The sequence below is a fragment of the Punica granatum genome, chromosome 3 (genome assembly GCF_007655135.1).
Source record: "Punica granatum isolate Tunisia-2019 chromosome 3, ASM765513v2, whole genome shotgun sequence".
Lineage (NCBI taxonomy): Eukaryota > Viridiplantae > Streptophyta > Magnoliopsida > Myrtales > Lythraceae > Punica > Punica granatum.
Window position 1 is genome coordinate 5,840,062 of NC_045129.1, and position 138,086 is coordinate 5,978,147.

The following is a 138,086-nucleotide window of genomic DNA, read 5'->3' on the forward strand; positions in this document are numbered from 1 at the left end:
TTGCATTATTAAAGGGTATAGGAGTTTCTATTAGTTTTTGGTTTGTTTTTAGGTAATTTTCGGAGTTAGTTCAGCAATTGAGCTTTCGCAGTCTCAAAGTTTTCAGAATTTTTGGCCAGGTTAAACTCGAATTTATGGTGCAAATTGCATATGGATGGACAACTTGTCGAATTAGAAGCGTACAGTCAGAAAAAACTGATTCGGACGGCCCCAACAGTGGAAATAAAGGCTGCAGCCTTTCAAATCAGTTCAAATCTACCCAATTTCACTCTCTTCCTGAATTTTACTTGGGTATTAAAGTTCCAAAGTTGAGGAAACTTCTAAAGTGATTCTTGAGATTATTTTTTGGGCATAGAAAGATACATTTTAAATCTTTGGAGATTAGCAATTAAATGTCTAATTAGGAAATTACATGTAAGAGAGATTTTTGGAGTTTGGAAAGGGTTGCTTATAAATGTGAAGAGAAGAGACTGTAGAAAGTGTGGATTACAGAGGAGAGGAAGAAACCATAGATAAGAAATCGATTTAGATTTTGAGGAGTTTTATTAATACTTTTGTTGATCTCTTTTGAATGTAATGACTATATTGAATTCGGCTATGTGTTTTCTAATTCATAGAAGCTAATTTCATATGCTCGGACTATGATTGAACCTACGCGTAATTAGTTTGTTTATTTTCTATTAGTCTAATTAGTTTTCGATCTTGATCTATTTATTCTATTTTGTACATAATGCTTATAATTGTCTGATTAACAATTGTTATGATCTGTTAATCTGAATGAACTTAGAAAATGGATTTCGGGTTTAGATTATGGATAGAGTAGCCTCAGCTCAATCTCGAGGAATCAAGGTAAGGTAGTAATATACTTACATACCTTAGGTAGCCAATTCAATTAGAACTTAATAAGTTTATCTTAATTGCAATTCTCGTAGGAATATAAGGGATTGGAAAGAGTAGTAGTGTTGGCGATAGGCGTTGTTAGTAGATCGAGTGCTTGATAGAATAAGCTAGTCGAAAGGGACATAGAATTAAGGGAGTTGTGCACTTCGTACCCCAACAAAGTCAAGTCAAGCCACTAGGCAAATCTTTATGGATATTGTACGGACCCGAATGTGGACTCTCGTCGGGGCCCGCATGCGCGCTTTTGGATCGCGTGGCTTGGGAGATTTTCCACCTTCCCGTGGAGACGTGTGACGGACACGCGTGAGAGAAGGAGTCGCCACTTATCATTTTACGACCCATAGGTTGAGGGCGGATAAGTTACCCGAGGTCTAGGGGTATGGAACACCTAGTTGTTGTTAAGGCATTGGTCTGTGCGGAACCGGAAAGCCCGTGTTCGGGGGTTTATGTTACGTGCGGGCTTATATCCCGCACGCCCTTTCGGTACTCTAGTTTGCTAGGATTGCATGTTTTATTATTTACCGCGTGAATTAAGTTGCACTCAGCTCGCACGTTTTGACACCGGAGATTCAGTGAACTAAACGATGTCGGTGGAGAAGCCGAGAGAGAAGTAAACTCGTGTGTCGGGGAATTGGTTCACAATCTTGCGTTACAGTTCATCGAACCATGGAGGTTGAATCCCTGCGTGAACCAGAACCGCGAGTTCTGGGGATTACTTTTCTTTGGGCAAGCATTAGACTGATTCGATTAATTCGACTCTCGGACCGTTCGCTTACCGATTGGAATTCTTACAGAATGAATGTACAGAATAAAAGTCCTCACAATACTCTCGAAAACAATAAATACAAATTACAAATGGCCGAATTCCAGTCGACTCGCGTTCTGTTATTATTCCACTCTAACTCACCATGAGTTTAAGGAAACATCGAAAAACTGAAATTTAATGCACGCTCTCACTTAATAGGGCGTTGGACCCTGTGAGTGTTGATTAGGGCGTTGGACCCTGTGACCGATAATTAGGGCGTTGAACCCTAATATCGTTCGGCCTAGGGATCAGGCTCGACCCGCATGACAAACAGGTGCAGAAAGGTAACACACAACATGTTAATAACAGACGAAGTGTTTGTTACTGTCAAATATACGTATCTTAGCAAGTTTATTGATCCAGGGGTGTTTTTGCAAGCAAATGCCTTATGTTAAGCAAAGAATCATGCAAAACATTTTACATTCGGCTTTGTTTTGAGAACTTGACAAAGAGAGTCAAATCTCGTGTGTGTGGATTGCTTTTACAGTGATTCGGTGTTGTGACACTGAATTACCACTGAATTGATCCAAACTTGTATTTTGACTCTAGATTTGGAACCTAGAGTTCCACCTAACCATTTTCTAGCATTTGATTAAGTCGAGTGAAATGATTAGTCATGTAATTGTATTGTCGATACAGAATAGCCTATTAGCACCCTAAACGATGCTAAGATGACGCCAAATCACAAAATGATGTTCTTGCCCTTGATTTGAAAATTTGTTTTCAGAAAAGGGAAACAACACAATACGGATTTGAAAGTATGAGGGTTTTAAAAAGGGCATTAACACTATTTTGTAATTCGTCGATGCGAGTTACAAATTAATGTCTTGTTCGTACAAAGTTGTTTAAATTGAATGAATTAATCGTATGAGCGTCCGGATTAACCCGTTCGTGGAATTAATGCTCAAGGTTATTGCCGAATGCATTAATTGTGAAAACGATTCGTGATTCGATAACCGAGATGGTTTCACAAGGATCGAGGATAATTTGGTCAAATAACCAAAGATACCCTCATAACCGAATGAACCCAAATAAGTCATGGATATTCGAATCCATGCATGTTTTGCTTGAAAGACATTTCATGTGAGGTTCTTGATATAAAGAAACTTGTAAATTGCACGGGATCCGAGAACGGACTTAAAACGGGAGGAGGAAGCCTCATGAAACCCGAATAACTCCATGAGACTCTTTGCCAATTCTCATTGGAAAAAGCCGAGAGGTCTCATGGCCCATATTATGTTCCACAAGGTTTCCACGTCTTGTTTTGAATCATTTTTTGCATGCTCAAACAACAAAAACGATAAATGACACGTTTTGACAAAAGCCAGTATTGCCATGATTTGTTTAACACATTCAAACGTGGAAACATGCACAAACATGTTATTTATAAAAACGATAAAAAAATACCTACTTCATGCACGTAAGAAAACACGAGAACACTCAAGACTCGTGCTTGGATTAGGCTAAGAAGGCCGATCTTAACCCGAGGAAAGCCTCGGTCACCTCTTCTTGAGGCAAACCTGAGAGCTCTTTTGCTTGTTTCGGGTCGGGATGGTCTTCCGAGTGACGATTCAAACGTTTCCCGACATGTTAGCACGTTAATCGAGGATGAACATGCATAGAATAATATGAAAATGCATAAAAATATAAACTTGCATATAGAATATGTCATATACTCCATATCACTCCATAGCCAAGCAAAAATATAAAAAACCCAAACTCCTTTAAGTCGAGAATATTTTACCTAGCCTCGGGATACGAGGAAAGAGTCGGGGAAGTGCTCGAGAGTCGGGTGACTCGGTTGAATGCCTGGAAGGATGCTCGGGTGCAAAAGATGCATGTTCGGGCAAGGAAAGGCACACGGAAGGACGTCAGGTGTGTAGGCAGGGCACGCTGGCGCGCGGCTAGCGGGCGTGCGTGCGGGCGCGTGGCTGTGCGCGGGTACTGTTCACCCGAGAGCACAGTCTTCGCCCAAAATGAAGAAATCAACCTGAAATGATGAGCAAATGACTTCAAACAAAAAATCTACGTTCATAAATGAACTCCTTGGGTTCAAAACATGTGGTCCATGGAGTTTGAGAATTTTTGAACTTAAGTCGAGATGATGAACATCCGCTTCCGGTTAAGAAACTCAAAGCTTTCTTTGGATTTTCTTCGGTTTTTCTCTCTTGGTTTTGAAGTGTTAAAGCTTGCTGGTTTTATCTATGGAGTTGAGAGCTTTTCTTGAGGGAGAAAGCTTGGAGAGAGTGTGCAAGAAGAGAAGTCATTAACTTAATCACTTTTGGCAATTTATAGGCAAATCTAATGACACAATTAGTGAAACAAAGCATCATTAGTGGGCATGCTTAGGGGGGGTTTGATTAAGGAAATATCTAGCCCTATCCTCTTCCATTTGCATTAATGAAGAACAGATCAAACCATTAATGGGCATTGAATAAGAGTTGGAGTGTTGTCTTCAAACTCCTTGGATATTTTGGGCTAAGAGTGGAAGAGGATAAGGCTTGGCAAATTTCGGCCATCCTTAGGCAAACCGTGGGGTCCCACAGTCGAAGAGGAAAAACCGGGAGAAAGCTCGGGTCTCGATTGGTTGCGTATTCGAAGTTCGTGGTTTGAATTGAACGTCGAATTGTCGATATACGCGAGGAAACGGATTTAATGAGTCCGATATTGGCATTTTCCGTGAGAAATTGCCAAATATCTATATGAGGCTCGAAAGCCGGTTTTGCTCATTTTACGCATTTAGAGCGAGGTTACCCACTTCTGACAGCATATCTTGTATTTGCATCCCACGTCGGTCATTTTGAAATAAATTGTAAAATTTCATGGGCACTTGACCCTTAAGCCGGTAATACAAATATGGAGCTGGAGATGTCCTAGGAGGCCGAAACTGGATTTCTCAGATTGCTTTCTGAGTAGCTTGGGCGATCCGGAGATCACTGTGATCTCTGTTTGTTGTGATTGGGCCTCTAAGGACATGAAAAGTGCATCTGAAACCCTTAAAGAACTGCTCCGGGGGTCTAGATGAGTTGTGTGATTCATTCCGACGATTCCACATTGAGCCTTGAGAAGGCTAGCACTGTGTAAGGTAGGCATTCGGCGTTAAGTTTCCCCAAAGAGGACCTCCGGATATAGATTTCCACTGAAAATGGCTTTTTGTGCTGCTCGGAGGTTACTCGGGAAACTGAGATGGGTTTTGCTGTCTGATTTGCCCAATTGCGTTTGTCCGCTGGAGTTTTTGGGGCAATACATGGTCAACTTCATTTGTCGTTATTCCATCAAATCAGTCTCTGATTATGCTCTTCCGAAGAGGGGTATGCCCGTTTTGTCGCTCGGAAGTCATTTAGGGTGTTTGTATGGCTTCCAAAAGGCAATCTGAAGTAGTACTCGTGCTCTGTATGATTGTGGGGGTATGACCGAATCTGATATTTGGAATTAACTTTTCTCCGAGAAATCGGCATTTTTGGACTTCCACTGAAAAGTTGTCTGTATACAGAAAGTTCTTCTTTATAGAGCAGATGATTTGCGAAATGCGTTTGAAGACACTTTTCATCTGTTTGGCATTGATGTGAATTTTTGAAGTCCAATATTGGCTATCTTCCGACGGTCGAGCGAACTATCGGAAAATAGGATTATCCATGTGGTACACTGGATATGTCGGTTTTTGACATTGTTGAGCTCTCTAGTCACTTTGTTGCCTTTTGGTGACCCCCGGAGTCCTTCTGTCATATGCCTATGTTATCTGCTCAATTTTGCCGACTTGAAGATGAATAGTAATCTCTTGCTCTGTCAAGCCGTTTTTTGTATTCTTGCTCAAGTTATAGTCTGGACCATTGTTGATATTGTTGTTTGGAATAGTGAGCCAAAATGGGGTGCTGACAGCTTGCCCCTCTTTGACTGCATGCTTGAGTAGAGGATGCAGGCAAAGACTTCAAAAGTACCCCAATTTGATAGCAATGATCGATATGGAACTTCATATAGCAATCTTCTCCCTTTTGCTTTGGATATGTAGGAATGTTATATCTGATGCAGAAATGTAAAAGTCGAGACGGACCCGAGGGGATGGGCCCCTGACAGAAGTTTAAAGTCAGGACGGACCCGAGGGGACGGACCCCTAACTGAAATTTAAAGTCAGGACGGACCCGAAGGGGACAGACCCCTGAACAGAAATTTAAAGTCAGGACGAACCCGAAGAGGACGGACCCCTGAACAGAAATTTAAAGTCGAGACGGACCCCTGACAGAAATTTAAAGTCGGGACAAACTCAAAGGGGACGGACCCTTGAACAGAAATTTAAAGTCGGGACGGACCCAAGGAGTTTGCAATATGCACGAGGCGCATACCGAATGAATTATATGGTTCAAAGGCGCCTACCCAATGGACTTGCGGGGTGCCGGGCGTTTTGCCCGGCGGGTTGCAAGGTGCGGGGAAATTTATTGTCGGGACGGACCCGAGGGGACGGACCCCTGACAGAAATTTAATGTCGGGACGGACCCGAAGGGGACGGACCCCTGAACATAAATTTAAAGTCGAGACGGACCCGAGGGGACGGACCCCTGATAGAAATTTAAAGTCGGGACGGACCCGAGAGGACGGATCCCTGACAAAAATTTAAAGTCAGGACAGACCCCTGAACATAAATTTAAAGTCGGGACAGACCCGAGGGAACGGACCCTTGAGGGGATGGACCCCTGATAGAAATTTAAAGTCGGGATAGACTCGAAGGGAACGGACTCCTGAACAGAAATTTAAAGTCGGGACGGACCGAAGGGGACGAACCCCTAAACAGAAATTTAAAGTCGGGACGGACCCGAAGGGGACGGACCCCTGAACAGAAATTTAAAGTCGGGACCCACCCGAGGGGACGAACCCCTGACATAAATTTAAAGTCGGGACGGATCCAAAGGGGACGGACCCCTGACAGAAATTTAAAGTCGGGAAAGACCCGAAGGGGACGGACACTTGAACAGAAATTTAAAGTCGGGACGGACCCGATGGGATGGACCCCTAACAGAAATTTAAAGTCGGGACAGACCCGAGGGGACGGACCCTTGACAGAAATTTAAAGTCCGGACGGACCCGAAGGTGTTGCAAGGTGCATTGCATTCCTGAGAAGGTGCACACCAGTTAAAAGTGCATTGCGATAATGTAAAGGTGCAGAAAATAAATGTAAACACTAGGGAGTTGCGTGAGGTGTGGAATGAATCATTGTGATTCTTCCATCGTTGAGCTTGTCCGTGCTGCAATTGATGTTGTGGCATAATGCTTCATTGTTCGCTAACTGATTGTGATGCCATTGAGTGCATGGAGTGCTATCCTGAAGATTTCTCCTCGAATTTTGGCTGTGGTCCTTGGCATAAGGCAGACATGCATTCGTCAAAGAGAGACTCCTTTCAGGATTCACATCCTCGTTCTTGCATATAAAACCATGGGAGCTAACAGTAGTTGTCAGTCCTACTTTACAGCCATAATAAAGATGTGCAAAGAAGTCTGAATAATAATGCTTTGGGGATTTGAACTTGATGACCATTTAAAGGGGTAGTCATATCCCGCTAGATTTGTGACTTGACAAGAAAAGCTTTTTACAGAACAGGCATGACCTGCAGAATTTGCATAAGGGTAAATGGAGGAATCTTTGGGATCCTCCAAATCAAGGATACAAAGATTCGACTGCATGTCGAAACGTGTCTCATGTTCTAAGAGTCAAAGAGAGTTTGCTTGCATCAAAAACTGCCAAACCACTACTTGTTGCTGCTGCACACTGAGTGTAGCTGTCATTTCATGGTCGAGCTGCCAAAGGTCCCCTAATTTTTTCCCAGGTCGTAAGAAGCGTGACGACCTAGTGGGGTGTTTTGTTTGACATTTCCCTCATTTAGAGCTCACCTTTTACTACGATCGCCCGTATTGGGTCCAATTGCACCCCTCGGTTCCTCTAACTTTTGCCTACACCGCCCATTTCGGGTTTTCAGCCAAGCGAGGATTTTGTTTCATGCTCTACTTTTGCCACGGTTCCCCTTTGCGGGATTTTAAACCGTGCATCTCATTCCCTAATTTTTGCCTAAGCCGCCTCAAAGAGGTTTTCAACCTAGCGGGAAATTCATTCTTTTTCTCTCAAGAAAAGTTCAAAGAAAGGGAAAGAGCAGAAGAGGGGAGTACATGAGTTAGCAAAATTAAAAGTGTTGGAGACTGTATATGCAAAGAAAGATAAAATGTAATGTGCATTTGAGAAAAAACCCACAATGAGATGAGAGAAACACCATCACGGATAGTATTTTTTAAGAGCATCAGCATTGACCGGAAGAGCGTTCTTGTTTCCGTCCATATCATTGAGAATAATTGCCCCTCCATCAAAGACTTCGTTAACGATGAAGGGACCGTCGTACTTGTAAGCAAACTTGCCCTTGGAATTTGGGGTGATGTGTAAAACTTTTCACAAGACGAGGTCACTGGGGCTGAACTCGCGAGGACGAACTTTCTTGTTGAATGTTCGGGCCATTCCTTGTTGATAGTATTGACCGTGGCAAAGTGCTGTTAGCCGCTTCTCGTCAATGAGATTAAGTTGTTCGTAGCGTTGATTCGCCCATTCTGCTTCCTTGAGATTGGACTCAGCAAGAACCCTCATGGAGGGAATTTCCAATTCGATTAGAAGAACTGCTTCCATGCCGTAGACCAAAGAATACGGGGTTGCCCCGGTAGATGAACGGATAGAAGTCCGATACACCAAGAGTGCGAACGGGAGCATCTCGTGCCAGTCCTTGTAATTCACCGTCATTTTTTCGATTATTTTCTTTATGTTCTTATTCGCTGCCTCTACCGCACCATTCATTTGTGGACGATATGGAGAGGAATTGTGATGTTGGATTCTGAACTGTGCACAGAGCTCGTCAATGAGCTTATTATTCAAGTTATTGGCATTGTTGGTGATGAGAGTCGAAGGGACCCCGTACCGCGCAATGATGTCGCGTTTGAGAAAGTGAGCCACGGCCTTTGCAGTGACCAACGCAAGGGTGATAGCTTCGATCCACTTAGTAAAGTAATCGATAGCTACCAGTATGAACAAGTGTTCATTGGATGCTTTGAGGTTGACAGGACCGATCACATCCATGCCCCACATTGAAAAGGGCCACGGAGCAGCCATTGGATGCAGCTCGTTGGGTGGTGCTCTGATCTGATTCGCGTAGACTTGACACAAGTGACAGTGCCTGACATGCTTGACGCAGTCAGTCTCCATGGTAGACTAGAAGCACCCGAGTCGCATGAGCTTCTTTGCTGGCATGAGCCCATTCATGTGAGGTCCACAATTTTCCTCATGCACTTCTTCCATGAAGGGTTGTGCCTCGTTCTCATCAACACACCGAAGTAGTGTAGCATCGAGTGAACAGCGGTAGAGAGTCTCACTACTCAGGAAAAAATGTGCTGCAATGTGTCGGAGAGTCCTCCGGTCATGATGATCGGTGAACGCTGGGAATTGACCTATTTGCAGCAAGTGCTTGATGTCTGCGTACCACGGTTTGCCGTCAACTGCATCAATACATCGCAATGGGCAGGGCCTTGAGCAATCTCAAACTCGAGGGGCTCGATGAGATTCTCCTTCGTAATGCTCACCATGGATGCAAGCGTCGCAAGTGCATCTGCGAACTGGTTCTTCATGCGTGGTGTGTACGTAAATGAGATATCCTCGAAGTTCTCTGTCAACTCTTCAAGGTACTCATGATACGACGCGAGCTTCGGATCTTTCGTCTTCCATTGTTTGAGCGTCTGGAAGATTGTGAGCATAGAATCGCCAAACACTTTTAGCTCCTTGACTTTGAGGTCGATCGCCGCCTGCAAGTCGAGGATACAAGCTTCGTATTCGGCTATGTTGTTGGTGCAAGGGAAATCAATCTTCACTGCAACAGGGAAATGGCGCCCCTCAGGGAATATCAGCACTGTACCAATACCAGACCCGGTGGAATTGACTTTGCCGTCAAAGTACATCTTCCATCCTAGAGTCTCTTCCTCATCGCTCACTTGGAGGATCCTTTCGTCTGGAAAATCAGAGTTTATCGGTGTGTCGTCCTCAATCGAAAACTCTGCTAAATGATTTGCAATTGCTTGGCCCTTCCCTGATGTGCGTGATACGTACTCGATGTCGTACTCCGTCAGTTGGCAACGCCATTTTGCTACGTTCCTCATGGAGGATGGACTGCCGAGTAGATATTTCAACGGATCTGCCTTTGATATCAGGCGAACAGTATGGTAGAGAGTGTATTGCCGGAGTCTTTGCATGACCCACACAAGTGCGCAACACATTTTCTCTATCTCAGGTTAGTTAGACTCCCCTTCAGTGAACTTTTTTCTTAAATAATAAATTGCTCGCTCTGCGTGAGAGGAATCGTCCTTTTGCCCTAACATGCATCCGATGGATTGTCGGCATACTGTCAGGTACAAAATGAGAGGACGATCCGGTGAAGGTGGAACCAACACCGGCGGCTGAACTAGGTATGCCTTGACTGTATCAAAAGCTTTCTGATACTCGTCATCCCATTCGACTGCTGCATTTTTGTGAAGCAAACGGAAGATTGGTTGGCACTTGTCTGTTAAATTTGTAATGAAACGCGCGATGTAATTCAGCCGTTCTAGGAAGCTGCTTACTTCGCGCACTGTCGATGGAGGGGGCAATTCCATGATCGCCTTGACCTTGTCGGGGTCAACCTCGATGCCTTTCTCACTGACTACAAACCCTAGCAATTTCCCTGACTTGACGCCGAAGGTGCATTTCGCTGGGTTGAGTCGGAGCTTGTACTTCCTGAGACGATTGTATAGCCGCTTGAGGTTGACCAGATGATCTTCACCTTCTTTGGACTTTACAATCATGCTGTCGACGTAGACCTCTATCTCTTTATGCATCATGTCATGAAAGAGAGTGACCATTGCCCGCTGATAGGTTGCCTCGGCGTTTTTTAGACCGAAAGGCATGACCTTGTAACAGAACATCCCCCACATCGTGATGAACGTCGTTTTGATCTTATCCTCCTCGGCCATCTGAATCTGATTGTATCCTGAGAAACCGTCCATGAAGGAGAATTGTGTGTGGCGTGCTGTATTGTCCACCAATACGTCGATATGGGGCAGCGGGAAGTTGATGCAGACTCTGACTTTCCCGTTCTTCTTTTCCACCGGCACAACGTTCGCTACTCATTCAGAGTAATTGCATACCTCCAAGAATCCCGCATCCACCTGATTGACGACCTCCTCTTTAATGCGGAGAAGAAGATCAGCTCGTTGACGCCGTAAGTGTTGACGTTTGGGCGGAAATCTTTCAGTGTCGAGTGGGAGGAAATGCTTTACGATTGAGGGGTCTAAGCCTGGCATATCAGTATAAGACCAAACAAAGACCTCTTGATACTCTGTCAAAAAATCGATCATTCGGGCTCTCTGTACGGGGTCGAGACTCGTCCCGATCCTTAGGGTGCGCTGTTCTTCTGTAGTGCCTATGTTGATCTCTTCGGTTGGCTTGATTGAAGTGAGTTGATGGTTTTCAAGACGATGCAAACTCTCTTCTATCTCAGGCACGCGACCGTCCTCGTCAAGTCCTTCCCCGAAGTATATGGGTAAGGACTTTTCTGAGGTGTGTTTCGGATGAATTCAAATCGTTGCATTGGTGATTTGGATTCGATTGGAGCCTAGACACGAAAGCGAATTGTTTTAGAAATTAAAGATGCTAAAAGTAAGTGCAAGAGAGAGAGAATTTAGACATAGAAATTCAAAAAGCATGCAGGGATTTTATTAACAAGCCATAACAAAAACCCCTCTTCCGTTATGTAGCTTATGGCGTTGCCGACATACAGGTAGCATTATATATAAAGACCGTCTTACACATCGGCAACTATGGCCGAGTAGAGCGGAACTGAAGTCTGGTTGGTAAGCTCCTCATCCTCCCGTACAAGGCGGATATGAACCCTGGAAGATGTCTCCTCAGTGACGGCATATATGACTCCCATGATTTGTGGTGGTGCGGGAAAAAACTGTGAGAGCGGTGGAACCGGAATGCCCCTGAAGAGCTTTTCGTAATGTGCAGCAAGGCGGTGGAGATGCTTTCCACAACGAGCCTGTACGATCTCATGACAAGAGGGGCGAAAGCCGAGTCCCCTCCTATTGCGGTATTCCTCCATTTCAATTGGTCGGAGGATTCCTTGTGCACGTGCCCCGAGTCCAGTTCTGGGGACGTAGTCGTTCTTCAACAGAACTTTCCCAATCATGCGATCGGTCCGTGATGGATTGACTTATCCGTAATCCCGAATCACGGAAATGGCGTCGAAAGAGTGAAAGGGAAGATTCTGATCTTTTCCAATGCTAATGTAAGGGACTGCTGTCTCCTTATAGACTACGTAATCTTCTTCGCCATTGACAGTGATGAGCTTGCCTTCGACAAAGAACTTCAACTTCTAGTGCAGCGATGAAGGAACAGCGTCGACGGTGTGAATCCATGGTCTCCCGAGCAAGAGGCTAAAAGCATTGGGTATCTCGAGGATCTGAAAGGTGATAGAGAATGAGCAAGGACCCACATCGATCAGGAGGTCGATTTCTCCGTTCACTTCTCTCCTGGAGCCATCAAAGGCTTGAACAGTGGTCTTACTTGCACGGATGCGACTCATATCCACGTTCATCTGTTTCAGCGTGGAGACGGGGCAAACGTTGAGAGCAGAGCCGTTGTCGATCATGACTCGACCAACGACGTGATTGTTGCACTTGCAGACTATGTGCAATGCCCGCAAGTGTCCCTGACCTTCGGATGGAAGCTCATCATCGGCAAAGGAGATCTGATTCGAAAAGATGGAGTTCACAGTCTCCTCGATCCTATCCTGTGCAGTATCTTTTGGGACTTGTGCCGCAGTGAGAATTTTCAACAAAGCATTCCGATGCGGCTCGGAGCTCAAAAGCAATGCAAGTAGCGAGATGTGGGCTGGTGACTGGCCCATTTGCTCCACCACTTTGTACTCGCTTGCTTTGATCACCTTCATGAAAGCTTCAGCTTCCAAATAGGTGACCTTCTTTGTAAGGAGTGGCACGGCTTCTGGAACGGCTGAGAATGCGGTAGCAGGAGCCTTCCCTTTGTCAGCAGGCTCTGGACCCTGTTAAACTCGTCCTGAGCGCGTGACACCCATCGAGCTCATTTCTAGTTCTGCATTGGCAACCTCACCCTCATATGTCCAGGGAACTCGGCTATCCTGGTATGGCTCCTTTGCAAGAACCTCGATAACGAACGGGATGGCAGCAATTGCAACTTCTGTCGGAGCATGGTTGATGACGAACGGAATTGGAGTCTTCTGCGTGTCCTCGTCTTCTCCGATAGCGGCGATGCTAATCATGTTGATAGAAGGTCCTGAACTTGATCCATGATCGGGGAGGGGGTTTGTGCGGACATTCGGTGGCTTCACCTAATTAAAAGAGATCTGCCTTGTGTCAATCATCTCCTGAATTTTATTTCGGAGTGTCTAGCAATTGTCCAGGGTGTGACCAGGAGCACCTTGATGGAATTCACAGTGCAAGTTTTGATTCTGCACTGCGGGGTCAAAGTTGGGACCGAGCGCTTCTGTTTTGATCTTATTGCCAGCGAGAAGATGCCTGAATATGTGGGAGGGACGAGCTGGTAGAGTGGTGTACTGCTTGCGCAGACTCGATGGAGCAGTATTACCCTATTGAGTTCCCAAGGCTAGAGCACGTTGAGCCGACTGAGGAGATCTCGAAGCCTGGGGTCTACCTTGTTGAGCCCGAGCAGGATCGTATTGTTGCGGAGGTTGTGACTGGATAACAGTTGGTGAGGTTGGGAAATAAGCCTGCGATGTTTGGCAGGGCTGGAGATAATGCACGGGATGTGCATATGCCTGAGAAGTCTACAATGCAGGAGTATAGTCCACTAAAATCGGCTGTGAAGCCTGATGTCCGGAGGTTCCAACAATCTATTTCTTCGATGTCTCTCCATCCTTCTTCCTCGATGGGCCTTCAATTTTCCCTAACTTAACACCCATGTCAAGCTTCTTTCCTGCCTTGATTAGATCCGAGAAGGAGGAGGTTTGAGCCAGGAGATGTGAGTAGTATGCACCCTTGAGCGTGGAGTGAAATAGCTGAACTTGTTGTGGCTCAACGATTGGAGGAATGTGCTTTGCCGCTTTTCCCCTCCACTCCATTGCATATACTTCGAAAGCTTGACCCTCTCTCATCTCTGTCATGCTGAGATCAAGAAGAGTAGAGGGTGTCTCCGCACAAAATCGATACTGGTTGAGGAACTTCTGAGACAGATCTGTTCGTGTAGGGATGTCGCCGGCATTCAGAGTCATAAACCAATCTAGCGCCGATCCCATAAGACTGTCTTGGAAAGTCTGAATGACAAATTCATCGTAATCCCAGTATGAGAGCATTTTGCTCTGATAGTGATGGAGATGATGCCGAAGGTCTCTGATCCCGTCGTATCTCTTGAAATCTGGAATTTTGATCTTAGGGGACAGCCGCATGCTCGGGAAGAGATTCTAGTTACAGTCACCGAAATCGAAACTGGAATTGCCTACTTGGAGGGCCCGAATGGTTTCCTTCATTCTCTTTATTCTCCTCTCCTGTTCATTCTCCGCTTCGGGAGGAATGTTTGTCGATAGAGCTAGAGGGGCAACCTGAGTAGGCGTGCCTAGTTCAGTGGAAGGAATGTTTAGAGGCGATGGAGCAGGGTAAGAAAAGCTTATTTGGGGTTGTGGAGCTTGGAAAGGAAATTAGTCTGCAGTGGGAACAGGAGCCTGTGTAATCGTGACCGGAGGAATTGTCGGTGGTGGAACAGTATAGATTGGAGGATGCATTGACACGGTTAGTGGTGGCAGTGTATGCATAGTCGAATCCGCGGATAAGAGAGCCACTGGTGCCAGCAGAACTACTGTTGGAGCAGGTGGTGGCGGTAGAGGATCACTGATCAGATGGACCGTCGGTGCATACGCCATTGCAGAGAATGATGCGTTTTCAACCTCCGAAACAAAGGTTAGAGGGACTGTTGGATTTGGATCGACAATTGGCCTGTGCTCCGGAGGCGGAGTAAAGCTCGATGAAGCCTGATTCTCATTCCTGAGCATAGCCATGAGCTCTGTCATGTTGGTGGCCATGTTGGTCGCCAAGTGGTTCACCATTCCTTCTAGCGCCGTAAAACGTGTGGGATTGACAAGGTTGGACGCCGTCTGTGCTGTTGGTGGACGATGTCCGATAGGGATGCCTGGATGCGCTGTAGATATGTCCGCGGGTATTGGAGGTGATATAACTTGTGTCTGTGGTGTTTGAAAATGTGTCGGCGTTGGCGGAGTATCCTGTTCATGAATGGCGAGTTGTTGATCTTCTGCCATCCTTACTCGTACAAGAGTCGGATATCGATGAGACGCCAGTTGTTAGCACCTGTATGTATAAATATGTAAGTGCGATTGCAGCATGCTGACAAAATTTTAACATGTAAATGACTAGGTGTTATGAAATGCATAGCTTCGAAAACACTAATGTCATTACATCAGTTCGATTTACGTTCCATAATTTATAAAGATAGTCCATTTAAAAGAAAGGAACATAAACATAAAACCGACATCCTACTACGCCCGATAGCTGAGTGAGCGTTGCATAGGTCCGAGTAGGGTAAAAAGACGCCGTAAACTGCTAAACCTAAGGATGGGAGACCTTGCGCTTTTTCGCCCACACTCGGTCCAATGTAACGCTCAAACGCGCTATCTCCCTATCTTGGTTCGCTGTGCGAGTTTAAGCTAGCTCCCTCTGAAGCTCTCTGTGGTCAGTGAGCTCTAAACGTGTATCCAAAAGCTCGCAGCGGAGTCGATCTCGCTCCTCCCTGATGGACTGCAACTCCATGCGCATGGCCCCTTGGATGGAACTCTCTTCGTCTGGAATGTCTACTTGTGGTGCTTGCGAAATTCGTGAATTGCGTAGCTGACGAACAAGTGCAAGTCTGTGCGGATGGAACTGAGCCACATATGCTGCAGTAGCTGAGAAAGCTCGCTCATCATCAGTGGGATGCTCCGGGAAGTAAAGTCCCTGAACGATGCGAGTGTCCCACAAGTGTCGAACTTCCCGAACCCGTATAAAGCTATCTGGAAGTGAAGTTGTCGTGTCTGCCCACATCAAGCGGTATGGAGTGCGATCCACCTCTGTAGGGATATCCTGTAGACCACCGAGTTGTCTGATGACTCGGGCTGGAAAGATACTTGTGCTCCCTAAATGACTGATCAAAGGGAGTTCTGTGACCGAAGGACATCCAATGGTCATGGGACCGCCGGGATTCCAACGTGCAGCCCATAGAAACTGTGCCGGGGTGAGACCTTCCATTAACAGCTTCCAATCGGTGTAATCACGGTCGGAAGGTCGAAAACCTGAAGTAGACGAGCGATGAGTGAACGCTCGTCGGTGATGTAGGAAAAATGATGGGATGAGCAGAACGGCTTAATGTGTGCAAGAAGCCAAATCTACAGTAGATGCGGAGCTCCTCTCATTCTACCACGTCGAACCTCTCGTACATAATCAAGAGACTGAATAGTCTCAACCAAGACGGCTTCCACATAACTATGGCCTCCTACCATTTGGAGGATGACTTGGGCAAACGCCTCGTCTATGAGGTTCGACGAGTGCGGGAACAAAATAGTCCCGAAGATGAGCAAGAGGAACCCGTGACAGGCGTCACGCTGATACAATTCTCCCCTGACATTGAGAGAACGAATATGTATGAAGTCTATGAGCCATGCGGTCCTAACGCTATGCTCCCATCCATACCGAAGTTCATGACAAATTTCTTCGTCGCGAAGATCTAAAAGAACAGCTAGTCTACTCTGTATCGTGGCGAACTAGTTGGGCACCATGATGTCGCAAGTCGGCATGGACCGCTGGATTAGTGCCGCATATTCCTCTACTGTAGGAACTAGCTCTGTCCCCTGAAAGCTGAATACAGCCCGCTGAGTGTCCCAAAAACTGATAGTTGTTCTGAGCAAGGTCTAGTCAATGGGGGAATCAGCAAGTAGTGGTAAGTCTCCTGCGATGAGTCGGAGAAATGAGCGGTCAACAGGGCGGAATGTTCTCCAAAGGCGCATGATGTCCACTGCTAGTGTGACGATGACATCGAGCCTAAGACAGGGATGCGAGCGATCCATCCTTACCTAAATGGAGAGAATGTCGGTTCAATGTTTAAAACCAAACCGATGCAATGTCCTAGGTTGTTTTGAAAACATGTATGCAGTGCAGAAAAGTAAAGTATAACTGTATCTGTTACAATGTACATCGCTCATTGTAGAAAAACAACAAAAGGCCCGCCTAAAAGAAAACTAGGGGCCGACTCAAAGATCGAACTTTGGGTCGGTTGACGACATGAAGGTTTATTTTGGTCCAGCATGACAGTCCTTGTTTATGCATGATTTCAGTGTTCTACTGGGAAAACCACTAACTAGGGATGGGGGATCCCGATTCAAGGGGATCAATTCCTTGAAATCGAGCGAGGATCTTTGGGGGCCGGTTCGGTGGCAGAGCCGACTCGATCCGTTCCCTTACTCGGAACCTCTGACTAACCTAGCTTCCTAGATCGGTGCCCGTGGGATTTCAGGCGTTTGGTACTTAAAATTGCTAGGATGATGCAATGCAAGTGCAGAAAAGTAAATGTGCGTAAAATAAATGTGCGGAAAGCGATAAATAAACATGCAAGCAAAGCAAACGGATCGAGCCTGAACCCACTAAGTATGTCCCCAGTGGAGTCGCCAAGTTGTACGGACCCGAATGTGGACTCTTGTAGGGGCCCGCATGCGCCCTTTTGGATCGCGCAGCTTGGGAGATTGTTTACCTTCCCGTGGGGACGTGTGACGGACACGCGTGAGAGAAGGAGTCACCAGTTATCATTTTACGACCCGTAGGTCGAGGGCGGATAAGTTACCTGTGTGGAACACCTAGTTGTTGTTAAGGCATTGGTCTGTGTGGAACCGGAAAGTCCGTGTTCGGGGGTTCATGTTACGTGCGGGCCTATATCCCGCACGCCCTTTCGGTACTCTAATTTGCTAGGGTTGCATGTTTTATTATTTACCGCGTGAATTAAGTTGCACTCAGCTCACACGTTTTGACACTGGAGATTCGGTGAACTAAACGATGTCGGTAGAGAAGCCGAGAGAGAAGTAAACCCGTGTGTCGGAGAATTGGTTCACAATCTTGCGTTACAGTTCATCGAACCATGGAGGTTGAATCCCTGCATGAACCAGAACCGCGAGTTCTTGGGATTACTTTTCTTTGGGCAAGCATTAGACCGATTCGATTAATTCGACTCTCGGACCGTTCGCTTACCGACTGGAATTCTTACAGAATGAATGTACAGAATAAAAGTCCTTACAATGCTCTCGAAAACAATAAATACAAATTACAAATGGACGAATTCCAATCGACTCGCGTTCGGTTATTATTCCACTCTAACTCACCATGAGTTTAGGGAAACACCAAAAAACTGAAATTCAATGCACGCTCTCACTGAATAGGGCGTTGGACCCTATGAGTGTTGATTTGGGCGTTGGCGTTGGACCCTGTGATTGATGATTAAGGTGTTGAACCCTAATATCATTCGGCCTAGGGATCAAGCTCGACCTGCATGACAAACAGGTGCAGAAAGATAACACGCAACATGTTAATAACAAACAAAGTGTTTGTTACTGTTAAATGTACGTATCTTAGCAAGTTTATTGGCCCAGGGGTGTTTTTGCAAGCAAATGCCATATGTTAAGCAAAGAATCATGCAAAACATTTTACATTCGGCTTTGTTTTGAGAACTTGACAAAGAGAGTCAAATCTCGTGTGTGTGGATTGCTTTTACAGTGATTCGGTGTTGTCACACTGAATTACCACTGAATTGATCTAAACTTGTATTTTGACTTTAGATTTGGAACCTAGAGTTCCACCTAACCATTTTCTAGCATTTGGTTAAGTCGAGTAAAATGATTAGTCAGGTAATTGTATTGTCGATACAGAATACCCGACAAGCACCCTAAACGATTCTAAGATGACACCAAATCACAAAATGATGTTCTTGCCCTTGATTTGAAAATTTGTTTTCAGAAAAGGGAAATAACACAATATGGATTTGAAAGTATGAGGGTTTTGAAAAAGGCATTAACACTGTTTTGTAATTCATCGACGCGAGTTACAAATTAATGTCTTGTTCGTACAAAGTTGTTTAAATTGAATGAATTAATCGTATGAGCGTCCCGATTAACCCGTTCGTGGAATTAATGCTCAAGGTTATTGCCGAATGCATTAATTGTGAAAACGATTCGTGATTCGATAACCGAGATGGTTTCACAAGGATCGAGGATAATTTGGTCAAATAACCAAAGATACCCTCATAACCGAATGAACCCAAATAAGTCATGGATATTCGAATCCATGCATGTTTTGCTTGAAAGACATTTCGTGTGAGGTTCTTGATATAAAGAAACTTGTAAATTGCACGGGATCCGAGAACGGACTTAAAACAGGAGGAGGAAGCCTCATGGAACCCGAATAACTCCATGAGACTCTTGGCCATTTCTCATTGGAAAAAGCCGAGAGGTCTCATGGCCCGTATTAGGTTCCACGAGGTTTCCACGTCTTGTTTTGAATCATTTCTCGCATGCTCAAACAACAAACACGATAAATGACACGTTTTGACAAAAGCCGATATTGCCATGATTTGTTTAACACATTCAAACATGGAAACATGCACAAACATGTTATTTATGGAACCGATAAAACAGTACCGACTTCATGCACGTAAGAAAACACGAGAACACTCGGGAATCGTGCTTGGATCGGGCTAAGAAGGCCGATCTTAACCCGAGGAAAGCAAGCCAAGCCTCGGTCACCTCTTCTTGAGGCAAACCCGAGAGCTCTTTTGCTTGTTTCGGGTCGGGATGGTCTTCCAAGTGACGATCCAAACGTTTCCCGACATGTTAGCACGTTAATCGAGGATGAACATGCATAGCATAATGTGAAAATACATAAAAATATAAACTTGCATATGGAATATGTCATATACTCCATATCACTCCATAGCCATGCAAAAATATAAAAAGCCCTAACTCCTCTAAGTCGAGAATATTTTACCTAGCCTCGGGATACGAGGAAAGAGTCGGGGAAGTATTCGAGAGTCGGGTGACTCGGTTGAACGCTTGGAAGGATGCTCGGGTGCAAAGAATGCACGTTCGGGCAAGGAAAGGCGCGCAGAAGGACGTCAGGCGCGCAGGTAGGGCACGCGGCAGGCGGGCGTCCGCGTAGGTGTGCGCGCTGGCATGCTCGTGGCAGTGCGCGGGTACTGTTCACCCGAGATCATGGTCTTCGCCCGAAATGAAGAAATCAACCTGAAATGATGAGCAAATGACTTTAAACAAAAAATCTAAGTTCATAAATGAACTCTTTGGGTCCAAAACATGTGGTACATGGAGTTTGAGAATTTTTGAACTTAAGTCGAGATGATGAACATCGGCTTCCGGCTTAAGAAACTCAAAGCTTTCTTTGGATTTCCTTCGGTTTTTCTCTCTTGGTTTTGAAGTGTTAAAGTTTGCTGGTTTTATCTATGGAGTTGAGAGCTTTTCTTGAGGGAGAAAGCTTGGAGAGAATGTGCAAGAAGAGAAGTCATTAACTTAATCACTTTTGACAATTTATAGGCAAATCTAATGACACAATTAGTGAAACAAAGCATCATTAGTGGGCATGCTTAGGGGGGGCGGTTTGATTAGGGCAATATCTAGCCCTATCCTCTTCCATTTGCATTAGTGAAGAAGAGATCAAAGCATTAATGGGCATTAATGGGCATTGATGAAGAGTTGGAGTGTTGTCTTCAAACTCCTTGGATATTTTGGGCTAAGAGTGAGCAAGAGTGGAAGAGGATAAGGCTTGGCAAATTTCGGCCATCCTTAGGCAAACCATGGGGTCCCACAACCAAAGAGGAAAAATCGGGAGAAAACTCGGGTCTCGATTGGTCGCGTATTTGAAGTTCGTGGTTTCAATTAAATGTCGAATTGTCGATATACGCGAGGAAACGAATTTAATGAGTCCGAGATTGGCATTTTCCATGAGAAATTGCAAAATATCTGTATGAGGCTCGGAGCCGGTTTTGCTCCTTTTACGCATTTAGAGCGAGTTTACTCACTTCTGACAGCATATCTTGTATTTGCATCCCACGTCGGTCATTTTGACATAAATTGTCAAATTACATGGGCACTTGACCCTTAAGCCGGTAATACAAATATGGAGCCGAAGATGTCCTAGGAGGCCAAAACTGGATTTCTCATATTACTTTCTGAGTTGCTTGGGTGATTCAGAGATCATTGTGATCTCTGTTTGTTGAGATTGGGCCTCTAAGGACATGAAAAGTGCATCTAAGACCCTTAAAACAATGCTCATGGGGTCTAGATGAGTTGTGTGATTCATTCCGACAATTCCACATTGAGCCTTGAGAAGGCTAGCACTGTGTAAGGTAGGCATCCAGCGTCAAGTTTCCCCAAAGAGGACCTCTGGATATAGATTTCCACTAAAAATGGTCTTTTGTGTTCCTCGGAGGTTACTCGGGAAACTGAGAAGGCTTTTGCTGTCTGATTTGCCCAATTGCGTCTGTCCGCTGGAGTTTTTGGAGCAATATAGGGTCAATTCATTTGCCGTTATTCCATCAAATCAGTCTCAGGTTATGCTCTTCCGAAGAGGGATATGCCCGTTTTGTCGCTCGAAAGTCATTCGGGGTGTCTGTATGGCTTCCAAAAGATAATCTGAAGCACTGCTCGTGCTCTATATGATTGTAAGGCATGGCTGAATCTGATATTTGGAATTAACTTTTCTCCGAGAAACTAGCATTTTTGGACTTCCATTGAAAAGTTGTCTGTATACAGAAATCTGTTATGTATAGAGCAGATGATTTGCGAAATGTGTTTGAAGACACTTTTTCATGTGTTTGGCATTGATGTGGATTTTTGAAGTCCAATATTGGCTATCTTCCTACGGTCGAGCGAACTATCGAAAAATATGACTATCCATGTGATACACTGAAAATGCCGGTTTTGGACATTGTTGAGCTCTCAAGTCACTTTGTTGCCTTTTGGTGACCTCTGGAGTCTTTCTGTCATATGCCTATGTTATCTGCTCAATTTTGTCGACATGAGGATGAATAGTGATTTCTTGCTCTGCTGAGCCATTTTCTGTATTCTTGCTCAAGTTATAGTCTGGACCATTGCTGATATCGTTGTATGGAATGGTGAGCCAAAATGGGGTGCTGACAGATATGGTTCCAGTGGGAGTTGTATAAATAACGGAAAGACAAACAGTAATTGTGATTGATCATATCTTTACCGGCGTGAGTCGGTTCAAGTCGTTCCACACTTATTTTCCTTAATTAAAGTTTCGGGTTCGAGTATTGTGAATGGAAAAAAATCAATGCCAGGAGAATTTGCGCGGAATACTATTTGCAAGTAGGACTCAATAGGGTAGGAAGAAAGCATTTGCTTGGACTATGCTGAAAGATATATAGATAACACCTGGAATAGTAAGATAATGTCGATGGCCCAAGGCATGTCGAGATTAGGCCCCAAGCAGAGCCGCAATGAGAGAGGAGTGATTTCCGATAACTTATACTCACTCCTAATCTTCCTAAAGAACCTTCATACATTTACATTCATAAAAAAAAAAAAAAAAAGCACGAACTGCCTTCTAAACCACAAACGCAGTCCCTATCTGGTTGGCTTGGTCATGTCTCACATCTAAACACGGTAAAAATAACGAGTAGACCTGAGGTTCAATTCATTCACTACATTGTGCACCAGGAAGAAGAAAGGGTTGTATTGCTAAAAGAGTACTGAATAAGTATGATCGTAGAACCGACAGCTATTACTCTTCGATCTTCTCACCTGCCCAAAATTGGACCATGCAAAATCTCCTCAAGGCGCCCAAAATTCCATTGCGAGGAAGAATTAAAGCACCACCAGTCTGGACCCGGACATATAATCGGTGTGGCTATTTCTCAGTATAATAAAAGTACATTTTTTGGAGAATGCTGGGCCACATCTATTCTTAGAAACAGCACCGGCAATACAACAGATACAGTACAAGTTTCTGCACATACCTCTTTTGAAAGCGCAAGCTCTTCGGGGGACATGGCTCTAAAATAAACATTTAAAGAGTTGTCAATACAACGACCTCCTATGGGTATGCTGAAACAGGATCCCGGTTGTAAATTAGTCCTGGACGGGATCGCTCTTCTGAACTAAACTTTGGTATAAAAATTTGTTTTGGAATGTGAGTTCTAAATTCAGAGCAGCCTTTCCCCAAATCATGTAAACAAATTCCTAAAGGATCCAAAAAATCAGAAGTGCAGAACCTTTTCACTACCAAGAATCCCCTATATTTGCAAAAATTCCAGGAGAGTCGCCCGAAGTCATGCAAAACACCAGCGTGAGGCTGAGCCCGAGCTTTTTCATGCTTTTGTTGGGGAAACAAGGAATTACCTCAAATACGTGATGCACTGGCGCCTTACGAGCACATAGGTCATTTAATTTATCAGAATAAGGTAGCTACAATGAAGATGTGAAGAGATCAGAAAAGTTAAAAAATACTTGGATGTGAGAGTACATGGTTAACTGTCGGTGTCCGATATTTCGAGCACCTTCTGTTGCAACTTGCAATCCTATGGTGCACGATATAAGGAAGGATGCCTCTCTTGGTTACTCTGAAAGAACTAATATTGAGTTTTCTTTGGCTATACTAGGACTTTTCCGTGCTGCTTTAGTTACTTTTCTCTATACCTATTACGTTTATGGACCAGCTGTGATCTATCTTAAAACAGAAAAAGAGTGTATTCAGATAAATTTGAAAGATCGTCAAGGGATGAAATTAGATAAGGATGTCTTCAGTCCAACTCGTTGATTCTATATATCTACAAATGAAATCTTCCATTTGTGCATTGTTCATCCTTCAATTATGGCACTGATGGTGGACGGAGCCCCAATTCCATCACAATTTAGTATTTAGAACAATTAATAGAAGATGATTCGAAACCCTAAAATACATTTTCAAAAAAATTTACCCTGATCCTAAGAGGAATGAGAATTTAATCCTAGCTAGATATATGGACGTTTTATCTTGTATATGAACCCACCGATACATCGATCCTACTTTACAAGAAATATTCAAATTAATATGAATATGACGTGATAATGTACTGACTTATACTGAATTATATGTTACTATATGCATCGGCAACAATTTTCACTTATCCGGATCAATTCCTCAAGTACGTAGAGCAAATGAATTCAAAGTATGGAGCAAGCAAAGCCGGTTCGAGCGGCCAAACGTCAAAAATGCTATTATTAGCTAGTCACTCAAAAACATCATATGCTTCGTTTCTGAGTACGTATAATATGAGAAATGCCCCCCCCCCCCCCCCCCCCCCCCCCCCCCCCCCCCCCCCCCCCCCCTCCCCGGCGAAACCGTTGCTCTTCTTGAAACTGCTATACATATCAGGATATGGGCTTAAAAGCAGAATCCCACCTACAAAAAAATAAAAATAATTAAATAAATATTTAAAAAAGAAGAAGGTTTGACCAATCCAACAAAATGTTATTGGTCGACTTTAAATAATTAATGGTCGAACTTTCTTCAAGGAAAAAAGAAAGTAAAAGAAAAATTTCTCTCTCTCCTTATTTATTGGTAATTCTATAAATATCATACCAGCTGATGAACTTGCCATAAACATCCCTCAATTGAATCACCAAGAAGGGAAAAGGAAAGATGTTCAAAATAAGTTGTCTAATACTTCTCCCTTTGGTCTCACTCTTTCTCTCCACATCCCATGGGTGGGCGCAGTCCGAGGACATAAGCGGGATCATCAGCCGGGATTTGTTTAATCAGATGCTGAAGCACAGGAACGATGCTGCATGTCCTGCGAAGGGCTTCTACACATACGATGCTTTCATTGCTGCAGCCAAGTCATTCTCCAGCTTTGGGACTACCGGTGACATCGCCACCCGGAAGAGGGAGATTGCTGCCTTCCTCGGACAGACTTCTCACGAGACCACAGGTTTCTTAATATGCTATACTTTCTGCTAAGCTTTGCAGCAGTTTGGCATGCTATTTCCCACCCCGCCCTTCGATTATATACATTATGAATATATAATTGAAATTTTATCAAATCGAGTTAACTTAGGCCATTTATATATATGTGTGAAGGCGGGTGGGCAAGAGCACCAAACGGTCCGTACACATGGGGGTACTGCCTCAGGCAAGAGGAAGGCAACCCTGACGACTATTGCGTAGCCAACCAGCAGTGGCCCTGCTCTCCCGGCAAGAAGTATTATGGCCGTGGTCCGATGCAAATCTCCTAGTAAGTAATAAACCGACACTTGATATGCTGATGGTCAAACTAAAAATCAGTAATAGTATTTAATATCTTCTTATACATTGATCATATATTGGGTGCAGCAACTACAACTATGGCCAGGCAGGAAAAGCTATTGGTTACAACCTGCTCAGAAACCCGGACGTGGTGGCAACCGATCCAGTCATCTCATTCAAGACGGCTCTTTGGTTTTGGATGACCCCGCAGTCCCCGAAGCCCTCCTGCCACAGCGTCATCACGGAGCAGTGGACTCCTTCCAACGCAGACTCCGATGCGGGACGGGTCTTGGGCTACGGTGTCATCACCAACATAATCAACGGGGGGATCGAGTGCGGGAAGCCAACTCCGAGCGAGGTGCAGGACCGGATCGGGTTCTACAAGAGATACTGCGACCTGCTACAGGTGGGATATGGGAATAAACTTGACTGTTCTGACCAACTTTCATTTGCTTAGTTAGGCAAACAATCCCACGGCCTTACCCTATAGAGAGTGTTTGAATAAAGCAAACTCCCGCGCCGTATGTGTATGTGCGAAAGTTTGCCTTGTAAATCTTTTGGATAGCCGACAGCATCCAATATGCAAGGTCGATCAATAAAAATGATCATATTAATTATCCGGGCCATGGTTCATCGGTTTCAATTGAAGTTAATGTTACCTCATTCATATATAATTAATTACTAACTAATAACGGATAGACTGAAAGTAATCTTGATTATTGAATCAATTAACCATATAAATTATCGGTGCCACCAGTACTATTAAAAGTTTAACCAGCTAAAATCAAACACGAAACATATTAGTTTTGGACAAAGGTGTATGCTGGGTTAATAAAACCACCATTTCAAGTTGGAAAGAGTAGTAGGGGTGGTGATAGTGTTGTTAGCAGAGCATGGGCTGATAGTATAAGCAAGTCGAAAAGGACATAGAATTAGGGGAGTTGTGGACTTCGTACGACAACAAAGTCAAGTCAAGCCGCTGGGTAAGCCTTTATGGATATGGGTCCGGTGGTTGTCGCATAAATAACATAAAGTCAAACAATAATTGTGATTGATCATAGCTTTACCGACGCTAGTCCGTTCAAGTAGTTTGACACTTATTTTTCTTAATTAAAATTTCGGTTTCGAGTATTATAAATGTAGAAAATTCACACTGTTAGAATTTACCTGGAATACTATTTGCAAGCCAGACTCGATAGGGTCAGAAGAAAGCATTTGCTTGGACTATGCTAAATGATATACATATAACACCTGGACTAGTGAGATAATCTCGATGGCCCCGGGCGTGTCAAGATTAGGCCCTAAGCAGAACCGCGCTGAGAGAAAATGTAAAATTTGTGAATTTTTTGACATTTACCAAAAAAATTTACTTTGACCCTGAGAGGAATGAGAATTTCATTCTAGCTAGATGGATGTTTTATCTTTTGTGTGAACACACCGTTACCATCTATCTACTTTACAAGAATTATTCAAATTAATATGAATGTGACATGATAATGTACTAACTTATACTGAACTATATGTTACTATATGCATCGGCAACAATTTTCACTTATCCGGATCAATTCCTCAAGTATGTAGAGCAAATAAATTCAAAGTATGGAGCAAGCAAAGCCGATAAGAGCAGCCTAACGTAAAAAGAAAAGAAATGCTATTATTATCTAGTCATCGACTCAAACTTCATATGCTTCGTTTCTTAGTACGTCAAATATGAGAAATGCCACCCGTGAAACAGCCGCTCTCCTTTAAATGTGCTACATATCAGGATACGAGCATAAAAGCAGAATCCAAGAAGGTCTGACCGATCCAACAAAATGTTGGATTGACAACAGCTCCCATGATCGTATATAAAAATTCGTAGTCTATTTTTTTTCGGTGGATAGAAAATGAGGTCTAAACCCAAAACAAATAAAAATTAACAAAACCAAAGAAAGGTATGGAAATCCAATGATTTAGCTTCTAGGTCGATCTTAAATTCATAGTCCATTAATGGGAGAAAATATAGATAAGGAGCAAAGTGGAGGAGCCGAAGTTGAATTCATCATCGTATTATATAGTAGTGGTATATGTGGGTATATCTACATATATATATATATATATATACATGCACGAACCCTTTTTCCAATAGGAACTCTGAGGAAAATGTGTTTGAAGCGAACGGAAAAGCAAATGTTCCAGTCGTATTGGAGGGTGATAGTTCATTCATATACGTGGTGCATATACGTATGCCAACCAGCAGTGGCCATGGCATCTGGCAAGGAGTATCATGACCGAGGTCCATCATTGCAAATAGAGATAAGGAGCAAAGTGGAGGAGCCGAAGTTGAATTCATCATCGTATTATATAGTAGGGGTATATATGGGTATATCTACATATATATACATGCACGAACCCTTTTTCCTATAGGAACTCTGAGGAAGATGTGTTTGAAGCGAACGGCAAAGCAAATGTTCCAGTCGTATTGGAGGGTGATAGTTCATTCATATACGTGGTGCATATACGCATGCCAACCAGCAGTGGCCATGGCATCTGGCAAGGAGTATCGTGACCGAGGTCCATCATTGCAAATAGAGATAAGGAGCAAAGTGGAGGAGCCGAAGTTGAATTCATCATCGTATTATATAGTAGGGGTATATATGGGTATATCTACATATATATACATGCACGAACCCTTTTTCCTATAGGAACTCTGAGGAAGATGTGTTTGAAGCGAACGGCAAAGCAAATGTTCCAGCCGTATTGGAGGGTGATAGTTCATTCATATACGTGGTGCATATACGTATGCCAACCATTAGTGGCCCTGGCACCTGGCAAGGAGTATCATGACGGAGGTCCATCATTGCAAATAGAGATAAGGAGCAAAGTGGAGGAGCCGAAGTTGAATTCAGCATCGTATTATATAGTAGGGGTATATATGGGTATATCTACATATATATATATATATATATATATATATGCACGAACCCTTTTTCCTATGGGAACTCTGAGGAAGATGTGTTTAAGGCGAACGGCAAAGCAAATGTTCCAGTCGTATTGGAGGGTGATAGTTCACTCATATACGCGGTGCTTATATGTATGCCAACCAGCAGTGGCCCTGGCACCTGGCAAGGAGTATCATGACCGAGGTCCGATACAAATCTCCTATTAAGTAATTAATCGACACTTCGTATGCCGATGATCAAACTAACAATCAATATCAGCAATAATATTTAATATCTTCTTATATATTGATCATGTATGGCTTGCAGCAATTACAACTATGTCCCGGCAAGAAGAGCTATTGGTTACGATCTGGGGGCAATCGATAACTCTATGAAAATAGAGTTATTCTGCACTTTTAATGGGTGTTATTGGAGCTAGTTTATTGAGATTAGGTTAGTTTGAGTAGGTTTTTAGTTAATTTTTCATTCATTTGCATTATTAAAGGGTAAAGGAGTTTCCATTAGTTTTTGGTTTGTTTTTAGGTAATTTTCGGAGTTAGTTCAGCAATTGAGCTTTCGCAGTCTCAAAGTTTTCGGAGTTTTTGGCCAGGTTAAACTCGAATTTATGGTGCAAATTGCATATGGATGGACAGTTTGTCGAGTTAGAAGCGCACAGTCAGAAAAAACTGATTCGGACGGTCCCAACAGTGGAAGTAAAGGCTGCAGCCTTTCAAATCAGTTCAAATCTACCCAATTTCACTCTCTTCCTGAATTTTACATGGGTATTAAAGTTCCAAAGTTGAGGAAACTTCTAAAGTGATTCTTGAGATTATTTTTTGGGCATGGAAAGATACATTTTAAATCTTTGGAGATTAGCAATGGAATGTCTAATTAGGAAATTACATGTAAGAGAGATTTTTGGAGTTTTGAAAGGGTTGCTTATAAATGTGAAGAGAAGAGACTGTAGAAAGTGTGGATTACAGAGGAGAGGAAGAAACCATAGATAAGAAATCGATTTAGATTTTGAGGAGTTTTATTAATACTTTTGTTGATATCTTTTGAATGTAATGACTATATCGAATTCGTCTATGTGTTTTCTAATTCATATAAGCTAATTTCATATGCTAGGACTATGATTGAACCTATGCGTAATTAGTTTGTTTATTTTCTATTAATCTAATTAGTTTTCGATCTTGATCTATTTATTCTATTTTGTACATAATGCTTTTAATTGTCTGATTAATAATTGTTATGATCTGTTAATCTGAATGAACTTAGAAAATGGATTTCGGGTTTAGATTAGGTATAGGGTAGTCTCAGCTCAATCTTGAGGAATCAAGGTAAGGTGTTGGCGATAGGCGTTGTTAGCAGATCGAGTGCTTGATAGAATAAGCTAGTCGAAAGGGACATAGAATTAAGGGAGTTGTGCACTTCGTACCCCAACAAAGTCAAGTCAAGCCACTGGGCAAATCTTTATGGATATGGTTCCGGTGGGAGTCGTATAAATAACGGAAAGACAAACAGTAGTTGTGATTGATCATATCTTTACCGGCATGAGTCGGTTCAAGTCGTTTAACACTTATTTTCCTTAATTAAAGTTTCGGGTTCGAGTATTGTAAATGGAAAAAAATCAATGCTAGGAGAATTTGCGTGGAATACTATTTGCAAGCCGGACTCGATAGGTTTGGAAGAAAGCATTTGCCTGGACTATGTTGAATGATATATAGATAACACCTCGAATAGTAAGATAATGTCGATGGCACAGGGCATGTCGAGATTAGGCCCTAAGCAGATCGGCGATGAGAGAGGAGTGATTTCCGATAACTTATACTCATTCCTAATCTTTCTAAAGCACCTTCATACATTTACATTCATAAAAAAAATAAAAAATAAAAAAAAAGCACGAACTGCCTTCCAAACCACAAAGGCAGTCCCTATCTAGTTGGCTTGGTCATGTCTCACATCTAAACACGGTAAAAATAACGAGTAGACCTGAGGTTCAGTTTATTCACTACATTGTGCACTAGGAAGAAGAAAGGGTTGTATTGCTAAAAGAGTACTTGATAAGTATGATCGTAGAATCGACCGGTATTACTCTTCGATCTTCTCACTTGCCCAAAATTGGACCATCCAAAATCTCCGCAAGGCGCCCAAAATTTCATTGCGAGGAAGAATTAAGCACCACCAGTCCGGACCTGAACATATAATCGATGCAGCTATTTCTCAGTATAATAAAAGTACATTTTTTGGAGAATGATGGGCCACATCTATTCTTAGAAGCAGCACTGGCAATACAACAGATATAGTACAAGTTTCTGCACATACCTCCCCTGAAAGCGGAGGCCCTTCAGGGGACATGGCTGTAAAATAAACATTTAAAGAGTTGTCAATACAACGAGGATCCTGGTTGTAAATCAGTCCTGGACGGGATCGCTCTTCTGAACTGAGCTTTGGTATGAAAATTTGTTTTGGAATGCGAGTTCTAAATTTAGAGTAGCCTTTCCCCAAATCATGTAAACAAATTCCTGAAGGATCCAAAAAATCAGAAGTGCAGAGCCTTTTCTCTACCAAGAATCCTCCTATATTTGCAAAAATTCCAGGAGAGTTGCCTGGAGTCACGCAAAACACCAGAGTGAGGCTGAGCTCGAGCTTTTCCATGCTTTTGTTCGGGAAACAAGGAATTACCTCAAATACGTAATGTGCTGGCGCCTTACAAGCTCATAAGTCGTCTGATTTGTCAGAATAAGGTAGCTGCAATGAAGATGTGAAGAGATCAAAAAAGTTAAAATACATGCATGTGAGAGTACATGATTAACTGTCGGTGTCCGATATTTCGAGCCCCTTCTGTTGCAACTTGCAATCCTATGGTGCACAATATAAGGAGGGATGCCTCTCTTGGTTACAATGAAACAACTGATATTGAGTTTTCTTTGGCTATACTAGGACTTTTCTGTGCCGCTTTAGTTACTTTTCTCTATACCTATTACGTTTATGGACCAACTGTGATCTATCTTAAAACCGAAAAAAGAGTGTATTCAGATAAATTAGAAAGACCGTCGAGGGATGAAATTGGATAAGGATGTCTTAAGTCCAGCTCGTTGATTCTATATATATCTACAAATGAAATCTTCCATTTGTGCATTGTTCATCCTTCAATTATAGCACGGATGGTGGACGGACCCCCAATTCCATCACAATTTAGTATTTAGAACATTTAATATAAGATGGTTCGAAACCCTAAAATACTTTTTCAAAAAAATTTACCCTGATCCTAAGAGGAATGAGAATTTCATCCTAGCTAGTTATATGGACGTTTTATCTTGTGTATGAACCCACCGATACATTGATCCTACTTTACAAAAATATTCAAATTAATATGAATATGATGTGATAATGTTCTAACTTATACTGAATTATATGTTACTGTATGCATCGGCAACAATCTTCACTTATCCGGATCAATTCCTCAAGTACGTAGAGCAAATGAATTCAAAGTATGGAGCAAGCAAATCCGATACAAGCGGCCAAATGTCAAAAATGCTATTATTAGCTAGTCACTCAAAAACATCATATCAGGATATGGGCTTAAAAGCATAATCCCACCGACAAAAAAATAATAAATAAACAATTAAAAAAGAAGAAGGTTTGACCAATCCAACAAAATGTTGTTGGTCGAACTTTAAATAATTAATGGTCGAACTTTCTTCTAGCAAAAAAGAAAGTAAAAGAAAAATATCTCTTTCTCCTTATTTATTGGTAATTCTATAAATATCATACCCGCTAATGAACTTGCCATAAACATCCCTCAATTGAATCACCGAGAAGGGAAAAGGAAAGATGCTGAAACTATGTTGTCTAATACTTCTCCCTCTGGTCTCACTCTCTGTCTCCGCATCCCGTGGGAGGGTGCAGTCCGAGGACATAAGCGAGATCATCAGCCGGGATTTGTTCAATGAGATGCTGAAGCACAGGAACGATGCTGCATGTCCTGCGAAGGGCTTCTACACATACGATGCTTTCATTGCCGCAACCAAGTCATTCTGCAGCTTTGGGACTACCGGTGACATCGACACCCGGAAGAGGGAGATTGCTGCCTTCCTAGGACAGACTTCTCACGAGACCACAGGTTTCTTAATATGCTATACTTTCTGCTAAGCTTTGCAGCAGTTTGGCATGCTACTTCCCGCCCCGCCCTTCGATTATATACATTATGAATATATATTTCTAATTTGATCAAATCGAGTTAACTTAGGCCATTTAAATATATGTGTGAAGGCGGGAGGGAAAGAGCACGAGACGGTCCGTACACATGGGGATACTGCTTCAGCCAAGACAAAGGCCACTCTAAAGACTATTGCGTAGCCAACCAGCAGTGGCCCTGCTCTCCCGGCAAGAAGTATTATGGCCGTGGTCCAATACAAATCACCTAGTAAGTAATAAACCGACACTTGATATGCTGATGATCAAACTAAAAATCAGTAATAGTATTTAATATCTTCATATATATTGATCATATATTGGCTGCAGCAACTACAACTATGGCCCGGCAGGAAGAGCTATTGGTTACAACCTGCTTCAAAACCCGGACGCGGTGGCAACCGATCCGGTCATCTCATTCAAGACGGCTCTTTGGTTTTGGATGACCCCGCAGTCCCCGAAGCCCTCCTGCCACAGCGTCATCACGGAGCAGTGGACTCCTTCCAACGCAGACTCCGATGCGGGACGGGAACTAGGCTACGGTGTCATCACCAACATAATCAACGGGGGGATCGAGTGCGGGAAGCCAACTCCGAGCCAGGTGCAGGACCGGATCGGGTTCTACAAGAGATACTGCGACCTGCTACAAGTGGAATATGGGAATGGTCTTGACTGTTCTAACCAACTTCCATTTGCTTAGTTAGGCAAACAATCCCACGGCCTTACCCTATAGATAGTGTTTGAATAAAGGAAACTCCCGCGCCGTAAGTGTACGTGCAAAAGTTTGCCTTGTAAATCTTTTGGATAGCCGACAACATCCCATATGCAAGGTCGATCAATAAAAATGATCAGATTAATTATCCGGGCCACAGTTCATCGGTTTCCATTGAAGTTAATGTTTACCTCATTCATATATAATTAATTACTAACTAATAACGGATTGACTGAAAGTAATCTTGGTTATTGAATCAATTAACCATATAAATTATCGGTGCCACCGATACTATTAGAAGTTCAACCAGCTAAAATCAAACACGAAACATATTAGTTCTAGACAAAGGTGTATGCTGGGTTAATAAAACCACCATTTCAAGTTGGAAAGAGTAGTAAGGGTGGCGATAGTGTTGTTAGAAGAGCATGGGCTGATAGAATAAGCAAGTCAAAAAGGACATAGAATTAGGGGAGTTGTGGACTTCGTACGACAACAAAGTCAAGTCAAGCCGCTGGGTAAGCTTTTATGGATATGTGACGCAACGTACAACGCGAGTAACCGTCACAGACCCGTTGATTGGCGCACGAATACCGAAACTACGACCTTCTATACATGTTGATTCTACGAATACTAGGAAATAGGCATCAAACTCGAATCGATCCGAGATTGGACAAAGCACGAAAGTTCTGAATTTTATTGATAATCCAAAAGATGACTCCTTTTGCCCTAGGGCTTACAACGTTTAAATAGAGAAAACGACAATAAATCGAAAGAAACAAAATATCCTTAGAAATTAACTATCTCCTAAAATATCGAAATATTCTTAAAGATAAATTAACAAAATATCCTTAAAGATAAACTATCTCTTAAAATATCGAAATATTCTTAATTATAAATTATTTCCTAAAATAGCAAAAAACGCCATAATTAACATAAATTGCCCGTTTGAGGCCCTAAACGATGGAATTTAACCTAAATCTCGTCTTTTCACGGCCATAGGCCTTGAGTTTTGCTCCTGAGGCTGTTTCCTTCGAAATAGGATCGTCAGAATCTATTTTTCTCCAAGTACCGACTTGTCAGGTCTTCTGCCGCATCATTCTCTCCTGGGTGGAGAGAATTCGCCCTCGAATTCGCCCTAGGAGTCCAAAGATAAAATTATCCACACAAACATACACATCTTCCATACTTGACCGGAAACCGATGTTAGCATAATCTGAGTACTTTCCAGTACTCTCAATGTCGAGAGCACATACAGTATTACCAATCTCGAACTTTTCACCATAATCCGAAAATTTTCCAGCTGTTAAGAATTTTCCTGTGCTCCCGAAACCAAAGCTGTGTTGGGTTTCTTCGAGGTTCTCTACAGGTTCCTCCACTCTAGAGATACCAATCGAGCAAAGATGCTGATCTTCGGGAGGAGTGTCAGACATGTCAACTGGCTGCACTAAAACAATCTTGCAACCTAAACAATACCTTCCTCCAGTGATTCCGACTGTCACACAGGCCGCAGACCAGCAGTAAGCAAAAGCGCCCTCATGGAAGCTTGATCCTTGAAGACCACTATCATCGATGTTGAAATCTGTCACATTCTCCTCCTCCTCATCGAACTTGGGCTCTCCATTACCCCCCGCTATAAAAAATGCGTCATCGGACGGATCCTCTTCGAAAAACAAAGTCGCATCCCCAGTAAAATTGGAATCATACTCGATATCTTCCAAGTCTGCAGTCGGATTAGGGTTTTCTCAATTCTGGTTCTCCATAAGTGTAGTGTACGGACCCAAATGTGGACTCTTGTCGGGGCCCGCATTGCGCGCTTTTGGATCGTGCGGCTTGGGAGTGTCCACCTTCCCATGGGGACGCGTGATGGACACGCGTGAGAGAAGGAGTCACCACTTATCATTTTACAACCCGTAGGTCGAGGGGGGATAAGTTACCCGGGTCTAGAGGTATGGAACACCTAGTTTGTCGTTAAGGCATTGATCTGTGCGGAATCGGAAAGTCCATGTTCGGGGGTTCATGTTACGTGCGGGCCTATATCCCGCACGCCCTTTCGGTACTCTGGTTTGCTAGGCTTGCATGTTTTATTATTTACCGCTTGAATTAAGTTGCGCTCGGCTCGCACGTTTTGACTCCGGAGATTCGGTGAACCAAACGATGTCAGTTGAGAAGCCGAGAGAGAAGTAAACCTGTATGTCGGGGAGTTGGTTCACAATCTTGCGTTACACTTCATCGAAACATGGAGGTTGAATCCCTGCGTGAACCAGAACCGCGAATTCTTGGATTTACCTTCCTTTGGGCAAGCATTAAACCGATTCGATTAATTCAACTCTCGGACCGTTCGCTTACCGACTAGAATTCTTACAGAATGATTGTACAAAATAAAAGTCCTTACAATGCTCTCGAAAACAATAAATACAAATTACAATTGGTCGAATTCCAATCGACTCGCGTTCGGTTATTATTCCACTCTAACTCACCATGAGTTTAGGGAAAAGACCGAAGAACTGAAATTCAATGCACTCTCTCACTGAATAGGGTGTTGGACCCTATGATTGTTGATTAGGGCGTTGGACCCTACGATCGATGATTAGGGCGTTGAACCCTAATATCATTCGGCCTAGGGATCAGGCTCGACCTGCATAGCAAACAAGTGCGAAAATATAACAATCAACAGGTAAATAACAGATAATGTGTTTGTATTCACCGAATGTACGTGGATTAACAAGTTTATTAATCCAAGTGTGTTTTTGCAAGCAAATGCCATATGCTAAGCAAACAACGCGTGCCAATGTTTTAGCATTCGGCTTTGGTTTGAGAACCTGACATATCGGGTGTCCGTAGTCAAGTTTCGTGTGTGTGGATTGTTTTTATAGTGATTCGGTGTTGTGACACTGAATTACCACTGAATTAACCCAATTCGTGTTTTGACTCTAGATTTGGAACCTAAAGTTCCACCTAACCATTTTCTAGCATTTGGTTAAGTCGAATGAAATGATTAATCAGGTAATTGTAATTTTGATACAGAATACCCAACTGACATCTTAAACGATACTAAGATGACGCTAAATCACAAAATGATGTTCTTGCCCTTGATTTGAAAATTTGTTTTTCAGAAAAGGAGAACAACACAATACGGATTTGAAAGTATGAGGGTTTTGAAAATGGCATTAACACCGTTTTGTAATTCGTCGACACGAGTTACAAATTAATGTCCAATTCATGCAAAGTTGTTTAAATTGAATGAATTAACCATGTGAACGTCCCGATTAACCCGTTCGTGGAATTAATGCTTAAGGTTATGCCGAATGCATTAATTATGAAAACTATTCGTGACTCGGCAACCAAGACGATTCCATAAGAATCGAGGATAATTTGGTCCAATGACCGAAACTACCCTCGTAACCGAATAGACCCGAATGAGTCATCGATACTCGAATCCATGCATGCTTTGTTTTGAAAAGACATTTTCATGCGATATTGCGACGATAATGTAAATTGCAAATTACACGAAAGCCGAGAACGGACTCAAAACAGGAAGAGGAAACCTCATGCAACCCCGATTGAGTCTAAGAGGCTCTCGGTTACTTCTCCTTGGAGATAGCCGAGAGGTCCCATGGCCCGAATGGGGTTCCACGAGGCTTTCCGGTCTCGTTTCGAATCATTCTCGCATGCTTAAACGACAAACATGATAAATGACACGATTAAACGAAAGTCGGTATTGCCATGATTTGAATAACGCATTCGAATATGCAAACATGCACAAACAAGGTATTTAGGAATCGATAAAACAATACCAACTTCATGCATGTAAGAAAACACGAGAAAACTCGAGCATCGAACTTGGATCGAGCTAAGAAGGCCGTTCTTAACCCGAGGAAAGCAAGCCAAGTCTCGGTTACCTCTTCTTGAGGCAAACCCAAGAGCTCTTTTGCTTATTTCGGGTCGGAAGGTCTTCCGAGGGTCGATCCAAACGTTTCCCGACATGCTAACATGTTATATGATGACGAGCATGCATAATATAACATGAAAGTGTATAAAAATTAAGTTTTGCAAATTAAACATGCATAAAACGCCATATTACGCCATAGCCATGCAAATAATGTAAAAAGTTCTAACTTCTCAAAGTCGAGAATGTTTTACCTAGCCTCGGGATGCGAGGAAAGAGTCGGGGAAGTATTCGAGAGTTAGGTGACTCGGTTGAACACTTGGAAGGGTGCTCGGGTGCAAAGGATGCACGTTCGACAAGGATAGGCGAGCAGGAAGACATCAGGCGAGCAAGCGCGTGGGCAGGCGCGCGACTGGGCTCGCGAGGCGGGCGGCGAGTGCACGGCGGGTCCAAAACATGTGGTCCATGGAATTTGAGAATTTTTTAACTTAAGTCGGGATGATAAACATCGGCTTCCGACTTAAGAACTCAAAGCTTTCTTCGAGTTTTCTTCGGTTTTTCTCTCTTGGTTTTGAAGTGTTGAAACTTGCTGGTTTTGACTATGGAGTTGAGAGCTTTTCTTGAGGGAGAAAGCTTGGAGAGAGTGTGCAAGAAGGAAAGTGATTAACTTAATGACAAATATGCAATATATAAGCAAAGCTAATGACACAATTAGCAAAAGCGAGTGCTCTTAACCCCCATGTTTAGCAAATTTCGGCCACTTAATGAGGATGAGGATGAATGTGAGCCAAATATCCTTCATATGGAAGAGCCAAGAGCGTTGATGAGCATTGATGAAGGCTTGAGTGTTGTCTTCAAACTCCTTGGATATTTTCATGCAAGAGTGCAAGTTGGCTTCTTGCATTGAAGAAGAAGAAGAAGCTTCTAGAGCAAAGGGTGACTCATCTTGGGCAGCCCGTGGGTCCCACGACCGAAGAGGAGAAACCGGGAAAAAGCTCGGGTCTCGATTGATCGTGCATTCGAAGCTCGTGGTTCGAACTGAATGTTGAATTATTGATATACGCGAGGAAACGGATTTAATGAGTCCGAGATTAGCATTTTTCATGAGAAATTGCCAAATGTTTGTATGAGGCTCGGAAGCCGATTTTGCTCCTTTTATGGAGGTTACCCACTTCTGACAGCATATTTTGTATCTGCATCCCACATCGGTCATTTTGACATAAATTGTCAAATTACGTGGGCACTTGACCCTTAAGCCGGTAAATGCAAATATGGAGCTAGAGATGTCCTAGGAGGCCGAAACTGGATTTCTCAAATTGCTTTCTGAGTTTCTTGGGCAATCCGGAGATTACCGTGATCTCTGTTTGCCGAGATTGGGCCTCTAAGGATATGAAAAGTGCATCTTAGATCCTTAAAGCACCGCTCAGGGGGTCTAGATGAGTTGTTTGATTTATTCCGACGATTCCACATTGAGCCTTGAGAAGGCTAGCACTGTGTAAGGTAGGCATCCGGCATCAACTTTCTCCAAAGAGGACCTCTGGATATGGATGTCCACTGAAAATGGCCTTTTGTGATCCTGGGAGGTTACTCGGGAAACCGAGAAGGGTTTTGCTGTCTGTTTTGCCCAATCGCGAATGTCCGCTGGAGTTTTCAGGGAAATGTAGTATGAACTTCATTTTCCGTAATTCCGTTAGACCAGTCTCCGGTTATGCTCTTCCAAAGAGGGGTATGCCCGTTTTGTCGCTCGGAAGTCATTCGGGGTGTATGTATGGCTTTCAAAAGACAATATGAAGCACTCCTCGTGCTCTGTATGATTGTGGGGCATGGCCGCATTTGATATTTGGAATTAACTTTTCTCCATGAAACCGACATTTTTGGACTTCCACTGAAAAGTTGTTTATATACAGAAAGTTGTTTTGTATAGAGCAGATGATATGCGAAATGCGTTTGAAGACACTTTTCATCTGTTTGGCGTTGATGTGGATTTTTGAAGTCCAATATTGGTTATCTTCCGACGATCAAGCGAACTATCGGAAAATAGGATTGTCCATGTAGTACACTGAAAATGCCGGTTTCGGACATTGTTGAGCTCTCTAGTCACTCTGTTACCCTTTGGTGACCCCTGGAGTCCTTCTGTCACATGTGGATGTCTTCTGCCCAATTTTGCCGACATGAGGATGAATAGTGATTTCTTGCTCTGCCGAGCCATTTTCTGTATCCCTGCTCAAGTCATAGTCTGGACCATTGCTGATATCGTTGTTTGGAATGGTAAGCCAAAATGGGCTGCTGACATGCAGTGATCTGCTGTGTTAGCTGCTTCATCATACAATCCATCCTCTGCTCCAGATGTCGCAAATTGTAACCGTCATGAACATCTTCCACACGATCCCTCCTCTTGGGCGGCATCGTTGATCCAAGATCAACCATAGGCTCTAATACCAACTGACGCAACGTACAACGCGAGTAACCGTCACAAACCCGTTAATTCGCACACGAATACCGGAACTACGACCTTCTATACCTGTTGATTCTACGAATACCAGGAAATAGGCATCAAACTCGAATCGATCCGAGATTGGACAAAGCACGAAAGCTCTGAATTTTATTGATAATCCAAAAGATGACTCCTTTTGCCCTATGGCTTACAACGTTTAAATAGAGAAAACGAGAACAAATCGAAACAAACAAAATATCCTTAAAAATAAACTATCTCCTAAAATATCGAAATATTTTTAAAGATAAACTAACAAAATATCCTCAAAGATAAATTATCTCCTAAAATATCGAAATATTCTTAAAGATAAAATATTTCCTAAAATAGCAAAAAACGCCATAATTAACATAAATTGCCCGTTTGAGGCCCTAAACGATGAAATTCGGCCTAAATCTCGTCTTTTCATGGCCAAAGGCTTGAATTTTGCTCCTGAGGCTAATTCCTTCGAAATAGGGTCGTCAGAACCTATTTTTCTCCAGGTACCGACTTGCCAGGTCTTCTGCCACACCAATATCGGTCCGGTGGGAGTCACATAAATAACATAAAGTCAAACAATAATTGTGATTGATCATATCTTTGCCGACGCGAGTTCGTTCAAATAGTTTGACACTTATTTTTCTTAATGAAAATTTCAGTTTCGACTATTATAAATGTAGAAAATTCACACTGTTAGAATTTACCTGGAATACTATTTGCAAGCTAGACTCGATAGGGTCAGAAGAAAGCATTTGCCAACACTATGCTAAATGATATACAGATAACACCTGGACTAGTGAGATAATCCCGATGCCCCCGGGCGTGTCAAGATTAGACCCTAAGCAGAACCGCGATGAGAGAAAATGTAAAATTTGTGAATTTTTTGACATTTACCAAAAATATTTACTTTGACCCTGAGAGGAATGAGAATTTCATCCTAACTATATGGATGTTTTATCTTTTGTGTGAAGACACCGTTACCAACTATCTACTTTACAAGAATTATTCAAATTAATATGAATGTGACGTGATAATGTACTAACTTGTACTGAACTATATGTTACTATATGCATCGGCAACAATCTGCACTTATCCGGATCAATTCCTCAAGTATGTAGAGCAAAATACTTCAAAGTATGGAGCAAGCAAAGCCGATACGAACGGCCTAACGTAAAAAGAAAAAAAATGCTATTATTATCTTGTCATCGACTCAAACTTCATATGCTTCGTTTCTTAGTACGTAAAATATGAGAAATGCCACCATTGAAACCTCTGCTCCCCTTTAAACGTGCTACATATCAGGATACGGGCATAAAAGCAGAATCCAAGAAGGTCTGACCGATCCAACAGAATGTTGGATTGACAGCAGCTCCCATTATCGTATATAAAAATTCGTAGTCTATTTTTTTTTTGGATAGAAAATGAGGACTAAACCCAAAACAAATAAAAATTAAAAAAAACTAAGAAAGGTATGGAAATCCAATGATTTAGCTTCTAGGTCGATCTTAAATTCATAGTCCATTAATGGGAGAAAATTTTCCAAGGGCTTGGACTTCCGCTATAAATGAGGTCCGTCATTGGAAATAGAGATAAGAAGCAAAGTGGAGGAGCCGAAGTTGACTTCATCATCATATTATATAGCAGTGGTTTATATGGTTTACATGCACGAACCCATTTTCCTATGGGAACTCTGAGGAAGATGTGTTTAAAGCGAACGGCAAAGCAAATGTTCCAGTCGTATTGGAGGGTGATAGTTCATTCATATACGTGGTGCATATACGTATGCCAACCAGCAGTGGCCATGGCACCAGGCAAGGAGTATCATGACCGAGGTCCATCATTGCAAATAGAGATAAGGAGCAAAGTGGAGGAGCCGCAGTTGAATTCATCATCGTATTATATAGTAGGGGTATATATGGGTATATCTACATATATATACATGCACGAACCCTTTTTCCTATGGGAACTCTGAGGAAGATGTGTTTGAAGCGAACGTCAAAGCAAATGTTCCAGTCGTATTGGAGGGTGATAGTTCATTCATATACGTGGTGCATATACGTATGCCAACCAGCAGTGGCCATGGCACCTGGCAAGGAGTATCATGACCGAGGTCCATCATTGCAAATAGAGATAAGGAGCAAAGTGGAGGAGCCGAAGTTGAATTCATCATCGTATTATATAGTAGGGGTATAAATGGGTATATCAACATATTTATACATGCACGAACCCTTTTTCCTATGGGAACTCTGAGGAAGATGTGTTTGAAGCGAACGGCAAAGCAAATGTTCCAGTCGTATTGGAGGGTGATAGTTCATTCATATACGTGGTTCATCATGACCGAGGTCCGATACAAATCTCCTATTAAGTAATTAATCGACACTTCGTATGCTGATGATCAAACTAACAATGAATATCAGCAATAATATTTAATATCTTCATATATATTGATCATGTATGGCTTACAGCAACTACAACTATGGCCCGGCAAGAAGAGCTATTGGTGACGATCTGGGGGCAATCGATAACTCTATGAAAATAGAGTTATTCTGCACTTTTAACGGGTATTATTGGAGCTAGTTTATTGAGATTAGGTTAGTTTGAGTAGGTTTTTAGTTAATTTTTCATTCATTTGCATTATTAAAGGGAATAGGAGTTTCTATTAGTTTTTGGTTTGTTTTTAGGTAATTTTAGGAGTTAGTTCACTAATTGAGCTTTCGCAGTCTCAAAGTTTTCAGAGTTTTTGGCCAGGTTAAACTCGAAGTTTTGGTGCAAATTGCATATGGATGGACAGCTTATCGAGTTAGAAGTGCACAGTCAGAAAAAACTGATTCGGACGGCCCCAGCCGTGGAAATAAAGACTGCAGCCTTTCAAATCAGTTCAAATCTACCCAATTTCACTCTCTTCCTGAATTTTACATGGGTATTCAAGATCCAAAGTTGAGGAAACTTCTAAAGTGATTCTTGAGATTATTTTGTGGGCATTGAAAGATACATTTTAAATCTTTGGAGATTAGCAATTGAATGTCTGATTAGGAAATTACATGTAAGAGAGATTTTTGGTGTTTTGAAATGGTTGCTTATAAATGTGAAGAGAAGAGACTGTAGAAAGAGTGGATTACGGAGGAGAGGAAGAAATTACTCATATCGCCCGGAGTCACGCAAAACACCAGAATGAGGCTGAGCTCGAGCTTTTCCATGCTTTTGTTCGGGAAACAAGGAATTACCTCAAATACGTGATGCGCTGGCACCTAACGAGCTCATAGGTCGTCTGATTTGTCATAATAAGGTAGCTGCAATGAAGATGTGAAGAGATCAGAAAAGTTAAAAACACTTGGATGTGAGAGTACATGGTTAACTGTCGGTGTCCGATATTTCGAGCCCCCTCTGTTGCAACTTGCAATCCTATAGTGCACGATATAAGGAAGGATGCCTCTCTTGGTTACAATGAAACAACTAATATTGAGTTTTCTTTGGCTATACTAGGACTTTTCTGTGCCACTTTAGTTACTTTTCTCTATACCTATTACGTTTATGGACCAGCTGTGATCTATCTTAAAACCGAAAAAAGAGTGTATTCAGATAAATTTGAAAGACCGTCAAGGGATGAAATTGGATAAGGATGTCTTAAGTCCAACTTGTTGATTCTATATATCTGCAAATGAAATCTTCCATTTGTGCATTGTTCATCCTACAATTATGGCAATGATGGTGGACGGAGCCCCAATTCCATAACAATTTAGTATTTAGAACAATTAATATAAGATGGTTCGAAATCCTAAAATACCTTTTCAAAAAAATTTACCCTGATCCTAAGAGGAATGAGAATTTCATCCTAGCTAGATATATGGATGTTTTATCTTATGTGTGAACCCACCGATACATCGATCCTACTTTACAAAAAATATTCAAATTAATATGAATATGACGTGATAATGTTCTAACTTATACTGAATTATATGTTATTGTATGCATCGGCAACAATCTTCACTTATCTGGATCAATTCCTCAAGAACGTAGAGCAAATGAATTCAAAGTATGGAGCAAGCAAAGCCGACACGAGCGGCCAAACGTCAAAAATGCTATTATTAGCTAGTCACTCAAAAACATCATATGCTTCGTTTCTTAGTACGTATAATATGAGAAATGCCCCCCCGTGCAACCGTTGCTCTCCTTGACACTGCTATACATATCAGGATATGGGCTTAAAAGCAGAATCCCACCGACAATAAAATAATAAATGAATAATTAAAAAAGAATATAGTTTGACCAATCCAACAAAATGTTGTTGGTCGAACTTTAAATAATTAATGGTCGAACTTTCTTCAAAGAAAAAAGAAAGTAAAAGAAAAATATCTCTTTCTCCTTATTTATTGGTAATTCTATAAATATCATACCAGCTAATGAACTTGCCATAAACATCCCTCTATTGAATCACTGAGAAGGGAAAAGGAAAGATGCTGAAACTATGTTGTCTAATACTTCTCCCTCTGGTCTCACTCTCTGTCTCCGCATCCCGTGGGAGGGTGCAGCCCGAGGACATAAGCGAGATCATCAGCCGGGATTTGTTCAATGAGATGCTGAAGCACAGGAACGATGCTGCATGTCCTGCGAAGGGCTTCTACACATACGATGCTTTCATTGCCGCAACCAAGTCATTCTGCAGCTTTGGGACTACCGGTGACATCGAAACCCGGAAGAGGGAGATTGCTGCCTTCCTAGGACAGACTTCTCACGAGACCACAGGTTTCTTAATATGCTATAGTTTCTGCTAAGCTTTGCAGCAGTTTGGCATGCTACTTCCCGCCCCGCCCTTCGATTAAATACATTATGATTATATATTTCTAATTTGATCAAATCGAGTTAACTTAGGCCATTTAAATATATGTGTGAAGGCGGGAGGGAAAGAGCACGAGACGGTCCGTACACATGGGGATACTGCTTCAGCCAAGACAAAGGCCACTCTAAAGACTATTGCGTAGCCAACCAGCAGTGGCCCTGCTCTCCCGGCAAGAAGTATTATGGCCGTGGTCCAATACAAATCACCTAGTAAGTAATAAACCGACACTTGATATGCTGATGATCAAACTAAAAATCAGTAATAGTATTTAATATCTTCATATATATTGATCATATATTGGCTGCAGCAACTACAACTATGGCCCGGCAGGAAGAGCTATTGGTTACAACCTGCTTCAAAACCCGGACGCGGTGGCAACCGATCCGGTCATCTCATTCAAGACGGCTCTTTGGTTTTGGATGACCCCGCAGTCCCCGAAGCCCTCCTGCCACAGCGTCATCACGGAGCAGTGGACTCCTTCCAACGCAGACTCCGATGCGGGACGGGAACTGGGCTACGGTGTCATCACCAACATAATCAACGGGGGGATCGAGTGCGGGAAGCCAACTCCGAGCCAGGTGCAGGACCGGATCGGGTTCTACAAGAGATACTGCGACCTGCTACAAGTGGAATATGGGAATAGTCTTGACTGTTCTAACCAACTTCCATTTGCTTAGTTAGGCAAACAATCCCACGGCCCTACCCTTTAGATAGTGTTTGAATAAAGCAAACTCCCGCGCCGTAAGTGTATGTGCGAAAGTTTGCCTTGTAAATCTTTCGGATAGCCGACAGCATCCCATATGCAAGGTCGATCAATAAAAATTATCAGATTAATAATCCGGGCCACGATTCATCGGTTTCAATTGAAGTTAATGTTACCTCATTCAAATATAATTAATTACTAACTAATAACGGATAGACTGAAAGTAATCTTGGTTATTGAATCAATTAACCATGTAAATTATCGGTGCCACCGATACTATTAGAAGTTCAACCAGCTAAAATCAAACACGAAACATATTAGTTCTAGACAAAGGCGTATGTTGGCTTAATAAAACCACCATTTCAAGTTGGAAAGAGTAGTAGGGGTGGCGATAGTGTTGTTAGTAGAGCATGGGCTGATAGAATAAGCAAGTCGAAAAGGACATAGAATTAGGGGAGTTGTGGACTTCGTACGGCAACATGGTCAAGTCAAGCTGCTGGGTAAGCTTTTATGGATATGGCTACGGTGGGAGTCGCATAAATAACATAAAGTCAAACGATAATTGTGATTGATCATATCTTTACCGACGCGAGTTCGTTCAAGTAGTTTGACACTTATTTTTCTTAATGAAAATTTCGGTTTCGACTATTATAAATGTAGACAATTCATACTGTTAGAATTTACCTGAAATACTATTTGCAAGCCAGACTCGATAGGGTCAGAAGAAAGCATTTGCCAGGACTATGCTACATAATATACAGATAACACCTGGACTAGGGAGATAATCTCGATGGCCCCAGGCGTGTCAAGATTAGGCCCTAAGCAGAACCGCGATTAGAGAATATGTAAAATTTGTGAATTTTTTGACATTTACCAAAAATATTTACTTTGACCCTGAGGGGAATGAGAATTTCATCCTAGCTAGACGGATGTTTTATCTTTTGTGTGAACACACCGTTAACATCTATCTACTTTACAAGAAATATTCAAATTAATATGAATGTGACGTGATAATGTACTAACTTGTACTGAACTATATGTTACTATATGCATCGGCAACAATCTTCACTTATCCGGATCAATTCCTCAAGTACGTAGAGCAAAAAACTTCAAAGTATGGAGCAAGCAAAGCCGATACGAGCGGCCTAATGTAAAAAACAAATGCTATTATTATCTAGACATCGACTCAAACTTCATATGCTTCGTTTCTTAGTACGTAAAATATGAGAAATGACACCCGTGAAACCGCTGCTCTCCTTTAAATGTGCTATATATTAGGTTACGGGCATAAAAGCAGAATCCAAGAAGGTCTGACCGATCCAACAGAATGTTGGATTGACAGCGGCTCCCATTATCGTATATAAAATTTCGTAGTCTATTTTTTTTTGATGGATAGAAAATGAGGTCTAAATCCAAAACAAATAAAAATTAAGAACAACTAAGAAAGGTATGGAAATCCAATGATTTAGCTTCTAGGTCGATCTTAAATTCATAGTCCATTAATGGGAGAAAATTTTCCATGGGCTTCCAAGATAAATGAGGTCCGTCATTGCAAATAGAGATAAGACGCAAAGTGGAGGAGCCGAAGTTGAATTCATCATCATATTATATAGTAGTGGTATATATGGGTATATCTACATATATATACATGCACGAACCCTTTTTCCTATTGGAACTCTGAGGAAGATGGGTTTGAAGCGAACGGCAAAGCCAATGTTCCAGTCGTATTGGAGGGTGATAGTTCATTCATATACGTGGTGCATATACGTATGCCAACCAGCAGTGGCCATGGCACCTGGCAAGGAGTATCATGACCGAGGTCCATCATTGCAAATAGAGATAAGGTGCAAAGTGGAGGAGCCGAAGTTGAATTCATCATCGTATTATATAGTTGGGGTATATGTGGGTATATCTACATATATATACATGCACGAACCCTTTTTCCTATGGGAACTCTGAGGAAGATGTGTTTGAAGCGAACGGCAAAGCAAATGTTCCAGTCGTATTGGAGGGTGATAGTTCATTCATATACGTGGTGCATATACGTATGCCAACCAGCAGTGGCCATGGCACCTGGCAAGGAGTATCATGACAGAGGTCCATCATTGCAAATAGAGATAAGGAGCAAAGTGGAGGAGCCGAAGTTGAATTCATCATCGTATTATATAGTAGGGGTATATATGGGTATATCTACATATATATACATGCACGAACCCTTTTTCCTATGGGAACTCCGAGGAGGGTGTGTTTGAAGCGAACGGCAAAGCAAATGTTCCAGTCGTATTGGAGGGTGATAGTTCATTCATATACGTGGTGCTGATGATCAAACTAACAATCAATATCAGCTATAATATTTAATATCTTCTTATATATTGATGATGTATGGCTTGCAGCAACTACAACTATCGCCCGGCAAGAAGAGCTATTGGTTACGATCTGGGGGCAATTGATAACTCTATGAAAATAGTGTGATTCTGCACTTTTACTGGGTATTATTGGAGCAAGTTTATTGAGATTAGGTTAGTTTGAGTAGGTTTTTAGTTAATTTTTCATTCATTTGCATTATTTAAGGGCATAGGAGTTTCTATTAGTTTTTGGTTTGTTTTTAGGTAATTTTAGGAGTTAGTTCACTAATTGAGCTTTCGCAGTCTCAAAGTTTTCGAAGTTTTTGGCCAGGTTAAACTCGAATTTATGGTGCAAATCACATATGGATGGACAGCTTGTCGAGTTAGAAGGGCACAGTCAGAAAAAACTGATTCGGACGGCCCCAGCCGTGGAAATAAAGACTGCAGCCTTTCAAATCAGTTCAAATCTACCCAATTTCACTCTCTTCCTGAATTTTACATGGGTATTCAAGATCCAAAGTTGAGGAAACTTCTATAGTGATTCTTGAGATTATTTTGTGGGCATTGAAAGATACATTTTAAATCTTTGGAGATTAGCAATTGAATGTCTAATTAGGAAATTACATGTAAGAGAGATTTTTGGAGTTTTGAAAGGGTTGCTTATAAATGTGAAGAGAAGAGACTGTAGAAAGTGTGGATTACGGAGGAGAGGAAGAAACCATAGATAAGAAATCGATTTAGATTTTAAGGGTTTTTCTTAATACTTTTGTTGATCTCTTTGGAATGTAATGACTATTGAATTCGTCTATGTGTTTTCTAATTCATATAAGCTAATTTCATATGCTAGGACTATGATTGAACCTACGCGTAATTAGTTTGTTTATTTTCTATTAATCTAATTAGTTTTCGATCTTGATCTATTTATTCTATTTTGTACCTAATGCTTATAATTGTCTAATTAACAGTTGTTATGATCTGTTAATCTGAATGAACTTAGAAAATGGATTTCGGGTTTAGATTAGGGATAGAGTAGCCTCAGCTCAATCTCGAGGAATCAAGGTAAGGTAGTAATATACTTACTTACCTTAGGTAGCCAATTCAATTAGAACTTAAAGAGTTTATCTTAATTGCAATTCTCGTAGGAATATAGGGGATTGGAAAGAGTAGTAGTGTTGGCGATAGGCGTTGCTAGCAGATCGTGTTTTTGTTAGAATAAGCAAGTCGAAAGGGACATAGAATTAGGGGAGTTTGGACGTCGTACCCCAACAAAGTCAAGTCAAGCCACTGGGCAAATCTTTATGGATATGGTTCCGGTGGGAGTCGTATAAATAACGGAAAGACAAACAGTAATTATGATTGATCGTATCTTTACAGGCGTGAGTCAGTTCAAGTCGTTTCACACTTATTTTCCTTAATTAAAGTTTCGGGTTCGAGTATTGTGAATGTAAAAAAATCAATGCTAGGAGAATTTGCGTGGAATACTATTTGCAAGCCGGACTCAATAGGGTTGGAAGAAAGAATTTGCCTGGACTATGCTAAATGATATATAGATAACACCTCGAATAGTAAGATAATGTCGATGGCGCAGGGCATGTCGAGATTAGACCCCAAGCAGAGCCGTGATGAGAGAGGAGTGATTTCCGATAACTTATACTCACTCCTAATCTTTCTAAAGCACCTTCATACATTTACTTTCATAAAAAAATAAAAATAAATAAAAAGCACGAACTGCCTTCCAAACCACAAAGGCAGTCCCTGTTGGCTTGGTCATGTCTCACATCTAAACACGGTAAAAATAACGAGTAGACCTGAGGTTCAATTCATTCACTACATTGTGCACTAGGAAGAAGAAAGGGTTGTATTGCTAAAAGAGTACTTGATAAGTATGATCGTAGAACCAACGGGTATTACTCTTCGATCTTCTCACCTGCCGAAAATGAGACCATACAAAATCTCCGCAAGGCGCCCAAAATTCCATTGCGATGAAGAATTAAAGCACAGGAACATATAATCGGTGCAGCTATTTCTCAATATAATAAAAGTACATTTTTTGGAGAATGATGGGCCACATCTATTCTTAGAAGCAGCACTGGCAATACAACAGATATAGTACAAGTTTCTGCACATACCTCTACTGAAAGCACAGGCTCTTCGGGGGACATGGCTGTAAAATAAACATTTATAGAGTTGTCAATACAACGACCTCCTATGGGTATGCTAAACCAGTGGAACGAGGATCCTGGTTGTGAATCAGTCCTGGACGGGATCGCTCTTCTGAACTGAGCTTTGGTATGAAAATTTGATTTGGAATGCGAGTTCTAAATTCAGAGTAGCCTTTCCCCAAATCATGTAAACAAATTCCTGAAGGATCCAAAAAATCAGAAGTGCAGAGCCTTTTCTCTACCCAGAATCCTCCTATATTTGCAAAAATTCCGAGAGAGTCGACCGAAGTCACGCAAAACACCAGAGTGAGGCTGAGCTCGAGCTTTTCCATGCTTTTGTTGGGGAAACAAGGAATTACCTCAAACACGTGATGCGATGGCGCTTTACGAGCTCATAGGTCGTCTGATTTGTCATAATAAGGTAGCTGCAATGAAGATGTGAAGATATCAGAAAAGTTAAAAACACTTGGATGTGAGAGTACATGGTTAACTGTCGGTGTCCGATATTTCGTGCCCCTTCTAATGCAACTTGCAATCCTATGGTGCACGATATAAGGAAGGATACCTCTTGGTTACAACGAAACAACTGATATTGAGTTTTCTTTGGCTATACTAGGACTTTTCTGTGCCGCTTTAGTTACTTTTCTCTATACCTATTACGTTTATGGGCCAGCTGTGATCTATCTTAAAAGCGAAAAAAGAGTTTATTCAGATAAATTTGAAAGACTGTCAAAGGATGAAATTGGATAAGTATGTCTTAAGTCCAACTCGTTGATTCTATATATCTACAAATGAAATCTTCCATTTGTGCATTGTTCATCCTTCAATTATGGCACTGATGGTGGACGGAGCCCCAATTCCATCACAATTTAGTATTTAGAACAATTAATATAAGATGGTTCGAAATCCTAAAATACCTTTTCAAAAAAATTTACCATGATCCTAAGAGGAATGAGAATTTCATCCTAGCTAGATATATGGACGTTTTATCTTGTGTGTGAACCCACCGATACATCGATCCTACTTTACAAAAAATATTCGAATTAATATGAATATGACGTGATAATGTTCTAACTTATACTGAATTATATGCTACTGTATGCATCGGCAACAATCTTCACTTATCCTGATCAATTCCTCAAGTACAGAGAGCAAATGAATTCAAAGTATGGAGCAAGCAAAGCCGATACGAGCGGCCAAACGTCGAAAATGCTATTATTAGCTAGTCACTCAAAAACATCATATGCTTCGTTTCTTAGTACGTATAATATGAGAAATGCCCCCCGTGAAACCGTTGCTCTCCTTGAAACTGCTATACATATCACGATATGGGCTTAAAAGCAGAATCCCACCGACAAAAAATAATAATTAATTAATTAATTAATTAAAAAAGAAGAAGGTTTGACCAATCCAACAAAATGTTGTTGGTCGAACTTTCTTCAAGGAAAAAAGAAAGTAAAAGAAAAATATTTTTTTCTCCTTATTTATTGGTAATTCTATAAATATCATACCAGCTAATGAACTTGCCATAAACATCCCTCAATTGAATCACCGAGAAGGGAAAAGGAAAGATGCTGAAACTATGTTGTCTAATACTTCTCCCTCTGGTCTCGCTCTCTGTCTCCGCATCCCGTGGGAGGGTGCAGTACGAGGACATAAGCGACATCATCAGCCGGGATTTGTTCAATGAGATGCTGAAGCACAGGAACGATGCTGCATGTCCTGCGAAGGGCTTCTACACATACGATGCTTTCATTGCCGCAACCAAGTCATTCGGCAGCTTTGGGACTACCGGTGACATTGCCACCCGGAAGAGGGAGATTGCTGCCTTCCTAGGACAGACTTCTCACGAGACCACAGGTTTCTTAATATGCTATTCTTTCTGCTAAGCTTTGCAGCAGTTTGGCATGCTATTTCCCGCCCCACCCTTCGATTATATACATTATGAATATATATTTGAAATTTGATCAAATCGATTTAACTTAGGCCATTTAAATATATGTGCGAAGGCGGGAGAGCAAGAGCACGAGACGGTCCGTACACATGGGGGTACTGCTTCAGTCAAGACAAAGGCAACCCTGACGACTATTGCGTAGCCAGTCAGCAGTGGCCCTGCTCTCCCGGCAAGAAGTATTATGGCCGTGGTCCGATACAAATCTCCTAGTAAGTAGTAAACCGACACTTGATATGCTGATGATCAAACTAAAAATCAGTAATAGTATTTAATATCTTCTTATATATTGATCATATATTGGCTGCAGCAACTACAACTATGGCCCGGCAGGAAGAGCTATTGGTTACAACCTGCTTAGAAACCCGGACGCGGTGGCAACCGATCCGGTCATCTCATTCAAGACGGCTCTTTGGTTTTGGATGACCCCGCAGTCCCCGAAGCCCTCCTGCCACAGCGTCATCACGGAGCAGTGGACTCCTTCCAATGAAGACTCCGATGCGGGACGGGAACTGGGCTATGGTGTCATCACCAACATAATCAATGGGGGGATCGAGTGCGGGAAGCCAACTCCGAGCCAGGTGCAGGACCGGATCGGGTTCTACAAGAGATACTGCGACCTGCTACAAGTGGAATATGGGAATAGTCTTGACTGTTCTAACCAACTTCCATTTGCTTAGTTAGGCAAACAATCCCACGGCCTTACCCTATAGATAGTGTTTGAATAAAGCAAACTCCCGTGCCGTAAGTGTATGTGCGAAAGTTTGCCTGGTAAATCTTTCGGAAAGCCGACAGCATCCCATATGCAAGGTCGATCAATAAAAATGATCAGATTAATTATCCGGGCCACGATTCATCGGTTTCCATTGAAGTTAATGTTACCCCATTCATATATAATTAATCACTAACTAATAACGGATAAACTTAAAGTAATTTTGGTTATTGAATCAATTAACCATATAAATTATCGGTGCCACCGGTACTATTAGAAGTTCAACCAGCTAAAATCATACACGAAACATATTAGTTCTAGACAAAGGTGTATGCTGGCTTAATAAAACCACCATTTCAATTTGGAAAGAGTAGTAGGGGTGGCGATAGTGTTGTTAGTAGAGCATGGGCTGATAGAATAAGCAAGTCGAAAAGGACGTAGAATTAGGGGAGTTGTGGACTTCGTACGACAACAAAGTCAAGTCAAGCAGCTGGGTAAGCTTCTATGGATATGGGTCCGGTGGGAGTCGCATAAATAACGTAAAGTCAAACAATAATTGCGATTGATCATATCTTTACGGACGCGAGTCCGTTCAAGTAGTTTGACACTTATTTTTCTTAATGAAAATTTCGATTTCGACTATTATAAATGTAGAAAATTCACACTGTTAGAATTTACCTGGAATACTATTTGCAAGCCAGACTCGATAGGGTCAGAAAAAAGCATTTGCCAGGACTATGCTAAATGATATACAGATAACACCTGGACTAGTGAGATAATCTCGATGGCCCCGGGCGTGTCAAGATTAGGCCCTAAGCAGAACCGCGATGAGAGAAAATGTAAAATTTGTGAATTTTTTGACATTTACCAAAAATATTTACTTTGACCCTGAGAGGAATGAGAATTTCATCCTAGCTAGACGGATGTTTTATTTTTGTGTGAACACACCGTTACCATCTATCTACTTTACAAGAAATATTCAAATTAATATGAATGTGACGTGATAATGTACTAACTTGTACTGAACTATATGTTACTATATGCATCGGCAACAATCTTCACTTATCCGGATCAATTTCTCAAGTACGTAGAGCAAAAAACTTCAAAGTATGGAGCAAGCAAAGCCGATACGAGCGGCCAAACGTAAAAAGAAAAAAAATGCTATTATTATCTAGACATCGACTCAAACTTCATATGCTTCGTTTCTTAGTACGTAAAATATGAGAAATGCCACCCGTGAAACCGCTGCTCTCCTTTAAACGTGCTACATATCAGGATACGGGCATAAAAGCAGAATCAAGAAGGTCTGACCGATCCAACAGAATGTTAGATTGACAGCGGCTCCCATTATCGTATATAAAAATTCGTAGTCTATTTTTTTGGTGGATAGAAAATGAGGTCTAAACCCAAAAAAAATAAAACTTAAGAAAAACTAAGAAAGGTATGGAAATCCAATGATTTAGCTTCTAGGTCGATCTGAAATTCATAGTCCATTTGATACGGCAGACGACCTGGCAAGTCGGTACTTGGAAAAAAATAGGTTCTGATGACCATATTTCGAAGGAAACAGCCTCTGGAGCAAAACTCAAGGCCTTTGACCGTGGAAAGACGAGATTTAGGCCGAATTCTATCGTTTAGAACCTCAAACGGGCAATTTATGTTAATTAGGGCGTTTTTTGCTATTTTTGGAAATAATTTATCTTTAAAAATATTTCGATATTTTAGGAGATACTTTATCTTTAAAGATATTTTGTTAGTTTATCTTTAAAAATATTTCGATATTTTAGGAGATAGTATATCTTTAAGAATATTTTGTTTCTTTCGATTTATTCTCATTTTCTCTATTTAAACATTGTAAGCCCTAGAGCATAAAGGGAGAGTCTTCTTTTGGATTATCAATAAAATTTAGAGTTTTCGTGCTTTGTCCAATCTCGGATTGATTCGAGTTTGATGCTTATTTCCTGGTATTCGTAGAATCAACAGGTATAAAGGTCGTAGTTCCGGTATTCGTGCGCGAATCAACAGGTCTGCGACAGGTTACACGCATGTACACTGCGTCACCATTAATGGGAGAAAATTTTCCAAGGGCTTGGACTTCCGCGATAAATGAGGTCCGTCATTGCAAATAGAGACAAGAAGCAAAGTGGAGGAGCCGAAGTTGAATTCATCATATTATATAGTAGTGGTATATATGGGTATATCTACATATATAGACATGCACGAACCCTTTTTCCTATTGGAACTCTGAGGAAGATGGGTTTGAAGCGAACGGCAAAGCAAATGTTCCAGTCCTATTGGAGGGTGATAGTTCATTCATATATGTGGGGCATATACGTATGCCAACCTGCAGTGGCCATGGCACCTGGCAAGGAGTATCATGACCGAGGTCCATCATTGCAAATAGAGATAAGGAGCAAAGTGGAGGAGCCGCAGTTGAATTCATCATCGTATTATATAGTAGGGGTATATATGGGTATATCTACATATATATACATGCAAGAACCCTTTTTCCTATGGGAACTCTGAGGAAGATGAGTTTGAAGCGAACGGCAAAGCAAATGTTCCAGTCGTATTGGAGGGTGATAGTTCATTCATATACGTGGTGCATATACGTATGCCAACCAGCAGTGGCCATGGCACCTGGCAAGGAGTATCATGACCGAGGTCCATCATTGCAAATAGAGATAAGGAGCAAAGTGGAGGAGCCGAAGTTGAATTCATCATCGTATTATATAGTTGGGGTATATGTGGGTATATCTACATATATATACATGCACGAACCCTTTTTCCTATGGGAACTCTGAGGAAGATGTGTTTGAAGCGAACGGCAAAGCAAATGTTCCAGTCGTATTGGAGGGTGATAGTTCATTCATATACGTGGTGCATATACGTATGCCAACCAGCAGTGGCCATGGCACCTGGCAAGGAGTATCATGACCGAGGTCCATCATTGCAAATAGAGATAAGGAGCAAAGTGGAGGAGCCGAAGTTGAATTCATCATCGTATTATATAGTAGGGGTATATATGGGTATATCTACATATATATACATGCACGAACCCTTTTTCCTATGGGAACTCTGAGGAAGATGTGTTTAAAGCGAACGGCAAAGCAAATGTTCCAGTCGTATTGGAGGGTGATAGTTCACTCATATACGCGGCCCTGGCACCTGGCAAGGAGTATCATGACCGAGGTCCGATACAAATCTCTTATTAAGTAATTAATCGGCACTTCGCATGCTGATGATCAAACTAACAATCAATATCAGCAATAATATTTAATATCTTCTTATATATTGATCATATATGGCTTGCAGCAACTCCAACTATGGCCCGGCAAGAAGAGCTATTGGTTACGATCTGTGAGCAATTGATAACTCTATGAAAATAGAGTTATTCTGCACTTTTAACGGGTATTATTGGAACTAGTTTATTGAGATTAGGTTAGTTTGAGTAGGTTTTTAGTTAATTTTTCATTCATTTGCATTATTAAAGGGTATAGGAGTTTCTATTAGTTTTTGGTTTGTTTTTAGGTAATTTTCGAAGTTAGTTCAGTAATTGAGCTTTCGCAGTCTCAAAGTTTTCAGAGTTTTTGGCCAGGTTAAACTCGAATTTATGGTGCAAATTGCATATGGATGGACAGCTTGTCGCGTTAGAAATGCACAGTCAGAAAAAACTGATTCGGACTGCCCCAGCCGTGGAAATAAAGGCTGCAGCCTTTCAAATCAGTTCAAATCTACCCAATTTCACTCTCTTCCTGAATTTTATATAGGTATTAAAGATCCAAAATTGAGGAAACTTCTAAAGTGATTCTTGAGATTATTTTTTGGGCATAGAAAGATACATTTTAAATCTTTGGAGATTAGCAATTGAATGTCTAATTAGGAAATTACATGTAAGAGAGATTTTTGGAGTTTTGAAAGGGTTGCTTATAAATGTGAAGAGAAGACTGTAGAAAGTGTGGATTACCGAAGAGAGGAAGAAACCATAGATAAGAAATCGATTTAGATTTTAAGGAGTTTTCTTAATACTTTTGTTGATCTCTTTTGAATGTAATGACTATATTGAATTCGTCTATGTGTTTTCTAATTCATATAAGCTAATTTCATATGCTAGGACTATGATTGAACCTACGCGTAATTAGTTTGTTTATTTTCTATTAATCTAATTAGTTTTCGATCCTGATCTATTTATTCTATTTTGTACATAATGGTTATAATTGTCTTATAAGCAGCACTGGCAATACAACAGATATAGTACAAGTTTCTGCACATACCTCTACTGAAAGCGCAGGCTCTTCGGGGGACATGGTTGTAAAATAAACATTTAAAGAGCTGTCAATACAACGACCTCCTATGGGTATGCTGAAACAGTGGAACGAGGATTCTGGTTGTAAATCAGTCCTGGACGGGATCGCTCTTCTGAACTGAGCTTTGGTATGAAAATTTGTTATGGAATGCGAGTTCTAAATTCAGAGTAGCCTTTCCCCAAATCATGTAAACAAATTCTTGAATGATCCAAAAAATCAGAAGTGCAGAGCCTTTTCTCTACCAAGAATCCTCCTATATTTGCAAAAATTCCGGGAAAGTCGCCCAGAGTCACGCAAAACACCAGAGTGAGGCTGAGCTCGAGCATTTCCATGCTTTTGTTCGGGAAACAAGGAATTACCTCAAATACGTGATGCGATGGCGCCTTACGAGCTCATAGGTCGTCTGATTTGTCATAATACGGTAGCTGCAATAAAGATGTGAAGAGATCAGAAAAGTTAAAAACACTTGGATGTGAGAGTACATGGTTAAATGTTGGTGTCCGATATTTCGAGCCCCTTCTGTTGCAACTTGCAATCCTATGGTGCACGATATAAGGAAGGATGCCTCTCTTGGTTACAATGAAACAACTGATATTGAGTTTTCTTTGGCTATACTAGGACTTTTCTGTGCCGCTTTAGTTACTTTTCTCTATACCTATTACGTTTATGGACCAGTTGTGATCTATCTTAAAACCGAAAAAAGAGTGTATTCAGGTAAATTTGAAAGACCGTCAAGGGATGAAATTGGATAAGGATGTCTTAAGTCCAACTCATTGATTTTATATATCTACAAATGAAATCTTCCATTTGTGCATTGTTCATCCTTCAATTATGGCACTGATGGTGGACGGTGCCCCAATTCCATCACAATTTTTTATTTAGAACAATTAATATAAGATGGTTCGAAATTCTAAAATACCTTTTCAAAAAAATTTACCCTGATCCTAAGAGAAATGAGAATTTCATCCTTGCTAGATATATGGACGTTTTATCTTGTGTATGAACCCACCGATACATCGATCCTCCTTTACAAGAAATATTCAAATTAATATGAATATGACGTGATAATATTCTACCTTATACTGAATTATATGTTACTGTATGCATCGGCAATAATCTTCACTTATCCGGATCAATTCCTCAAGTACGTAGAGCAAATGAATTCAAAGTATGGAGCAAGCAAAGCCGATACGAGCGGCCAAACGTCAAAAATGCTATTATTAGCTAGTCACTCAAAAACATCCTATGCTTCGTTTCTTAGTACGTATAATATGAGAAATGCCCCCCGTGCAACCGTTGCTCTCCTTGGAACTGCTACACATATCAGGATATGGGCTTAAAAGCAGAATCCCACCGACAATAATTAAATAATTAAAAAAGAAGAAGGTTTGACCAATCCAACAAAATGTTGTTGGTCGAACTTTAAATAATTAATGGTCGAGCTTTCTTCAAGGAAAAAAGAAAGTAAAAGAAAAATATCTCTTTCTCCTTATTTATTGGTATTTCTATAAATATCATACCAGCTAATGAACTTGCCATAAACATCCCTCAATTGAATCACCGAGAAGGGAAAAGGAAAGATGCTGAAACTATGTTGTCTAATACTTCTCCCTCTGGTCTCACTCTCTGTCTCCGCATCCCGTGGGAGGGTGCAGTCCGAGGACATAAGCGAGATCATCAGCCGGGATTTGTTCAATGAAATGCTGAAGCACAGGAACGATGCTGCATGTCCTGCGAAGGGCTTCTACACATACGATGCTTTCATTGCCGCAACCAAGTCATTCGGCAGCTTTGGGACTACCGGTGACATTGCCACCCGGAAGAGGGAGATTGCTGCCTTCCTAGGACAGACTTCTCACGAGACCACAGGTTTCTTAATATGCTATACTTTCTGCTAAGCTTTGCAGCAGTTTGGCATGCTATTTCCCGCCCCGCCCTTCGATTATATACATTATGAATATATATTTGAAATTTGATCAAATCGATTTAACTTAGGCCATTTAAATATATGTGTGAAGGCGGGAGGGCAAGAGCACGAGACGGTCCGTACACATGGGGGTACTGCTTCAGTCAAGACAAAGGCAACTCTGGCGACTATTGCGTAGCCAACCAGCAGTGGCCCTGCTCTCCCGGCAAGAAGTATTATGGCCGTGGTCCGATACAAATCTCCTAGTAAGTAGTAAACCGACACTTGATATGCTGATGATCAAACTAAAAATCAGTAATAGTATTTAATATCTTCTTGTATATTGATCATATATTGGCTGCAGCAACTACAACTATGGCCTGGCAGGAAGAGCTATTGGTTACAACCTGCTTAGAAACCCGGACGCGGTGGCAACCGATCCGGTCATCTCATTCAAGACGGCTCTTTGGTTTTGGATGACCCCGCAGTCCCGGAAGCCCTCCTGCCACAGCGTCATCACGGAGCAGTGGACTCCTTCCAACGCAGACTCTGATGCGGGACGGGAACTGGGCTACGGTGTTATCACCAACATAATCAACGGGGGGATCGAGTGCGGGAAGCCAACTCCGAGCCAGGTGCAGGACCGGATCGGGTTCTACAAGAGATACTGCGACCTGCTACAAGTGGAATATGGGAATAGTCTTGACTGTTCTAACCAATCTCCATTTGCTTAGTTAGGCAAACAATCCCACGGCCTTACCCTATAGATAGTGTTTGAATAAAGCAAACTCCCGCGCCGTAAGTGTATGTGCGAAAGTTTGCCTTGTATATCTTTCGGATAGCCGACAGCATCCCATATGCAAGGTCGATCAATAAAAATGATCAGATTAATTATCCGGGCCACGGTTCATCGGTTCCATTGAAGTTAATGTTACCACATTCATATATAATTAATTACTAACTAATAACGGATAGACTTAAAGTAATCTTGGTTATTGAATCAATTAACCATATAAATTATCGGTGCCACCGGTACTATTAGAAGTTCAACCAGCTAAAATCAAACACGAAACATATTAGTTCTAGACAAAGGTGAATGCTGGCTTAATAAAACCACCATTTCAAGTTGGAAAGAGAAGTAGGGGTGGCGATAGTGTTGTTAGCAGAGCATGGGCTGATAGAATAAGCAAGTCGAAAAGGACATAGAATTAGGGGAGTTGTGGACTTCGTACGACAACAAAGTCAAGTCAAGCCGCTGGGTAAGCTTTTATGGATATGGGTCCTGTGGGAGTCGCTTAAATAAAAGTACCTATTTCTCAGTATAATAAAAGTACATTTTTTGGAGATTGATGGGCCACATATATTCTTCCACATATATTCTTAGAAGCAGCACCGGCAATACAACATTTCAAGAGTTGTCAATACAACGACCTCCTATGGGTATGCTGAAACAGTGGAACGAGGATCCGGTTGTAAATCAATCCTGGACGGGATCGCTCTTCTGAACTGAGCTTTGGTATGAAAATTTGTTTTGGAATGTGAGTTCTAAATTCAGAGTAGCCTTTCCCCAAATCATGTAAACAAATTCCTGAAGGATTCAAAAAATCAGAAGTGCAGAGCCTTTTCTCTACCAAGAATTCTCCTATATTTGCAAAAATTCCGGGAGACTCGCCCGCCCGAAGTTACGCAAAACACCAGAGTGAGGCTGAACTCGAGCTGTTCCATGCTTTTGTTGGGGAAACAAGGAATTACCTCAAATACGTGATGCGCTGGCGCCTTACGAGCTCATAGGTCGTCTGATTTATCAGAATAAGGTGGCTGCAATGAAGTTGTGAAGAGATCAGAAAAGTTAAAAAACACTTGGATGTGAGAGTACAAGGTTAACTGTCGGTGTCCGATATTTTGAGCCCCTTCTATTGCAACTTGCAATCCTATGGTGCACGATATAAGGAAGGATGCCTCTCTTGGTTACAATGAAAGAACTGATATTGAGTTTTCTTTGGCTATAGTAAGGGATGAAATTGGATAAGGATGTCTTTAAGTCCAACTCGTTGATTCTATATATCTACAAATGAAATCTTCCATTTGTCCATTGTTCATCCTTCAATTATGGCACTGATGGTGGACGGAGCCCCAATTCCATCACAATTAAGTAATTTTGTTCGGTTACAATAGGAGGCTCATGACCTAATACAAAAAAATGAAAACAAAATCTAAATAAAGGGGCACGGATAATCTCACTGATGAGAATCAAACCTAAAACCTCTAGGTTACCAGGTGAGGGTGTAAGCCAAAGCACTATATCCCCTTTCTCATCACAATTTAGTGTTTAGAACAATTAATATAAGATGGTTCTAAAATACCTTTTCAAAATAATTTTCTATGACCCTGAGAGGAATTAGAATTTCATTCTAGCTAGATATATGGACGTTTTATCTTGTGTATGAACCCACCGATACATCGATCCTACTTTACAAGAAATATTCAAATTAATATGAATATGACGCGATAACGTACTAACTTATACTGAATTATATGTTACTATATGCATCAGCAATAATCTTCACTTATCCGGATCAATTCCTCAAGTAGGTTGAGCAAATGAATTCAAAGTATGGAGCAAGCTAAGCCGATACGAGCGGCCAAATGTCAGAAATGCTATTATTAGCTAGTCACTCAAAAACATCATATGCTTCGTTTCTTAGTACGTTAAATATGAGAAATGCCCCCCCGTGAAACCGTTGCTCTCCTAGAAACTGCTATACATATCACGATATGGGCTTAAAAGCAGAATCCCACCGACAAAAAATAATAATTAATTAATTAAATAATTAAAAAAGAAGAAGGTTTGACCAATCCAACAAAATGTTGTTGGTCGAACTTTAAATGATTAATGGTTGAACTTTCTTCGAAAAGAAAAAGAAAAAAAAGTAAAAGAAAAATATCTCTACCTCCTTATTTTATGGTAATTCTATAAATATGATACCAGCCTATGAACTTGCCATAAACAAAAGAAACTAAGTTGTCTAATACTTCTCCCTCTGGTCTCACTCTCTCTCTCCGCATCCCGTGGGAGGGCGCAGTCCGATGACATAAGCGGGATCATCAACCGGGATTTGTTCAATCAGATGCTGAAGCACAGGAACGATGCTGCATGTCCTACGAAGGGCTTCTACACATACGATGCTTTCATTGCCGCAGCCAAGTCATTCTGCAGCTTTGGGACTACCGGTGACATCGACACCCGAAAGAGGGAGATTGCTGCAGGTTTCTGCCCATACCTCTACTGACAGCGCACACTCTTCGGGGGACATGGCTGTAAAATGAACATTTAAAGAGTTGTCAACACTACGACTTCTTATGGGTATGCTGAAACAGTGGAACGAGGATCCCAGTTGTAAATCAGTCCTAGAGGGAAGGCTGTTCTGAACTGAACTTTGGTATGAAAATTTGTTTTTGAATGTGAGATCTAAATGCAGACTAGCCTTTCCCCAAATCATGTAAACAAATTCTTGAAGGATCCAAAAAATCAAAAGTGCAAAGCCTTTTTCTCTACCAAGAATCCTCCTATATTTGTCAAAATTCCGGGAGAGTCACCCGGAATCGTGCAAAACACCAGAGTGAGGCTGAGCTCGAGTTTTTCCATGCTTTTGTAGGGGAAACAAGGAATTACCTCAAATACGTGATGCGCTAGCGCCTTACGAGCTCATAGGTCGTCTGATTTGTCAGAATAAAGTAACTGCAATGAAGATGTAAAGAGATCAGAAAAGTTAAAAACACTTGGATGTGACAGTACAAGGTTATCGTTAGATGAATGCCTGATACATACTAGTCATATACCTGACCTAATTCTTAGCAAAAACCCCGTTAAGAGTACAGAGATTTTCTTACAAAATAGAGCAACAACAGCTATTTACTCGTACTATAAGCTACCGACTTAACCTCGGGGACATTCCACCACTGTTTGGCTATGAGAATGACTCTTGAAATGATGAATAATTTAGTTGTAAATTGATGCTGAAAACAAGTGGAGACAACTGGAATACCTGTGGAAAAGCAGCAGAAGGAGCAGAAAGATCAAGGAGATTGACAGGAAAATCAGCAGGACAATCATGATTGCACTCTTCCACCTGACAGGATCATCAATGTTTCAGGTGAACACTTTAAATTTTTCTATAAAAAATTGAAAAAGAACTGGAAAAAGCCACCTGATGTATGATTACAACCATATCCGTTGAACAACCAGATTCCCCAAATTTTTCAGGGGTAGAAGATGCTTAATAGCATCACATAAATACATGATCAGGCCCCGAATGTGATGCGGCAGACGTGCTGAAAAATTGGTACTTGAAAAAAAATAGGTTCTGACGACCTTATTTCATTGGAAACGGCCTCCGGAACAAAACTCACAGTCTATGGCTGAGAAAGTTCGATATTTTAGGCGAATTCCATCGTTTAGGGCCTCAAATAAGCAATTTATGTTAATTAGGGTGTTTTTACAATTTTAGAAAAGTTTAGTTCTTTTATGTAATTTAGATTTTCTTAAACCCGATTTAAGTTTTGTGTAAACACTAGGGCTGAAGGAGTTGTCTTTTGGATTATCAATAAAATTCAGAGCTTTCGTGCTTTGTCCAATCTCGGATCGCTTCGAGTTTGATGCCTATTTCCTGATATTCGTAGAATCAACAGGTATAGAAGGTCGTAGTTCCGGTTTTCGTGCGCGAATCAACGAGTCTGTGACGGTTACTCGCGTTGTATGCTGCGTTAGTTGGTATCAGAGTCGCGTTCGTTCTTGGATCAACGATGTCACCCCGAAGAACGGCTAATCAACGTCGTGTTGCGGAGGAGGACGAACTGGATTGGAGGATCGAAGACATATCATATGATGAAGCCAATCCAGTTTTCGATATATATTCAGATGAAGATCAAGAAGAAGTTACAGAATTTGTATTTGATGATCAAAGAAAACCAACGTTCGTTGTCAACAAATCTGTATTAAAAGATATTGGATGTGATAAACTTTTTCATTATTGTGCTCAGATTGAGGATATTCTAAATGAAGAAATTTCCAATGCAAAGAAAGATGCATGGATGCTTACGGTGCCAAATTTTGGTCGAAGTGCACGTGTCTCGATCAAGAAAGCAAAGATTCAATGAAAATGTTCATTGGTTAATAGGTGTACGGAATTTTATGTACAAAGAATTAAGAGAAAGAGTTCGCAAAGAGAAGAAGGCATTCAAGTGGCAAATGAGAAAGCAGCATAAGCATATCAATCTCTCTATTCGTGAAGATCAAGGTGATAGCTCGGACTCTCTCCATCCATGGGAGAATGATGCCGCAGACGACCTAAAAAATTGGTACTTAAAGAAAAATAGGTTTTGACGACTTTATCTCATTGGAAACGGCCTCCGGAGCAAAACTCACAGCCAAAGGCTGTGAAAGTTCGATATTTTAAGCGAATTTCATCGTTTAGGGTCTCAAACAGGCAATTTATGTTAATTAGGGTGTTTTTGCAATTTTAAGAAAGTTTAGTTCTTTTATGTAATTTAGGTTTTCTTAAACCCTATTTAAGTTTTGTGTAAGCCCTAGGACTGAAGGAGTTGTCTTTTGGATTATCAATAAAATTCAGAGCTTTCGAACTTTGTCCAATCTCGGATCGCTTCAAGTTTGATGCCTATTTCTTGGTATTCGTAGAATCAACAGGTATAGAAGGTCATAGTTCCGATATTCGTGCGCGAATCAACGGGTCTGTGACGGTTACTCGCGTTGTACGCTGCGTCAGAATGGCTAGTAATGTTCCATCTCCTACGCAACATATCTTCAAATTTCTATTATTAATTCACTTTACTTTTGTAACCAAGCCCTAAATGGCTTAACATCATTTCAACTATATGGCTGGTTTTTTTAAGTGCTTTCACGGACACGACCAATATCCGAACTTCAACTTACCATACCCGATATATGTTGGCGTGAAGGTAGCTAATGTATAAGAAGGCAGTCCAGAGGCAGAGTGCAGCCTCCTCGCAGAGGTACCACCTGATTATCATAAAACTAAACATTGTCATTGTCAGCACCCAATTTCGGTCCATCGGCTTCAGGGGGGCAAAATTTCGGTCCATCGGCTCCAGGAGGGACTTGGAAAAAAAAAACAGAGCTCTCTCTCTCTCTCTCTCTCTATCTCTCTCTCGGGATTAGTCGAAAAAAAAGGAAAGATCGACAGCTGAGGTTGAGAAGGGAACCGGCAACTCGACTTCGGAAAAAAACGTCAACACACTCTCTCGCCCTCGGAGATCTCCGGAACGCCCGCTGGTTTTCCTCTCACTTTCGACTCCGGCTCGCCTCTCACTCCCTGCCCGACACATACAGACGATGCTCGCTCCCGCCCCAGCCGCGCTCAGCGATCTTCCAGGGTCGGGTGCAACCGCACCGCCACCCGAACCGCGTCCCTCGGTTTACTTGTCGGCACTAATCGGGTCAGTTCATTTTTCTTTCCGGGTCGCACAGGTAACTCGGAACAGACACACACCAGCTCAGTCCATGTCCAGCAGCCCAGCTCGCGCCATCGGTCCAGCCTAGCCATGCGGCCCAATTCGGCCCCAATCCAGCCCGGATCTCGGCCCAGTCCAGTCAACAGCCCATTTCGGCCCAGTCCGCCCACATCGGCCCAGTTCAGCCCATCGGCCCAGTCCGGCCCAATTCGGCCAATCTCTCAACAGCCCAATTCATTGAAAATTCCTCTATTTACATAACTACCCCCGTTCTTTTCAAACAAGGTAAATTCTCGACTTAGTGGCATGATTAGGGCTCCATTCCAGAATATTAATGCTTGCTTGATGGATATGATGTGAAATGCGCGTTCTTGGATTGCGTGGGTGATCGGATTTGTCCCAAACACGATTTTACGAACTTTCTATTTTCTCGCATTTCAGTCCAGAGGACTTATTTTATTTTTTTATTTATACTTTTAGACATGCCCTGAACTCTGAAATTCTTCTCCGTCAAGCCAGGCCATTTTTACCATTTTCCAATCAGTTCTTGAATTTTCCATAATTTTTAAAGCATCCCGAAGAACTTTTCAAGTTGTTTCATTTTAGTCTCTGGGGCCATTTTTCACCCTTTTCAGATCTGCCCCGAATTTCAAAATTTCTTTTCAATCAAGCCCAGCCATTTTTACAATTTTCCAATCGGTCCTTGAATTTTCCGGAATTTTTTAAGCATCCCAAAGAACTTTCCAAGTTGCTTCAGTTTAGTCCCGGGGCCATTTTTCACTCTTTTCAGATCTTCCCCGAATTTCAAAATTCTTTTCCATCAAGTCCCAGTCATTTTACTGTTTTTCGATCAGTCCTTGAATTTTTCGGAATTTTTTTAAACATCCCAAAGATCTTTCCAAGTTGCTTCAGTTCAGTCCCAGGGCCATTTTTCACTCTTTTCAGATCTGCCCGGAATTTCAAAATTCTTTTCAATCAAGTCTCAGTCATTTTACTACTTTCCAATCAGTCCTGGAATTCCCAGAATTTTTCAAGCATCCCAAGGAACTTTTCAAGTTGTTTCAGTTTAGTCCTGGGGCCATTTATTTTGTTTTCAGAACAGTCCAAATTTTCAAATTCGTTTCAGACAAGGCCTGGGACATTTTTCGTAATTTTTACATAGTCCCCAATTTTTTCAGAAATTTCAAATCGGTCCCCGAGACTTTATCCGAATTTGCAAATTAGTCCATGCTCTTTTAAAATCGTTCAATTCAGTCCCCTTGACATTTTCTAAAAAATATCCAACCCTTTCCTACTTGGATCACCGACCGACAACGTATGTGCCCCATTTAAATATATTATTTCTTTAATTATATGTATACAACATGACATTGTATACAATGTGTGTTCTTTTATGTTTTCCCGCTTCCATGAATCGGCGTCGTTTTGTCGATTCCATTAATATTATGTTTGTGTATGCTTGTATGTGTTTATCATGATCATGGCGGCACCGATTGCGTGAAATATGTATTTTTGTCGTGCTTGATATGATAACATGCTCTTGATCCGTGTTTAAATGCTTTATTTTCTCGTTTTAATCGAAACCCCACATGAATCGGTTTAATAATGCAAACTCGACCTAAAATCAAAATTTTAAATTTCAAGACGGTTGGAAATTAGAGTTTACCGGCTGGTCAATTAATGGCTATTTCCGAGGACTCGAAATCCGCAAATTAAAGCATTCGGCAAATTTTTTTAATTAACCAAAAATTCTACATACGGAATAATCGGGACGTTAAATTTGGCTAAATTAAATCACTTGACTTCTTTAAATAAATTGTACGAACCGATTAACAATTTGTAATCACGTCGACAGTTCAAGAACTGTTAGCTATGCCCTTTTCAAATTCACAATTTCAAAATCACCGAGATACGTGCAACGTAATCTTGATTTTCATGCACACACATATTTATCGATTCAAGGGCATGACTACCGGTTCTTGTCCTGCCGTAATCCTAGCGTAGGTTTGTGCATATAATTGGTCAAAACATGAGAAAGCAAATTAATCTCAAACTCGGCATAATCAAACATGGGCAAATAGTCAAGTAGAGGGTTAGGTTTCGAGTTTTAGGTGAAAATACTCTTAATATGTAAAAACCATATTGTCACGATACAAAATAATTTAAAAATAACCCACACATTCAGGACTTGACTACAAACATCATGTCTGTCGAGTCCGTAAAAATAATGCCGAATGCTACATACCCTATCCATCATCCCTTTTGTTTGTTTTAGGGTAGGATTTGTATGCCAAGATATCTCGGTTAATAATCAGTTAATTCACGTAAATTCGGCGATAACAAAAACCCTGTTTGTTTATTTGAGCCTGCTTGTTACATTTTTGCACCTGTTTGTTATGCGGATCGAGCCCTAAATCATGCGGTAAATAAATAAAATGGCAATCCTACCAAACTAGAGTACCGAAAAAGCGTGTGGGATATAGGCCCACACGTAATAGAACCCCCGAATTCGAAATTTCCGGTTCCGTACAAGACCATTGCCTTAGCATACTAGGTGTATCCATACCCCTAGACTTGGGCGACTCACCGGCCCTCGACCTTCGGGTCGTAAACAGATAGTGTCGACTCCTTCTCACGTGCGTCCGTCGCGCGTCCCCGGGAAGGTGGACACTCCCAAGCCGCGTTGTATTTAGGCGCGCGCATGCATGCCCTGACAAGACGAAATTCGGGTGCGTACAGCTTGGCGACTCCACTAGGGACACTTAGAGGGTTCGGGCTCGTTCTCGCTTGCTTTGTTTGCTTGTTTATTTATCGCTTTCTGCAATTTTCCGCTTATCTACTTTACGCATTTTTATTTCTCGCACACGCATTGCATATCATACTAACTTCAGGTACCTATGGGTCGCGTCCCAAGACCGATATAAGGAAACACAGGTTAGATAGGGGTTCCGAGTAAGGGTACGTCGCACGGTTGGACCGTCGATTAGGCCCCCAAAGATCCCCGCTCGATTTCAAGGAATTGACACCCTTGAGTCGGGGGTCCCCATCCCTAGATAGCACGGTCCTTGTAGCACTAAAACCATGCATTTTGCAAGAGCTCTATGCCATCCTCCAACCCGGCTTCAACGAACAGTCCATCGAGTCGGCCTGCGTGCCACTTGAGTCTTTTCTGTTTCAAGAGCGATGTACCTTGTAATTTGTACTAAACCGTGGGCATTTACTTTCTTCGCACACATGCATAATCTGTTTTACAAAATTAGGGTGTCATTCATATGGACGAGTGCTAAGTCGATCTTCCTTTCGTCTTGGTAAGAGACGCCTCACTCGGCCTCTTGCTCGCACCTCGATAGAGCCCGCCAATCTTCGAGGACCTCGCCGACTCGCCACAGGATGCATGCCACACATCTCCCAGGACACCCTTTCCTTCAAGCACAACCACTATGATTGACTTCACCAACACTAGGACCGATCACTGAGAGATTGCTAAGAGATGAGGAATTCGTCGGCCAACCACAACTTCAGAAGGAGCCCGCATGAGCGAACACCGTCCTAGAGAGGTCTAGGAAGAGGGCTCGTAGAGACCCACACATGCGCTCTATGATAGATGTCTCCGCAAGGCCCTCGCTTAGAACCGGTGCTTTCCAATGCCGCACTCGCTCAAACTTCGAGTGTGGTGGAAGATCGACTTAGGGCTTTATTTTACAAAATTTACATTGTACTTTGAACTTTTTGAGTCAATGTGAATGACGGCATTAGTTTTGGAAAACTCACGCCTCGCATGCATCATACTCATTTACTGTTTTGCATAACAACTAACATCTCACCATACAAGTGAGCGAAGACCTTCTTCGCAGGTAGACTAACCGCGACCTTCACCCTCCTTCCACGGCAAGGCGAGCCGTGGCCCGAGGACCGATGCACCTTCCTGGGCAAAGCTAGCTTCTCTCTAACCCCACGCAACCAAGCGTCATTGCGTGATTGCACACGTCTCTTCGCGCAACTGAGCACAGCCGCCAGCACAACCGAGTGCGTCCTTTTGCGTCGTGCGAGCATGCCTCCACCTTATCCATGCACACACCCCGGCACGCTCACACGATGCCTACCAGGCTAGTTCGATCCCCTACGCCCTTGCGTGAAAATTGCGAACATACTTTGCTCCTTCATCTTTCCCCTTTTTCCCATTGCAGGAAATAACCGACAAGAAGGCAATCTGAATCCCAAACGACCACAATCGAGACAGGAAACACTTCTCTGCTACCTTCCTGGACTCCAAACATTGAAGACCGACCCTCCCTCCATGAAATATCACAAGCGACAGCTCCAATAATCATAGCATGTCCCAACCCACCCGCCACGGGGCTTCCAGCAGGATTACACTGCCGATCGAAGAATGGGGCCAACCCACCCTCCACTATAGCCACCAACCTGCTACCGGGGCAACACACACTCTCCTTCAAATGCTCTTTTACATTTATTCGCATTTCCAAACAAGCTCTCGACATGAACGAACCATTCAAGGGGCACTTGAACAGTCTCGAAGACGCCCTATTGGTTTCGTCGGACCTGTCCGACTCGCATGTCCCAATGGGACTCGGCTTCTCGAGCTTTCCCTAGGACGGCTGCGCAGACCAATCCGCAATCAGGGAAAGTATAACTATGCGGTTCCCAGTCACAGTTTAACCGCTCCAACGCGGCGATAACCGGACTCTCGAAATAGAGTGTCCCCTACGCGTGGTACCCCATGGGTCGTGCGCTGGATGAGGGAATTTCCCATGGGTCCACCTTACATTTCTTACCACATATTTCACCGTATAATCACCTAATACATCATCTTCTTTGTCATCCTTCACAGGGGCACGCTGGCTACAAGCAAAGAGCGATATACGGGTTCACACCTTCACGAGAACTCCTATCGGGTCTCTCCTTATACTTCGACAGGAAAGAGGCTTGATGCGGAAGTACCCCCCTTTTACGAAGCCGAAGACAAAAACGACTGAGTGAGTCACATGCTGTAAACCCAACCATCTCAGTCAATAGCAAGCATGGCATCGAAGCAAAGCACGTACGCCGACTTCAAGAGCACCTATCCTCCTAGGGGCACCCTCCACGGGAGCGACAAGACACGATCAAGAACGGCGTCCAACGCAGACCACGAAGACCGGGGCATCCGCGTTCAACACTCATGCCGGGGCAACCTCGGTCACCTGCACCCCAGGGCAAATCTTATTCTTCTTCTTAGACGATAGGGGAAATCATTTGTAAAGTTTGCAAGGACGAGCAACACGAAGTTCGACTTTCGAATATCCAGGAGCCAAACCTCCATGAAAAGCCGGCCCTCACGAAATAGGGCAAGGCACACCGAAACGACCACGCAATGCAAAGTCGAAAAGTTTCCAACAAATACACGGGGCACAAAACAAACCCCAGCTGCAAGAAAAAAAAAACAGAGCGAAAAGAAGCGGGAAAAACCAGCCAAGGAAGAGAGAGATAAAAGACGAGGGAAAAACCCGCCATTGAACAAAATAAGGCATCGTCGAGATATAAAACTCCGGCACCGCCAATTCGAAGAAGAAATCAACAAACCCCGACAAAAAAGGGAAGCAGCAGACGCAACTCCTCGACGAAGACAGAACGCAACGTACTCGGAGGTCGAATCCTTCAAACCCTCCGCCTCGCAAACTTGAGAGACAAAAGAATTAAGCCCGCTAATTTAAAAACCCCCTTTTTGGGGGCGGCCTAGGCAAAAATTAGGGCAAAAGAGAGGCACGACTGAAAATCCCGAGGTGGGCAGTCGTAGCAAAAGGAGAGCTAATCCCCTTTAGGTCGAGAAGTGCAACCGAATCCCGAGGTAGGCGACCGTAACAAAATGAGAGCAAAATGAGAGATAAATAAATCAATGTGTCACCCTAGGCCGCCACACATCGTGCGGACTAGGGTTTCCCCATGGGAAACGATCAGTTTGTCTACTCCGACACGATCCTCGATCGGTTCTCCTGCATTACTCAACTGTCTAAAGCGAAGTCTCCCTCACATACAGTAGGCAACCAAGCATACCATCCGAGCAGTTTGGGACAGCTTACGCAACAGAAGGACAAAGGAGAAAGGGGGGTACGTGTCGCTGTAGGCGTGAACCCATGTATCTTTTAGCTTGGGGCAGCGTGCTCCCTAAGCTTTCTCTTTTATCTTTGTCATTGCATAACTCCAAACGGGTCATAGTCACTCTACAATATTCTACCACAAATCCAAAATCCTAGACACTCATCTCCAGGAGTCAAGCCATAACACTATGGAAATGAATAGACTGAGGTCTAACCAAATTTGCACATAAATCCCCATGCTGGTCACAAGCGCAGCCGCCCTACGGTACCATGACGAGAAGGGTCCTAAGCCGACGGGCTCGTCGAATAATCGACAGAGCTGCTAGGGCATCATTAAGAATGTCTCGATATGCTCATACATGGCCAACAGGAGCCTTGGAGGCCTCGCATTGAGGCCTTCGAAAATGGGATCTCATTCGTATCCCCAAAGCAAAAACTCTATACGGGTCGCCCAAGCGACCCGAAACTGAAAGACATGCGTCGCAAACACATCATTTTACCCGTGCTTACAAATTGCTAGTAATTCCATGACTTACTAATGATGTCAAGATCACAGGTACAACAAACGCAGGAACTACGACGGACTCTGATTCCCCATCCCTCGGGGTACCTTGGCACTTCGTCTAGAACTCGAGTCCTTCATCGTAAGACCGGGGCATCACCAGCAAACTACAATCGCCCCTGCGACAGAGCCGGCCTCCGGCAGATTAGCACATTTGGGGTAGCATCAGCCCTGCACATTTAGCGTACACCACCGTTCACACGACTAATGGAAAGTAGTGCCCATCCATGCGGGAGAGCAACGTACAATCCTCACTCTCCACCGAGACAAGATGCGTCTTAGTCCCGAGAGTTAGTCCAACCCACAGCACCGCTTCACTATGGCAACAGTCACAAGCAACAGCATCCCGGTGAACACAGCGATCAGACCATCCCCGCCAAGCGAGCGACACAAGTCATCCAGCATGCGCCCAATCACGCGACAAACTGCAGGCCACGCCTACTACTGCACCATACCAGCTTGCCCCGACCCAATGCCAAGCTCCCATTTTCAGCGCCCTGCGCCATTCCCCAGCAATTATCTTTGCTTCAGCATTTCCTACATTTTCCTATCAATTTACATTTACTACTTTCCGGACTTCGCGTCCACATTTACAGCTTTTTGGACTTCGCGTCCACGTTTACAGCTTTCTGGACTTCGTGTCCACATTTACTGCTTTCCGGACTTCGCATCCACGTTTACAGCTTTCTGGACTTCGCGTCCACGGACTTCGTATCCACATTTACTGCTTTCCGGACTTCGCGTCCACGTTTATAGCTTTCTGGACTTCGCGTCCACGTTTATAGCTTTCCGAATTTCGCGTCCACGTTTATAGCTTTCTTAACTTCGCGTCCACATTTACTGTTTTCCGGACTTCGCGTCCACGTTTATAGCTTTCTGGACTTCGCATCCACGGACTTCGCATCCACATTTACTGCTTTCCGGACTTCGCGTCCACGTTTATAGCTTTCTGGACTTCGCGTCCACATTTACTTCTTTCCGGACTTCGCGTCCACGTTTATAGCTTTCTAGACTTCGCGTCCACATTTACTGTTTTCCGGACTTCGCGTCCACGTTTACAGCTTTCAGAAATTCGTGTCCTCATTTACATTTCGGACTTCGTGTCCACATTTACGGCTTTTCGGACTTCGTGTCCGCACATACTACATTTCGGACTTCGTGTCCGCATTTACTATTTTTCGGACTTCGTGTCCTCATTTACTTCTTTCCGGACTTCGTGTCCGTATCCACTGTATTTAGGACTTCGTGTCCTCATTTACTGCTTTTCGAACTTCGTGTCCGCATTCACTGCATTCCGGACTTCGTGTCCGCCTCTACTGCATTTCGGACTTCGTGTCCGCATTCACTGTTCTTCGGACTTCGTGTCTGCACTTACTGCATTTTTGACTTCGTGTTCGCATTCATTGTTTTTCGGACTTCGTGTCAGCATTCACTGTTTTTCGGACTCCGTGTCCATCCTTGCCGTTTTTCGGACTTCATGTCCATTTTTACTGCTTTTCGGACTCCGTGTCCATCTTTACAGTTTTTCGGACTTCGTGTCCAGGACTCCGTGTCCATCTTTAATGCTTTTCGGACTTCGTGTCCATCTTTACTGCATTTCGAACTTCGTGTCCTCATCTACATTTCAGACTTCGTGTCCACATTTACGGCTTTTCGGACTTCGTGTCCGCACATACTACATTTCGGACTTCGTGTCCGCATTTACTACTTTTCGGACTTCGTGTCCTCCTTTACTTCTTTCCGGACTTCGTGTCCGTATCCACTGCATTTCGGATTTCGTGTCCTCATTTACTACTTTTCAGACTTCGTGTCCGCATTCACTTTATTTCGGACTTCGTGTCCGCCTCTACTGCATTTCGGACTTCGTGTCCGCATTCACTGTTCTTCGGACTTCGTGTCTACACTTACTGCATTTCAGACTTCGTGTCCGCATTCACTGTTCTTCGGACTTCGTGTCCGCACTTACTGCATTTCAGACTTCGCATCCTCATTTACTACTTTTCGGACTTCGTGTCCGCATCTGTATTTTGGACCTCGTGTCCACATTTACGGCTTTCCGGACTTCGTGTCCGCATATACTGCTTTCCGGACTTCGTGTCCGCATTTACTACTTTTCGGACTTCGTGTCCTCATTTACTTCTTCCTAGACTTCGTGTCCGTATCTGCTGCATTTCGGACTTCGTGTCCTCATTTACTGCATTCCAGACCTCGTGTCCCCATCTACTGCTTTTCGGACTTCGTGTCCGCATTTACTACTTTTCGGACTTCGTGTCCTCATTTACTTCTTTCCGGACTTCGTGTCCGTATCCGCTGCATTTCGAACTTCGTGTCCTCATCTACTGCTTTCCGGACTTCGTGTCCGCATTTACTATTTTTCGGATTTCGTGTCCTCACTTACTACATTCCGGACTTTGTGTCCGCGTCCACTACATTTCGGACTTCGTGTCCTCATCTACTTCGTTTCGGACTTCGTGTCCTCTTTTACTGCTTTCAGGACTTCGTGTCCGTATCTACTCCGTTTCAGGCTTCATATCCTCATTTACTACATTTCAGATTTTGTGCCCGCATTTACTGCATTTCGGACTTCTTGTCCACTTTTACTACTTTTCGGACTTCGTGTCCATATCGCTTTCTGGACTTCTTGTCCACATTTAATGTCTTTCAAGTATGTGTCCACGTTTACTAATTTATAGTTTTTACTATTTTGCAACAGGCCCACATATTGGCACAAACGAGGAGAATGACCAGACGATCGCCAGGACCAAACGAGGTGCTTCTCATAGTCTTTGTCTGCATCCTCTATCCGAGCATGCAACCAAAGAGGGGCAAGCTGTCAACACCCAATTTCGGTCCATCGGCTCCAGGGGGGACTTGGAAAAAAAAAACGGAGCTCTCTCTCTCTCTCTATCTCTCTCTCGGGATTAGTCGAAAAAAAAGAAAGATCGGCAGCTGAGGTTGAAAAGGGAACCGACAACTCAACTTCGGAGGGGGATCCTTAGCTCACGGAAAAAAACGTCAACACACTCTCTCGCCCACGGAGATCTCCTGAACGCCCGCTGGTTTTCCTCTCACTTCCGGCTCCAGCTCGCCTCTCACTCCTTGCCCGACACATACAGACGCGGCTCGCTCCCGCCCCAGCCGTGCTCAGCGATCTTCCGGGGTCTAGTGCAACCGCACCGCCACCCGAACCGCGTCCCTTCTCTTCGGTTTACTTGTCGGCACTAATCGGGTCGTTCATTTTTCTTTCCGGGTCGCACAGGTAACTCGGAACAGACACACACCAGCTCAGTCCGTGTTCAGCAGCCCAGCTCGCGCCATCGGTCTAGCCCAGCCTTGTGGCCCAATTCGGCCCCAAATCCAGCCCAGATCTCGGCCCAGTCCAGTCAACAGCCCATTTCGGCCTAGTCCGCCCATATCGGCCCAGTTCAGCCCATCGGCCCAGTCCGGCCCAATTCAGCCAATCTCTCAACAGCCCAATTCATTGAAAATTCCTCTATTTACATAACTGCCCCCGTTCTTTTCAAAAAAGGTAAATTCTCAACTTAGTGGCATGATTAGGGCTTCATTCCTGAATATTAATGCTTGCTTGATGGATATGATGTGAAATAAGCGTTCTTGGATTGCGTGGGTGATCGGATTTGTCCCGAACTCGATTTTACAAACTTTCTATTTTGTCGCATTTCAGTCCAGAGGACGTATTTTATTTTTTTATTTTTACTTTTAGACCTGCCCTGAACTCTGAAATTCTTCTCCGTCAAGCCCAGCCATTTTTACCATTTTCCAATCGGTCCTTGAATTTTCCAGAATTTTTTAAAGCATCCCGAAGAACTTTTCAAGTTGTTTCATTTTAGTCTCTAGGGCCATTTTTCACCCTTTTCAGATCTGCCCCGGATTTCAAAATTTCTTTTCAATCAAGCCCAGCCATTTTTACAATTTTCCAATCTGTCCTTGAATTTTCCGGAATTTTTTAAGCATTCCGAAGAACTTTCCAAGTTGCTTCAGTTTAGTCCCGGGGCCATTTTTCACTCTTTTCAGATCTTCCCCGAATTTCAAAATTCTTTTCCATCAAGTCCCAGTCATTTTACTGTTTTTTGATCAGTCCTTGAATTTTCCGGAATTGTTTTAAACATCCCAAAGATCTTTCCAAGTTGCTTCAGTTTAGTCCCAGGGCCATTTTTCACTCTTTTCAGATCTGCCCAGAATTTGAAAATTCTTTTCAATCAAGTCCCAGTCATTTTACTGCTTTCCAATCAGTTCTGGAATTCTCAGAATTTTTCAAGCATCCCAAGAAACTTTCCAAGTTGTTTCAGTTTAGTCTCGGGGACATTTATTTTGTTTTCAGAACAGTCCAAATTTTCAAATTCGTTTCAAAAAAGTCCTGGGACATTTTCAGTAATTTTTACACTGTCCCCAATTTTTTTAGAAATTTCAAATCTATCCCCGAGACTTTATCCGAATTTGCAAATTAGTCCATGCTCTTTTAAAATCTTTCAATTCAGTCCCCTTGACATTTTCTAAAGAATATCCAACCCTTTCCTACTTGGATCACCGACCGACAACGTATGTGTCCCATTTAAATATATTATTCCTTTAATTATATGTATACAACATGACATTGTATACAATGTGTGTTCTTTTACGTTTTCCCGCTTCCATGAATCGGCGTCGTTTTGTCGATTCCATTAATATTATGTTTGTGTATGCTTGTATGTGTTTATCATGATCATGGCGGCACCGATTGCGTGAAATATGTATTTTTGTCGTGCTTGATATGATAACATGCTCTTGATCCGTGTTTAAATGCTTTATTTTCTCGTTTTAATCGAAACCCCACATGAATCGGTTTAATAATGCAAACTCGACCTAAAATCAAAATTTTAAATTTCAAGACGGTTGGAAATTAGAGTTTACCGGCTGGTCAATTAATGGCTATTTCCGACGACTCGAAATCCGCAGATTAAAGCATTCGGCAAATTTTTTTAATTAACCAAAAATTCTACATACGGGATAATCGGGACGTTAAATTTGGCTAAATTAAATCACTTGACTTCTTTAAATAAATTGTACGAACCGATTAACAATCTGTAATCACGTCGACAGTTCAAGAACTGTTAGCTATGTCTTTTTCAAATTCACAATTTCAAAATCACCGAGATACGTGTAACGTAATCTTGATTTTCATGCACACACATATTTATCGATTCAAGGGCATGACTACCGGTTCTTGTCCTGCCGTAATCCTAGCGTAGGTTTGTGCATATAATTGGTCAAAACATGAGAAAGCAAATTAATCTCAAACTCGGCATAATCAAACATGGGCAAATAGTCAAGTAGAGGGTTAGGTTTCGAGTTTTAGGTGAAAATACTCTTAATATGTAAAAACCATATTGTCACGATACAAAATAATTTAAAAATAACCCACACATTCAGGACTTGACTACAAACATCATGTCTGTCGGGTCCGTAAAAATAATGTCGAATGCTACATACCCTATCCATCATCCCTTTTGTTTGTTTTAGGGTAGGATTTGTATGCCAAGATACCTCGGTTAATAATCAGTTAATTCACGTAAATTCGGCGATAACAAAAACTCCATTGTTTGTTTATTTGAGCCTGCTTTTTACATTTTTGCACCTGTTTGTTATGCGGATCGAGCCAGATTCCTTAGGACTCGATTCACACTAGGTCCAACGCCCATAACCGTCGATCACGGGGTCCAAGGCCCCCATACACTGAGTGCGCATTTAATTTAATTTTCGGTATTTTCCAAAACCATACGGTAAGCATGAGTGAAATCAGGGCCGAATGTGAACCGATCGGGATTTAGTCATTGTAATTTATCTTTTATTTGAGAGAACAATGTAAGGATTTATGATGTATATTTATTCATGTAATAATCCTGGTCGGAGAGTGGACGGTTCAAGTGTCTCTTCGAATTTACGATGTCAAAACGGGCGAGTCGAGTGCAACCCTAAATCATGCGGTAAATAAATAAAATGACAAGCCTAGCAAGCTAGAGTACCGAAAGGGGGTGTGGGATATAGGCCCACACGTAATAGAACCCCCGAATTCGGAATTTTCGGTTCCGTACAAGACCATTGCCTTAGCATACTAGGTGTATCCATACCCTTAGACCTGGGCGACTCACCGGCCCTCGACCTTCGGGTCGTAACAAGGTAGTAGCGACTCCTTCTCATGTGCGTCCGTCGCGCGTCCCCGAGAAGGTGGACACTCCCAAGCCGGGTTACATTTAGGCGCGCGCATGCGTGCCCCGATAAAGACGAAATTCGGGTGCGTACAGTCATAATGCTTGTTAAATCAAGTTTTAAAAAAATAGAAGGAAAAATTGAAAATGAGCACTGAGGAGGTGAAAGATAATCAGTATACCCAAGAGTAGTCGACTAAAAGGCATGGCCTAAAGTAATCGAAGCATAGATAAAGGAAAACCTAAAGCACTCCGAATTTTTGGATATACAAGGCAATCATAAACCTGAAATGTACAATACATCAAAAGAATCAATTTTTCATCCAACAAAAAAATCAAAAGAATCAATTTACTGAATATAACTCACCTAATAACTATAAGTTCCTGCACTGTTCGATTTCAAAAAATTTTCCAGCTTTTCAAAGATTTGCGCAAATTCAGAAGAGATCATTTCTGATGAACTAACTGACAATTACAAGTGATGTGAACCCACCAGAATCATTAGATCATCATATTGAGACTACCCTATGTCAGTACTGAGACAGACTATCAGAAGCCGACGACAAAAAGAGATATTGCATGCCCAAATTAGAATCTTTGACTATTAAGTTAATAAACAAACTTGTGAATTCCTTTTGATTGGAGATTCTTCAGTGTCTTCTTTTCAAACTTTAAGGGTGTGTTTGTTTTATGAACGAAGTTTAACTCAACTCAACTCAACTCCACTTATCTTCAATTCAACATCACAATCATTACTTCTTTTTATTTTTTAAATATTTTTAACTATTCAATTCAATTTTTAATAGTAAATTCTCCCAACTATTAATTATTTTTTCACAATTCAACAACACAATCATTACTTAATCATTATTTTATCTCAATTATTTATTACTTTTTCACACTTTTTCTCATAATTCAACAATAAAATCATTACAAATCAAAACTCAACTCAACTCAACTCTCAATCCAAACGCACTCTAAGAATTGCCCTCTACATTGGTTTGGTTTTCTTTCTATCCAAATATAGAAGTAAAGACCTGTATCTATTGCATTCTTTAGCAGTGTCTACACATAACAACTCCAGGAAGAGAGAACCGTAATTAGCATTATGAATCCATATGATTCTTCTCCAGCAAAATTGTGTCCTTTTGAAATGACTCTCGTATAAAAGTATGATGGTTTAACTTTAACCAACTTTCACAGCTGCCACTGACCATGATGTGTTGGGAATCTTATGCTCAGCAGGAAAAATTTTGCTGAAAAAGGATATGCAGCGTAGCACTCATTCAAACAATAGAGGATGAGAAACACAATCTAGATCACCGCAACAATTTGACACAAAAATCAATCACGTGAAGTTCCTTACTTGTTCGATATTACAGTAGGAGCAAATGTAGTTTCTGCAGCAAGAAGAAGAGGAACCGCGGGTCCATAAGTTAATAGTCCATGCATGCAAAACCGTAGCAAACTCCTCGTGGTCAATACACGAGATGCACATGACACCATAATTAGCGTTAACAGAGCAGGGAGGAAACAAGAGCCAACTATGGGGTTTCTTCTGTTTCGGCGAAGAGAACATGAAAGAGTCACTTATCCAATGATGCTACATTATGTTTCAACTCATACTGATCGAGTTATTAGATGTATCTCTCGTTCATCCAAAGTGCGGGAAGAATACATTAATCTAGTCGATTGACCTACTGAGAAACCAGAATTACGGGATGTCTCCTATTATTATCTTCAAGAAACCGAAGTTATGATCTCTTCATAATATGCCCCGACTGATGAAAAATGCTGATTTCAGTGGTTCTGGTTCCTTTGCTAGAAGTGAGTATCACTATCAGGGTATCAAAATGGGGCCAACTTAGTCCTTTGTGAATGGGCCAAAATGAGTACGTTTTGTAAAATGGGCCCATGAGGCCTAGTCGCGAGAAGGAACAATCCAAACATATTATGAAGGTAATGAAAATGTACTGCATGAGAGGATAATATCAATACGTGAACTCGCAAAGAGCAAGATTACTGGTGAAAAAAGAATCCTAATCTTCGAAATAAGGATGGTTAAGTGGATATAACTATCTTCGCTCTCGAATGAAATTAGCTTGAGCTTACTTATCGTCCACATGGAATTTTTTAGTATTTGTCATTTCCATACGTAGATGTCCTTTTATCATAAGTTTGTGATGGAGGTAGGGTAGGGAGCGGGACGGTAAGGGTGGTCAGCCGATTCTAATTTTCCACACAGAAGATATACTGAAAATCCGTGATTTTAACTAGAGCAACTCTTAGTAAGGCGTTCTTCAACCAACTGTGTCCGATATTTCAAGCCCCTTCTGTTACAACTCGCAATCCTATGGTGCACGATATAAGGAATGATGCCTCTCTTGGTTACAATGAAAGAACTGATATTGAGTTTTCTTTGGCTATACTAGGACTTTTCCGTGCCGCTTTAATTACTTTTCTCTATACCTATTACGTTTATGGACCAGATATGACCTATCTTAAAACCGAAAAAAGAGTGTATTCAGATAAATTTGAAAGACTGTCAAGATATGAAATTGGATAAGGATATCTTAAGTCCAACTCGTTGATTCTATATATCTACAAATGAAATCTTCCAGTTGCCATTGCTTGTCCTTCAATTATGGCATTGATGATGGACGGAGCCGCAATTCCATCACAATTTAGTCTTTGGAACAATTAATAATAAAATGGTTCGAAACCCTAAAATTCATTTTCAAAAAAATTTACTCTGACCCTGAGAGGAATGAGAATTTCATCCTAACTAGATATATGGACGTTTTATCTTTTGTACGAGCACACTGATACATCGATCCTACTTTACAAAAATTATTCAAATTAATATTCATATGACGCGATAATGTACTAACTTATACTGAACTATATGTTACTATATGCATCGGCAACAATCTTCACTTACCCCGATCAATTCCTCAATTACGTAGAGCAGATAAATTCAAAGTATGGAGCAAGCAAAGCCAATACTAGCGGCCAAACGTCAAAAATGCTATTATTAGCTAGTCACTCAAAAACTTCATATGCCTCGTTTCTTAGTAAGTAAGATATGGGAAATGCCCCCCCGTGAAACCGTTGCCCTCCTTGAAACTGCTATACATATCAGGATAAGGGCTTACAGGCAGAATCCCACCGAAAAAAAAAAAACAGAGAGAGAGAGAGAAAGAAAGGAAAAAGAAGAAGAAGGTTTGATCAAATGTTGTTGGATTGACAGCAGTTCTTATTATCGTATATAAAAATTCGTAATTTATTTCGGTGGATAGAAAATGAGGTCTAAACCCAAAACAAATAAAAATTAAGAAAAACAAATAAAGGTATGGAAATCCAATGATGTCGCGTTAAATAATAGTGCTTCTAGGCCGATCGATAAATTCATAGTCTATTAATGGGAGAAAATTTTCCAAGGGCTTGGACTTCCGCGATAAATGAGGACCATTATTGCAAATAGAGACAAAGGAGCAAAGTGGAGGAGCCAAAGTTGAATTCATCGTCATATTATATAGCAGTTGTACATATGGGTATATCTACATATAAATATATATATATATATATATATACACATGAACGAACCCTTTTTCCTATGGGAACTCTGAGGAAGATGGGTATGAAGCGAACGGCAAAGCATCAATCGGAAGAGTAATTAATGCACGACGAGAAGATACATGTAATTCTTCGTTAATTCAATGCACGACACATACGTATGCACGAGATGAAACATGTACATAAGTTCGAAACAGGAAGCCTGGTTATTGCTAGTTTTGTATCGAAGGTTGATAACAGTACCCATGAACGAGATAGTGATATATTAATCAGGCAATAAATTGATTTGGTTGATACAATAAATTTTTCCTGGCTGATCGATCCTTTGATCATGAGGGCTACGCGAAGTCGCCACATAAAGCTTACTAGGACGACGGAAAATGACTGCGACCCAACTTTTCCTGTGGAAGAATCAGTCAGAGACCGCAGAGCCAAAGAGAAAAGATTTTAAAAAAAAATTCTATGATATAATTTGCAAATTGCATTCAAAGGGTATTCGAAAGTTTAATAGAATCCGACTAATTTAAATCCAAGCCATGCTAATTCCCGAAAGGGTGAAACTCTCATATCATAGATTTTTTTCATTTACAAATTTCGAATTCAAGCCATTAGTTTAAGACAAAAAGGTGTCAAACCAATTAAATCAACCCAGATTGGGAATATGTGAATTTTACACGTGATGTAATTAGGGCCTGGAGTCTGTTATGACCAATTGACTATGACCAAATTGTTGCGGCAATGGGAATCAACCTCAATTAATAGACTATAGATACCTCGGATTTTCATAAAAAAAAAAGTAAAAGAAAATATCACGTTCTCCTTATTTATTGGTAATTCTATGAATACCATACCAGCTGATGAACTTGCCATAAACATCCCTCAATTGAATCACCGAGAAGGGAAAAAGAAAGATGTTCAAACTAAGTTGTCTAATACTTCTCCTCCCTCTGGTCTCACTCTCACTCTCCGCATCCCGTGGGAGGGCACAGTCCGGGGACATAAGCGGGATCATCAGCCGGGATTTGTTCAATCAGATGCTGAAGCACAGGAACGATGCTGCATGTCCTGCGAAGGGCTTTTACACGTACGATGCTTTCATTGCCGCAGCCAAGTCATTCAGCGGATTCGGGACTACCGGTGACCTTGCCACCCGGAAGAAGGAGATTGCTGCCTTCCTAGGACAGACTTCCCACGAGACCACAGGTTTCCTGATATGCTATACTTTCTGCTAGGCTTTGCAGCAGTTTAGCATGCTATTTCCCGCCCTTCGGTTATATACATTAGGAAGATATATTTGAAATTTGATCAAACCGAGTTACCTTAGGCCACTTATATATATGTCCGAAGGCGGGTGGGCAAGTGCACCAGACGGTCCGTATGCATGGGGGTACTGCTTCAAGCAAGAGCAAGGCAACCCCGGTGACTATTGCGTAGCCAACCAGCTGTGGCCATGCGCTCCCGGCAAGAAGTATTATGGCCGTGGTCCGATACAAATCTACTAGTGAGTAATAAACCAACACTTGATATGCTGATGATCAAACTAAAAATCAGTAATAGTATTTAATATCTTCTTATATATTGATCATCTATTGGCCGCAGCAACTACAACTATGGCCCGGCAGGAAGAGCTATTGGTTACAACCTACTGGGAAACCCGGACGCGGTGGCAACCGATCCGGTCATCTCATTCAAGACGGCTCTTTGGTTCTGGATGACCCCGCAGTCCCCGAAGCCCTCCTGCCACAGCGTCATCACGGGGCAGTGGAATCCTTCTAGCGCAGACTCCGCTGCGGGACGGGTCCCGGGCTACGGTGTCATCACCAACATAATCAACGGTGGGATCGAGTGCGGGAAGCCAACCCCGGGCCAGGTGCAGGACCTGATCGGGTTCTACAAGAGATACTGCGACCTGCTACAAGTGGGATATGGGAATAATCTTTACTGTGCCAACCAACGTCCATTTGCTTAGTTAGGCAAACCATCCCACGGCCTTATCCTATAGAGAGTGTTAGAATGAAGCAAACTCCCACGTCCTATGTGTATGTGCGAAAGTTTGCCTTGTAACTCTTTCGGATAGCCGACAGTGTCCCATGTGCAAGATCGATCAATAAAAATGATCAGATTAATTATCCGGGTCGCGGTTCATCGGTTTCCATTGAAGTAAATATTACTCATTCATATATAATTAATTACTAACTAATTAACGGATAGATTGAAAGTAATCTTGACTGTTGAATCAATTAACCATATAAATTATCAGTGCCACCGGTATTATTAGAAGTTCAACCAGCTAAAATCAAACATGAAACATATTAGTTCTAGACAAAGGTGTATGCTGGCATAATAAAACCACCATTTCAAGTTGGAAAGAGTAGTAGTGGTGGCGATAGCGTTGTTAGCAGAGCATGTGCTTTGATAGAATGAGCAAGTCGAAAAGAACATAGAATTTGGTGAGCTGTGGACTTCGTACGACAACGGAGTCAAGTCAAGCCATTGGGCAAGTCTTTATGGACATGGGGTAAATAACGGAAAGACAAACAGTAATTGTGATTGATCATATTTTACCGGCGTGAGTCAATTCAAGTCGTTTCACACTTATTTTCCTTAATTAAAGTTTCGGGTTCAAGTATTATAAATGGAAAAAAATCCACGTTGGGAGAATTTGCCCGGAATACTATTTGCAAGCCGAATTCAATAGGGTCGGAAGAAAGCATTTGCCTAGACTATGCTGAATTATATATAGATAACACCTCGAATAGTAAGACAATCTCGATGGCCCAGGGCATGTGGAGATTAGGCCCCAAGCAGAACCGCGATGAGAGATGAGTGATTTCCGATAACTTATACTCACTCCTAATCTATCTAAAGCACCTTCAAACATTTACATTCATAAAAAAAGCACGAACTGCCTTCCAAACCACAAAGGCCGTCCATATCTGATTGGCTTGGTCATGTCTCACATCTAAACACGGTAGGTTCAGTTCATTCACTACATTGTGCACTAGGAAGAGGAAAGGGTTGTATTGCTTAAAGAGAACTCAATAAGTATCATCGTAGAACCGACAGCTATTACTCTTCGATCTTCTCACCTACCCAAAATTGGACCATACAAAATCTCCTCAAGGCGCCCAAAACTCCAATGCGAGGAAAAATTAAAGCACCACCAGTCCTGACCCGAACATATAATCGGTGCAGCTATTTCTCAGTATAATAATAGTACATTTTTTGGAGAATGATGGCCGCATCTATTCTTAGAAGCAGCACCGGCAAGTTAATGTCTCCAAACACGTATAAGGTCTAGACCTCTTCTCGAGCTCCTGCTGTGCAGGGACCCGCTCCAAGTAACTGCTTCCTCCACAACAGATATAGTACAAGTTTCTGCCCATACCTCTACTGAAAGCGCACACTCTTCGGAGGACATGGCTATAAAATGAACATTTAAAGAGTTGTCAACACTACGACTTCTTATGGGTATGCTGAAACAGTGGAACGAGGATCCCAGTTGTAAATCAGTCCTGGATGGGATGGCTGTTCTAAACTGAACTTTGGGATGAAAATTTGTTTTAGAATGTGAGATCTAAATGCAGACTAGCCTTTCCCCAAATCATGTAAACAAATTCCTGAAGGATCCAAAAAATCAGAAGTGCAGAGCCTTTTTCTCTACCAAGAATCCTCCTATATTTGTCAAAATTCCGGGAGAGTCACCCGGAATCGCGCAAAACACCAGAGTGAGGTTGAGCTCGAGTTTTTCCATGCTTTTGTAGGGGAAACAAGGAATTACCTCAAATACGTGATGCGCTGGCGCCTTACGAGCTCATAGGTCGTCTAATTTGTTAGAATAAGATAGCTGCAATGAAGATGTAAAGAGATCATAAAAGTTAAAAACACTTGGATGTGAGAGTACAAGGTTATCGTTAGAGGAATGCCTGATACATACTAGTCATTTACCTGACCTGATCCTTAGCAAAAACCCCGTTAGGGTAATGCTATTTATTCTACCTCTTTCTCTTACATGTAATCGCCTATATTTGTAAATTGATGCTGAAAACAAGTGGAGACAACTGGAATACCTGTGGAAAAGCAGCTGAAGGAGCAGAAAGATCAAGGAGATTGACAGGAAAATCAGCAGGATAATCATGATTGCGCTCTTCCACCTGACAGGATCATCAATGTTTCAGGTGAAGACTTTAAATTAGGGGCCGTTTGGATTTAGAGTTAAAGTTACTTTGATTTTGATTTTGATTTTGATTTTGATTGTGGAAAAGGACAAATGAGATTTGATTATAAATTTGACTTGGGAAACGTGTGTTTTTGTTGTGTAGTGTGTTGAGTTAAAGTTCAAATTAAAGTTAAAATCAAATTTCTCTCAATCCAAACGGGGCGTAAATTCTTCTATAAAAAATTGAAAAAGAACTGGAAAAAGCCACCTGATGTAAGATTACAACCATATCCGTTGAACAACCAGATTCCCCTCATTTTTCAGGGGTACAAGATGCTTAATAGCATCACATAAATACAGGATCAGGCCCTGAATGGCGAGTAATGTTCCATCTCCTACGCAACATATCTTCAAATTTCTATTATTAAATCACTTTACATTTGTCACCAAGCCCTAAATGGCTTAACATCATTTCAACTATATGGCTGGTTTTTTTAAGTGCTTTCACGGACACGACCAATATCCGAACTTCAACTTACCACACCCGATATATGTTGGCGTGAAGGTAGCTAATGTACAAGAAGGCAGTCCAGAGGCAGAGTGCAGCCTCCTCGCAGAGGTACCACCTGATTATCATAAAACTAAACATTGTCATAATGCTTGTTAAATCAAGTTTTAAAAAAATAGAAGGAAAAAATTAAAAATGAGCACTGAGTAGGTGAAAGATAATCAGTATACCCAAGAGTAGTCGACTAAAAGGCATGGCCTAAAGTAATCGAAGCATAGATAAAGGAAAACCTAAAGCACTCCGAATTTTTGGATATACAAGGCAATCATAAACCTGAAATGTACAATACATCAAAAGAATCAATTTTTCATCCAACAACAAATATCAAAAGAATCAATTTAGTGAATATGACTCACCTAATAACTATAAGTTCCGGGACTGTTCATTAAATGCGCTTTGAAAAAATTTTCCAGCTTTTCAAAGATTTGCGCAAATTCAGAAGAGATCATTTCTGATGAACTAACAGACAATTACAAGTGATGTGGACCCACCAGAATCATTAGATCATCATATTGAGACTACCCTATGTCAGTACTGAGACAGACTATCAGAAGCCGACGACAAAAAGAGATATTGCATGCCCAAGTTAATAAACAAACTTGTGAATTCCTTTTGATTGGAGATTCTTCAGTGTCTTCTTTTCAAACTTTAAGAATTGCCCTCTACATTGGTTTGGTTTTCTTTCTATCCAAATATAGAAGTAAAGACCTGGATCTATTGCATTCTTTAGCAGTGTCTACACATAACAACTCCAGGAAGAGAGAACCGTAATTAGCATTATGAATCCATATGATTCTGCTCCAGCAAAATTGTGTCCTTTTTAAATGACTCTCGTATAAAAGTATGATGGTTTCACTTTAACCAACTTTCACAGCTACCACTGACCATGATGTGTTGGGAATCTTATGCTCAGCAGGAAAAATTTTGCTGAAAAAGGATATGCAGCGTAGCACTCATTCAAACAATAGAGGATGAGAAACACAATCTAGATCACCGCAACAATTTGACACAAAAATCAATCACGCGAAGTTCCTTACTTGTTCGATATTACAGTAGGAGCAAATGTAGTTTCTGCAGCAAGAAGAAGAGGAACCACTGGTCCATAAGTTAATAGTCCGTGCATGCAAAACCGTAGCAAACTCCTCGTGGCCAATACACGAGATGCACATGACACCATAATTAGCGTTAACAGAGCAGGGAGGAAACAAGAGCCAACTATGGGGTTTCTTCTGTTTCGGTGAAGAGAACATGAAAGAGTCACTTATCCAATGATGCAACATTATATTTCAACTCGTACTGATTGAGTTATTAGATGTATCTCTCGTTCGTCCAAAGTGCGGGAAGAATACATTAATCTAGTCGATTGACCTACTGAGAAACCACAATTACGGGATGTCTCCTAATATTTTCTTCAAGAAACCGAAGTTATGATCTCTTCATAATATGCCCCGACTGATGAAAAATGCTGATTTCAGTGGTTCTGGTTCCTTTGCTAGAAGTGAGTATCACTATCAAAATAGAGAAACGATGGTTTTTACTTTTTACGGCCCTCCCTGCCCTGAAGGATCAGTACTTTTTACTCATCTCTCTCTTTCTTTTTCTCTGCAGACCTGAAAAAGCCTAAAAAGAGTGGAGAGGTTTCTTTCTCCCTCTCCAGTGAAATTACAACAGTAATAATTCATAGAGATCCTCCCACTGATATGATCTCTCTCTCCCACTCCCACAAACACAATTTGGGTTGACTTATTTCAGACCTGATCATGGCTGCAATGACAGGTCCATTCATCCTTAATGAAACTTCATTTGTAAAGTATTTATAAATACATGATTATTTGTTATCTTATGTATCTTCTTTTTTTTGGGATTATAAATGAGATCTACGACATGCTGTGTTTCATTTTTTTTTCGTAAGTCCAACTTGTTGATTCTATATATCTACAAATGAAATCTTCCAGTTGTGCATTGCTTATCCTTCAATTATGGCATTGATGATGGACGGAGCCCCAATTCCATCACAATTTAGTCTTTGGAACAGTTAATAATAAGATGGTTCGAAACCTTAAAATATATTTTCAAAAAAATTTACCCTGACCCTGAGAGGAATGAGAATTTCATGCCTATCTAGATATATGGACGTTTTATCTTTTGTACGAACACACCGATACATTGATCCTACTTTACAAAAATTATTCAAATTAATATTCATATGACGTGGTAATGTACTGACTTATACTGAACTATATGTTACTATATACATCGGCAACAATCTTCACTTATCCCGATCAATTCCTCAAGTACGTAGAGCAAATAAATTCAAAGTATGGAGCAAGCAAAGCCAACACAAGTGTTCAAACGTCAAAAATGCTATTATTAGCTAGTCACTCAAAAACTTTATATGCCTCGTTTCTTAGTACATAAGCTATGAGAAATGCCCCCCCACCCCCCCCAAACCGTTGCTCTCCTTGAAACTGCTATACGTATCAGGATATGGGCTTAAAAGCAGAATCCCACCGGGCAAAAAAAAGAACAAAAAAAAAGGTTTGACCAAATGTTGTTGGATTGACAACCGCTCTTATTATCGTATATAAAAAATTCGTAATCTATTTCGGTGGATAGAAAATGAGGTCTAAACCCAAAAAAAATAAAAATTAAGAAAAACAAAGAAAGGTATGAAAATCCAATGATGTCGCGTTCAATAATAGTGCTTCTAGACCGATCGTTAAATTCATAGTCTATTAATGGGAGAAAATTTTCCAAGGGCAAAGTGGAGGAGCCAAAGTTGAATTCATCATCATATTAAATAGCAGTTGTATATATGGGTATATCTACATATATATATATATATATAAACGAACCCTTTTTCCTATGGGAACTCAGGAAGATGGGTTTGAAGCGAACGGCAAAGCATTAATCGGGAGCGTAATTAATGCACGACGAGAGGATACATGTAATTCTCTGTTAATTCAATGCACGACGCATACGTGTGCACGAGATGAAACATGTACATAAGTTCGAAACGGGAAGCCTGGTTATTGCTAGTTTTGTATCGAAGGTTGATAACAGTACCCATGAACGAGATAGTGATATATTAATCAGGCAATAAATTGATTTGGTTGATACAATAAATTTTTCCTGGCTGATCGATCCTTTGATCATGAGGGCTACGCGAAGTCGCCACATAAAGCTTACTAGGACGACGGAAAATGACTGCAACCCAACTTTTCCAGTGGAAGAATCAGTCAGAGACCGCAGAACCAAAGAAAAAAAGATTTTTTAAAAAAATTCTATGATATAATTTGCAAATTGTATTCAAAGGGTATTCGAAAGTTGAATAAAATTCGACTAATTTAAATTCAAGTCATGCTAATCCCCGAAAGTGTGAAACTCTCATATCATGGATTTTTTTCATTTACAAATTTCGAATTCAAGCCATTAGTTTAAGACAAAGAGGTGTCAAACCGACTGAATCAACCTAGATTGAGAACATGTGAACTTTATACGTGGCGTAATTAGGGTCTGGAGTCTGCTATGACCAATTGACTATGACCAAATTGTTGAATGGGAATCAACCTCAATTAATAGACTATAGATACCTCGGACTTTCATTAAAAAAAAAAGTAAAAGAAAAATATCTCGTTCTCCTTATTTATTGGTAATTCTATAAATACCATACCAGCCGATGAACTTGCCATAAACATCCCTCAATTGAATCACCGAGAAGGGAAAAAGAAAGATGTTCAAACTAAGTTGTCTAATACTTCTGGTCTCACTCTCACTCTCCGCATCCCGTGGGAGGGCGCAGTCCGGGGACATAAGCGGGATCATCAGCCAGGATTTGTTCAATCAGATGCTGAAGCACAGAAACGATGCTGCATGTCCTGCGAAGGGCTTTTACACATACGATGCTTTCATTGCCGCAGCAAAGTCATTCAGCGGCTTTGGGACTACCGGTGACCTCGCCACCCGGAAGAAGGAGGTTGCTGCCTTCCTAGGACAGACTTCCCACGAGACCACAGGTTTCCTGATATGCTATACTTTCCGCTAGGCTTTGCAGCAGTTCGGCATGCTATTTCCCGCCCTTCGGTTATATACATTAGGAAGATATATTGGAAATTTGATCAAACCGAGTTAACTTAGGCCATTTATATATATTTCTGAAGGCGGATGGGCAAGTGCACCAGACGGTCCGTATGCATGGGGGTACTGCTTCAAGCAAGAGCAAGGCAACCCCGGCGACTATTGCGTAGCCAACCAGCAGTGGCCATGCGCTCCCGGCAAGAAGTATTATGGCCGTGGTCCGATACAAATCTCCTAGTAAGTAATAAACCAACACTTCATATGGTGATGATCAAACTAAAAATCAGTAATACTATTTAATACCTTCTTATATATTGATCATCTATTGGCCGCAGCAACTACAACTATGGCCCGGCAGGAAGAGCTATTGGTTACAACCTGCTGGGAAACCCGGACGCGGTGGCAACCGATCCGGTCATCTCATTCAAGACGGCTCTTTGGTTCTGGATGACCCCGCAGTCCCCGAAGCCCTCCTGCCACAGCGTCATCACGGGGCAGTGGACTCCTTCTAGTGCAGACTCTGCTGCGGGACGGGTCCCGGGCTACGGTGTCATCACCAACATAATCAACGGCGGGATTGAGTGCGGGAAGCCAACCCCGAGCCAGGTGCAGGATCGGATTGGGTTCTACAAGAGATACTGCGACCTGCTACAAGTGGGATATGGGAATAATCTTGACTGTGCCAACCAACGTCCATTTGCTTAGTTAGGCAAACCGTCCCACGGCCTTATCCCATAGAGAGTGTTAGAATAAAGCAAACTCCCACGTCCTATGTGTATGTGCGAAAGTTTGCCTTGTAACTCTTTCGGATAGCCAACAACGTCCCATATGCAAAGTCGATCAATAAAAATGATCAGATTAATTATCCGGGCCACGGTTCATCGGTTTTCATTGAAGTAAATGTTACCTCATTCATATATAATTAATTATCAACTAATTAACGGATAGACTTAAAGTAATCTTGGCTATTGAATCAATTAACCAGATAAATTATCAGTGCCACCGGTATTATTAGAAGTTCAACCAGCTAAAATCAAACATGAAACATATTAGTTCTAGACAAAGGTGTATGTTGGCATAATAAAACCACCATTTCAAGTTGGAAAGAGTAGTAGGGGTGGCAATACCGTTGTTAGCAAAGCATGGGCTGATAGAATAAGCAAGTCGAAAAGGACATAGAATTAGGGGAGTTGTGGACTTCATACCACAACAAAGTCAAGTCAAGCCACTGGGCAAATCTTTATGGATATGATTCCGGTGGGAGTCGTATAAATAACAGAAAGACAAATAGTAATTGTGATTGATCATATCATTATCGGCGTTAATCAATTCAAGTCGTTTCACACTTATTTTCCTTAATTAAAGTTTCAGATTCGAGCATTATAAATGGAAAAAAAAAAATCCACGCTGGGAGAATTTGCCCAGAATACTTTTTGCAAGCCGGACTCGATAGGGTCGGAAGAAAGCATTTGCCTGGACTATGCTAAATGATATATAGATAACACCTTGAATAGTAAGATAATCTCAATGGCCCAAGGCATGTCCAGATTAGGCTCAGCAGAGCCGCGATGAGAGATGAGTGATTTCCAATAACTTATACTCACCACTAATCTATCTAAAGCACCTTCATACATTTACATTCATAAAAAAAAGCACGAACTGCCTTCCAAACCACAAAGGCAGTCCATATCTGGTTGGCTTGGTCATGTCTCACATCTAAACACGGTGAAGATAACAAGTAGACATGAGGTTCAGTTCATTCACTACATTGTGCATTCGGAAGAAGAAAGGGTTATATGGCTAAAAGAGTACTCGATAAGTATCATCGTACAACCGACGGCTATTACTCTTCGATCTTCTCACCTGCCCAAAATTGGACCATACAAAATCTCCTCAAGGCACCCAAAATTCCAATGCGAGGACAAATTAAAGCACCACCAGTCCGAACCCGAACATATAATCGGTGCAGCCATTTCTCAGTATAATAATAGTACATTTCTTTTTAGAATGATGGGCCACATCTATTCTTAGAAGCAGCACCGGCAAGTTAATGTATCCAAACACGTATAAGGTCTAGACCTTTCCTCGAGCTCGTGCTGTGTGGGGACCTGCTCCAAGTAACTGCTTCCTCCACAACAGATATAGTACAAGTTTCTGCCCATACCTCTACTGAAAGCGCACAATCTTCGGGGGACATGGCTGTGAAATGAACATGTAAAGAGTTGTCAGCACTACGACTTCTTATGGGTATGCTCAAACAGTGGAATGAGGATCCCGGTTGTAAATCAGTCCTGGATGGGATTGCTGTTCTGAACTGAACTTTGGTATAAAAATTTGTTTTGCAATGTGAGATCTAAATGCAGACTAGCCTTTCCCCAAATCATGTAAACAAATTCCTGAAGGATGCAAAAAATCAAAAGTGCAGAGCTGTTTCTGTACCAAGAATCCTCCTGTATTTGCCAAAATTCCAGGAGAGTCACCCGGAATCGCGCAAAACACCAGAGTGAGGCTGAGCTCGAGCTTTTTCATGCTTTTGTTGGGGAAAAAAGGAATTACCTCAAATACGTGATGCGCTGGCGCCTTACAAGCTCATAGGTTGTCTGATTTGTCAGAATAAGGTAGCTGCAATGAAGATGTGAAGAGATCAGAAAAGTTAAAAACACTTGGATGTGAGAGTACGAGGTTATCGTTAAGGAATGCTCGATACATACTTGTCAATACATGACCTGATTCTTGGAAAAAACCCTGTTAGGGTAATGCTATCTATTCTACCTATTTCTCTTACATGTAATCACCGCATTTGTATATAGGTCCTAACTCGTTACGAGCATAGAGATTTTCATACAAAATAGAGCAACGACAGCTATTTACTCGTACTATAAGCTACCGACTTAACCTCGGGGACATTCCACCACTGTTTGGCTATAAGAATGACTCTTGAAATGATGAATAATTCAGTTGTAAATTGATGCTGAAAACAAGGGGAGACAACTGGAATACCTGTGGAAAAGCAGCAGAAGGAGCAGAAAGATCAAGGAGATTGACAGGAAAATCAGAAGGATAATCATGATTGCGCTCTTCCACCTGACAGGATCATCAATGTTTCAGGTGAACACTTTAAATTCTTCTATATAAAATTGAAAAAGAACTAGAAAAAGCCACCTTATGTAAGATTACAACCATACCAATTGAACAACCAGATTCCCCTCAATTTTCAGGGGTACAAGATGCGTAATAGCATCACATAAATACAGGCTGAGGCCCTGAATGGCATGTTCAATCTCCTACGCAACATATCTTCAAATTTCTATTATTAATTCACTGTACTTTTGGAACCAAGCCCTAAATGGCTTAACATCATTTCAACTAAATGGCTGGTTTTTTTAAGTGCTTTCAAGGACACGACCAATATCCGAACTTCAACTTACCACACCCGATATATGTTGGTGTGAAGGTAGCTAATGTACAAGAAGGCAGTCCAGAGGCAAAGTGCGGCCTCCTCGCTGAGGTACCACCTGATTATCATAAAACTAAACATTGTCATAATGCTTGTTAAATCGAGTTAAAAAAAATAGAAGGAAAAATTAAAAATGAGCACTGAGTAGGTGAAAAATAATCAGTATACCCTAGAGTAGTCGACCAAAAGGCATGGCCTAAAGTAATCGAAGCATAGATAAACGAAAACCTAAAGCACTCTGAATTTTTGGATATACAAGGCAATCATAAACCTGAAATGTACAATACATCAAAAGAATCAATTTTTCATCAAACAAAAAAATCAAAAGAATCAATTTACTGAATATGACTCACCTAATAACTATAAGTTCCTGGACAGTTCATTAAATGCGCTTTCAAAAAATTTTCCAGCTTTACAAAGATTTGCGCAAATTCAGAATAGATCATTTCTGATGAACTAACTGACAATACAAGTGATGTGGACCCACCAGAATCGACAGTGATTGCGGTACCCAATGCAGGTACCTAGCCAAGTGCAATGGTGATCAAACTTAAGAATGCACCGGTCACAGTCATGACAATGTTTGGATCTTGGAGGCTGAAAACATAAAGTGAAAACTTAGATCATCGGATTGAGACTACTCTATATCAGTACTGAGACAGATTACAGAAGCAGACAAGAAAAAGAGATATTGCATGCCCAAATTAGAATCTTTGACTATTAAGTTAATAAACAAACTTGTGAATTCCTTTTGATTGGAGATTCTTCAGTGTCTTCTTTTCAAACTTTAAGAATTTCCCTCTAAATTGGTTTGGTTTTCTTTCTTTGTATCCAAATATAGAAGTAAAGACCTGTATCTATTGCATTCTTTAGCAGTATCTACACATAACAGCTCCAGGAAGAGAGAACCGTAATTAGCATGATGAATCCATATGATTCTTCTCCAGCAAAATTGTGTCCTTTTTAAATGACTCTCGTATAAAAGTATGATGGTTTAACTTTAACCAACTTTAACAGCTACCACAGACCATGATGTGTTGGCAATCTTATGCTCAGCAGGAAAAATTTTGCTGAAAAAGGATGTGCAGCATAGCACTCATTCAAACAATACAGGCTGAGAAACACAATCTAGATCACCGGAACAATTTGACACAAAAATCAATCACGCGAAGTTCCTTACTTGTTCGATATTACAGTAGGAGCAAATGTAGTTTCTGCAGCAAGAAGAAGAGGAAGTGTCGGTTAGAGACTCTTTCTTGAAGGTAGTCTGAAATTGCTTTTCAAGAAAAAAAGGTGCCGAAAATTGGATAATGTTAGCACACAAAAACCTACCTAGCGGGTGTCCCAGGAAGATACAATTCCACTACTGTCTTAGACCAAGAAGTTGATGTATTGCCCAGCAAATTTCTTCTTGATGGATCATCAATTGTTACAACAAAGCTTCCATCTTTGTTTGAAGCAGCCTGCTTTTGCTTAAACATCAGGCACAAAGTAAAGGATAAAAAGATTATATATATAGCTATCTCTTGGTCAATTATTGGATTAACGACCTCGTACTCACTTTGTAGCGATTTGTGAACAATGAATTTGCTTCATTGACTGCTCTCATTGCATCAAGGACATATCTAAAGGCCAGATAAGACAACATCTATGAACAATGTTGAACGATACAAGTGAACAACTTGAAGAACTAGGAGGAAACAATGTTTACCCTGGAGAAGAACAAGCGGTAATGAAGTATTGAACTAACGTGGCTATGAAGAGCAACAGATATAGAGAAGTATACCTGCAAATAATAGAAGATAATTTGACATTTTTAACAAGGGGAAATACTAATGAAATCAAGGAAACAATAGAAATTAGAATGGTAAAAACTCAGGAATCTGCCTTTTAGTCAAATTATGAGTACTAGTTCTGTTGACTATACCAATATATCAACACTGCAGTCAAAGGTTGGATGACCCTTTGAAGAGGATATGGTGAAATAGGATGCACAATAGTTTTTGGAGACTAACAAATAGCAAATGATAGAATATATAAAGATGGACAAATACATGCATTGGCCACGGTTTGGATACAAAATATCCCGTATATCATTGTAGCTATTTTCAGTTCCATGCTGCCTTTTGTGCAGACCAATGCTAATGAGAATAATCAGATGACCAGATTGAGAATGTTAAGGTCTAGATCAGGTGCAAAACTACTAAGGGAAAAAGTTTGACTCCTTCTGTTACTCTTGCTTTGTTGAATCAAAATAAGAAGAGGTTGGTTGAATGGTGCAACAAAACACTGGACAAGCATCAAAGCTGAAGTCTCTGAAGAATGCAATGAAAACAGGGTTTCTGTCATAAGATCAACTTCATATAGTATACATTACAACATAAACCGCACAGCCCAAGTGGAACATGTAAGAAGACATGATGACAAGTGACAATTACAACTTGACTTTATGATGTATTTTAACAGTACTAAATTTGGCCTATTGCCCACCATATGATCACTGTGATGAACCACGATCACCTACACTTCATTAACTACACGACCATTTGACAAGTAATTAAGCCAAAACGAGCAAAGTTCATTTTAAAGTAAACAGTAAAGGCTATTATTTTGACACCTTTACCAAATCATCTCTGTCACAGTAAGCAATGACAAAATTTGACACTTTCTCAATTTCTTACAGCTGAAAATGCTAAAGGGACAGATACAGCGGAGACATAACACTCACCACGGATCTTTCCGGGTCTTGTCTATCAAATCTTTATCGAACAGGAACAGAACACCGACGTATACCAAATGCAGAATAACCAGCGCCACCTTCAGGCACAATGACGACCTCCGAGCTGAAAATTTTCATTCCCCCAAGAAATCAAATTTCCAGCAAAAAGGGAACGTATTCATATTGACAACAGTGTATCGAACAAATATAATTCGATCATGTATAACCGGATCTATTTATCTCCCTAGATTTGATTTTTTTTCTTTACTTGATTCAAAATCAAATAAAAGAAAGTATGGGTTCCTTATGTGATACAAGAAGTTTTTTTTTTTTTGTGTGATAGAAGAAGTCTTCTTTTATTAAAAAAATGGATAACAAACATAAGAGGTAGTCTAACACTCATAGCATCACAACAAAGTGAAACTCCAACCTAGCTAAAAAATGCTGCCGCTCCGCACCCGAAATGAACAGAACCCATGCGAAAATGAGACATGGAATCAGCTCAAAATGCTCTTTTGAAGGTGATATCTCGAGCCGAGACGAGAAGGGTACCGGGATCAGCGAGGCAGGGGAAGTAGCGGTAGCATCTGTCCGACGCTCGGATGCATGTCTGCCGGCATAAATCCGTGAATGCCATTAGCACCCCCACCGAGCACAGCTTCTCATTCAAGAATCCGCCGAGAGCTGCCCGATCCGTCAGATTCTCAGAGGAGATTTCCAGTCCAAGGGAGCATTTTTCCCGGGAAATTGAGCAATGTGGGGAGATGGGATTGAAGGAAGAGAGATAGGAAGGAAGGAGGGAAGGAAGTTGAATGATGAATGAAGGAAGGAAGATGGTGGCTGATGCTGGTCTGGTCTGCACTGTCCGTAGAAGATTGGGGGGAGGGGGCGTGCGCGCATCGTCCGTATTAATTAGTTACGGCGACATTTCTCTTGCCGTCTGTTCAGGACAAAGGTTAAAAAAAACTCCAATGGAGCCCCCAAACATCTTCACATGTTAAATTTTCGCCCCTAGGCTTTGAAACTTTGGCCTTTATATAATAATCCTACACAAGTAACTTACCCCTCCGGTACCATCCCTACCCTGCGTTCCAAACAAGCAGTAAAAGATTCTACTAGTAAAAATCACTCTGTACCAATACCACCTCATAGTCACGAAATTTTGAGTTTATTTCTTATATGATATAATGGGCTCGCCCGGCACCGAAAAGAGATCAGTTGGAGAATCATTTTAAGGGGTTGATTATCATTGCGGAACCAAGGTTAGGCTCGGCATGGCAGTATGCAACTGTTCCAACTAAGATGATGATAGTAAGGTATGGACCATTAAGAATAAAATATTATCAATGTGGAAAGTTTACGGGGCAAAATTAGCAAGCAGGCATAGTTTGGGTTCTTTGTCGTAAATCCAATGACAAACATTAGTCGAGTAAGATACGGCATTTCCACTTGACCATGTCGATATACTCACCGGATTGTGTGAATTGAGATCTGCTAGGAGAGATAATGGTATTATTACTAAATAGATGTTTTGGTTTGAGGATGAAAATCTTGTTGGGGTCCTTTCTATCATATTACATTTCGAGTCTCAAATCGTTGCGTGTGTGATTCCCAAGCAGAGGTTCTAGCAGCACGTCAAAGCAAGTCGACTATCGTCGTTCGAGTGGAATGTGTCCCTAGCCTTGGTTATCCGAGATTCTTGTGATAGACCTATTCCGGAGCTATTGAGAATTTTTCATGTAACACGCATGCGGGAGATTGATAAACAAGGAATTCGGCCTTGCATAGACCGTAACGTTGAACTCGAGACATGACACCCATGTTCCTAGTTGCCAACCATCAACATTAATAATTGCGCATTCTCAATCATAATCACGTCTCTTCTCAGAGATCCAAGTCCTGCTACTTGTAACACACTTAGTACTTCGTAGGGTCTCCATGATGGAGAACCCAACTCAATCTACTCCAGATACAAAAGTGCGCACTTCACAAGTAACTAAGTCGAGTGTCTCGAAGATCTTGCTTGGGGGCATGCAGGGACATACGCTGGATTTTGGTCTGAAGGGGCGAGTTCTTAGAGGGCGAATAAGAGGATAAATCTTCAGAGTTAAACAAGATGAGCATAGGCACTTTTATGAAAAATCTAAAAATATGTAATTTTCTTCGTAACATCAAAATTTTAGGGAATCGACTGCTTTCCTCAGCTCCCCTCGATCCATCTCAGAGGCATGGGACGGAACATGTCACTGTCCAGTGAAACTACTGAAGTGATCATGTTAAATGTTAAACAGCATCATCGTAGAGGACGAGGATTTGTTCGTTGGATTCTACCAACTGGTCCGAGTCTCCGCATTCATTGGTCCAACGGCAATTCTTCATATGTATGGACGGACTCGTTAGGTAAGTAAGCACACCTAACCTCATAGCAGCAGTCAAAGTCAACCCAGCCCAGCCCTCATGTTTCCATTTCCATTTGAGAAAGGAACCAAAGTCTACTGCAGAAACATGACAACAGCTTTGTCGCCATGAGTTTCAGCCAATGGAAGCTTGCAGATACCTGTATGTGAAAGAAAGAAAAGGCTGAAGGAGGAGGAGGAAGGGATATCAGTCTGTGGGATCCCGGAAAAGCCGGAGTCGGCGGTGTCATCAGGGCTGCACATGGTGACTAGGTCCGGTTGTGCAGCGACTAGGTCCGGGACTTCGCTAGGGAGTTTGGGCTTTACAATTAATGTTGTGGCTTGGCCACGGGCCTTTTACCCGATGCTATTATCTTAGCCAGGCAGCTGACCAATGTAGATTTTTTTTCATGTCACCATCGATGCTACGGTGATACTTGATCTAGTTCGATGAAATTCTACATGGAGTCCTTTTTATATGTCTTTGCTCATTGATTGCAGGAAGCTGTGCCAAGAGATGGTTAAGGTTCGAGTAGCCACATCTACCGGGATGTATTTGGTTTCCTTTTGGGTGTGAAAATTAGGTAGTATGAACAACATATATTAGAAATCAGCCCGATGCTCGGAAAGCTCTGCCAATCCAGAAATCACTGCATAAATGCGTCCTCTTGAGAAATAATTGACAAAGCACAAGGTATCTTAAGCTCATTGCTTATTTTCTTAATGAAAATCGGAATACATAATGCCTTGGATCCTCAGCTCATTAAATCCTGCAGCAATTGCCGAGAAGCATCCTGTGGGTTCGGCTTTGGCTACAACATTAACAGCACCATGGCGTCCACGACTGACTCCAAGAGATCTAAATGGATTTTTTCGCTGAATCGTGTAGCATAGTTTAGGTAAGTCGTGGCATTTGCAGGAGCTTTTACCAGCAGTTGATCGATCACGACAATTACCTGCACTTGGTTCGGGTCGTCTTCAGGCAACTGCATATGGCACCGAGGTTCTATGTCACAAGCAAGCTACAGAACATTGTGTTCAGAAACAAGGCACAACCATGGAGTTTTGCATAATTACCTCAAGTATTTTCCCCATCCGCAGATAGGGTCCGATATGAAACTATGGTCCACAACTAGAACATCTGGATAGGAACAGTGGGATCCAGGGTGCATGGTATCGGGTTGAACCAGCTCGGGGGTGGCCACATAATCCGGAGATAAGATGGCAACGAAGCCATCCTCTTAATGCTCCGGTTCCCCAAGCTAAACACATAGACCTTCATCTTCTCCCTCACCCTGATGTAGATATCCCTTTCCAGGAAGTAAATACAGTTCCCAGGACACCCGTCGTAATCCCGAACGGACACCGAGAAAGAACAGCTGGTCCCTAGGAAGAAAACCATGTCTCCGAGGTTCCTAATCTCGTCCCACTTGCCCCAGTCTTGATCGAGCCTATAGGCCCTGAAATTGACCGCCTCACCGGAGCGGGGATTTCGATAATTATCGCTGTAGCGGTCGATCACGATAATGTCCCCACCCGATTCCACGAGATGCTTCCGACTACCGCCCCCGCACATAGGGGGCGAGAATTGGACGACCCTCATGGACGAATCGATCCATGAGACAGTCCCCAAATTGTCGACCACATAGAACTGCCCCTTGTAGAGAATAATGTCATCATACCGGGACGCTTCGCCTCGATCATCTGTGATACTAGTCCAACTCTCCTGCCCGTATTTCCAATACCGGAGATTGCCGTCCTTAGTGATTGCGATCGCGACTGTATCTTCCGGGTCTCTCCATGGAGAAGTCGGGGAAATCAGGACCTTCTCCACTTCGCCTGCGCCCTGGAGAATATACTCTCTGCAGAGTTCAGTGGCCCGGAATTTCAGTAAGTCAAGGTGTCCCGGAAACGGGCGCCGCTTGTAGAGGATCGGGAGGCGGCACAGCGGGCTCAGGAGCCGTATTTTCCCGGAATTCGACTCCGGTTCCGGTTCCGGTTCTGGATCCAAGTCCTGTTCGAGTTCCGATACTGATATGATTACCGGATCCGGATTGGATTCCGAGACCTTGATCAGCCATCCCCGACGAGAAGAGGAGGGGCAGGAGGACGGTGAGGTCTCAAGCGAGGGCTCGAGGCGGAAGACGGTGGCAGGGATGATCGTGGCGGAGGAGCCGGGGACGGAGAGAGGAGGGGGGAGGCGAGGTAGGCGGGGGACGAGGGAGCGCCACGTGGAGCAGACGCTGCGGAACCGGAGGATGTCCGTGTAGGAGTCGAGACGCCTCCCGATCATCGCCCACAGCTCCGGCGGGAGACCCGACCACCGCACTGGCGCCGCAGCAGCTGCTGATCTCTCATCACCCATATCTCTCTCTGCTTGCTCTGAGTCCGACAGAGGACTGAAACAGATAAGGGAGAGTAGAGAGACGACTGAGCAGTTGACTCCGGTGCCGTAATTCAGAAGGAAGCTGCGCTGTTATACTCTGAAAAAAGAGCAAGGTAAAAGAAGAAATCTGATTGGTTCTTTCCCGCGCTCCCGTAGGGACACCGGGTAAGGAAATTTAGCCCCGAGCGCGAGCCGCCAGTAGATTTTCCGATGGAAAATTCTTTTTCCTCCGAAACGAAATTCGGACCACGAACACGAACTTTAATCAGCTCAATCTCGTGTGTCACCCCCGCAATAAGTTTCCGACCACTGAACATTCAGAGCCGGATGTTCTCACTAACCAGTGTTCTCTCTCGGTTAACCGGCGAAAGTAATCCTTAAAAAAAAAGAGGTATTTACTTAAAATGGCTCATAATTTGCCCATTTTGTCAAATCTATCCTATGCTTTTTTTTTGTCAAATTTATCACATAGTTTACTTTTTGCATCAAATCTATCCCGACGTTATCTTTTCTGTCGACATCTAACGGCCGTGCTGACGTGGCGCCTACGCACGGCCGTTAGATATCGACGGAAAAGATAACGCCTGGATAGATTTGATGCAAAAAGTAAACCATGGGATAGATTTGACCAAAAAAACATATGATAGATTTGACAAAACGGACAAATCATGAGCCATTTTAAGTAAAAATCCAAAAAAAAATCAATCTTTATAGGAAGAAAATTTGAAAAACAAAAACAAAAAGGCCAAGCTAGGAACAGATGCTCACTTGTCAGTAGGAGAAATGAGATGGCCGCTGAGCACGGCAGCTCCTCCTCCTTTTCATCGGCCTTCTTCGCAGTTTCATCCGTGGTGTTCCTGAAAATTTCCAGAAATGAGGAACAGTCGACGGTCTCCTAAGTTTTGCCTGAAACTGCATTGTGAAATTTTCATTCGAGCATCCACGAACCGAAATGCTGAGACGTCCTGAAGGGTGAATTAGGTGTTCCAAACTATCAGTTGCTGTTTATTTGATTAATCCATGGCAGCTAATTTCGAGCTCCTCGTCGTTTGGCATGACCCCAAGATCGATAAAGATAATCGGCTTCTGCTTTTCCTGTCCATAAGGATGTGTGAGCCTGACATGTTGCTACCATAGTAATGATTAACGCCCAACGTGTTTGCTAATCAAAATAAATGGAAAAACAAACTATGGTTCTCCAAATGTTAATTGAGGCTCGCCACTTTGATACCATGTTGCCTGCCTGAGTAGTTGGCCTTTCTTTATGTCTTTCGTGATCTTCGTCGGAATCTGCAGAGTTTCAAGGGGGAGTTGCACATCCTATTTTTCTGAGCATACATTTGTTTCCAATGCTTGATTGCTTTGTTTTCTTTCTTAGATAGCTGGTGAGAATAGTTTTCTTGTTCTGGAGTCGACCGTCTCCTCGATCAGGAGCAAGAGACTAGATTAAGCTAGCAAGAGCAGCTCAATCGCGAGCATTCATTCTCCTCTATTACGACACAAGCCAAATAGGGCAATTTATGCAATTATGCTGGACTCGCTTAAATCGTTGCTTTTCTAGGTCTGGTCCCTTAAATTATGATGGCAAGTATCAAGGTGCCACCGCTAAACCCCTATCGACCCTCGAAGAGAAGAAGATCCAAATCTCTCAATGGATGGTTTCTTACTCAATCACGCTCGCTCGTGTATTATTCAGTTCTGGTATTGAGATGTATCAAAAGGGCAAGCTTGCCCTCCGAGATTGGAGGACTGTCAGCAAGTTTAGTTATATCTACCGAGGGTCTGTTTGAAGCAGTAACTGAGCTCCATCTGCAGGCGTTTCGGGATGAACTTGGACTTTCGTTGATCCCAAGACTCCAATACAGAAGCGGGGGTGAAGTTCTGTGTCTGCGTAAAGGAGTTTGTGCCGTGGCTCGTTATGCCTCTTGAGGTTCTGTATGCAAATGATATTCGAAACTTGAAGAAATGTATGGCGTGTTTTAGCTTCAGGAGTGGCACTCCTTCGAGGTCATCTGCTGGTAAGTACTTCCATCTCCAGCTCTTATTATAAATTGCCTAAACCTGGGAATACCTGTTGTGAAACATCTCTCTGTAAATTCTTTTTTCGGGTTTCAATCCTTAGTCTTGTCATCGAGATCGGTGGGCTTTTTCTTGTTATGGTAATGGTTTTTGCTTATGCAGGCTACTTCATCCCATGTGCAGAAATGCCCAAATATCTCCCCTTTCCACACGACCATAACATATCAAAGGCAGAAAGCAACAGTGCATGCTCGTAAAATATCAGACAGACCCAAACGCTAGCCAAAATTACGCCGGTACCTTGTAAGGTTCGTGTAGCAAGGAATCTAGATGGTTGTGGCGTTTGCAGGAGTTTCTACCAGCAGTAGATTGATCGCTGCAATTACCCGCACTTCGGTTCAGGTTTTCTCCAGGCAACTGAACTGCATATGAGACCGAGGTTCTACATCATCAAGCGAGCTTCGTGTTCAGAAACAATGCACAACCATGGAGTTTTACATACTACTAATGATTAATCACGTGACTGCCAACTTAGATTAACTCGAGTATCTTCCCCATTAGCAGAGAGGATCCAAAAAAGCCGTCCTCCTAATGTTCCAACTCCCCAAGCTAAACAGATAGACCCCCTTCATCTCCCCCTCGACGAAGTAAATACAGTTCCCAGGACACCCGTCGATATCCTGAACGGACACCGAGAAAGAACAGCTGGTCCCTAGGAAGAAAACCACGTCTCCGAGGTTCCGAACCTCTTCCCACTTCCCCCACTTTTGATCGAGCCTATAGACCTTGAAATTGACTGCCTCGTCGGAGCGGGGACCTCGATAATTATCTGGGTAGGTGGTCTGCAAGTTGTAGCGGTCGATCACGATAATGTCCCCACCCGATTCCACGAGATGCTTCCGATTGCCGCCCCCGCACATAGGGGGCGAGAATTGGACGACCCTAATGGACGAATCGATCCATGAGACAGTCCCCAAATTGTCGACCACATAGAACTGCCCCTTGTAGAGAATAATGTCATCATACCGGGACGCTTCGCCTCGATCATCTGTGATATTACTCCAACTCTCCTGCCCTTGTTTCCAGTAGCAGAGGTTGCCGTCCTTAGTGATTGCGATCGCGACTGTATCTTTTGGGTCTCTCCATGGAGAAGTCGGGGAAATCAGGACCTTCTCCACTTCGCCTACGCCCCAGAGAATATAATCTTTGCAGAGTTCAGTGGCCCGGAATTTCAATAAGTCAAGGTGTTCCGGAAAAGGGCGTCGATCGGGGAGGATGCGGTGGTGGGAGGGCGGGCTCAGAAGCCATATTTTCCCGGAATTTGACTCCTGTTCCGGTTCCGGTTCCGGTTCTAGATCCCACTCCCCTACCATATATATTGATTTGACTACCGAATCCGGATTGGATTCCGAGACCTTGATCAGCCATCCTTGACGAGAAGTGGGCGGCCCGTCGGACGGCGAGGTCTCAATCGAGGGCTCGAGGCGGAAGATGGTGGCGGGGATAATCTTGGCCGAGAAGCCGACCATGTGGTGGACCGGGCAAGGTACGGAGAGAGGAGGGTGGAGGCGGGGGAGGCGAGGGACGAGGGAGCGCCACCTGGAGCAGACGCTGCGGAACCGAAGGATGTCCGTGTAGGAGTCGAGACGCCTCCCGATCATCTCCCACAGCTCCGGCGGGAGATCCGACCACCGCACGTCCGCCGCAGCCGCTACTGATCTCTCATCATCCATATCTCTGTGGGTTTCTTTGCTCTGAGTGCGACCGCGGACTGAAAGGGAGAACTGAAAATGGAAAGTTTGCGGAAGGGAGAGAGAAGAGACGACTGAGCAGTTGACTCCGTCGCCCGTAATTCAGTTTTCTGGTAAGCTGCGCTGTTACGCTTTTGGAAAAGAAAGAATTTAATTGATTCTCCCGCACGGTTAAGAGCCATCGGACAATTTAAGCCCCGAGCCCGCCGGTGGATTTTCCAACTGGAAAATTGTTCTTCCTCCGACACGAGTTCGGATCACGAACACCTTAGTTATGTCGTGTACTGCCGCGCTATACGTATTCGGCCACTGAACATTCGGAGACTTGAATGTTCTAATCCTCGCCCCCTTTGAGTGAGAGAGTGGATTATCTTTAACACCGAGATTGTCATGTAACAAATTAATATTAATATTTGCAATAGAGAATAAATTTCGTTAAACTATTTTAAAAAATCACATTTTTAATGAATAAAAGACTAAAATTAATTAAATTATGATTTTTTTTCCTGTAAAGGAAATCATCTTATTGGAAATGTTCGCTACGCACTGTTTTTACTTAAAAATCAGCCAAAAAAATAAGGTTATTCAACTGTCACTGCATTTTCAAATAACACTTTAATAATATAGTCAAAATTGGAAGGAAAAAAAAAATCTTCATTGGAAGAGAATTTGAAAAAGAAAAATAAATAGGCAAGGCCAGGAACAGAGGCTCACTTTTCAGTCAGAGAAAGGAGACTGCCGCGGAGCACGGCGTCTCCTCCTCCTCGTCACCGGACTTCTCCGTATTGTCTATTCTCTCAGGTCAGCTGTCATCTCTCTCTCAGACACCAGTCGACTTCCCTTGTGCTCTTGTGATTCTGTCATGGTAGCTCTGCAATTTCAAGGTTTGCAGTTGATGGAAATGGGTAACTAGAGGCTGATTCTAGATCTCAATCCAGTCTGCTAGATGTAGCGGAATCTCTGCCCTCACTACCCTTACCGCTAGCCTTACTCCCCGTATCACAACGGCCATGCTCGCTCGTGGCTTCGCTGCGTGCAGCAGCCTCGCTCAAGTTGGGATCTTGCTGTTATGGATTCGCCCGCCCTTACGCTCCGTTTTACTCTAATCAGCTTAATTTAAGCATTGCTAGTTCAGCCTTTGGGTTCTTGAGAATTTCCGGAAATGAGGAACATTCGACCGTCTCGTACCTCATTGACTCTTTCGAGTTTTGCCCAAAACTGCGCTGTCAACTTTTGTTTGAGCATCCAAGAACCAAAATGCTGAGCCATCTTGAAGTGCGAATTAGGTGTCCCAAGCTATCGAATTGCTGTTCATTTGATTACTCCATTGAAGCTAATTTTCTTGCTCATCATTCGGCATGACTCCCAAGACCGATGAGATAAATCATCTGCCTCATCCGCTTTTCCTGTCCATAAAAAGCTTCAAGTGTCGCTCTCATAGATCCGATTAACGTCTAGCTCTGTGCTCATTGAGTATGTGGGGATAAACAACTGGGGTTCTCTTGATGTTAATTGAGTCTCACTCCTTTGATAACATGTTGTTTGTCTGAGTTGGCTTTTATTTGCGTTGTTTGTGTTCTTTGTTTGATTCTGCAGAGAGTTCAAGTGCGGAGTTGCACGTCCTATTTTTCTGAGCGTACATTGTTTTCAATGCTTGATTGCTTTGTTTTTCTTTCTTGGGTAGCTTGTGAAAATGATTTTCTTATTCTGGACTCGACCATCTCCTCGGGAGCAAAAGACTTGCATAACCAAGTAAGAGCAGCTTAATTTCGAGCATTTGCTCTCCTCTATTAAGACACAAGCCAATAGAGCAAGTTATGCAATTATGCTGGACTCGCTTAAATCGTTGCTTTTCTAGGTCTGGCCCCTTAAATTATGATGCCAAGTATCAAGGTGCCACCGCAAAACCCCTGCTGACCCTCAAAGAAGATACGAATCTCTCAAAGGATGGTTTCTTACTCAATCATGCCCGTGTATTAGTTGGTTCTGGTATTGATACCTATGAAAAGGGCAAGCTCGCCCTCCAGGATTGGAGGTCTGTCAGCAAGTTTTCTTTTACCTACCAAGGCTTTATTTCATTCTTAAGTCTGAAGGAGTAACTAAGTTTCATCTGCAGGCATTTCGGAATGAATTGGGCTTTCGTTGATCCCAACACTCCAATACAGGAGGGGGTGAAGTTCTGTGCCTGCACAAAGGTGTTTTTGCCGTGGGTCGTTATGCCTCTTGAGGTTCTGTATGTAAACGATAACCGAAACCCCAAGAAGGGTGTAGCGTCTTTTAGCTTCGGGAGTGGCACACTTCGAGGTCATCTGCTGGTAAGTACTTCATCTCTAGCTCTTATTGTAAATTTGCTAAACCTGAGGATATCTATTTACGCTGATTCCTACAGTTTTTAATTGATGAGACATTTCATGGGCTTGTTCGCCTCATTGGCTTTGACTAATAGTATGCAATCTAATAATACTCACAACTTCAATGTGGGATGTGACCAGTCATGGCCGATAAAGTTTTGATGCTAGCACATGGTTTCGTCCCTTTCTCAAGTCAATCATTGTTGCTGTATTGCCAATGATTCCTGAAGAAACAGATGAATGATTCCTTCCGCCGCCTGTGTTTGGTTCGAGTTGTTTTCATTAACACAGACTTCAACTCTATGGCTTTTTATTTGCTGCAGGCTGGGGAAGAACGGTTCTCGGTCGAGCTCGACGACAACAATCAAGTGTGGTACGAAGTACTCTCCTTCTCAAAACCTGCACACTTCCTGTCTCTCCTCGGGTACCCTTACATAAAGCTCAGGCAGAAGTTCTTCGCCCATCAATCTACCAATGCAGTCTTGAAACATTTGACAGCTCCTTAAGTTTCACCCTGCATCTGACAGTTGGCTCAGTTATCTTTAGTAGCAAGGTCCAGAAATTGGTTTCTTGTGAATCATATCTATGTGAATCCCTTTTTTGGTTTTAAATCCTTGGTCTCCTTATCAAGATCGGTGTACTTTTTCTTGTTGTGGAAATGGTTTGCTTGTGCACGCTACTTCATCCCATGTGCAGAAAAGGCCCAAATATCTCTCCCTTCCGCACGACCATATTGACTCAAAAGGCTGAAAGCCACAGTGCATGCTCATAAGATATCTGACAAACCTAATTGCTAGCCGAAAGTATGCTGGAACGTTGTAATCCAGCGTGTTTATCTCCAGATGGCACTGGTCTCTGCAGGACGAGCAATCTCATTGTTGAAGATGACAGGAATCACATAACAATCAAATGAAGAACATAAACATGGATTTCTACAATTATTGGCACTGGCAGCATCGTAATTGGGATTCCAAGAGTTTGGCTTCTGCTAGCACTCTCGTTGCTCCCAGGTGCGTGTAATAGATTATACTGCCGGTAACACAAACACGAAATAGAATTCATTTCTTGTACTATCCAAAATGAATTTAACATAATTAGACCATTTTGACTATGAAGACTCAAACACACATCCTTTTCCCGTTCCGAGTCCGTGCACTCAATTAGCAGTTTGAATTCGAAACAATCTCCTCTATCCCTCATTCACATTGAGCACCAACCTTTCGGATATTATGAATCCGATTGTTAATCAAAATAGAGAGCCACGATAGTTAATGAAATAAAGATTAATGCCTCCCTTAGCACAGAAACGTACAACGTAATGGCTGCTGGGTATTGTATTGTCTTGTCGAAAGCCGAAGTCAACAATTTCGAGGTGGGATGCGGTGAAGCCTCGGTGTATAGGTTCCTGTTGGAAAGCTACTCTATATAGAGGAGAATGACAGTACTTTCACCCCCATGATTTTCCATAAGAACATCCATAAAAGCTTGTATTTGTTTCTGCAGAATATGCCAAAGCCAACGACGATGAAGAAAGAACACGAAGAAGAGGGGAGAAGACTAATAAGAGCTCCGAAGGGTCACTTTGTGGTGTATGTGGGGGAGGATCTCAGGAGGTTTGTGGTCCCACTGGCTTACTTGAAGCACACGGCATTCAAGCAGCTGATGCAGAGTGCTGCAGATGAGTTCGAGTATAGTTACAGCAGAGGGATTGTTCTTCCCTGCGACGAAGCCACCTTCTGCAGGGTCACTCGGTCCTTGGCCTCCTCGACCTCTCCCCCTTCCTAATCCATACACAGTCAAACGTATGATTGCATATAGTTCTGTAAAGTTTGGTTTTTTTCCGTTTTGATAGATCACGAGATGTGCTTTTACTTTTTAGTCTATGGGCAGAGATTATAATTCACGTTCGGGTGTTGGCTTACCCTAGTAGATTAATGCTTATATTCAGTTGTAATTTATCGTGTGAAGCCTAATAGGTGATAATTGAAGTAATGTGCGCGACACGTACTTTATGTTCTTAGTAACAAGCGTGAGTTTTGGGTATTAGTTTTTCCCGATATAATCTTTGTCAGATCTTACCGGGAAATCGATGTTCACATCTAATCAGCTCCCAGCAAATAATAAGATTCATAGCTTTGTTTTGTATTCTTGATAAATTATTCATTTTTGTAATATAAAAAATCACGACGTGCATAGCATGGGCATGGAAAGGTTAAGCTCAAGCCAATGAATCGAGACTAGTGCAGACCAAGGGGCGGAGGCCGGCGGGCCATGTTTCCATTTCCTACGGAAAATATCAGTTGATTGTCAAATGACAAGGTGCATGCCAAAATATATGTGATGCCTAATGTTGCGTTTCTGCTGATTACGACGATACTAGAAAACTAGACAATCATGTTGATGGTTAGACGAACGCAATCGTAACCTGCAGTGTCGACCTGCAACCTAATCTGGTGCTCGTTGGCCTACATTGTTAGAATTAAAGCTGCCCTTTAGTTGGGCTGTGCAACATTGCTTGTGAACATGAAACCGAGTTATTATAATCATTTATGATCTTCATTTTAAGAAAATTATAATTTTTTCAAATTACGAATTGTCCTTGACATATTACGTTTATACTAATTCTCATTCCAATATCGGTTCGATATTGAAATTATCTAACATTTCCACATACGACAAGAATTTTCTTTTGGTGCTAATTTCTTTTTGTGAATCTTAATTAATACCTCACTCCTTTTTGCTGTTTCGGTAATAAATTTGTTCTTTTTCCTTCAAGCTCTCTATCTATAACGGATCATATCACATGACATAACTCATTAAACATTTTATTTTTTTATAATAATAGTTTTTTGTAATATTTTTAAAAATTTATACTGAATTGGAGAATATTTATTGACTTCTGAAATATATTACTTAATATACCTATTACGTATAAGAGTTGCACAAAGATTTGCGGGCTTTAAGGATGCAAACACATGTTTGACTGAAGCAGTCCTGACTGACTCCTCAAACACATGCTCTGAATCTGATCTGGCAATCAAACTCTCAATTCACGTCTGTCTGTCGACATGCAGCAAAAATTGATGGCCTTTTGCGGCTGCCTACTACTACTACTGCTACTACTCACAATGCCGTGGCTTAATTCGATTTCTCGTGCCGACCGATTCACGCCTAACAGTAACTTAATATCGTTTTCCTCATATCGACAATAACAACATATACAATCAATTTAGCTACGAGCATCCGGTCTGAATCAGTCAACCTCAGATTCAGACAAGATCTCTGCAATAGAACATAATCGAATAGAAATCCTCTTATAAGATACGGATCCGGTCTATTATTCTCTCACTATATTCACAGAATTTCCATAATTTTCTCTCGAGACCATGTTTCTTCCAGCTATGAGATGCAACGCATGGAGAAGGTCGAGAGTACGGTGGAATCCACTGAAGCGGGTGCAGTGTAGGCTCGGGGATGGTCGCTCTCCAAGCCATAGTCGATTACCGGATGGTACTCGAGATCGTCGTCGTCGTGATCGGACACGAACTCCGGGATCTCGATCTCGGTCCTCCTCACTTGGTCCCACAGCTGGTCAAGCCTGCTCACGTACCTCAGCTTCTCGTACAACCTACCACACAGAATACAATCCTCCACATTGTAATTTGATCACCACCAATTATTAATAATAAATTCATTCATATCACAAAAAAAAAAAAGAGGAAAAAACATTAAAAGAGACCTGTTGTACATTTTAAGATTCTGTGCCCACTTTCCTACTTCATCTCATCGGCCAATCAATTAATTAATTGACTAACGGAAAATTTAAAAAAAAAAAAATTAAAGAGCTAAACGAGGCTCTACTCACTCTCTTCCGAAGAGGAGGCGGCCGAAGGTGGCGAAGAAGAGCCTAGACTGTAGGTCGGGGTGGACGAAATGGACGACGGTGAGGTTCTCCTTTACATAGGGCGGGATCGACTCGTAGATCACCCGGAGGGCCGAGAAGCCAGGGAAGTTGTCGGCCCTCTGCACGCCCGTGTGGACGTACACCACGCAGAATGCCCTCTTGCTCAGCCTCAGATATATCCTCTTCTCCAAGTACCTGATCGCTGCATCCGCCGTCACTGACCGACCTATACCGAATGATCAATTGACCAATGAGCTCACGGATTGTATGAAATTAAAATATCCGAGTATCGGATCGGTTTGGATCAATACCGGGGAAGAATTTGCCGACGACACGGAGGATCTTTCGGCCGCGCTTGTCGTGGCCCCTGATCTTGAAGACCTCGGACTTCTCGATGAGCTGCTCCTGCTCTTCTGGCGACGGGGGAGCTCCGTTCATCTTTGAAGAGCAAAATGGGAGGGGCCAAGTGGGTGAGAGGAGGAGATGTACGGTGGAATGAATGGATATGGATTTGATGTATGCGACGACAAGAGCGTTTATGAGAGATGAGATTGAGAGACGAACGAGTAGGCATTGATTGTCTTTTGGCGGGAGGGAATATTCCCAAGGGATCTTCCCTTCCTCAATCGTGACCCGACCTCAGACTAATATGACTCGGACTGGACCATCGTGCCATACGAATTCGTCATCCTAAATAAAAGATTTCGGTAAAATTCATAAATAAAATTTTATTTGTGGGTTAAAGCCTTCGGACGGAGGTTTTAGACGGGGTGCGCCGGGTCCATACAGTCGTGCAGCGCAAGGGCTCCTACAGCAAGCTTCAGGCCGCTTCTATACGCCCATGGCAGTAGTGATGGCCTGCTGGTTATCCTATGCGGCAAAGATGCCTTCTGTCAATGAAGAATTATTATTCCTTAATGGTGGGAAGGGGACCCACCAGCATTATTCTATTTTTTGATTGAAAAAATAATTATTCTATTTTTCGTACGTAAAACATTATATCTATTATGGTTCATTAATTTATCCAGGGAAAATTACGGAAAAGCTTGTGGACTGATGGATTGTAGGGCTTTAACCCCTCCGAGGGAGGGGAGCCCTTCCAGAAATTCTCAACGGCACAGGGGCGAGGCCCAGGCCGAAGAGGGGGTTTGGAAATAGTTTTCAACCAGCAATTGACGCGCCTCGGTTAGAACCTCATTAGCTGCGTCATTGCCCCAAGCGCAAAGATGCTTACAACTACCCCCCCGCCCGCCCTTTTATAATGCCTCCTGTCTCCCTTCCCTTCCACCCCTGGCCGATGTGGGATTCTCCTGATTTTATGACACAGTCTCTCTCTCCTCGCCGCCCTCTTGTCTTCTCAATTGCCGACTTCGCCTCATATCTTAGGCCCAATCGCCGACTTCCATATTTTAATCACTCTCCTTTTCTGCTCAAATATTAACGCCAGCTATCGGTTAACTTGATTCCTTCGACCAGAAGTTCCGGTGTTTAAAAATGTGCTGCCCAGGTTTAAGATCGAGGATTGGATACGGGTTACGGTTTATATCTTCGTTCATTAATTCATTGCTCGAAATGAACCACAAATGTCTCTGTCCCGGAAAATCGGCAAATTAACTCAATCTCTGTAAAGGTACATCCGTGCTGCATTCAAATGTGTGATCACCGTATCTTGTACAAAACTCGTTTTGGTACAATAAGAGCATGGAGCATCTATACAGCTGAATCCTGTGTAAAGTTAAGATTTCGAATTCGATCTATGCTCTTTAACACCGCAAAAGCTGCAAATATATTCCTGGAGTCCGCTGCCCACCTTATCAAATTCTCTGGGCAAATGTCGATTCTCTAACTTGGCTGGCCTACTTCATTAGACTCGAACCCTGATACTCGGGCCAGCTCTGCTAGTTCCTGCTCTCCGCTCAAGACCTACACAATGACATTATTTTATTTTATTTTCCAATTTTTTGGTCAGAAGTAGATTGTTACGAATCATCTAAACGATAATACACCAGTCAAGATTTCAATTATTAAGTTTGAAGCAAACTTCTCGAGATCGAGATATCAATACGATCTACCACATGCAATACACTAATGTTTTTCGATTCTACAGCTAGAAGCTTAAAGTGATTTAGCATATATTTAGTATCATACAAGATCTAATATTGTTGCTGAATCCTGTATGAAAAGCAATGTAAAATTTAGAGTTTATTCCAGCAATTTCTTCTTTTGCATGGGATGGGGATATTCAAGTCAGGAGCTCTGCAAGGCTACATACCTGACCATTAATGATCCATGTTGGAAAACCTTCGATTGCAGCATCCGCACATGCCTTCTCTATCTTAGTCCCTTTCTTATATCCATTTGGAAAGCACTCCGCATAATCTAGAAGCTTTGCAGCCTCCTTACCGAACATCTAGAATGACGGAAGAATTGAAGGGGATGAGTACATACAGGGGGAAACCGAGCTTAATACGTAGGAGCAATGTTTTCTGACATGCTTCTAGGCCAAGTTTAGTTTTGCTCAAAACCCTTCTGTCTTTTCTGTCTTGGTTTCTATATAACGCTCGGACACAAAGCAACAGTTTGCGTATGATAGATCACAGCATGACACTGAAACTCAATTATATCATAGCTCACAGCTTGGCTCTTTCAATTAAATCTTCAGGTTTTTCAGTCATGTTCCAGCTATCAATTATGGGGAAACAACTATTGGGTAATAATACGAGTCTATTTAACAGATATAAGATGATGAGGTTTACCTCTTTTTGTTCCAAACAATGAGAGCACCAAAAAGCTCCATACATCTTAGCCCCTATGGACCGCAAATGCCGTGCAAGAGAAACAGCAAAGGGACTTGACTGAGTGGTTACCTCAGTGGTGAAATATGGCAGGTCCACCTCAGCAAGGCTGTCCAATTAGATGTGAAGAAACAGAGAGAAAATTAGACAAAAGAAATTGTTTCACTCCTGAATGAACATATGATTCAAACACTTTATAACAGAGCACAATCATAGCAGGATGATCAAAGAAGCAGTACCTTGAAGGGACAGATGGAGATGAAGTATATGCAGTGTTAAGCGTAAGAAACACTAAGCTGGCTGCGCAGAGCTGTAATACCACCGCTTTTTGTATCTCTTCGAACCCAAAATCCTACAGAAAAATAGGAGATATATACAATTTTATCAGCTACCGAGTCATGATGGACAAGGAAAAGAGAGAAGACTAACTGTAAGATAGAGATGTCTGCAAGCACGCACCTTCGATATGATAAAGAATAAGCTGAACGATAAAAAGGCTGAAACCAAACAGTATGAGCAAGAGGCTCCTGACAACTTCGTGCTGAGAATGTACAGAAAGTACGCGCTCGCAACTGCCATGGATGTACTGATCCCAAGCAAAACCAAACGGCCATTCGATATGCCTATTTCAAAGGGAAACTTCCTTTCTGCCAACTGCAAACTGAGGGTTGCCACCGTCCCGTATGCAACCATTCCGATCAATGGAAGTGGAATGCCTGTCCAATGGAAACAAAACCGATGCTTCGACTAATACGGACTGAGAGAAGCTATTCGTAGTAAACAGTGCAATTATAAAGAACCCTCTCATTAAATTTTGTTCTTTTCCCTTCCCCTCAAATTTTACATTGTTTTGACTTGCAGAAAACACTTGCGGGAGCCCACGACGAAACAAATGCGTTTAACTCGAATTCGTGTCGATTTATTCCATTCATGAACTTAAATTAAATAACTGTCTGCAAATTTTTATGATCTATCTGACATCGAGAGACGTTACACCACAACATCAAAGGCAACCAAAACTGAAAATGCTCAGCAAAAATGGAAACAAATGGAACTGAACCAAATCAAGACATCAAAAAGCAAGAGATTAATGTCTTGATTTGGTTTAAGACATTAAAAAGCAAGAGATTAGAGGAAGTGTCTTGCAGTGGCACAAGCCGCCGCCGGAAACCAAGAGGTCCAGGTTCAGGTTCGATCAGTGGGACTAATGTGTTAGCTTTATTTGCTTTCCAAAAAAAAAAAAAGCAAGAGATTAATCACCAAAAACAGAGGCATAGTCACTGTTGAGCACGTCCCCGCAGCTGCCACCCCCGACCGGGCAAAAGGCATCGGAGTCGGAGAGCTTCAGGTAGGTCAAGTAGACAGTTTCAACGAACCCTATCCCCCCGAGGGCCGCAGACCATCTGTACGTCGAGGCGCTCCATGATAAGGACGACGATGGAGAAGCTGGGTCAGGTTCCACATCATCGCTAGGTCCCGAGGGAGCGCACTTCACTGGAACTACCACCACTCTCCTCGGACAGCTCCTCTACAATTCCGCAAGCACGGAAAGAGATACAAACACCCGTTAGCGACTGTGGAGAAAGAGAGTGAGGGGGGAGGAGGGTTGAACAATGGTACCTTGAGCTGAAGAAAGGAGGGGGAGGAGAGAGGAGGAGGCTGGAGGGTGGGATTATGCAGGAACGGAGGAGACGATGACGGGTGGCCGAGGAAGCTCGCCATGGCCGCCTTTTTCACCTTGCCGGTTCACTTCATTCGCCTCGCGAGTCTTCCGCTCCGATTGAAGGGCGTTAATGGTGGTTTGGTCGGGTCGGGTCGGACTCATTCGCAGACCTGTAGACCTCATCACTAGCTATACTTCATGGCTTGTTTTCCATTACCTCGGGCCCAGCCCGATAATCACACTTCTTCGATGCACGGTTATGGTCGATGATCGGTTTGTAAGCCAGAACGAAAGGAGAATAATCTCGTGATATGATGGTCAGAGCCCTGTGCAATTATTTTTTCAAGGAGTTACATAGTTCTGGGTATCTCAAGCAAGGCTTACAGGTCCACCAAGAGATTCTAAATTCGATCACCGATCAACCAAATGATAGTGAATTAGGCGCAGCATATATATATATACCGATGATCTACCAAATGATAGTGAATTAGGCACAGCATGTATATATACTGATGATCTAAGAGGAGGGTCAGTGTAGATTGGAGACGAATTGCCGAGGATTTGTGCCGTCCATGCCATTACATCCACAGTAACGGGCCATTAGTTTTCAAGTTCCCTTGTAAAATTTGGAAGGGAAACCAAGTGGTGCCCTAGGAAACCCTAACCTCTGCTCCCATTTTCGAGCTTTCCGTCCTCGCTGCTCGAATATGGCTGATATTCCTCGCAGGAGGTGATATTTTAGCTGTTCTTAGTCGTTTCTTGAAATGACCTTATACTTGGATTCCTATAACTCACATGCCATGCCCACAAATTCCTATAACTCACATTCCATGCCCACGAATTTAATTTTAGCCAACTCGGCCTAAGATAAAATTCTCCTTTAGTCCGTACGAGTTGTCCTTGTAACAATATCTCTACGCCCCTGCAAATCAAAAACAAAAAGAGTTCCACTGCTTACCATGGATGGAAGACAAGTCATACAAAACCACACACGAAATTACAATTTAATTTTCTTTCGAATGTGGCTCAAGAAGGGACAGGTATTGAATCCGATTTCCTGTGATTACCATAGGATGGATATTCTGCATAAATGCAAGTGCCAGCAAACAGAGGGATCTCTATTTATCAAACTCCTATGTCAATGCTAGTCAGGATACCGAGCCATCGAAACTTCGTACTCTTGCTCGAGGAGAAGAAATCAAATCGCACATGGGGATACTGAGACAGCTTTCTTTCTTTTCTTCGCATGCGGAAGTTGACAGTACATGACCAGAGGCGAAATAGTAAGCAAGCATCCAGCTAAGTAATAGTCTCGACTCCTAGGAACTAGGCGGGTGAAATAGTAAGCAAGCATCCAGCTAAGCAATAGTTTCAACTCCGAGCAACTACAGAACACACATATGCAGACACTCTAACAGCAAATCTCTCATACAATCCTGTGTAACATGCAAAGTTCATAAACTCATACGAGTCCTACATTCCTCTTTGTTTTCCCTCTGGCCAAGATAAGGAGACCAAACAGAGACATTTATCTAGAACCACGAGGTGAATACAAGGGGGACCTGGAGTGGTCCCTCCTCGACCTTCCACCATAAGGAGACCGCCTCGGAGAGTAGTCACGCCCACTGCGATAAGGTGAGCGCCTTGGAGAGTAATCACGCCCACTACGGTAAGGTGAACGCCTTGGGGACCTACGGTAACCATAATCATCACGACCTCGGTACCTTCCCCTGTCTCCACGATAGCCTTTTTTCCCCCAATAAAGTGAAATAAAAACAAACATTGTCATTAAAGCATTGAAACAAAGTGGCATTTCAAAAACAATCAGAGAAAGACAGTTCACATCTTACCACTGCCTCTGCTACTCTTCAACCCCAGATAATGCCCAGGTGTCGGGGTTCTGGGACGCTTCCTCCGCGACTGAAAGAAAAAGATATATTAGATAAAGATATATTAGATCAGTTCACGGGTTCGATCAATTGTCAACAAACAACAACAGAAAAGAAATTATTGTGTAGTCCCAGAAAGTTCAACCACAACAAACACAAAGGGCATTTGATCTAGACAGTAGATATACAATGTCGCAGGATAACAGTAACAAAAAGAGAAATCAAACAGTTCTATATACTTTTCTAGCAAATGAATGCACGTACGAGATACCATATAATCCTGATTAGTAAGTTGTTGGTAATGTCCGTTGATTAGTTGATAGTTGAAAGTGAGAGCTGAGGTTGTATAGTTGATGGGATATAGTTGCTATGGTTCTTTAGTTGATGATGGATGCATTTGAAAAGCTGTTTAAGCTGCCCATTGATCAAGCTGTATCACTAAGTTGACATGGATGTAGTCTCATCATCTTTGATTGCTGCCAACATAGCTGACGCAATGTTCTTCTGAATGTTACCAGAAAACCTCCATGTCAACAAGGAAGTTTAAGCAATTAATAAATTTTACTAAAATTTTCCACTCTGGCAGAAATCCATTACCTTCTCGACAGTTATATACCGTCCCTCCAGAATTGACTGATTCAAATACTTCACACAGCGATTGGCATCTTCAAAAGAGTCCATGGTAACAAATGCAAATCCACGGGAAATTTCTGTACGAGGCTCACGCACGAGGAAACAATTTGCAACCTAGAAATCAGAGCTGCATTTGTAAGCTTCGTAGTAGTGAATACATGGAATGGATTAATATGTTCTAAAACATAAGAGGCATGTCCAGAAATCTGTAACAAGGCTTTTCCGCCATTTGCAGTACTAATTAAGCAGATAGCCAGACCTTTCCTTCCTTAGAAAAGTGGTACTCGAGGTCCTTCTCCGTGACTCTTGTGGATAAGCCAGTTACATAAAGTGTATTTCCAGGATTTGAAGTTTCCTCCCTGCAAAATTGCTTAAAACAGTGAATTAACCAAATGAAGTAGCAGCTCAAGGAAGGCACCACATTAATACATGTTTTCATAACTGGAACAAGTCTTTTACTTGTCAACCAATCAACGATAATTACTAATCAAAAGAGTGCTTCAACAATCAGCTGAAAGCAAAGAAGCAAGATACACCAAACAGAAGCTAAAAGGAGTGACGAACCTGCCATGACTTCTGGACCTCGATCTGGTAAAAAGAGCCCCAGTAATTCATTCCAAAAAGGCAAAGAAATAAAATGAGTCAGAGCTGCAAAGAAATTTCATTGCTACAATATCACATATTAGTGAGATTTAAAACTCGACTACAACCAACCTGCCTCGGCTTCTGGATCTCGACCTGTGCCTTGGCGGCCTGGACCAAGATCGGGACCTAGACCTGGACCTTGATCTGGACCTAGACCTGGACTCTGCTCTCCAAGGGGATGGGGATCTCGAATACCTGGATTGTAATCCCATAATACAGCCCATGTAAATCATCTTATTCTTGGAGAGGTCTCCTCCAAACTCTTGTTAAAACAGACAGCATTTCAGTGGGATTAATAAACTGCATATCGGCAGAAAGTGCTTCCCCAAATCCCCAATCATTTTTATCAAAGAAGTACAAACCCCAAATGAATATGCTTTGACAACGAGACTGCATGTCTAGTAAAAGATCCTAACACGTATAAAAGCCACAATTCCAACCGACAGAAAGCAATTAAACTGGCCTTTCAGCGGGCTACCCAAGTCGAAACGATAGCCTTTGATAGGAAAAGAGCAAGACAGAACCTTCACATATTCTCAAACTGTAATTAAGTAACAGGCTAAAAGCAAACCAAAGAAACACCGAATCATCATTGTATACATACAAATCTGACAAGAAAGACCATAAAACCTAGAACACCTAACGGACAACGTAGCAAACAAGCCTTCTGGTATATGCATGAACGGGCGACAAGGGAAGACAAGCTAAAGAACCAATATATTGCATCAACCAGCAAGTGCGATATAAATTGGAGATAAAAATGGTCAAGATTGAGCTCGGTTTGTATAAAGATTACCTCCTGCGAGGCGAATCAGCCTGCACAAAATCAACAACCGTGTAATCAATTTCTGCTTCGAATCATAACAATCAACAAAACAGCGAGCTGTAATGGCAGGAGAGAGCTAGCTAGAGACAGAGCGACAGAGAGAGGAAGACACTTGCCATTTTCGAGCAGCGAGGACGGAAGCTCAAAGGAAGACGAGAGCAGAGATTAGGGTTTCCTCAGAGCTTGGTTTCACTTCCAAATCTCACGAATGGAAGCTCCTGGAAACCCCTTCCCAATTCCCACTAATAGGGGAAATTTACTTTTTGCTCCCTGTATGTTTGTATCTATTCATTTTGGCCTCCAAGTTTTGCATTCGACCAATTTTGCCCTCCAAGGTGTTAGCATCAAGTGCTTTGTCAATTTTGTACCCTGAAATTTAATTCTAACTCCATTTTGGCACCAAGACCATCGAAGGACATCCAATCCAAGGTCGGCTTTGGCAGGAGACTCTTCATCTCTTTGATGGTTACATATAATTTCTGGTGTAGACTCTTTCGCGTTTTCATATTTGTACATTTTTTTTTATATATATGTATTGAATGAATGGTTTTCATCCAAAAAACACCTATTAAACAAGGGAAGATAAAGATTTCACTAGATTGATTGTACAATTTTGCACTGCCATAATAAGGTGAAAGCTAAGCGGGTCCAAGTCAATATTTTAGACTGTATTAAGCAATTTGATGCAAGTTGCGAATTGCGATCACCTAAACTATAGGATGCAAAGTGGCTCGATTTTTGAAATTGAAAGTTGTAAATGGGCGACATGCACGGGTCCATAGTGGTCTTGAGACAAAACTTTAAGGAATAAAAGGTACTTTCTCTTACTTTATGTTAAATTCAGTTGGCCCCATAATTATTCGCTCCATGCTTCACTTTGCAACATCAAGAACTCAATGTTCTCAGTTATTCCTATCAAGTAATTCTTTCCTTGGATTAAGTCCTATCAAGAAATCCACATTCAGCTTTGAGCCTTTGACCAAAACTGACACTCAAATCATGGGAGGAAATGATCAACTTCATGCAAACCCCTCAATTCTTTCATGTAGTAATAATAGCAAATACAAAATCTTCTGATAATTCAGGGTTTGGACCCCCTAATTCACACACAAAAAAAATTCTGATAATTGATGTTTTTCAATATATGGTTACAACTTTTTTCGATCACATGCTAAGAAGGAATATGAAAATGGGCTTCTGTTCTCCATGACCCATCCTTTCATATTCCTCCCTAACGCACAATCTTGATCCATTGAATTATACAGACTTCTTGTTGGCAAACTTCCATTCGAAAATTTGCACTGAATTACATACAAAAGATGAAAGAAATATGTAACTTATTTTTTACAGTCGAAGCGGCGGAGGAGGAACCATAGTTCTCCTCTTCCACAGGTTAATTTCTTTCCTGGGCTGCAAGGCAAATCCTTCTGCCGCGTTGTTCATTCTATTTCCCGCTTCAATGGGTGCTGAATGCGGTATTATGATCACCTTTTGTCGTCTCCCTTCTTCTTTGATCTCTTCTTCGTCGCCGGAGCAAGAGCCATTCTCCAAGCAGTTGTCCGGTGCCACCGCCGTCGATGTCCCGCAATGGGCCCTCCAGTCGAAATTTGCTAATACGCCCCTACTGCTCGCAAATTGCTTCAAGTGGCCCAAAGAAGGCGCTGATTTCTCATTCTTGCCACTACCAGCGCCATTGTCACGGCGAGACTTTTCACCTTGCAACTTCTTACCCTTGAAGAGTTTGAGGATCGCCATGGTCGTGTCCTTCTTCTTCGCCTCCTCCTTATGGTCCGACGTGGTAGGTGGCAACCTAGCAGTCATTGTCAACGCCATGTCCTTGTTCTTCTTCTTCTTGACCTGTCCCACGCAGGAGACGATTGGGGAGCCGGGCTCTCGGGCATCAAAGCTACCGTTCTTGAGCCGTCTCCGAGCATCCTTGGGGATGACCGAGGCTCCGGCCTGCCTGCTCGATGATCCCGGTGGGGGCTTACGGGGGCTGATGGGGGGGCTCTTGAAGGTGACTGCGGTGGATGCGACTCTCGGGAGGAAGTTGAGCATCTTGCCCTTGAGTCTGGACTGTGGCTTCTCCATGAGCCTTATCAGTCTAGTAAAACTGAAATGCCAATCTATATAAAGTCACAGTGAGGCTCACACACACACACACACATATATATATGTGAGAGGTTTGAGAAGATACGTATGGAATGAGTCCAAAAGCTTGACATTTTCATTGATTCCAAAAAGAAGAGGAAAGGTTCTTTTGCAGGCCAAGATTTTTCTTTTTTTAATAAGGGTTTTCGAATTTCGTCCCGCTGATACCTACGGTTGACGTGAATATCATATACAAAAAAGTCACAAAACAAATTAGCAATATCACGCAAGCATGGTCCCTGGAGAGCATATTATTTGGCGATCTATCTATGTCTATATATATATATTGTAATTCAACCTATTCCCACAATTCACAATACTGTAGTAAAATATATATACGAACCTCAAGTGAAATTGTATTTTTTTATTTTTATCTCATATCTTTTTTATTACTTATTTTAATGAACTTAAATTTTATTATTTTTATTCTATTTTTTCCATCATCGGGCCTGCGCAATGAGCAGGAAAAAAAAAACTAATTTTACATTAATTCGACCTTATAACTTTGATTGCGTCGTTGGACCACCAGATCAGTCAGGTTGATTTCAAGCCAACAATTTCAGTGCTCGGTCTTCGAAAGTTTCATGATGTCGGATCCAGATATAATAATTAGGGAAATTCCTACTTCACAATGATTTTGTCTTCGATTGATTGAAAATCAAGGGACAAAGGTTGGTGTGAGGTCACAGTGGCCCTTGCAAGCGTGAAGCTTTCAACGTCTGTGGTCTCATGCCGAATGATGGACTTAGCCCATGCAGCTGGCCGTGTTCGAAAAATTCAAGGGTACTCGTACAATATCGATCCGGATCGACTTACAAGGTATTGATTTAGTCATTTTCCTATGTACAAGAAATGCATATGAAGCATGAATTTTGCATATTTCTCGAGAATTATTATGAAAATTTTGATACAAAATATAAAGACTGAAGGAAATTTTTACTATACTTAAGCGATTAGTTTATATCTTATTCAAACTGTTTAATACTGTTAATAAGATCATAATGCCCGTGCAAATAGAGAGTGCACGCTCGGTACTATTGCATTGTATGCGATTATCATGGAGGATTAGACGCATTATTAATGATTTCTATGCACAATATGTGAGTTGTGTGTAGACCAATTTTCTTTTACTTAATCTCATATGGCATGAGCTATGATTGGTCATGATTAGCTATGCTACTAAAGTTAATTGTGATTTTTGGGTCATGGTTAATGGGATTTTACCAAAAAAAAAAAGGCGTGTAATTTTTCAAAACTAATGATATTTAAACGGGAAAAGTACATTAGAGAAGTTGAAAAATCCGTTATTTTGGATGGACGTGTAAGCTTTGATTCGATGAGAACAAATGGAATGCGACGACCCTTTAGCAAAGTCCCAAACTGCACTGACAAAAAACCTATTCGAATATTACGTCCGGCCATGGCGATGATTCTATAGATTGATCCACCTCTAGAATATGTTGGCTAACGGACTGAGTGATAACTTGAAGATATGTTCTGTATACACCTTCATCTCGACTGTGAGCACGTTTTCGAAGTGTAGGATTCTGGGAGGGGGACCGAGCCACCTCGAGTACCCAGGAAGCTAGCTCAGGCTTGACTTGATCTTGGGTGGAGGAGGGTTGAGGTTGCTCGCCATGCCACCTTGACCACCTACTATATCGTCGGCTTGAATTGAGGTTGTCGAAAATCTGCTTAGGGTTTCACCTCAATCTTCTCCGCCCTTTTCACTGAAACAAAGATGATTCAGATTCGAGGTGGCTAGGTCAGGCCCCCTTGGCCGTTGAGAATAATCGGAAGTCGTTTCGCTATTGAGGTCTATCATCATCAGCATCGATCATTATATAATATATATATATATATATATGTAAATGTATATATAAAAGATAAGGCACAACATTGTGGAGACGTCACATATTCACCAAAAAGAATTCTCGACTCCTTATTCAAATGGCTTTTCCATTTCTATTACATTAAGTATACCCCATTTTTCTTATGTTCCATTCGATGTATAATCGTTCAGCATCCACGGTATTTTGTATAGTATCAAAGAAATCAAGAATTTTCTTGAAAAACTTATATAAACTTTTTATATATGAAAAATTTTTAAATTATTTAATCGCACGTGTGACGAAATCCTTTAAATAATTTTTTTTAAACACATATTGTTTATCATTTTCGATTCATTTATATTCAGTCATCAGCATTTTCATTCTCCCCATATGCGCACAAATATGAGTAACTCTTTTTCATTGGCGTGCGTCCGTGTTAAGGTATTTTTTCATATTAAACATTTTCCGATAATGCATACCCGTGCAATACCCGGGGCATGCACCTAGTTATATATAATTTGTTGTTTTTTATTAACGGAAACCTCACTTTGATATCAAGACATTAGAAATTTGAATGCTAGTAGATGGTATGTGTTAAATATAAGGAGACAATAGCTTACCCAAAAAGAAATATAAGGAGACAATAAAAAAATAATTATAATTAGAAGATAAAGTAAGCAAACTAAGTAAAAGGGTATTTTCATATCAAAGAACGCCCGCATAATTCACCAAGGGAAAAAAAAAAAAAGAACGCCTACATATATATGTGTTTATCACGGACATTACACCATAAAGTAATTTTTAAATGAATATAACTAAGTGAAGTTAACATAATTAATTGTGAAGACACTACATCATGGGTGTTTGGTTTTGCCGAGAAGATAACTCTCTTAATTAATTTGACTAGTGGTCTTAGAAGAGGGTAGTCTAGATTTTTCTTTATGCGTCTATGTTGAGCAGTAGGGATGTGTTAATGATAAGATCGTCGTGTATACCGAGAGCGAGTGAGCAGAGTGGGCACAACGTGTAATACACAGGTCATGTAAGAGTCTTCCATATTATCATAATTAGGGTGGGTCTTATTTATCGGGTTATCTCTACCGATATTGGTTGTGCTATCTTGGATTGGTGCGACTTCGGTTTCACTACAATTTACTAACATGTATTTACCACCTTCTAGTATTATCTAGCTTTTCTTTTAGCATATCGTGCACAAGATCCAGCAATAAAAGAAAAGAAAAAGAAAAAAAAAGAAAGAAGGCATATCGTGCACAAGTAAATAGCTACATATATATAAGGTTTTTATGGAGCTGGATGGAGTCGAACGCAATACATATGAATGAACTCTTGATCGTGACAATCAGCAACTCGACATTTCCGGGCCGTTTGGATTCGGAGTTAAAGTCAACGAAACTTTAACTTTAACTGAGGAAGAAGACAAGAGTTTGTGGGCCCACCAGTTTGACTTTAAATAAAATAAATGGATGTAGTAGATAATTGTGTATAATGAGATTGTGTGTTTGAATAAGATATGGGAGCCACCAGTTTGACTTTTCAAATGTGTGTTTTGTTGTGTAGTGTAGAGTTAAAGTTAAAGTTAAAATCATTGTGATTTTAACTTCAAATCCAAACAGGGCCGAAATTTTGTCTTCTATCCTTTCTTTTAAATGAATTTTCAACTATGCGTTTAATTTTAAAGTTAAATAAAATTGAATTTTGATTTTAATTGAGTTGTAATGATTGTGTTGTTGAATTATGAGAAAAATGTGAAAAAGTAATGAATAAATGAGAAAAAATAATGATTATATTGTTAAATTGTGAAAAAAGTAATTGATGGTGGATAGAATTTAATATTGGAAATTGAATTGATTGGTTTAAAAAATTGAAGAAAGAGAAAAAAGTAATAATTGTGTTGTTAACTTTTGTTGTATAGTGAGTAGAGTTAAAGTTAAAGTTAAAGTTAAAATTTTAAAAATATGATTGTAAAATTAAACGGAGTGAAATTCTAGAACATGCTATCTTAATCTTGAGTAATTATTTTCTAATTGCATATGTTGAAATTATTTGAGGACTGAAAAATAAAAGTCAACCTGGGAATCAAAAGAGTACGTACCACGCTCTTCCCTGATAATTAATAGGTTTTAGATTCGATACTTAGTACTCATTTATTAGTTATCATAATTTTTATTACGTTATACTAAACTCACCGCCTTTTCTTATAGTCGGAAAAATCAGGAACTTCCGGCCCGAATCCGAATAATGAAACCCGACATGATCCACCCGCCATCCGTCACCAGCGAAACCTCTGTTCTTCTTCCTTCGATTAAATCAAAGACCCAAGAAATGTCTTGTCCCAGCCCCTCCGTATACATTGCCCCTCGGCGGTTCCTCTGATCGGAACGAATCAATGGCTTCCGCGATCTACAGCTGTAAGGAGTGCGGGGCGAACCTGAACCTGAGCCAGGACCATCTCTTCCCGGCGGGGTTCTACTTCGAGGCCGGGAACAAGGGCACGCTGTCCTTCTCCGCCATTGACTCCACCAAGTTCCGGTTCCAGAAGGAGGACAAGATCAAGCCCTTCTTCGAGACCCTCGATTACTGGGGGATCCAGAGGAAGCGGACCAAGATCATCTGCAACTCCTGCGGCCGCCTACGTCTACGACGACGGTCCCCCCCTCACCGACAGCCCTGGCCAGTTCCACTTCGGCCCCAGTCAGGTCATCCCCAGGGCCCCTCGGTACCGCTTCAGGACCAAGGCTCTCAATGTTTCATCTCAGACTTGACTTTTCAGTTTCCGTCTTGTCATTTTTGCGTGTATTCGCCTTGTTGATTGTGTATGCGGCTCCATAGGAATGTCGATCGCTTGTGGATAGTTTTGTATGATACCCTTTGTACAATTACTCACAGTTATAGAATAAATCGGGAAAAAAAGGTTATACTTTGCTCTGCTGCTGTTGATTAATGGGTTCAAGTTTGTTCCATTCTATCTCATAGAATGTTTTTTTCGGGTGGATTTCGTATTTGATGATAGCCTTCTTGTTTATTCCATTTTGGTTGGCTTGTGAAGCTGTATCTTTTAGTTTCTAGTTTTTGATAAAAGTTGAAGCTTTGACATTATGGTAGAGGTTTCGCGACAAATTCGATAGAGTGGATTTAGTTACTGTGAAATATCTGGAGATGATAATACTTCTATCTTCTCATTAGTATTGAGAAGTTGGACCTCCTTGTTTGTCCTCGGAGCAGTGTTTAGTTGTTTCTCATGCTCGAACTTGTTTTTGTTTGTTGAAATGGATGAGGTTGCTTGTAGTTGAGCTCAAAATTCCTGTACTATCTCCCGTTCAACACTGCAAATAGTTCATGTGAATAAGGTAATATGAGCAAGCGCATTGGAGGTCTCTAGGTTACGTTTCCTTGGAACCTTGTTGTCCGCACGTTTGATTTGGCCGTGCAATAACTTCAGTTCGTCATGAGGTGGGAATTAAGATTTTGAATTGTATGAGATGCAGATTTACTTGTATGCTGCCCTGGACTAAATCCAGCCGCATGTAGATCAGGAGCATGTCTTGTTTTGCCATTGCCGGACCTCCGAGCTCTACCAAATTGGAGTTAGTTCGATTTAGGAATTAAGAAATATTTGTTGGTTCTTATGTTTTCCGCCTTTGAGTAAGAAACAGACACCAGGACCATGTTCAGAAATGGGATAGATTAGAAATATTTGAGAATGGAATGGACACTGACATGCAATCATCTTATATAGTAATCCCTCTGTGCCAAATGCGACCTGGGGGAAGGTGTCTGCATTTGTCTTGCCTGATAGAAAGGACTTCATTGAGAAACCGTTGCAAAGCAAGCTTGATTTTCATCACATTTCATCCAATCTGTGAAATAGCAGGATTTGGGAATCACCGTTTACATCGATGATAAAAGTTTATGAAGTTCAAGAGTTTACCGAGCTAGCTACTGCAACCCCCAAATGGTTGATTAGTGGCCATGCATTTAATTTTCATTTTTGAGGATGCCATGTTTAGTTTTGGCCTCTGATAACAACCTCAGTTGTATCAATTTGCAATCTTTGTAGAGAAGCTCATAGGTTAGAGCTAAACACGTTTACATGAGCCAAACGCGCATGTCCTCTTCGGCAGCCATGTTATCCATTCTACCATGCAGTCCTTTTTCTGGCTTTTTTTCGGCTTTCAGTTCATTACGAGGTGGGAATTAACATTCTGAATCCTATGAGATTCAGATTTACTTGTATGCCGCCCTGCATTCAGTCCAACCGCATGTTGCGCAGGAGCATATCTTGTTTGCCGATGACAGACCTCTGATCTGTGCTATATTGGAGTGAGTTCAAATTTAGGATTAGGAAATGTTTGCTGGTTCTTATGTTTCCGCCTTCGCCTTTTGAGTAAGAAGCAGACACCAGGGCCAAACATATCAAAATGCAATGGACTTGAGACATGCAATCAAATCTAATATAGCAACAACACTGCAGATGTATAACCAAGTTCCATCTCTGTATCAAATGTAACCTGGGTGAAGGTGCCTGCGCTCATTTTGCCTGGTAGAAAGGACTAAAACAAGAACCTTCCAAGAGCAAGCTTGATCATCATGGCATTTCATCCAAGCTTCGAAATAGAAAGTTCTAGGAGTTACGGTTTACGTTGCTGGTAAAAGGACAAGTTCCATGAGTTTACTGAGCTAGCTTTTGCAATCTTCAAGATGGTCGGTTCATGGCCATGGATTAGATTTTCATTCTCGAGTTTCATGCCTTAATTGAAGTTAACAGTGTGATACTATGCCCACTTTCGGTAGCCAGATAATAACCTAAATTGTCCCAAGTTGCAATCTATGTAGAGAAGCTGATCCCTCAGAGTTCATCCAGTTTCGACGAGTCATGAGCATATGTACTCTTCCGTAGCCATGTTTTTCATTCAGAATTGAATGATTATAAACTATACCATCCTTTTGCTGGCTTTTCTGCAGTGGCATAATCTTATCTAGATTTCGGGATATTTCCTGCATTGAACTAACAACAATTGCCCGATCGGTTTTGACTCCATTAAAATCTCGCCGAGGCTTAAAACAGACAACCCCTATAACTGATCCGTTCTGCAACTCTCCGGAACTCGATCATAAACCGGCTCATTTTTTGATCATCCCACCGACCATAACTATCCAAAAAATTTTAAATTAGTTGGCAACAAGAACTTCTGTATTTATCCACAAAGATCACTCCCCTATCAGAAAAATTAAGTTCAACCGCCAGTCAACCGAATGCTCGATCCCCCCAAGTTTTAATCAATATAATTCCACATTTCCACTCATATATCTGCAGTCCACATTGAATATATAAAAACATATATATGTTTTATATTTATTTATGTATGAAGGATTCTTGTGCTGGAAAATGAATTGAAAGTTAGGTTGGATCAGTAGCTTCGTGGACAAACCGGGTTGGTAGCAACGAAGCAACCTTCAAAACCTTTCCTATGCATGGCCCGACAGATTTCTTCCATTACATTTATATCTTTCTGGCCTATTCCTTGACCTTGAAATTCACGGACAAAAGCCACGAGGAAAGGTAGTCCCTTTTCGAATGAAGCGGGCGAAGGTAGAGGCTGAGAATTTGGGCTCCGCGGCAAAAGGGGTGGCTTCTCCTCCGCCGCCACCGCCTCTGCCGCCACTGCTCCCAAGGAGCTGGGCTAGGAGGACAGCCTCGGCTGAATGCATAACAAACAGAGAGATTGCCGAGTTCTGGAGGCGGAAGCGCACCGAGGAAGAAGATCACCTGCTAGCTGCGATCAAGGCTGCTGCCCGGGTCCGGGCCCGTAAATTCTCGGTAAGTATGATCCTTCACAGCCGGGTCTGGAAATCTCTCTGTCGTACCTCTCTACTACTATATATACATCATATTTTCCACTAGTCCTAGGAGGATGCAACTGACCCCAGAGCTCGAGCGTTGCTCCTTTTTCGGGTCCATAGTTCTCGCAGTGACTATGGTACCAAGCTCGAAACTTTGAAATCAACTTGGTAATCTATCTACAATTATCTGAAGTCTGCAAATACTCTTGGCGCTTGGCCTGATTCTTGATGACATGAGTCCCTTACCATTCTCTGATACCACTTGTTGGGGTTAGGGATGTACTCAACCAAACAATAACGCAGCAATTAATCTTCCTCCCTTACTGGTGTAATCGAGATAGGAACTAATCAAATCAACCAACAAGCAGTAAAGTAAAACAACACCAAGAATTTTACGTGGAAAACCCCAATGTGGGGAAAAACCACGGGACCAACTTCGAATCAACGATCCACTATGAAGGTTATACAATGTCTTTCATCAAGGGTAAACCCTTGGATCACCAAACTCAAGAGAAACACTCTCTTGGATCACCCAAATACTAAATTCGTCACCCACACCGGGTGGTTCACAAAATTAGCTGAAACAGCACCTACAGAGCTCGAATAGAAATTCTGACCGTTCAGAAGTTAGCCCCACGTGTTGTGAAGCTGCTGTCAAAATTTCGTCCCAATCGGAGTTCGTTTGACGTCCCGATCGAGGTTTGATCTCCAGCTGCGCGCTGCCCCTGTTGAGCAGAATTCGGCTCTGCTCTTCCTTTGTTCTTTGTGCTGTTTTGCTGCTTGCAGCTCCTCTGCCGCTGCTGTCTACCCCTGTGCTGCTACTGCAGTCTGCTGCTGCTTTTATACCTCAGCTGATTTGCTGAAACAAAAACCCTAATAAAATGGGTTCTTGGGTTTATTAAGGCCCGATAAAAGCCCAATACAATTTGAGCCCAACTTCCTCCAAATTGGAGGGATACCCAACAAACTCCCCCTCCCGACTATTTGGAGGCTTCAAGCATACCGGCTATACTTCGGCAAACATGAAGTTTCTCCCTAGCGAGAGGTTTTGTCATCATATCAGCTCCATTCTCATCGGTGTGCACTTTGTCTAGCTTCACCAGCTTGGACTCCAACACATCTCTAATCCAATGAAGCTTGATATCGATATGCTTCGACCTCGAATGGAAAGTGGGATTCTTGCAAAGATGAATTGCGCTTTGACTATCACAGTGTAGAACATACCTTTCTTGCTTCAAGCTCAACTCCTGCAAAAACTTTTGCAACCACAACATCTCCTTGCAACCTTCGGTCACCGCAATGTATTCGGCTTCCGTTGTAGACAAAGCGATGCACTTTTGAAGCCTTGACTGCCATGAGATAGCTCCCCCTGCAAAAGTCATCAAGTATCCCGAAGTGGATTTCCGGGAATCAATATCTCCTGCCATATTCGCATCCGTATAGCCCACTAACTTCGGCTTACCAGTGCCAAAGTGTAAACACACCTTGGATGTTCCTCTGAGATACCTCAGAATCCACTTAACTGCATTCCAATGCTCTTTCCCCGGATTGGAGAGAAAACGACTAACCACACCAACAGAATGAGCGATATCTGGTCTTGTACAGACCATGGCATACATCAAACTTCCTACAACTGATGAGTAAGGAACTTTCTTCATCTCTTCTTTCTCCTTCTCACTTGTAGGACATTGCTTCGAGCTAAGTTTGAAATGAGAAGCAAGTGGTGATGAAACTGGTTTAGCATTACCCATGTTGAACCGATCCAAAATCTTCTCGATGTACTTCTCTTGAGAAAGCCAAAGTTTTCCACTTGATCTGTCACGAGAAATATGCATCCCAAGGATCTGCTTTGCCGGTCCCAAATCCTTCATGGCAAAGGACTTGCTGAGCTTTTTCTTCAACTCTGCAATCTTGCTCATATCATGACCGACAAGCAACATATCATCCACATATAACAGTAAAATGATAAAATCACCATCCGAGAATTGTTTCACGAACACACAATGATCTGAAGTTGTCCGTGTGTAGCCATGGCTCAACATGAAAGAGTCAAACTTTTTGTACCACTGCCGAGGTGCTTGCTTAAGCCCATACAAGCTCTTTCTCAGCCTGCACACCAAATGCTCCTTACCTTTAACTCGGAATCCTTCAGGCTGCTCCATATATATTTCTTCCTCCAAGTCACCATGCAGGAAAGCTGTTTTTACATCGAGCTGCTCGATCTCCAAGTTCAGACTAGCTGCCAGTGCGAGAACAACTCGGATCGATGACATCTTGACAACGGGCGAGAAGATCTCCTCGAAGTCAACTCCTTTCTTCTGGTTGAAACCTTTCACTACCAGTCGAGCTTTGTATCGAGGTCGCGAGTTCTCTGTCTTCAACCTGTAGACCCATTTGTTCTTCAATGCTCTCTTACCTTGCGGTAGCTTCACTAGGTCATACGTGTGATTTTCAGACAAGGAGTTCATCTCCTCATTCATCGCCTTCAACCAGTGCTCCTTGTACTCATGTGCCACAGCTTCATCATAGCACTCAGGTTCTCCCCCGTCAGTCAGTAGCACATATTCATGAGGCGGATATCTTGTAGATGATCGTCTTATTCTATCAGATTGTCTAGGTAGATCTGCAGGCTCTAACTGTAACTGCGAGCCTGTATCATCCGTAGTCACATCATCATCTACCTGAGGAATCTCACCCCCAGTCGTGGTTTCTTCATACTCACCAGGTACCTCTTCCATTGGATGCTCTACATCAACCGGTACAGGAATAGAGATCTCGTGAGGATTGCCTACACTGGCCTTCTCTAACTTTTGCAAATCCTCGATTGTTTGGTCCTCAAAGAAGACAACATCCCTGCTCCTGATGATCTTCTTGCTATCAGGGTCCCAAAGCCTGTACCCGAACTCTTCATGTGCATAACCCAAGAAGATGCACTGTTTTGCCTTGGCATCAAGTTTTGATCTTTCATCTCGAGGAATGTGAACAGATGCCCTGCACCCGAATACTCTGAGATGCTTGTATGATACTTTCTTGCCGGTCCACACCTGCTGGGGTACATCTCCATCAAGTGCAACTGACGGTGTAAGATTAATAAGATCAACCGCTGACCTCATTGCCTCGCCCCAGAAAGGCTTAGACAGTGGAATTGTTGGGCCGTGACCTAACAATTGGTATCCGAGTCCGGAAGTAAAAAGGCCGGCTCGAAGTCCTCCATATAGTCGAGAATGGGGGGGAATTGTTGGGCCGGTTTTCTCTCCTATATGGAGAATGGTAAGGGCCTAACAATTGGTATCCGAGTTCGGAAGTAAAAAAACAAGGAGAATGGTAAGGGCCTAACAATTGGTATCCGAGTTCGGAAGTAAAAAAACCGGCTAGAAGTCCTCCATATAGTCGAGAATGGGGGGGAATTGTTGGGCCGGTTTCTCTCCTATATGGAGAATGATGAGGGCGGGTGATGGAAGTAATCCCACATGGAAAAATTGAGAGGAAATCCATAGGTTTATAAGAGATAATGGTCTAGCAACCCATTGGCTTAAGCTTTTGGGTTGCGGATGGGCCCAAGTCTCAAGTAAGCCCATGAATTTTTCCCAACAGTAATTTTTGGGCCGGTTTCTCTCCTATATGGAGAATGATGAGGGCGGGTGATGGAAGTAATCCCACATGGAAAAATTGAGAGGAAATCCATAGGTTTATAAGAGATAATGGTCTAGCAACCCATTGGCTTAAGCTTTTGGGTTGCGGATGGGCCCAAGTCTCAAGTAAGCCCATGAATTTTTCCCAACAGTGGTATCAGAGATTCGGGTTAGAGAAGTTTGAGTTTTTTCGGTGTTTTCGAGATGGAGGAGTCTACAGGATCTATGTTCAAGTTGAATGCAACCAACTACTCTATATGGAAGTCTCGGATGGAGGATCTTCTATTTTGCAGGGATTTGTACGATCCTATTGAAGGGGATTCCGCGAAACCCAAAGATAAGGATGACAAGGCTTGGGAACGCACAAATCGGAAGACTATTGGCTTGATTCGGCAGTGGATAGACAATAGTATTTATCATCATGTTGCTCAGGAGACAAATGCAAAAACTTTGTGGGATAAATTGACAAATCTCTATGCGAGGAAGACACCGCAAAATAAAGCATTCCTCGTGAAGAAGCTGGTTCATCTTCGTTTTCAGGATGGAGGTGATATGGCTGCGCACATGAGTAATTTCCAGGATATTATTAACCAGTTGACGAACCTGGAGATAATATTACCCGATGAGTTGCAGGCCTGTCTACTTTTAGGGACTTTACCGGATAATTGGGACACACTTGTGGTTGCATTAAGCAATTCTGCGCCAAACGGGAAGCTATCGTTGGCTACGGTGACAGACAGTTTATTTAATGAGGAGACTAGAAGGAAAGGCACGGGAATTTCCATTCAGTCTGAAGCTTTGGTTACTGAACAACGGGGGAGAAGTCAAAGCAGAAATTTCTCTTCCAAGCATAGTAACTCACGTGGCAAATCGAGGGGCAGATCAAAGTCGAAGACGAGGAAAGTGGTCACTTGCTATCACTGTGGAAAAGAGGGACACTACAAAAGGGAGTGTAGAGCTCTGAAGAAAAATCAGAATGGCAACGGTGAGAGCAAGAAGGAAGAAGGCACTACAGCAGTGGCATGTGATGGAGAGACCTACATCATTTGTGATGAAGCTTATGTGAATTTCACATGTCAGGACTCTACCTGGGTTGCAGATACAGGTGCCTCGTTTCATGTCACTCCTCATTGGGATTTCTTTTCATCTTACACTACCGGGGACTATGGTTATGTGAGAATGGGGAATGGACAATCATGCAAGATTGTCGGTATTGGTGATGTCTGTCTAGAGACCGAGCTTGGCTGCAAGTTGTTTTTGAAGAAGGTGAGGCATGTTCCAGAAATTCGCCTTAACCTAATCTCGACGAGTCAACTTGATGATGAAGGCTACAGTAATGAATTCAGCAATGGGAGATGGAAGCTCTCCAAGGGTTCGTTGATTGTGGCACGGGGTCAGAAGACCGACACTCTCTACAGGCTGCGTGCCAGACACAACTCCGGTCAGGTTAATGTTGTTGAGGATTATCCTATCGAGCTATGGCATAGGAGACTTGGGCATATCAGTGAGAAAGGTATTCAAATTCTTGCTAGAAAGCAGTCTTTGCCCATTAAAGGTATGCACTTGAGCACCTGTGATCACTGTTTAGCTGGTAAGCATAGGAGAGTTTCTTTTGTTAGAAGTCGTCCCTCTAGATGCCATCATATACTTGATCTTGTGCATACAGATGTTTGTTTTATGTCGGATAGATCTCTTGGTGGTGCTCTCTATTTTGTGACATTTATAGATGATCACACCAGGAAAGTTTGGGCTTACCCTATGAGAACTAAAGATCAGGTGACTGAGATTTTCAAGAACTTCCATGTAGCAGTGGAAAGAGAAACAGGCATGAAGCTGAAATGTGTCAGAGCTGATAATGGTGGTGAGTATAGAGGTCCTTTCGAGAACTATTGCAGGACTCACGGTATCAAACTTGAGAAGACGGTACCGAAGACACCACAACAGAACGGGCTTGCAGAGAGGATGAACCGCACAATTGTTGAGAGAGTTCGTTGTATGCTTTCTCAAGCGAAACTGTCTAAGCCTTTCTGGGGCGAGGCAATGAGGTCAGCGGTTGATCTTATTAATCTTACACCGTCAGTTGCACTTGATGGAGATGTACCCCAGCAGGTGTGGACCGGCAAGAAAGTATCATACAAGCATCTCAGAGTATTCGGGTGCAGGGCATCTGTTCACATTCCTCGAGATGAAAGATCAAAACTTGATGCCAAGGCAAAACAGTGCATCTTCTTGGGTTATGCACATGAAGAGTTCGGGTACAGGCTTTGGGACCCTGATAGCAAGAAGATCATCAGGAGCAGGGATGTTGTCTTCTTTGAGGACCAGACAATCGAGGATTTGCAAAAGTTAGAGAAGGCCAGTGTAGGCAATCCTCACGAGATCTCTATTCCTGTACCGGTTGATGTAGAGCATCCAGTGGAAGAGGTACCTGGTGAGTATGAAGAAACCACGACTGGGGGTGAGATTCCTCAGGTAGATGATGATGTGACTACGGATGATACAGGCTCGCGGTTACAGTTAGAGCCTGCAGATCTACCTAGACAATCTGATAGAATAAGACAACCATCTACAAGATATCCGCCTCATGAGTATGTGCTACTGACTGACGGGGGAGAACCTGAGTGCTATGATGAAGCTGTGGCACATGAGTACAAGGAGCACTGGTTGAAGGCGATGAATGAGGAGATGAACTCCTTGTCTGAAAATCACACGTATGACCTAGTGAAGCTACCGCAAGGTAAGAGAGCATTGAAGAACAAATGGGTCTACAGGTTGAAGACAGAGAACTCGCGACCTCGATACAAAGCTCGACTGGTAGTGAAAGGTTTCAACCAGAAGAAAGGAGTTGACTTCGAGGAGATCTTCTCGCCCGTTGTCAAGATGTCATCGATCCGAGTTGTTCTCGCACTGGCAGCTAGTCTAAATTTGGAGATCGAGCAGCTCGATGTAAAAACAGCTTTCCTGCATGGTGACTTGGAGGAAGAAATATATATGGAGCAGCCTGAAGGATTCCGAGTTAAAGGTAAGGAGCATTTGGTGTGCAGGCTGAGAAAGAGCTTGTATGGGCTTAAGCAAGCACCTCGGCAGTGGTATAAAAAGTTTGACTCTTTCATGTTGAGCCATGGCTACACACGGACAACTTCAGATCATTGTGTGTTCGTGAAACAATTCTCGAATGGTGATTTTATCATTTTACTGTTATATGTGGATGATATGCCACTTGTTGGTCATGATATGAGCAAGATTACAGAGTTGAAGAAGGAGCTCAACAAGTCCTTTGCCATGAAGGATTTGGGACCGGCAAAGCAGATCCTTGGGATGCATATTTCTCGTGACAGATCAAGTGGAAAACTTTGGCTTTCTCAAGAGAAGTACATCGAGAAGATTTTGTATCGGTTCAACATGGGTAATGCTAAACCAGTTTCATCACCACTTGCTTCTCATTTCAAACTTAGCTCGAAGCAATGTCTTACAAGTGAGAAGGAGAAAGAAGAGATGAAGAAAGTTCCTTACTCATCAGCTGTAGGAAGTTTAATGTATGCCATGGTCTGTACAAGGCCAGATATTGCTCATTCTGTTGGTGTGGTAAGTCGTTTTCTCTCCAATCCGGGGAAAGAGCATTGGAATGCGGTTAAATGGATCCTGAGGTATCTCAGAGGAACATCCAAGGTGTGTTTACACATTGGCACTGGTAAGCCGAAGTTAGTGGGCTACACGGATGCAGATATGGCAGGAGATATCGATTCTCGGAAATCCACTTCGGGATACTTGATGACTTTTGCAGGGGGAGCTATCTCATGGCAATCAAGGCTTCAAAAGTGCATCGCTTTGTCTACAACGGAAGCCGAATACATTGCGGTGACCGAAGGTTGCAAGGAGATGTTGTGGTTGCAAAAGTTTTTGCAAGAGTTGAGCTTGAAGCAAGAAAGGTATGTTCTACACTGTGATAGTCAAAGCGCCATTCATCTTTGCAAGAATCCCACTTTCCATTCGAGGTCGAAACATATCGATATCAAGTTTCATTGGATTAGAGATGTGTTGGAGTCCAAGCTGGTGAAGCTAGACAAAGTGCACACCGATGAGAATGGAGCAGATATGATGACAAAACCTCTCGCTAGGGAGAAACTTCATGTTTGCCGAAGTATAGCCGGTATGCTTGAAGCCTCCAAATAGTCGGGAGGGGGAGTTTGTTGGGTATCCCTCCAATTTGGAGGGATATGGGCTCAAATTGTATTGGGCTTTTATCGGGCTTTAATAGGCCCAAGAACCCATTTTTGTTAGGGTTTATTCTTCAGCAAATCAGCTGAGGTATAAAAGCAGCAGCAGACTGCAGTAGCAGGAAAGGGTAGACAGTATCCCTCCAATTTGGAGGAAGTTGGGCTCAAATTGTATTGGGTTTTTATCGGGCCTTAATAAGCCCAAGAACCCATTTTATTAGGGTTTTTGTTTCAGCAAATCAGTTGAGGTATAAAAGCAGCAGCAGACTGCAGTAGCAGCACAGGGGTAGACAGCAGCGGCAGAGGAGCTGCAAGCAGCAAAACAGCACAAAGAACAAAGGAAGAGCAGAGCCGAATTCTGCTCAACAGGGGCAGCGCGCAGCTGGAGATCAAACCTCGATCGGAACGTCAAACGAACTCCGATTGGGACGAAATTTTGACAGCAGCTTCACAACACGTGGGGCTAACTTCTGAACGGTCAGAATTTCTATTCGAGCTCTGTAGGTGCTGTTTCAGCTGATTTTGTGAACCACCCGGTGTGGGTGACGAATTTAGTATTTGGGTGATCCAAGAGAGTGTTTCTCTTGAGTTTGGTGATCCAAGGGTTTACCCTTGATGAAAGACATTGTATAACCTTCATAGTGGATCGTTGATTCGGAGTTGGTCCCGTGGTTTTTCCCCACATTGGGGTTTTCCACGTAAAATTCTTGGTGTTGTTTTACTTTACTGCTTGTTGGTTGATTTGATTAGTTCCTATCTCGATTACACCAGTAGGGGAGGAAGATTAATTGCTGCGTTATTGTTTGGTTGAGTACATCCCTAACCCCAACAGTAATCTATCTACAATTATCTGAAGTCTGCAAATACTCTTGGCGCTTGGCCTGATTCTTGATGACATGAGTCCCGACGGGCACTAATTATCTATCACTGATGTTTTGAGTGTAATCATTTGTAACCGGAACCAAGTAACAACGTGCTTCTTGGCTTTTCATCCTTGGAGGGTGAACCGCATTTACTGTTTCATTAA

The 138,086-nt window shown here is 42.1% G+C and overlaps 17 protein-coding genes and 1 non-coding gene across 22 annotated transcripts in view; 10 read left to right on the forward strand and 8 right to left on the reverse strand.

Annotated features, from left to right (window-relative positions):
* The first annotated feature begins 24,417 nt into the window (after positions 1 to 24,417).
* On the forward strand, positions 24,418 to 25,706 carry LOC116199132 (basic endochitinase-like). The gene is made up of 3 exons (XM_031529425.1): positions 24,418 to 24,773; positions 24,923 to 25,076; positions 25,175 to 25,706. The coding sequence occupies exons 1-3, from the start codon at positions 24,485 to 24,487 to the stop codon at positions 25,542 to 25,544; spliced, it is 813 nt and encodes a 270-aa protein (XP_031385285.1). The 5' UTR covers positions 24,418 to 24,484; the 3' UTR covers positions 25,545 to 25,706.
* A 6,103-nt stretch (positions 25,707 to 31,809) lies between these two features.
* LOC116201550 (basic endochitinase-like) lies at positions 31,810 to 33,067 on the forward strand. Its single transcript, XM_031532812.1, has 3 exons — positions 31,810 to 32,134; positions 32,284 to 32,437; positions 32,536 to 33,067. The coding sequence occupies exons 1-3, from the start codon at positions 31,846 to 31,848 to the stop codon at positions 32,903 to 32,905; spliced, it is 813 nt and encodes a 270-aa protein (XP_031388672.1). The 5' UTR covers positions 31,810 to 31,845; the 3' UTR covers positions 32,906 to 33,067.
* A 10,622-nt stretch (positions 33,068 to 43,689) lies between these two features.
* Positions 43,690 to 44,947, forward strand: LOC116201552 (basic endochitinase-like). Its single transcript, XM_031532813.1, has 3 exons — positions 43,690 to 44,016; positions 44,166 to 44,319; positions 44,418 to 44,947. Exons 1-3 carry the CDS (start codon positions 43,728 to 43,730, stop codon positions 44,785 to 44,787), a joined length of 813 nt encoding a protein of 270 aa, XP_031388673.1. The 5' UTR covers positions 43,690 to 43,727; the 3' UTR covers positions 44,788 to 44,947.
* Positions 44,948 to 50,863: 5,916 nt separating this feature from the next.
* LOC116201554 (basic endochitinase-like) lies at positions 50,864 to 52,120 on the forward strand. The gene is made up of 3 exons (XM_031532815.1): positions 50,864 to 51,180; positions 51,330 to 51,483; positions 51,582 to 52,120. Exons 1-3 carry the CDS (start codon positions 50,892 to 50,894, stop codon positions 51,949 to 51,951), a joined length of 813 nt encoding a protein of 270 aa, XP_031388675.1. The 5' UTR covers positions 50,864 to 50,891; the 3' UTR covers positions 51,952 to 52,120.
* Positions 52,121 to 57,812: 5,692 nt separating this feature from the next.
* LOC116201553 (basic endochitinase-like) lies at positions 57,813 to 59,090 on the forward strand. The gene is made up of 3 exons (XM_031532814.1): positions 57,813 to 58,159; positions 58,309 to 58,462; positions 58,561 to 59,090. The coding sequence occupies exons 1-3, from the start codon at positions 57,871 to 57,873 to the stop codon at positions 58,928 to 58,930; spliced, it is 813 nt and encodes a 270-aa protein (XP_031388674.1). The 5' UTR covers positions 57,813 to 57,870; the 3' UTR covers positions 58,931 to 59,090.
* A 22,879-nt stretch (positions 59,091 to 81,969) lies between these two features.
* LOC116201549 (basic endochitinase-like) lies at positions 81,970 to 83,256 on the forward strand. The gene is made up of 3 exons (XM_031532811.1): positions 81,970 to 82,330; positions 82,475 to 82,628; positions 82,727 to 83,256. Exons 1-3 carry the CDS (start codon positions 82,039 to 82,041, stop codon positions 83,094 to 83,096), a joined length of 816 nt encoding a protein of 271 aa, XP_031388671.1. The 5' UTR covers positions 81,970 to 82,038; the 3' UTR covers positions 83,097 to 83,256.
* A 6,279-nt stretch (positions 83,257 to 89,535) lies between these two features.
* Positions 89,536 to 90,798, forward strand: LOC116201106 (basic endochitinase-like). The gene is made up of 3 exons (XM_031532215.1): positions 89,536 to 89,870; positions 90,015 to 90,168; positions 90,267 to 90,798. The coding sequence occupies exons 1-3, from the start codon at positions 89,588 to 89,590 to the stop codon at positions 90,634 to 90,636; spliced, it is 807 nt and encodes a 268-aa protein (XP_031388075.1). The 5' UTR covers positions 89,536 to 89,587; the 3' UTR covers positions 90,637 to 90,798.
* Positions 90,799 to 91,541: 743 nt separating this feature from the next.
* LOC116201105 (protein S-acyltransferase 10-like) lies at positions 91,542 to 96,997 on the reverse strand. Of its 2 annotated transcripts, none has more exons than XM_031532212.1 (11): positions 96,660 to 96,997; positions 96,117 to 96,231; positions 95,100 to 95,174; positions 94,950 to 95,013; positions 94,721 to 94,854; positions 94,569 to 94,602; positions 93,876 to 93,985; positions 93,360 to 93,446; positions 92,932 to 93,015; positions 92,488 to 92,553; positions 91,542 to 92,130 (listed from the first exon to the last, which is right to left on the reverse strand). In XM_031532212.1, exons 1-11 carry the CDS (start codon positions 96,742 to 96,744, stop codon positions 91,959 to 91,961), a joined length of 1,026 nt encoding a protein of 341 aa, XP_031388072.1. In that variant the 5' UTR covers positions 96,745 to 96,997; the 3' UTR covers positions 91,542 to 91,958. The 2 variants fall into 2 exon arrangements, with proteins under 2 accessions (XP_031388072.1, XP_031388073.1); XM_031532213.1 differs by having other exon boundaries at positions 94,721 to 94,851; positions 96,660 to 96,996.
* A 2,125-nt stretch (positions 96,998 to 99,122) lies between these two features.
* Positions 99,123 to 101,140, reverse strand: LOC116201103 (F-box protein At2g26160-like). Its single transcript, XM_031532210.1, has 2 exons — positions 99,581 to 101,140; positions 99,123 to 99,489 (listed from the first exon to the last, which is right to left on the reverse strand). The coding sequence occupies exon 1, from the start codon at positions 100,866 to 100,868 to the stop codon at positions 99,636 to 99,638; it is 1,233 nt and encodes a 410-aa protein (XP_031388070.1). The 5' UTR covers positions 100,869 to 101,140; the 3' UTR covers positions 99,123 to 99,489; positions 99,581 to 99,635.
* Positions 101,141 to 103,320: 2,180 nt separating this feature from the next.
* LOC116201104 (F-box protein At2g26160-like) lies at positions 103,321 to 105,049 on the reverse strand. The gene has a single exon (XM_031532211.1). The coding sequence runs from the start codon at positions 104,639 to 104,641 to the stop codon at positions 103,466 to 103,468; it is 1,176 nt and encodes a 391-aa protein (XP_031388071.1). The 5' UTR covers positions 104,642 to 105,049; the 3' UTR covers positions 103,321 to 103,465.
* Positions 105,050 to 105,304: 255 nt separating this feature from the next.
* LOC116201107 (UPF0548 protein At2g17695) lies at positions 105,305 to 107,694 on the forward strand. Its single transcript, XM_031532216.1, has 5 exons — positions 105,305 to 105,460; positions 106,344 to 106,411; positions 106,518 to 106,694; positions 106,776 to 106,974; positions 107,334 to 107,694. Exons 2-5 carry the CDS (start codon positions 106,353 to 106,355, stop codon positions 107,514 to 107,516), a joined length of 618 nt encoding a protein of 205 aa, XP_031388076.1. The 5' UTR covers positions 105,305 to 105,460; positions 106,344 to 106,352; the 3' UTR covers positions 107,517 to 107,694.
* Positions 107,695 to 110,123: 2,429 nt separating this feature from the next.
* On the reverse strand, positions 110,124 to 111,558 carry LOC116198918 (ganglioside-induced differentiation-associated protein 2-like). The gene is made up of 3 exons (XM_031529186.1): positions 111,226 to 111,558; positions 110,876 to 111,140; positions 110,124 to 110,638 (listed from the first exon to the last, which is right to left on the reverse strand). The coding sequence occupies exons 1-3, from the start codon at positions 111,350 to 111,352 to the stop codon at positions 110,410 to 110,412; spliced, it is 621 nt and encodes a 206-aa protein (XP_031385046.1). The 5' UTR covers positions 111,353 to 111,558; the 3' UTR covers positions 110,124 to 110,409.
* A 423-nt stretch (positions 111,559 to 111,981) lies between these two features.
* LOC116202100 lies at positions 111,982 to 112,142 on the reverse strand. Its single transcript, XR_004155983.1, has one exon. It is a non-coding gene; the product is annotated as a U4 spliceosomal RNA (small nuclear RNA).
* A 364-nt stretch (positions 112,143 to 112,506) lies between these two features.
* LOC116200179 (thiol-disulfide oxidoreductase LTO1) lies at positions 112,507 to 115,510 on the reverse strand. The gene is made up of 7 exons (XM_031530926.1): positions 115,330 to 115,510; positions 114,970 to 115,237; positions 114,169 to 114,425; positions 113,949 to 114,061; positions 113,671 to 113,818; positions 113,187 to 113,324; positions 112,507 to 112,837 (listed from the first exon to the last, which is right to left on the reverse strand). The coding sequence occupies exons 1-7, from the start codon at positions 115,429 to 115,431 to the stop codon at positions 112,757 to 112,759; spliced, it is 1,107 nt and encodes a 368-aa protein (XP_031386786.1). The 5' UTR covers positions 115,432 to 115,510; the 3' UTR covers positions 112,507 to 112,756.
* A 1,055-nt stretch (positions 115,511 to 116,565) lies between these two features.
* On the reverse strand, positions 116,566 to 119,619 carry LOC116200180 (serine/arginine-rich splicing factor SR45a). Of its 4 annotated transcripts, none has more exons than XR_004155677.1 (9): positions 119,482 to 119,619; positions 119,336 to 119,355; positions 118,609 to 118,734; positions 118,459 to 118,482; positions 118,154 to 118,253; positions 117,859 to 118,008; positions 117,533 to 117,765; positions 117,223 to 117,292; positions 117,047 to 117,118 (listed from the first exon to the last, which is right to left on the reverse strand). XR_004155677.1 is itself a non-coding variant. In XM_031530927.1 (8 exons), exons 1-8 carry the CDS (start codon positions 119,482 to 119,484, stop codon positions 116,901 to 116,903), a joined length of 711 nt encoding a protein of 236 aa, XP_031386787.1. In that variant the 5' UTR covers positions 119,485 to 119,618; the 3' UTR covers positions 116,566 to 116,900. The 4 variants fall into 4 exon arrangements, 1 of the variants encoding a protein (XP_031386787.1); XR_004155678.1 differs by having other exon boundaries at positions 117,055 to 117,118; positions 117,526 to 117,762; XR_004155676.1 differs by having other exon boundaries at positions 117,056 to 117,118; positions 117,526 to 117,765.
* Positions 119,620 to 120,413: 794 nt separating this feature from the next.
* On the reverse strand, positions 120,414 to 121,578 carry LOC116201186 (uncharacterized protein At1g76070-like). The gene has a single exon (XM_031532323.1). The coding sequence runs from the start codon at positions 121,454 to 121,456 to the stop codon at positions 120,710 to 120,712; it is 747 nt and encodes a 248-aa protein (XP_031388183.1). The 5' UTR covers positions 121,457 to 121,578; the 3' UTR covers positions 120,414 to 120,709.
* A 4,017-nt stretch (positions 121,579 to 125,595) lies between these two features.
* Positions 125,596 to 126,310, forward strand: LOC116198906. The gene is given in 2 exon segments (XM_031529175.1): positions 125,596 to 125,994; positions 125,996 to 126,310. Coding segments are annotated over 2 exon segments (375 nt in total). The 5' UTR covers positions 125,596 to 125,755; the 3' UTR covers positions 126,132 to 126,310.
* Positions 126,311 to 128,858: 2,548 nt separating this feature from the next.
* LOC116198955 overlaps positions 128,859 to 138,086 on the forward strand; it is a 10,139-nt gene continuing 911 nt past the window's right edge. Inside the window, exon 1 of the mRNA XM_031529233.1 lies at positions 128,859 to 129,187. Coding sequence (XP_031385093.1) covers positions 128,945 to 129,187 — 243 coding nt within the window. The 5' untranslated portion in view covers positions 128,859 to 128,944. The remainder of the gene's footprint in view (positions 129,188 to 138,086) is intronic.

Excerpts from the sequence above, each read along its gene's own strand:
- LOC116200179 (XM_031530926.1), bottom strand. The coding sequence starts at position 115,431 with ATGGCGAGCTTCCTCGGCCACCCGTCATCGTCTCCTCCGTTCCTGCAT. Across the intron at positions 113,819-113,948 it reads TCTCCATCTGTCCCTTCAAG|CCTTGCTGAGGTGGACCTGC; the intron begins GTACTGCTTCTT and ends CTAATTGGACAG. Across the intron at positions 112,838-113,186 it reads CATGGATCATTAATGGTCAG|GTCTTGAGCGGAGAGCAGGA; the intron begins GTATGTAGCCTT and ends GTCATTGTGTAG.
- LOC116201103 (XM_031532210.1), bottom strand. The coding sequence starts at position 100,868 with ATGGGTGATGAGAGATCAGCAGCTGCTGCGGCGCCAGTGCGGTGGTCG.
- LOC116201554 (XM_031532815.1), top strand. The coding sequence starts at position 50,892 with ATGCTGAAACTATGTTGTCTAATACTTCTCCCTCTGGTCTCGCTCTCT. Across the intron at positions 51,181-51,329 it reads GACTTCTCACGAGACCACAG|GCGGGAGAGCAAGAGCACGA; the intron begins GTTTCTTAATAT and ends ATATGTGCGAAG. Across the intron at positions 51,484-51,581 it reads GGTCCGATACAAATCTCCTA|CAACTACAACTATGGCCCGG; the intron begins GTAAGTAGTAAA and ends TATTGGCTGCAG.
- LOC116201105 (XM_031532212.1), bottom strand. The coding sequence starts at position 96,744 with ATGGCATTCACGGATTTATGCCGGCAGACATGCATCCGAGCGTCGGAC. Across the intron at positions 96,232-96,659 it reads CCCCTGCCTCGCTGATCCCG|CTCGGAGGTCGTCATTGTGC; the intron begins GTACCCTTCTCG and ends GAAAATTTTCAG. Across the intron at positions 95,175-96,116 it reads AAGACCCGGAAAGATCCGTG|GTATACTTCTCTATATCTGT; the intron begins GTGAGTGTTATG and ends TATTATTTGCAG.
- LOC116201107 (XM_031532216.1), top strand. The coding sequence starts at position 106,353 with ATGATTTTCTTATTCTGGACTCGACCATCTCCTCGGGAGCAAAAGACT. Across the intron at positions 106,412-106,517 it reads CAAAAGACTTGCATAACCAA|GTCTGGCCCCTTAAATTATG; the intron begins GTAAGAGCAGCT and ends TTGCTTTTCTAG. Across the intron at positions 106,695-106,775 it reads CTCGCCCTCCAGGATTGGAG|GCATTTCGGAATGAATTGGG; the intron begins GTCTGTCAGCAA and ends TTTCATCTGCAG.
- LOC116199132 (XM_031529425.1), top strand. The coding sequence starts at position 24,485 with ATGTTCAAAATAAGTTGTCTAATACTTCTCCCTTTGGTCTCACTCTTT. Across the intron at positions 24,774-24,922 it reads GACTTCTCACGAGACCACAG|GCGGGTGGGCAAGAGCACCA; the intron begins GTTTCTTAATAT and ends ATATGTGTGAAG. Across the intron at positions 25,077-25,174 it reads GGTCCGATGCAAATCTCCTA|CAACTACAACTATGGCCAGG; the intron begins GTAAGTAATAAA and ends TATTGGGTGCAG.
- LOC116198918 (XM_031529186.1), bottom strand. The coding sequence starts at position 111,352 with ATGAACGGAGCTCCCCCGTCGCCAGAAGAGCAGGAGCAGCTCATCGAG. Across the intron at positions 111,141-111,225 it reads CGTCGGCAAATTCTTCCCCG|GTCGGTCAGTGACGGCGGAT; the intron begins GTATTGATCCAA and ends CATTCGGTATAG. Across the intron at positions 110,639-110,875 it reads CGCCTCCTCTTCGGAAGAGA|GTTGTACGAGAAGCTGAGGT; the intron begins GTGAGTAGAGCC and ends TCTGTGTGGTAG.
- LOC116201550 (XM_031532812.1), top strand. The coding sequence starts at position 31,846 with ATGCTGAAACTATGTTGTCTAATACTTCTCCCTCTGGTCTCACTCTCT. Across the intron at positions 32,135-32,283 it reads GACTTCTCACGAGACCACAG|GCGGGAGGGAAAGAGCACGA; the intron begins GTTTCTTAATAT and ends ATATGTGTGAAG. Across the intron at positions 32,438-32,535 it reads GGTCCAATACAAATCACCTA|CAACTACAACTATGGCCCGG; the intron begins GTAAGTAATAAA and ends TATTGGCTGCAG.
- LOC116201552 (XM_031532813.1), top strand. The coding sequence starts at position 43,728 with ATGCTGAAACTATGTTGTCTAATACTTCTCCCTCTGGTCTCACTCTCT. Across the intron at positions 44,017-44,165 it reads GACTTCTCACGAGACCACAG|GCGGGAGGGAAAGAGCACGA; the intron begins GTTTCTTAATAT and ends ATATGTGTGAAG. Across the intron at positions 44,320-44,417 it reads GGTCCAATACAAATCACCTA|CAACTACAACTATGGCCCGG; the intron begins GTAAGTAATAAA and ends TATTGGCTGCAG.
- LOC116201186 (XM_031532323.1), bottom strand. The coding sequence starts at position 121,456 with ATGGAGAAGCCACAGTCCAGACTCAAGGGCAAGATGCTCAACTTCCTC.
- LOC116201553 (XM_031532814.1), top strand. The coding sequence starts at position 57,871 with ATGCTGAAACTATGTTGTCTAATACTTCTCCCTCTGGTCTCACTCTCT. Across the intron at positions 58,160-58,308 it reads GACTTCTCACGAGACCACAG|GCGGGAGGGCAAGAGCACGA; the intron begins GTTTCTTAATAT and ends ATATGTGTGAAG. Across the intron at positions 58,463-58,560 it reads GGTCCGATACAAATCTCCTA|CAACTACAACTATGGCCTGG; the intron begins GTAAGTAGTAAA and ends TATTGGCTGCAG.
- LOC116201104 (XM_031532211.1), bottom strand. The coding sequence starts at position 104,641 with ATGGATGATGAGAGATCAGTAGCGGCTGCGGCGGACGTGCGGTGGTCG.
- LOC116200180 (XM_031530927.1), bottom strand. Across the intron at positions 118,254-118,458 it reads AGGTCCAGAAGTCATGGCAG|GGAGGAAACTTCAAATCCTG; the intron begins GTTCGTCACTCC and ends GCAATTTTGCAG. Across the intron at positions 118,009-118,153 it reads ACTTTTCTAAGGAAGGAAAG|GTTGCAAATTGTTTCCTCGT; the intron begins GTCTGGCTATCT and ends TCTGATTTCTAG.
- LOC116201106 (XM_031532215.1), top strand. The coding sequence starts at position 89,588 with ATGTTCAAACTAAGTTGTCTAATACTTCTGGTCTCACTCTCACTCTCC. Across the intron at positions 89,871-90,014 it reads GACTTCCCACGAGACCACAG|GCGGATGGGCAAGTGCACCA; the intron begins GTTTCCTGATAT and ends ATATTTCTGAAG. Across the intron at positions 90,169-90,266 it reads GGTCCGATACAAATCTCCTA|CAACTACAACTATGGCCCGG; the intron begins GTAAGTAATAAA and ends TATTGGCCGCAG.
- LOC116201549 (XM_031532811.1), top strand. The coding sequence starts at position 82,039 with ATGTTCAAACTAAGTTGTCTAATACTTCTCCTCCCTCTGGTCTCACTC. Across the intron at positions 82,331-82,474 it reads GACTTCCCACGAGACCACAG|GCGGGTGGGCAAGTGCACCA; the intron begins GTTTCCTGATAT and ends ATATGTCCGAAG. Across the intron at positions 82,629-82,726 it reads GGTCCGATACAAATCTACTA|CAACTACAACTATGGCCCGG; the intron begins GTGAGTAATAAA and ends TATTGGCCGCAG.